Source organism: Pelophylax lessonae, assembly GCF_965119305.1.
Source record: "Pelophylax lessonae genome assembly, chromosome: 11".
NCBI lineage: Eukaryota > Metazoa > Chordata > Amphibia > Anura > Ranidae > Pelophylax > Pelophylax lessonae.
This window is the reverse complement of record NC_138778.1, coordinates 202,943,554-203,087,732: the sequence shown is the minus strand read 5'-3', so window position 1 is coordinate 203,087,732 and position 144,179 is coordinate 202,943,554. Positions and strand designations below refer to the sequence as shown.

Below are 144,179 nucleotides of genomic sequence, written 5' to 3'. Positions count from 1 at the left end.
TGACACCCGCTGCCATCCGCATCCGATCCTGTGCTGAAATCTGGACGGATGGAAACCCTATTTTTCCATCCGTTCAGTAATCGGAGCGGAGCGGATCTGATGAGAGCGGACAAGCGGTCCGCTCTCCTCCGATCCCCCATAGAGGGCAGCGGGTGCTGAGACACCTCCCTCTCCTCTCTGCAAGCGGAGACGGAGCTGTCATCCGCCCGGCTCAGCGGGGATTGCGGATCGATCCCCGCTGAGCAACACGGATCCGCCTGCGGAGGCGGACCGTGTGAAAGAAGCCGTAACGTTCCCGCTGCGCTGAACACCGCTCCAGTAAAGATATATATTCCCGAAGAGTTCTTCAGGAGTGCCAGATTCCTGTGACCCCCCCCCCCCCTCCGTAGCTCTTCCCACTGACCCCTACGTCATTACGGGACGCAGTAGTGAAGGGAAGGTTGGCAGAACAGACTATCGTGTGCAGCAGGGGGCATTTTCAGAAGCACTGAGGAAGATTAACTAAAACTAGCGCACTCAGAATCTGGTGCAGCTGTGCATGGTAGCCAATCAGCTTCTACAGTAACTTCAGCTTGTTCAATTAAAGTAGAACTAAAAGCAAAACTTTTTTTTTTTTTTTAGTTTTGGATAGAGTGGAGAGGGATTAGAACACCTGTCAGTTTTTATTGCTGTCTGTGCATCCCCCCCATTAGGGAGATTCACTCTCTCCGTTTGTCCTGTTTACCATTGTTATTCAGGCACGGAGGAAAAAAAGGGTTCTGCACCATTTTGGTGCAAATGGGACGCGATTTCAGCCATACATACTGTATAATGGGCCATACATACATTATAAGATTTTCTGAAGACTTTTTCCTTTAGACTTACCAAAACCATATAATATGAGGTCAAACCTAAACACTTCCAATTTGTATGCAATCCGGCAGGCCCTTGCACTACATAGAAAATCTGAAGGAAATCTAACCACAAAAGTTGGATAGTGTGTATCCAGCTTTATGGCTGAAATCGCTCTGCACAGACATTGCATGTGATGTGCACAAAAACGCAGTGCAAATCGCATGCGATGTCTGAAATTGCACCAGTGTGAATCTAGCCTGAAAGCTCCTCTCAAAAATGTGGGTTTGGTGTTTTTTTTTCTTCTTGTAAACTCCTGAAAAAAAGCCATAGTGTGCATGGATACATTGACTAACATGTGGGGGTAATTTCAAGGCAGAAAAAATAAGAGCTGCTTCTTTGAGATGCAGTGTACACGAGCCCTAAGGCCCCTTCCACATGTGTGCGATTTGGGACTGCAAAGTCAGATGACAAGTCGTACCCCATGATTTCCAATGAGTACCATTCATATTTGAGCCACTTCAAGTCGCAGGAACTTTAACGTAGTCTGACTTTGATGCAACTTGGAGTCCATAGACCCCAAGATTACACGGGTATTGCTTCACGTTACGTCGAAGTTGCATCAAAGTCATGTGACTTTCAGGTTGTGCAAGTGTGAAAGGGGCCTTAGTGAGTGAAATCCCCTCCCAGGAGGTAGTCATCATTAGGCCCCTCACACGACCCGAAAATCATGCGACTTTGATGCAACTTCGACATGACTTGATGCACTGCCTGTGTAATCTTGAGGTCTATGGACCTCAAGTTGCATCACAGTTGGATCAAAGCAGTGCAGGGGCTATACTTTGAAGATATGAACAGTACTGAATGGAAATCATCATGAGGTATGCCTTGTCACGCGACTTTTGCAGTCCCAAGTCACAAGACAAGTCGCACAAGTGTGAAAGGGGCCTGAGAAGATTTCCCCTCTCCTTCAGTTACCAGTGAAAAATAAATTTTAGGATTTTGTATCATCTTCCCAGAACAAATAAAGGGTGAATCTCCTCAGACAGCATAAAAACCTGACAGGGGTTCTATCCCTTCTTTTCTCCATCCGAAACAAAGCATTTAGATGCACTTCAAAGCCAACTGTAAACCAGCAATACGGATTTTTATATTGGATGTCTCACTGGTCTACTTGAGTTGCCTGCCCACTAACATGCAGGACAAACACAAAGGAGAGGGGGGCTGGATAGAGATACAGAAAAAAAACTTGAAAGAGTCGCTAAGAACATGGCCGCTTCTTTCTGCATCAGTGATAAACAACAAATGATCCAGCAATCAGGGTAAATATTAACTGACCCCCCCCCCCCCCCCCCCCATGGCTTCTGTGGCCTGACACTTACTCCCGTATAATAGAGCCTTGTGTCTCAGCGCGTCCTTTATCAAACTGCGGGAAACAAACTCCTGACTCCACAATGTCTCCCGTGTTGGAGTCCTGTACAATGGGACAATAAGCTTTCCCAGGTGTGCCAACTCTGTCACATCTGATGAAATACCCCACCCGTGCCAAGCTGAACTGCCAGAGAACACGGTCGCCTTTTCCTAGGCCAATGATTTGGAAGTAAGGATCCCGCTGGGGGTAAGGCAAATATTTTTTCTACACATTTCTTTCCATATTTTTTTATTGTTTGGGTTTATGCTTTTAAAATGGGGTCGGGCAGCTGCTAGGTAAGTGGACATTTTAAGGCGAGATCCCCTTTTTACCTACAGGGCTTTGTTATTCAGTACTGATCCACAAACATGCACTCAGGAGATACTACTGGGACTTATATTTAAAGTCGTTCTAAAGATACAATGGTGAGCAAACATCGGCCTTCCAGCTATTGTGGAACTACAAGTCCCATGAGACATTGCAAGAATGACTTCCAGGGGCATGATGGGACTTATAGTTCCACAACAGCTGGAGGGCACCCCTGGCTTAAAGTAGAACTATATAGGCAAACTTTTTTTTCCCATTTTGGATACAGTATGGGAGAAATATAACCCCTGTCAGATTTATATATTTTTTTGTCATCTGTGTCCCAGTGGGGAGATTACTGGCGCTTTTCCACTGCATGGTACGGATCAGTTTGGCGCTTTTCCATTGCATGGTACGGGTTAGAACGGTTTGGTACGGTTTGGTACAGCGGCGCTTTTCCACTGCATGAAACAGATTGGTTTGGCTCTTTTCCATTGCATGGGACCGCATGGTACATGTTAGAACGGTTCGATACGGTTTGGTACAGCGGCGCTTTTCATGGTACGGCGTCGGTACGGCTCGCTTAAACAGTGCCACCTCGGTTGGGGTTCCAAGCGGGCCGTACCGATACCATATCCCACAATCCTTTGCATGCAGCCTTGATTGTTTGTCACTAATAGCTACTGATTGGTCAGAGAATCGTTATAATCCCACCCACTTACTACTTTAGTGGAAAAGCAAACCGAGCCAAGTAGAGCCTATACAGTGCTGAAAGGTGCCGACTCGTACAACGCAGTGGAAAAGCAAACTGAGCCGAGCTGGGCCAAGCAGTGCCGAGTGGAGCTGAGCCGGTACTTGCAGTGGAAAAGTGCCATTACCTTCACTTCCTGTCCCATAGCCAAAACAGGAAGTAAGAGGAAATCCCTGCAAATTAAGGGAATCCCCTGGCCCCAAGTCACCAGAACTAGTGTCCCCATTGCAAGATTCCCCCTCTCTTACTTTTCTGAGGACAACCCAAAATGTGTGATTTTTCTTTACACAATATGGGTTCCCCTGGGGGTGAGACTTTTTAGGCACAATATAATATTGGTATCAAAAGTAATTAGTATTAAAAATATTTTTAATACTAATTACTTTTGTTACCAATATTATATTGTGCCTAAAAAGTCCAACCCCCAGGGGAACCCATATTGTTTAATTACAATCCAGGGATGTGGCACATTTTTTGAGGACTACAGCGGGAACACACATAGACTGATTTTTCTTTACATTCACTTTTAAAGTAGAACTATAGGCAAAACTTTTTTTTTTTTATCATTCTGGGTACAGAAAGAGAGCGTTATAGATTTTTTCTTCACAATCTGTGTCCCATTGGGGAGATTTTCCTTCACTTCCTGTCCCATAGCCAAACAGGAAGTGAGAGGAAATCCCTGCAAATTAAGGGAATCCCCTGGGGCCCCTCCAGGTCACCAGAACTAGTGTCTCCATCAGAAGATTTCCCCTCCGTTACTTTTCTGGGGACAAGCCAAAATTTGGGATTTTTTTTGTAAGATTCACTTTCAATGATAATGGTAAACAGGACTAATAGAGAGGGCGAATCTCCCTAACGGGGAAACAGACAGCAATAAAAACTGACAGGAGTTCTTATCCTTCTCCACACCATCCAAAACAAAAAGAAAAGTTTTGCCTTTAGCCCCCGTTCACACCGGTGCGACTTGACATGCGATTTGACAGTTTTTGAGGAAGCACAAAGTTCAACCTGCAATACTTTACGGTGTCCTGGTGTCAGTTTTTTGCACATTATAGAATAAAAACCTTTTTGTGGACTGGTATTGGAGTGCAGCCATTTTCTATTTTGTATCCATGCAATTTGACAGGTCCAAATCACGTGACAAGTTGCACCCTATTGTTGGCAATGGAACTGTTCAAATCGGTGCAATACTGACTTTGCTGTGCAAAAAAAAAGTTCCTGCACTATTTTTGGCAATTTCAGGTGTGACTTGCATAGACATCATTGCATGAAGTCGCACAGATATCAGTCAAGTTGCACCTGACATGCAGCTTTGAAATCATGCAATTTCAAGTGAAGTTGCAGAATTTCAAAGCCGCATTCAGTGTGAACGGGGGCTTAGTTATACTTTATTATAAAAACACAAGTTAAGTCTTTGTTACTTAAAGCAATGCTGAGTGACTCATATATAACATATAGTTCATATTCCTATCGCACACCTTCCTGGTTTGTAGGCTCGTGTATATTGGGTGCTGAAGCGATCACCAGTTGGCAACTGGATTAGTTACAAGTAAATACATATTCGCCAGCACACCAAGGCTCTTGCAAAAGCAGTCCAAAACTTTATTGAAGTTACGATCACATCAAAAAATAGTGCAACGTTTCGGAGCCGCACATGCCTGATGAAGGGGTCCTGTGCGGCTCCGAAACGTTGCACTATTTTTTGATGTGATCGTAACGTCAATAAAGTTTTGGACTGCTTTTGCAAGAGCCTTGGTGTGCTGGCGAATATGTATTGACTATATAATTCCACTAGCAGTCATGAACATATCAATATAATATTGTTACAATGTAACGGATGATATCAGCATGCTTTCCACACAATCAAAATATGGAGGTCTCCCACCCCAGCCCCCCTAAACACTTATCTGAGCCTGGTATCGATCCAGTGATGTGCATGAGAGCAGCAGCTCTCTCCTCACTGAGAGGCAGCAGCAGGTGCTGGTTTGGGGCGAGCTGCACTGTGTGGGTCAATGGACACATAGAGCTGGCTCGAGAGTGAGCATGCAGCTTCCCATGGGGGCACTCAGCGGTGGGGAGGAGCCAGGAGCTCCAGCAGGGGACGTGAGAAATCTGGGCTGCTCTGTGCAAAACCATTACACAGAGCAGGTAAGTATAACATGTTTGTTATTTAAGAAAAAAAAATTGCCTTTAGAATCTAGGTAGAGAAGAAAGGCTTAGAACCCTCATTAGGTTCCTACTGCTGTCTTCATATAGAAGAATCCCCTGACTTCCTGCTGTGGTGACACCGTGTGCCAAAATGCAACACTGAATCCTCTAATCCAAAGCTTCCTAAACAAGAATTTTTTGTTTTTTGACTATTAATGAAATAACCTTCTAATCCAAAGTATCTGAAGACAGAACTGCTCTTGGCATTACGTTCTTCTGTTCCTTCTCCCATACTGCACTAGAAATAGATCTGATTGGTTGTTACGAGAGTAACTAGGGTGGTAACCATCTGACCGTTCTGTGATCTCTTAGAGGGGGGTTGTGTCACTTGCTGTGCCCATTATGAGGGGCTCCCACCATCCCTGCTGGGTTTTCTATGTATTTTATACTAACAGGAAGAGCCAGGACACCCAAAGGTGGACGGACCCCAAAGCTCCCAAGTCTGCAGGAGCAGAGTCAGGAATTCTGGGAAGGGAGATCTCACCCGAAGGCAGGAGCGGATTCCGCCCACCATACTCCACCTAGAACTAACAAAAAAAAACACTTTTGGGTGGAATATAGTCAATAAAACCGGTACAGAGGAAGTTCAATAATAGGGTCTATTATAATTATGACTCTTAATAACAAAGATGGGGGACAGCTTGCCAACAGAACTCACACTCTATATATACAGTACATCTTTCCGTGGTAAAAAAAAAAAAAGGGATAAATAAATATATATTTCGTAGCTCATCACACTATCTATGTTGTGGGCTTCCTCTGTAGTGAGGACAAGTTCCCGTTACACAGCCCTGTGGCATAGACGGCATATCCTTGGGTCTTCTCTCGGTGGTGGGACCTGACATGACCCCTAGCATTAGCATTTTCTGCAGATAAAACACCAAGAAAACCCTTTTTTTGTCTAAATCTTCGTTGGACCCTTATTCCTATAAACAGGAAGTGATGTCAGAGACCAAAACAGGAAGTGTCCAAGTTGGCATACTGATAGAAAACGTTGCAGTCACAGACTGATGATGCAGGAGGTTTGCAAGGGATGCGGGTCCTCTATCGGTTACTTGGAGTCCTCCACCGTTCCTTTGCTGAGGTCGGCCATCTTGGGGTATTTGACTTTCTTTTGATCTAGCTCGTTCTGCGCCCAAAGGAGGAGCTTAAGCAGTTTGGCCAACTTGGGGGTGGACTCGCGGTTCTCGTAGTCTAACACGGCCTGGTTGACTTCGCTCCAGACCTGTAAAGATACAATCGGTAAGGTATGACAGATGTATGCGGAATATGTCACCAGATGTGCTTACAGGAGATATGTTTTCAGAGAGTTTAGTCTGTCTGACCTTCCTATAGGGCAGGGGTCTCCAAACTTTCTAAACGAAGGGCAAGTTTACTTCAGACTTTAGGGGGGCTGGACTGTGGCCGGTGGGAGAAGAAAAGGTCTCAACGTCAGTGGGAAAAAATAATGCCCCATTGTTTGTTTCAGTGAGAGTCATTACACCCCATTAATTGTGTAAGTTGGAGGAATTGTGTCCCATCATTGATGTCATTGTGCCCCATCATTGGTGTATTTGAGAAGAATTGTGCCTCTTCATTGCGGTCATTGGGCGGAATTGTGCCCCATTGTTGGTGTCATTGGGAGGAATTGTGCCCCATCATTGGTGTCATTGGGAGGAATTGTGCCCCATTGTTGGTGTCATTGGGCCCCATCATTAGTGTCATTGGGATGAATTGTGCCCCATCGTTGATGTCATTAGGCCCCATCGTTCGTGTCATTGGGAGAAATTGAGCCCACTCATTGATGTCATTGGGCCCCACTGTTAGTGTCATTGGGAGGAATTGTGCCCCATCATTCATGTCATTGGACCCCCTCGTTCATGTCATTTGGGAGGAATTGTGCCCCATCGTTGATGTCATTGGGCCCCATCGTTCATGTCATTCGGAGGAATTGTGACCCATCATTGATGTAATTGGGCCCCATCGTTCATGTCAGTGGGAGGAATTGTGCCCCATCATTCATGTCATTGGGAGGAATTGTGCCCCATCATTAGTGTCATTAGGAGGAATTGTGCCCCATCATTAGTGTCATTAGGAGGAATTGTGCCCCATCATTAGTGTCATTAGGAGGAATTGTGCCCCATCGTTGATGTCATTGGGCCCCATCGTTGATGTCATTGGGAGGAATTGTGCCCTATCATTGATGTCATTGGGCCCCATCGTTCATGTCATTGGGAGGAATTGTGCCCCATCGTTGAGGTCATTGGGCCCCATCGTTCATGTCATTGGGAGGAATTGTGACCCATCATTGATGTCATTGGGCCCCATCGTTCGTGTCATTGGGAGGAATTGTGCCCCATCATTGAGGTCATTGGGCCCCATCATTAGTGTCATTAGGAGGAATTGTGCCCCATCGTTGATGTCATTGGGCCCCCCATCATTAGTGACATTGGGGGGGAATTTTGCTCCACTGCTTGTTTCAGTGAGAGTAATTACGCCCCATTATTGGTATAAGTGGGAGGAGTTGTGCCCCATCGTTAAGAGTCTTTGTGAGGAATTTTGTCCCATCATTGATGTCTTTGGGAGGAATTGTGCCCCATTATTGGTGTCAGTGGGTGTGCCCCGTCATTGGGAGGAATAGTGCCCCGTCATCGGGAGGAATAGTGCCCCGTCATCGGGAGGAATTGTGCCCCGTCATTAGTGTCATTGGGAAGAATTGTGCCCCATCATTGATGTCATTGGGAGGAATTGTGTCCCATCATTGGTGTCATTGGGAGGAATTGTGCCCCCTTCATTGGTGTCAGTGAGGGGAATTATGCCCCACTGTTGGTTTCAGTGAATGAAACAGTGCCCCAAGGGCCGAAAAAAGCAAGCAAATAGCTGCATATGGCCCGGGGGCTGCAGTTTGGAGACCACTGCTATAGAGGAAGATCTATCTACAGTCCCTTTTAAACATAAGTTAACCATTGTTGGCACACAGCAACTAACAAAATTTTGCTGGTTAAAGCTAAAATGTTTCCATATAAGACCTTCCCAATGCCACCCCCTTCTATCAACGTGACAAATAACATTTTTCAATACAAAAGTTCTCTTTTGCAAAAAACGTGTCTTTGTAGACCCAGGGACACTGGATCTCTTTGCTGGTATTTGCTTTTAATAACATGGTGTCTGGTGGGAGATGCCAAAAGATTGCAGGTTTGCACCGAAACACACCCCTGGCATCCCTTTAGACATGCATGCTCCTGTCACTAGGGGGTGCGGACTTTAGCTGTACAGTCTACTGATCAGCTTGATTACATTCTTACAATCGGAAGTGTAATCATGCAACTGAACAGAGGGCAGAGTGGCCATCACTCTTATAAAATGCAAACAGAGGTGAGTGATGCCTTAACTGAGAGTGCTGAAAGGTTGCTGGCAAATGTGTTATTGTTTCTCTTCAGGACTCAAAAATAAGTTCCACTCATCTGAATAGGCCATAACATAGATAAATCATAGCATCACCCTTCATTGGTTGGTAGACCAAACCAACCTCTGGGAAATCCCACTACAAGGGATTTCTGACCTATGCCATGACTTTTGCGGGTGGAGGAAGAAAAACATTTGGTTACAGAGAAATCCAGGCTTTAGCATGCCCTAGTATTCTGTATTAGTCAATACCCTCTGAGACCAAACACCACTAACAGGACACCTCGGTAAGGTGTGGTCCTACTCCATTATTAAAGGGGAAGACAATACTTAGACGTGCATAAAAAAGGTAAAAGGATACTAATGGTGATATTTATTTACAGCCGTGGCCAAAGTTTTGAGAATTACACAAATATAAATATTCACAAAGTCTGCTGCCTCGGATTTTATGATGGCAATTTGCATATACTCCAGAATGTTATGAAGAGTGATCAGATGAATTGCAATTAATTGCAAAGTCCCTCTTTGCCATGAAAATAAATGTAATCCCCAAAAAATATTTCCACTGCATTTCAGCCCTGCCACAAAAGGACCAGCTGACGTCATGTAAGCGATTCTCTCATTAACTCAGGTGTCAGTGTTGACGAGGACAAGGCTGGAAATTACTCTGTAATGCTTATTGAGTTAGAATAACAGACTGGAGGATTTAAAAGGAGGGTGATGCTTTAATCATTGTTCTTTCTCTGTTAAATCGGAGAAAAAATTCGATTTTGGGCTATCCACTTGCTAAAGGGCAACCTGAAAGAGAAATGGAAATGGGATGATACAGTGTAATCCGTTAGGATCACCGCTTTGTATCATCTCATTTGGTGTATTTACATTTTCTAAATTGCCGCCGGTTCCACCCCCCTGCGTCGCAACGCTCGCAGGGAAGGGAACCGGAAGACAGGTGCCGGCATCGGCCGAGCACACAGCGGGAGGATGGCGGGGGATCGCAGGGGAAGGTGAGTTTTAAAATGTAAAACAACAGATTTCCATGCAAAAGAATGTACCGATTTTAGCACAGAAATCCGTACATAATCAGACCGCCAGGGAGGTTAATGGCTGTGTGTTGAGTTATTTTGAGGGGACAGCAAATTTACACTGTTATACAAGCTGTACACTCACTACTTCACATTGTAGCAAAGTGTAATTTCTTCAGTGTTGTCACATAAAAAGATATAATAAAATATTTACAAAAATGTGAGGGGTGTACTAACTTTTGTGAGATACTGTATTTCTGAAGGTAGAGATCTATTACTTAGCCTGCACTGCCCTCTGCTGGCTAAAGAGTGGTATATATGTATATGGCATATAATCACAATAAAATGTAACCTGCCATTGCTGACGTCTTCCATTTGATTTGTTGCCATGCTGTGCCACATTCTTAAAGGCTAAGGCTGGCCATAGGCAGAGCGATTTTCTTTTGCTGCAACCACGTGTTGCAAATCACTCAATTCCCCCATCAATACAGTCCGTGTTGATGGTGGAATCCCTCCTATTTTGTTCCCCCCAAAGAAGAAGGGGGGACATTGGGAGCCGTCCCTACCAGGAGAACACAGTGATTATTGTTAGCAGCTATACCAGCCACTAGGAATAATTGCATGTAAAATCTGAAAGCTGGTTGTACCCAAGTTAAATCGATCAACTTGGGTATAACCAGCCTGCCCCATACATGCTTGGAATTTTCAAGCCAAGATTTAAACTGTCTATGGCTGGCTTAAAATTTTCACTCCTTTTCTTATCTTACATCGGCCATACATGGATTAAAATTCAGCTGGTTCAGCAGTGATCCATGTTTGGGCAACTTGGTTGTCCACAAGTCGACCTATTGATTGACCTGTGTACAAGCAGCCCATCAGGTTTCTCCCAAACGATAAGTGCCACCAGCTGTAGCCTGCAACACTAATCATTGTGTTCTGCCAGCAGGAAACGCTCCCAGCCGGCAGAACGAAACAGCACTGCGAGGGGGAATCCCTCATCCACACTGACTGTGTTGAAGGAGAAATCAAGCAATTTTCTTTCTTTCCACCCACGGTCTATGCTGGCCATACACCATAGGAAAAATAGTTTTCCGAAAATGATTTTGAACGAACACTCGGCCGTGAGAGCAGACAATCGTGCCATTATGCAATGACTGATAAATCGTTCAATGGCCATAAATGAATCAGTTTTCTTTTTTGCTCCTTTTTTCACATATACCTAGTGCAAACAGTTTGGATGAGAACCTTTCAATTTATCGTTCATTCAGCAGAAAATTTCCAAACTTGTCCTTCGTATTTTTGGCTCCATAACATTACAACCGATTGCCGATTTGTGCCCATTAACTGGATGAAAAACAAGCGAACTGTCAAAATGACCGAGTTTCAGCCGATTTTTCGTACAGTGTATGGCCAACCAATAGGCTCAATTCACATGCCATGTCAATGCAGCACACAGGTGTCGGTGTGAATGAGCTCACATAGAGGTTGATTTACTAAAACTGGAAATTAAAAATTGGGGTGTGTCATTGAAAGAATGGGATAAATGATAATCTAAGATATAGGCTGGTACCCACGTCCCTAATGTGTTATTTGAACATCAGAAACAACTGATGTAAGTAGCCACTAAAGTGGCATGAGGAGGGCTATGGAAAGGGGGGACTTTAATGGTAACCAATAAAGGTTTTTGACTTAAAACTGGAAATTGCTAACTCTAATGCAGCTCTGCATAGTAGGCAACCAGCCAATGCACGGGGCAGGCGGCTCCAATTTCCACCTGACACCCGCGATCGCTCCCCGCTGAGAGAGAAGAGCGGTCAGCTGTTGTAAACACAGCCGACCGTTCTTCTCCCTGAAATGATCACAGAGCGCCTGTAATCCTTCTATATAGGATCACAGGTCTCTATGATCATTTCAGAAGCCACGCCCCCCACAGTTAGAATCACTCCCCTAGGCTCACATTTAACCCCTTGATCACCCACGTTAACCCCTTCCCTGCCAGTGTCATTATTACGGTAACAGTGCATATTTTTAGCACTGATTACTGTAGTAATGTCACTGGTCCCCCCAAAAGTGTCAAAAATGTCAGTCAGGGGTCCGATCTGTCCGCCGCAATGTTGCAGTCCTGCTAAAAATTGCAGATCGCCACCATTATTGGTAAAAAAAAAAAAAAAAAACAATAAAAATGACATAAATCTTTCCCGTAGTTAGTAGACGCGATAACTTTTGCGCAAACCAATCAAAATACGCTTATTGCGATTTTTTTTACCAAAAATATGTAGTAGAAAACAAATTGGCCTAAAATGTTAAAAAATTTTGATTTTTACGTTTTTTTTTTTTAGGAAGGTTATACAGCAGAAAGTAAAAAATATTGTTTTTTTTTTTCCAGAATTGTCGCTTTTTTTCTTTATAGCACAAAAAATAAAAATCGCACAGGTGATCAATTAACACCAAAAGAAAGCTCTATTTGTGGGAAAAAAAGGACATCAATTTTATTTGGGTACAGCGTCGCACGACCGTGCAATTGTCCGTTAAAGTAGCGCAGTGCCGAATCGCAAAATATGGCCTGGTCAATTAGGGGGAAAATCTTCCGGTCCAGAAGTGGTTAAGCTTTGACAAAAAAAAAAAAACCTGGAAGCTGATTGGTTTATATGCAGAGTTGCACCAGATTTTAGTAAATCATCCCCAGAACACCTAGCCTGTGTACTCACACTGTTCCACAACCATCAAATCGCTCTATGCCAAGTATACCTATGATAGCGGCCATTTTCTAGTCTGAACCAACCAAAGAGAGCCAATTCGATCCCAAAAGACCTCTTGTATTCAGTGTGTGCTAAACATGCACAGCGGCTGGCGGTGGGACATACCTTCTGTCTCTGCATCATGTTAAGTAGGTCACCGAACGGAGAGTCCTCTGGGTTATCGAACGCCAGCAGTGCCAGTGTCCTCTCCATCTCCGTCAGACATTCCCGACTCTCCTCCCCTTGCTCGGCCAGCTGGGTCTGGGCAAACTCCAAGGCCGCTTCCGTCTCCCGCTGCCTGATCAGTTCTATTAGATGTTGTTGCTGAACAAACAAGAAGAAAGACAAACTGACCTCTGCACAGAATTCTTTCCCTTTTCCCAGAATGCTCTGCACCCAGGGCAAGCCTTCCAAACCATATGGCTAAATACACTCAGTTTCATGTAGTTTATGGGGCTGCTTCTGACAACTGTGTTTCAGAGTAAGCGATCGTACGAAGACCAAGCCAAAGCAGGGGCAACAGGGGAACCCACCTCAAGTGCTGTGCTGGGGGAAGGGGGGGTGCAGCAGGGGATCTCTTCCCCTGCACTGCCCAACCATCAAAATGACTGTTCAGTCCTGCAGATTACACTAGGACGGGTGTCACTGAATAGTAGACCGCGGTCCAGGAGCAGACCAAGCGATAGCTCTGTCCAGACTGCTGCGGCCTTGCCATTCAGCTACCTGTGTCTCCTCTCTTTCCCACACCCACCCTTGCTGCTCTCCCAATGAAGTGTGCCATTAACCCCCTATAATTCTTATAAACAAGCCCTCATTGACCCTTGTAGCTGAAGACATAGTGCAGCAATTTATTCTCGAAATTCACAGCACACGCACTGAACTTATCCAGGTCACTCCCCAGCTGCTCAGTTTATTGTGCTCCTCCTCCCAACAGTGACTATTTCCTTCCCCCTCTCACAGCATCTGCTCTGTGCGTACATTAGGGATTAGAAGGCTAGAAGCCTTCTGAGTTACTGCTAGGAAGGGGAAGCACTTCTGGGAGGAGGAGCTGGGTTGATGTATTACTGCTGGGAGGAGGAGCTGGGTTGCTGTATTACTGCTGGGAGGAGGAGCTGGGTTGCTGTATTACTGCTGGGAGGAGGAGCTGGGTTGCTGTATTACTGCTGGGAGGAGGAGCTGGGTTGCTGTTTTACTGCTGGGAGGAGGAGCTGGGTTGCTGTATTACTGCTGGGAGGGGGAGCTGAGTTGCTGTGTCACTGCTAGGATGGAGAGCAGGGGGAAGATGAGCTGCTGTGTAACTGCTAGAAGTGGGGAGCTGAGCTTCTGAGAGCACTTGAATTACTTTAGAGGGGTTGTAAAACCTCAAGATTTTTTACCTTAATGCATTCTATGCAATAAAGTGGTTGTAAACCCGAGTCATGAAATTTGACCTGGGAACATATACACTATATTACCAAAAGTATTGGGACGCCTGCCTTTACACACACATGAACTTCATTGGCTTCCCAGTCTTAGTCCGTAGGGTTCAATATTGAGTTGGCCCACCCTTTGTAGCTATAACAGCTTCAACTCTTCTGGGAAGGCTGTCCACAAGGTTTAGGAGTGTCTATGGGAATGTTTGACCATTCTTCCAGAAGAGCATTTGTGAGGTTGGACAAGAAGGCCTGGCTCGCAGTCTCCGCTCTAATTCATCCCAAAGGTGTTCTATGGGGTTAAGGTCAGGCCAGTCAAGTTCCTCCACCCCAAACTCGGTCGTCCATGTCTTTATGGACCTTGCTTTGTGCACTGGTGTGCAGTGATGTTGGAACAGGAAGGGGCCATCCCCAAACTGTTCCCACAAAGTTGGGAGCATGAAATTGTCCAAACTGTCTTGGTATGCTGACACCTTAGGAGTTTAACCCCACACCATAATTCCCCTCCACCAAATGATTTGGACCAATGTGCTTCTGGAAGAATGGTGAAACATTCCCATAGACACACTCCTAAACCTTGTGGACAGCCTTCCCAGAAGAGTTGAAGCTGTTATAGCTGCAAAGGGTGGACCAACTCAATATTGAACCCTACGGACTAAGACTGGGATGCCATTAAAGTTCATGTGTGTGTAAAGGCAGGCGTCCCAATACTTTTGGTAATATAGTGAATGTGTAGTGTATACTTATATCTCTCCAAAGCTCTGAGTGCTGTGTCTTTCTGCTGCTCTGTTGCTCTGTTATCAGCATGATAACTTCTGACAAGCTCTCCTACACACCAGATACAAATTTGTGTCGGGGAGGGAACCTAAAGACAGATAAGCAGAGAGCTTGTCTATTCAAAGTACAGCTCTGCAAGTTTCTTCCTTCCTCTGCCTATGTGGAAGGGGGGGGGGGGGTGTGCCTTTCCTCCAATCAGCTCACACACAGTTTATGCCCAGACTCCACACTCAGTGCTGGAAAAGGAAGATTTCTAACAAGATGTGCACTTTCTAAAGAATGTAGAAAAGGGAAAGACTGCAGATATACATGTAAAACTTATGTAGGACATTTTGTTTCATCTCTTTCTATCATCTGAGGCTATTTACTTCACTGGGTATATGTAAGGGGTTTACAACCACTTTAAGGTAAAGAAAGCTTCTGTGTCACAGACTCGCCCCCCCCCCTTATACTTACCTGAACCCCATTGTGATCCAGCGCTGTGCATGAGAGCTGCAGCTTTCCTGGCTTTGTCTCACCTGCCTGGGCAGACTGATAGCGGTTGGAGCCATTGGCTCTAGCTCCTGTCAATCAACTCCAGTGCTGAGGGGGGGGCAAGGCTGAATTCCCGTCTGTGTCAATGGACGCAGCAGAGGGGCTCGGGATTGAGCCCACACAAGTGCCCCCAAGGGAATCGGTTTCCTACTGGGGGCGCCAGCAAGAGAAGAGGAGCCAGGAGCACTGGTGAGGAACCCAAAAAGAGGAGCATTCGGACCGATCCCTGCAATTCTACTGCACAGAGCAGGTAAGTATAGAGATGTTTGCTATTAAAAAAATTCCTTTACAACCACTTTAATGTTTGAACTTTGAGGGTGAATTGTCCCAAAGTGCCTGTAGCTACAGGGATCAGTGAGGAATTGTTTTAAAGCCCATTTAATACTTTTTAGCAGTATGGAAATACTTGATTTCTCATAGCCTGGCTAACGATTCACTTTAAACTCTCAAGCTAAGCATGTAGTCCTGGGTCTTACTTGTAGGTGGAAGTAAAGGTAGCGATGAGTGTCCAGCAACTCCGGGTGTAGAGAGTTGATCAGAGCGATGGCTTCCTGGATCTGTCCTTTAAGGATCATCTCCCGAATCTTTATCCTTTCATCCAGGCTCTCTAAATCCACACTTGGCTCGATTCCTGATTCCAACCGAAACTTCTCTGCCGCTTCCTTGAATCCTTCTAGGGGGGAGAAGGAATAAACCACATTACATATGACTATTATATACATAGATAAACAGTCCAGTGAAGGAGAAACTTGCAGATCTTGAGAAAGACAAGCAGTGCTTTGCTGAAACACTGACCAGTAAATAAAACCCAAAAAGTTTTATAATGATGGCTAACTACAAGCAGTGTAAGTACCTAAATCTAACCTGGTATCAGCCTCTTACAGTTCCTGTACAACAGAGCTCAGACTGGGAGATGACGTAGCAGCACAAAGCCAATGAGTTCCTGTGCTGACAAGAAGCATGCCGATAGTGGGAGAGTGCAGAGTGACATTGAGATGAGCTCATCCCTGTTCTGCATCTCCTTTACTGTCCTGTAACAGGCTGGGGGCGGGTCTATGACAGCCTGGCTATAGAGGAAGTGGGTTAAATATTGCAACCAGGAAGACTGGAGACCTCTAGTGGCAGAAAAGTAGTGGAGGAAATAGACACATCCCCCCTTTACACTTTGTCAATCACTTCCTGTGTGCTGAGGTTTTGGGATGTCACCAAGGATTGCCTGGTGTCAGAGAAAACTGCCAATAGTGACACATGCAGATTGCAGAGCAAGGAGAGATTTTCCAGCATCCACACTTGGCGCTATGGATTGAGGAAAGTACACTTTGAGGCAATGCTTAGTTCATTTACATCCACCTTAATTTTACCTTTAACCCTTTCACCGTCACCGATGTATGGCATATATTGACAGCAGCATGGGGTTTCACACACACTCCTGGCTGTACAGTAGCCCAATCGCTTTAATGCACCCCCAGGACATTCACTCCCTTCCCTGCATGCGCCACCTGCCATGTTTCCCAGGCTCCGCGTTTCCACCTGGGGGTCCAGGAACCCCATGGCAAAGTACCAAAGAGGGGAGGGAGACCAGTGAATGTCCGTTTGTCAAGCTCCCCTACCTAGTAAGAAGTGATGTGCGGTACATCACTCCTGGGTTCACCTATAACTTTACCTGGCAGCTATCTCTATCCACAATGACAGAGCAAGGCAAATCACGCTCCATTAGCTTTAATAGAGGGCAGGTGAGGGTCTAAAAGAACCCGTCATAACCAAATAGAAAACAAAAAGTCCCCTATGTTATAAAAAAAGTAATAATATATAAAAGTTTAGTGAAAAAATGTATACCCAAGAACTTAGAACGCAACCCCCCCCCCCCCTCCAAAAAACAACATGTTGACACACCCCCATACAAATGCATATAAGCAAACACACGCCTTGGGGGCACCTATGTGGCCCCTCCCATACTGGAATGAGAACAATAATTCTAGGCCCATTAATCGTGGTTAACCTTAGACTGATAACCTGTAGGGGTTTTTAAAGCGGAGCTCCAGCACCCCACCACCAAAAATGTTAACATGTCCTAATATTAAAAGTCAGCAGCTACAGTATTTGTACCTGCTGACTTTTAATATTAGGACAGTTACCTGTCCAGGGATCCCGCGATGTTGGCACCGCAGCCAATTTTTTAATCGGCTCCCAGGAGCTGCGGCTGACATTTCTTCATAGCCAGTCCCCTACTCTGTATGCCCAAAGTGCTTTGTGAATGGGCCGGTGGTGGGGGAAGGAGGAGGGGGGCCAAATTTCCAGGTGAATTCACTGCGAGAAGTCACCAGGAAGTGGGAGCGAAATACCTGTCAAAAACAGGAACCCGCCCCTCCTCCCCCCGAAAGGTGCCAAATGTGGCAGCAGAGGGGGGGGGGGGGGAGCAAACAAGCAGAGCTTCCCTTTTTGGGTGGAGCTTCGCTTTAAAGCATCGCCCATTGGATATTTAGAGTAACAAAGTTTGTTGTCTTTTCACGGGTGTACTATTTTAAAGTGATTGTAAAGTCTCTCTTTTTTTTAAAAAATACCAAACAGGTTATACTTACGTTAGACCTACGTCGCCAGACACTCCCCCTTCTCGGCGGCGCATGCGCGCCGCCGGAGGCTCGCTATCGCTGTATTCAGTATTCAGTCACAGCGGGAGTCGGGCCAGGGGAGGAGCGGCGGCGATCACCGCTGCTCTTCCCCGGTCGCCGGGGAATCGAGTCTGGAGATCCACCCGCTTGTGTAAACAAAGCGGGCGGATCTCCTAAGTGACAGGCAGGGTCAGATTGCAGGGTTCAGCATAGCTGAACATGCGATCTGTCCCTGTGTCACATAGTCCCCTCCCCCCACACATGTTAGTAAGCACCAGGCATACATTAACCCCTCCCTCTCCAATAAAATTAACCCCTTCCCTGCCAGTGTCATTTTTACAGTAACAGTGCATATATATAGCACTGATTACTGCAGTAATGTCACTGGTACCCCCAAAAGTGTCAAAAATGTCAGTCAAGGGTCCGATCTGTCCGCCGCAATGTCGCAGTCCCGCAAAAAAAAAAAAAAAAAAATGCCGCCATTACTCGTTAAAAAAAAAAACCACCAAAAACGACAGAAATTTTTCCCTTAGTTAGTAAACGCAATAACTTTTGCGCAAACCAATCAAAATACGCTTATTGTGATTTTTTTTACCAAAAATATGTAGCAGAAAACAAATTGGCCTAAAATGATAAAAAAAATTGTGATTTTTACATTTTTTGGGGGGGAATTTCATATAAAAAAAAATGTGAAAATATTGTTATTTTTTTTCAAAATTGTCGCTCTTTTTTTGTTTATAGCGCAAAAAGTAAAAATTGCACAGGTGATCAAATACCACCAAAAGAAAGCTCTGTTTGTGGGGAAAAAAAGGATGTAAGTTTGGGTACGGCGTCGCACGACTGCGCAATTGTCAGTTAAAGTCGCACAGTGCCGAATCGCAAAAAGTGGCCTGGACGTAAGACAGCAAAATCCTCCGGTGGTAAAGTGGTTAACTTGTAAACAACAAGTGTCAGAAATAAGCCTGGTCCTTCAGCCCCCATTCACACTGGGGCGACGCTACTTCGCACCGCGACCTCCGAGGTCGCGGTGCGAGCAGCGCGCCGCTACCTCGGAGCGGCCGCCACGGACTTCGTAACATTGAAGTCTATGGCGGTCGCCTCCTGGTCGCCCCAAAGAAGCTCCGGACCCTTTTTCTGAGTCGGAGCGACTTGTGTCGCTCCTATCAGAACGGGTCCGCAGCTTCCCTATGGGAGGCGACCTGCGGCGACCTGTGAGGCGACCAGGTCGCCTCACAGGTCGCCCCAGTGTGAACGGGGGCTCAGTGGTTAAGCAATATTCTAGCCTAAAAAAAAAATAAACACTGGGCAACAAAAGGGTTAAATGGGCTATGATTCTAATTTTCTTTGTGACCGGAGTTCTGCCTTCTATGTTTTAATGAGTAGCTCTAGTTCCACTCATACAATGAGATGTAGGCCACGTTCCTTTCTAACTGGTAATGGAAGGGGCAGTAATAATGGACAGGTATGTATATGGCAACATCAATGGATCAACACATCTGCACCAGGGTGCTAATCAGTCCTCACTGCTGACCTGTTACCAGGTAGTTCATGATGAGCCGATTCATATCCGCCCTCTGGATGTGCAAGTTGTTTAGTTTTTCCATCCACTCGTCTTTTGTGATCTCCTCGGGTTTCTCTGAATAACTCATTCTTGCTGTATACAGGAGAGAATGAAAAAGTCAGCAGCAGCCGTCAGTGATATTAGCAGCAATGTGATGATAATGTTCCATGCCATATTTACAAGAATTGTCAATATGAATCCAGTCCTGATAATAGGGGAGTATCTGAACCCCTAAATGTGCTGACTCTATCCATCATTTCATTAAAAATGAATCCGAACTCTGATCGCTGGTGTGGCACCTTACTACTTGTCTGGGGACCCCTTTCCTATTGTCGGAGGGGGGGGGGGGGGGCTCAGGTACGTGTGAGCATCCTGAGCAAAGCGATTCAGTTTAATGAATGAAATGATCATTGACAACACTGCACACTGATTGATCTGTTCCCACTAACGTGACACCTCAGTGTGCACTCCCCAATATGGGAGGTCAGGGAAGTCCTGCAGGATTAGAAATGGCTGCACAGATTTTGAGTGAGTGAATGGAAGTCTTTGGGGAAAAATACTAAAAATAGGCCCCTCCACAAATTCCTAGCACAGGCCTGCATCATCCCTCAGCAGTACGGGCTAGTGCTGTGCTGATTCATGAATGGGGATAAGAAGAGGCAGTGCCTAGTGCTGTACTGATTCATGAATGGGGATAAGAAGAGGCAGTGCCTAGTGCTGTACTGATTAATGAATGGGGAGAAGAGGGGGCGGTGCCTAGTGCTTTGCTGAATCATAATTGGGAAGAAGGAGGAGGGGGCGGTTCCTAGCGCTGTGCTGAAAAAGGAATAGGGAGAAGGAAGAGGGGGCGGTGCCTTGTGCTGTCCTGAATCATGAATGGGGAGAAGGAAGAGGGAGTGGTGCCTAGTGCTGTACCATAAATGTGGAGAATGAAGAGGGGGAGTGCCTAGTGCTGTATCATGAATGGGGAGAAGGAAGAGGGGGCGGTGCCTAGTGCTGTACCATAAATGTGGAGAATGAAGAGGGGGAGTGCCTAGTGCTGTATCATGAATGGGGAGAAGGAAGAAGGGGGCGGTACCTAGTGCTGTATCATGAATGGGGAGAAGGAAGAGGGGGCGGTGCCTAGTGCTGTACCATGAATGGGGAGAAGGAAGAAGGGGGCGGTACCTAGTGCTGTATCATGAATGGGGAGAAGGAAGAGGGGGCGGTGCCTAGGGCTTTTCAGTAGCTCCTCTGAAGGAATGCCAATCAATTGGGCTGCAGTCTGTGCTGGAGGTGACAGACAGCAGAAACAATGCATTTCTATCCTGATGACAGCCGGGTTCTGCAGAGTGTGAGATGGACTCTGCCCTCTGGGGGATGGGAGGAACAAATAATGTGTCTGGTGAGACGTATATTCCAGCTGTAATCAGACCTCAGTGTGTCTCTGAATGGAGAGAAGAGGGCTGAAGGCTGTGATGTTTTTATTGAAGAAACTTCTCCAATGGGGACACAGAGAGAATCACATTTTTAGTGTGGGGGGGGGGGGGGAGGGAGGAAGATCTGACAATGCTTGTACTGGTGTCTGCATTTCTGCATAGTCAGTACAGAGGGAGCTCTGGGGCCCCTATAGTCAGTACAGAGGGAGCTCTGGGGCCCCTATAGTCAGTACAGAGGGAGCTCTGGGGCCCCTATAGTCAGTACAGAGGGAGCTCTGGGGCCCCTATCGTCAGTACAGAGGGAGCTCTGGGGCCCCTATAGACAGTACAGAGGGAGCTCTGGGGCCCCTATAGGCAGTACAGAGGGAGCTCTGGGGCCCCTATAGGCAGTACAGAGGAAATTATGGGGCACCTATAGACACTACACAGTGGGGCTCTGGGGGCCCCTATAGGCAGTACACTGGGGGGGGAAGGAATTCTGTGGCCCCTATAGGCAGTACAGAGAGAGCTCTGGGGCCCCTATAGGCAGTGCAAATGGATCTCCAGGGCCTCTATAGACAGTACACTGAGGGGGCTCTGGGGCCCCTATACACAGTACACTGAGAGGGGGGTTCTGGGGCCCCTAAAAACAGTACACATTGATCTACTGTGGGCCCCTATAGGCAGTACACATGGAGGTCAGGGGCACCTATAGATAGCACGCAGGGGGCTCTGGGGAGCCTATAGACAGTACACAGTGATCTCTGGGGACCCTATGGAAAGTACACAAGGGGCCCCTATGGACAGTACACGGGGCAGGTTGGGGCCCCCTACGAACAGTTTACAGTGATCTCCGGGGCCCCTAAGGACAGTACACAGCGGGCTCAGTGGACCCAATGGACAGTATGCAATGATCTGCAGGGCCCCTATAGACAATACGCAGGAATCTGCGGGCCCCTATAGACAATACGCAGGGATCTGTGGGGCCCCTATAGACAATACGCAGGGATCTGTGGGGCCCCTATAGACAATACGCAGGGATCTGCGGGGGCCCCTATAGACAATACGCAGGGATCTGCGGGGGCCCCTATAGACAGTACACAGGGAGGAGTCGGGCCCCTATAGACAGTACACAGGGGGCACCGGGGCCCCTATAGACAGTACACAGGGAGCTCCGGGGCCCCTATAGACAGTACACAGGGGGCTCCGGGGCCCCTATAGACAGTACACAGGGGGCTCCGGGGCCCCTATAGACAGTACACAGGGGGCTCCGGGGCCCCTATAGACAGTACACAGGGGGCTCTGGGGCCCCTATAGACAGTACACAGGGGACACCGGGGCCCCTATAGACAGTACACAGGGGACACCGGGGCCCCTGTAGACAGTACACAGGGAGCTCCGGGGGGCCCTATAGACAGTACACAGGGGGCACCGGGGCCCCTATAGACAGTACACAGGGGGCTCCGGGGCCCCTATAGACAGTACACAGGGGGCTCCGGGGCCCCTATAGACAGTACACAGGGGGCACCGGGGCCCCTATAGACAGTACACAGGGGCTCCGGGGCCCCTATAGACAGTACACAGGGGCTCCGGGGCCCCTATATACAGTACACAGGGGGCACCGGGGCCCCTATAGACAGTACACAGGGAGCTCCGGGGCCCCTATAGACAGTACACAGGGGGCTCCGGGGCCCCTATAGACAGTACACAGGGGGCTCCGGGGCCCCTATAGACAGTACACAGGGGACACCGGGGCCCCTATAGACAGTACACAGGGAGCTCCGGGGCCACTATAGACAGTACACAGGGGGCTCCGGGGCCCCTATAGACAGTACACAGGGGGCTCCGGGGCCCCTATACACAGTACACAGGGGGCTCTGGGGCCCCTACAGACAGTACACAGGGGACACCGGGGCCCCTATAGACAGTACACAGGGGACACCGGGGCCCCTATAGACAGTACACAGGGAGCTCCGGGGCCCCTATACACAGGGGGCTCTGGGGCCCCTATAGACAGTACACAGGGGACACCGGGGCCCTTATAGACAGTACACAGGGGACACCGAGGCCCCTATAGACAGTACACAGGGGACACCGGGGCCCCTATAGACAGTACACAGGGGACACCGGGGCCCCTATAGACAGTACACAGGGGGCTCCGGGGGCCCCTATAGACAGTACACAGGGGGCTCCGGGGCCCCTATACACAGGGGGCTCTGGGGCCCCTATAGACAATACACAGGTAGGCTCTGGGGCCCCTATACACAGTACACAGGGGGGGGGGGGTTGTGTAATAATCCCAGGCCCAGGGCCCCACATAGCTGGCACACAGGAGGGGGAGGGGAGGTAGTTAGGTGGGGGGAGGGGAGGTCAGGCCGGATGTAAACAAGGGGGGAGTCTCAGTGATTTTTTTCCAGCTGCACCCCCGGGAGGGCCCCTCTCCCCCCTCCACACACGGTTATCCGGAGGCGGCGGTGCCGGGACAAATAAACGGACCGGGGGGTACCGGGTCCCGGCTCTCAGCCACTTACCGAACTTCCGGCGCTGATGTCACTGTCGCACCGAGAGCCCAGCGCACGTCACGTGACGGAGTCTGCGAGCTGCGAGCACGTGACCCGCGCAGGAGGAGGGGAGGACAGCGTGGCTCGGACGCGCATGCGCAGCTGTGAGTTGTGGCTGTGCGGCTGATACAGTCAGGGATGGCCGAATTGGGGGATGTCATTCTATCATTAGAGCTGATAATGTTATCATGTCATTTACTGCGATTGTATAATGCAGACACATAAACCATACAGCAAAGTATGTGACCCCAATCATCTTTAAAATGTTAATATGTTTTTTATTTTTATATCCAAACAAGAACTTTATTGAATAAACATCAACAACAATAACAGTCCAATGCCGGTGTTACAAATCGTCACATACACATATACATGTAATCAGAATCTTAACATCCCGTCATATAACAATGTATACACGTCTCACCCCTCCGTATCCCCACCCGCCACCTCAACATGTATCCTCCAAAGGCATAGAGCAGGGATCATCAAACTATGGCCCTCCAGCTGTTGCAGAACTACACATCCCATGAGGCATTGTAATACTCTGACATTCACAGACATGACTAGGCATGATGGGAATTGTAGTTCCTGAACAACTGGAGGGCCATAGTTTTAAGTCCCCTGGTGTAGAGAGTATCAGGGATGAAAATCAACATATGAAGCCACCCTACAGGGCCCAATATCCTTCCCATCATCCGATCAACAGGAACAAGCCCCGGGGTACCCAGCCATGGCGCCCACAGCTTTTCCGGGCATTCAGGGAGAGCAGAGTGCACTAACATGGCTAGGAAGCAAGCCCACAGCTTTTCAAACTTGGCCCCGATTCCCCTATGGTGATAAATAACTTTCTCCATTCTCAACACATTACCCAGTGTACTAATCCATTCTGTCAAAGTCAGGGGGGTCCTCCGATTTCCAATGCACCATAATCAACTTTCTAGCCTGGAACAGGGCTCTATGAATAGCTTCTTTCCCATATTTATCCCAGTCGTAATCACCCAGCACTCCCAACAGACATTCTAGTGGAGCAACCGCCAAAGATACTTGGAACACGTTATTAACCACTTGCCGACCGCCGCAAGTACATATACTGCGGCGGTCAGCCCCGGCCAGGCAAAGTGACGTATCGGTACGTCACTAGCCTGTCACCGGCTTGTGAGCCAATAGCGGACGAGCGCGTGCCCGCCCCGGCTCGTTCCCTAACAAGTCAGTGCGTGTGACCGGCGGACCCGATGTCCGCCGGTCACTCGCCATCGTTCGTCGGGAAGGGAGAAAGGCAGGCGGCTAATGTAAACAAAGCCGCCTGTCATTATCCCCTGTGTAAAAATGGAGATCAGACGGTTCTACTATGTAGGACCGTTGATCTCTGTTTTTACACTAGTAGCCATGTCCAATCACAGTTAGAAACACGCCCCTAGGACACACTTAACCCCTCCCTCTCCAATACAGTTAACCCCTTCCCTGCCAGTGTCATTTTTACAGTAACAGTGCATATGTATAGCACTGATTACTGTAGAAATGTCACTGGTACCCCCAAAAGTGTCAAAAATGTCAGTCAAGGGTCCGATCTGTCCGCCGCAATGTCGCAGTCCCGCAAAAAAAATCGAAGATCGCCGCCATTACTCGTTAAAAAAAACCACCAAAAATGACAAAAGTCTTTCCCTTTGTTAGTAGACGTTAAAACTTTTGCACAAACCAATCAAAATACGCTTTTTGCAACTTTTTTTTTACCAAACATATATAGCAGAAAACAAATTGGCCGAAAATGTTAAAAAATTTAGATTTTTACTTTTTTTTTTTTGGGGAATTTCATATAAAAAATGTGAAAAATATTGTTATTTTTGCAAAATTGACGCTCTTTTTTTGTTTATAGCGCATGATTCAAAAATCGCACAGGTGATCAAATACCACCAAAAGAAAGCTCTGTTTGTGGGGAAAAAAAGGACGTCAAATTCGTTTAGGTACAGTGTCGCACAACCGCGCAATTGTCCGTTAAAATCACGCAGTAAAAAAATCACAAAAAAAACCCTGGTCGGGAAGGGGGTAAAATCTTCCCGGGCTTAAGTGGTTAAGAGTCTGCACCACGCCCGTCCAGTAGGGATGCAGCATAGGGCATCGCCAAAGTAAGTGAATGAGGTCTCCATGGTCACAGGCGGGGTCAACCGGAAGTCCCATCATGTGTCGTTCCCTGAGACAAATGTCACTGTTCAATCATTTCACTTTGATTTGGAATATCTGACCTTCTACATTATGGCATATTCTCTGACTTTGTGTAATTCACATCACCAGATACTCTGTTATTTGTTTCTACACCCATATATATATATCTCTTAAAACCTCCTGCTCTCTAGCTCCCTCATCACCTCCTCCCATGCTCGCCTCCAGGACTTTTCCAGAGCCTCTCCAATCCTATGGAACTCCTTACCCTTATCTGTCCGATTATCTCCTACTCTTCTAGCTTTTAGGCGATCTCTAAAAAACCCTCCTTTTCAGAGAAGCCTATCCTACCCACACCTAATAAATATACCTCCATTTTCTCCATCAACCCATCCCCCACGGTTATTGCCTTTTGTTTCACTTGAACCTCCCTTCTAGATTGTAAGCTCTGACGAGCAGGGCCCTCTAATTCCTCCTGTTTTGAATTGTATTGTAACTGTATTGTCTTCCCTCACATTGTAAAGCGCTGCGCAAACTGGTGCTATATAAATCCTGTATAATAATAATATATTCATTTATTTATCACATTTTCTAGATTATCTGATCATCACATATGTTTACACTTTTGGAATTATTCGACGGTGTCCCTAGTCCCCTCCTTAGTGCTGGTTTTCCATCTTACTGCTCCCCTCGTTGCAGACTGGATGGTTTATACCCGCCTCAGCCCCATGTTAGACATTTGCCTCAGGGGTGATCTTCATTCAAAAAAGTTCTGTTATAGATTACTTTAACCATTGGTATGTAAGCAATAGTACCGCATTTATATCTACACTTGTGGAGCAATCCGCTTCTATTCTTGTTTGTAAAGATTAGATTCTTGTATTCTAATGTTAGTTTATAATTACAGATATAATCATTTATAATTATGCTCCTGATGAGGGGACCGAGAGCCACGAAACACATAGAGCTTACAGTTTTGGAGTAGAGATCGACCGATTATCGGCAACACCCATATATCGGGGGCCCATATGCACTTTTCCCGATATATCGGAATCGGCCTTTTGATTTGCCGATATTTTCGTGACATCATTCCGTATGTTACGCGCACACGGTATGCCTTCTAACACCGCCTCCCATGCCTGCGTGGCCCGTACGTGACGCCATTTCACCGCGTGTGCTGCAATTAAGACCGCCTCACACAGCCTTGTGTTACAGCCAGCTGCAGTCCGGTCACGAAGCCAGCCATCCATCCACACACAGGCCCTGGCCTCAGCCACCCACAACAACAGGGTGCCAGCCCAGCGAGTAAGCAACCAGCCACCCAGATGACACCAAGCCAGCCACTCGCCACCGTGACCAGTGTTCCAGCAAGCCAGCCACCCGCCACCATGACCAGTGTTCCAGCAAGCCAGCCACCCGCCACCATGACCAGTGTTCCAGCAAGCCAGCTACCCGCCACAACAGGCCAGGGTAAGTGAGTGACACCAAGCCAGCTACCCGCCACAACAGGATGACCCCAAGCCAGCCCCCCACCACAGTGTTCCAGTCCAATCCACTGTGACATGTGTAGCTGTTGCCTTGCTCTGTTTCTAGCAGTTTTGCACAGACTGCACTGCATTAGTTGCAGTCAGTGCCTAACAGCACAGGTAGTCCTCTACTGACTCCAGTCCATCCAATCCACTGTGTATGTATATTTTGTGTAGCTGTTGTTGTTGCCTAGCTTTTTTTCTAGCTGTTTTGTACTGACTGCACTACAGTAACATATTGCAGTGTGTGGGTCCACTACTGCAGCACTTTATAATGCATTAATGCACAATCAGATGATGTGACATGCAAAGCAAATGTCCCTGCAATTGAAGTTTTCATATCAGTTTTTATGCAGTTAAGGTATGAAGAACGAGCACTTAATGTTAAAAATGTTAATAAATAAAGATTAACATTTTTATTAAGAGATTTGTGTCAAATTTTGTGTTTTTTTGGGTAATTTTTACATGTGTGAAAATATCGGCCAATACCGATATGCGATCGGCAAAATATCGGTATCGGCAACGAAAAACGATATCGGTCGATCACTATTATGAAGACATACCTCTATTAGTTTGACACAATGTTGTTCCTGATGTATAATTCTTGATATTTGTTTATACAATATGGAATATACTTTTATATATGGATTTTATTTACATTATGTCAAGTCTTCTAAGCGCCGGTTCACACTGGCGCGACGCTACTTTCAGGGGCGACCTCCGAGATCGCGGTGCGAGCAGCGCGCCGCGACCTCGGAGCGGCCGCCACAGACTTCATAACATTGAAGTCTATGGCGGTCGCCTCTTGGTCGCCCCAAAGAAGCTCCGGACCCTTTTTCTAGGTCGGAGCGACTTGTGTCGCTCCTATTAGAACGGGTCCGTAGCTTCTCTATGGGAGGCGACCTGCGGCGACCTGTGAGGCGGCCAGGTCGCCTCACAGGTCGCCCTAGTGTGAACCGGGGCTAATTATGAATGTCTTAATATATATAATCTAATATATTTATTTGTGTTTCTTATAAAACTGGGATTTATATAATATCCAATAAACTATTCATTATTAGTCTGTCATTTTATATATCTTTTATATTAGTATACTGGCCGACCTCATATAAAGTCCCATGACCCACGCTTCCCTCTTTGTATGCCCTAGGGATGGAGGTTTGCCATTCGTTTTACCTCAGATCATATTTATTTTCCTTGGGCACCGTAGTATCCCTAACTATGTCGAAGATTGGAGTCTGGGACAGCACCCATTCAGAGGATGTGCTTTGGGCCTTAAACGCATGCCTAAGCTGTAGATATAAAAAATTTACGGAAAAAGGAAGATTGAACTTTGCCTGTAACTCAAGAAACGTCAATAATATCCCATGATGAAAAATATGTTTAAGGTGAGTCACCCCATACTCCTTCCATCTGGCCCCTTATTGTAATTTAGCGAACTCCAGGTAAATATCATTAACCACTTAAGCCCCAGAAGATTTTACCCCCTTCCTGACTAGGGATGATCGAACGGTTCGGGTCGACCATCGGTTCGGCCCGAACATTGGGTGTTCAAGGTTCGGCCGAATTTAGAACTTTTTGCCCAAAAAGTTCGGAATTCGGCAACCAGAACCGACCAAAATGCAATGGTTCAGGAAATGGACCAGAACCATTAGCAAAAGCCAATTGAGGGGGCAGGAGAATGCTAGGAATGTGATTGGAGTGACTAGGGGGTCCCTAGGCCAATCATTAGTGAATACGCCCCCCAGTATATAAGATAGCCCCCACCAAATTCCTAGCATTGTTATACAGGACATGGAAGAGAGTGGAAGCAGTTCTGTTAATTTTACTTTAAAAGTGTCATTGTGTGAGAAAGTGTGAGAAAAGGGATATCTAGTGTAGTTAGGGTGCTCCTTTACACTTTAGTTAGCTTCAAAAATTTAGTTTCTGTAGGGAAAGTGTGAAGTGTCAGGGTGACCGTAATGTAGTGTAGTGTAGGGTGAACTGACAGTGACTGCTATGGCAGGGTGACCAAACCCTTCCATAGCAGGGTGACCGCTATAGAGAAAAGCTAGTTTCTCTCAAGTCACTTTCGCTGCAGTAATATGGCTTCGCCGCCGCCAGCATTCTTTTTGGCTGCAGGCGTCTATAGGGATTTTTTGAGCACATGTTTGGAGTCAGGCATGACATCTGAACATGTGTATTAGGGGGTATATATACACACCCGTGTCTGTATATATACACCCAGACATATATATGTGTGAAAGTAACAGAAAAAACTACTTGCGCTAATGAAATAATTAACACCAATATAGTTACGCTCCTATCACACCTATATATGTCTAGGTGTATATATACATATAAGTATGTGTGTATACACACCTATATATGTCTAGGTGTATATATACATATAAGTATGTGTGTATATACACCACTATACACAAGTTCAGATGTTTTGCCTGCCTCTAAAGAACCCAAAAAAATGCCCAAAAAAACGCTAGCGTACAAAAAAAAAAAAACGCCCAGGTGTGTTGTTGCAGGCATTTTTTTGGGGTTTTTGGAGGCAGGCTAAACATCTGAACTTGTGTATACGGGTATATATACACACATACTTATATGTATATACACACCTAGACATATATAGGTGTGATAGTAGCAGAAATATATGCTTGCGCTAATGAAATAATTTACACTAATATAGTTACGCTCCTATAACACCTATATATGTCTAAGTGTAAAATACATATAAATATGTGTGTGTACACAAGTTCAGATGTTTTGCCTGCCTCCAAAAACCCCCAAAAAATGCCTGCAACAACACACCTTTTTTTTTTGACGCTAGCGTTTTTTTTGGGCATTTTTTTGGGTTCTTTGGAGGCAGGCAAAACATCTGAACATGTGTATAGTGGTATATATACCCGTATACACAAGTTCAGATGTTTTTCCTGCCTCAAAAGAACCCAAAAAATGCCCAAAAAAACGCCTGCTATTAAACCGGCAAGGTGTGAAAAGCGAGAAGCCACTATCCTGTGCTGTAAGTGTTCTAATACAAACGATCTTTTTTTTTTTTATGGTTCAGGACATGCTACAGAGCTGAAACTTCAAAATCAAAAAATCTCTTTTTTTTTTTTTTTTTAATTTTTTCAATAATTGGCTCTCTATCAAAAATGACAATTTTTAAGAACTTTTTTTTGTGTGATTAATAGTCCCTGGGGCATGACCCAGAACCCTAGGCACTTTTTAGGGGCATTTATTGGGTTTTGGGGCTTCAAAATGTTTTTTTTTGATTACCGAAGTTCGGGTCCTATTGATTTCAATGGGGTTCTGAAATCCAGGCCGAACTTTCGGGAAGTTCGGATGTTCTGGCCAAACCGAACTTTTGAAAAGTTCGATCATCCCTATTCCTGACCAGGGCCTATTTTGCGATTCGGCACTGCGTGATTTTAACGGACAATTGCGCGGTCGTGCGACGCTGTACCTAAACGAATTTGACGTCCTTTTTTTCCCACAAACAGAGCTTTCTTTTAGTGGTATTTGATCATATGTGCGATTTTTTGATCACATTTTTTTATATGAAATTCCTAAAAAAAAAAATTTAAAAATCAAAATTTTTTAACATTTTAGGCCATTTGTTTTATGCTACATACGTTTGGTAAAAAAAATCGCAAAAAGCGTATTTTGATTGGGTTGCGCAAAAGTTATTGCGTTTACTAACTAAGGGAAAGATTTTTGTCATTTTTGTTGTTTTTTTTTAACGAGTAATGGCGGCAATCTGCGATTTTTTTGCGGGACTGAGACATTGTGGCGGACAGATCGGACCCTTGTCTGACATTTTTTACACTTTTGGGGTTACCAGTGACATTACTACAGTAATCAGTGCTATACATATGCACTGTTACTGTAAAATTGACACTGGCAGTGAAGGGGTTAACTTTTTTTGAGAGAGGGGTTAAGTGTGTCCCTAGGGGCGGGATTCTAACTGTGATTGGATGTGGCTTGATGTGTAAGAACAGAGATCAACGGTCCTACATAGCAGAACCGTTTGATCTCCATTCTTACACAGGGGAGAATGACAGGCGGCTTTGTTTACATTAGCCGCCTGCCTTTCTCCCGGTGTAACAGAGGATCGCGAGTGACCGGCGGACATCGGGTCTGCCAGGCACACGCGCGGGGGGTCCGTGACCGCGCGGGAGCGGGAGCGTGCCTCCGGGGGCACGCGCTCGCTCCCTAGACCCTCACAGGCTAGCGACGTAGTCCTACGTCGCTTTGCCTGTGAGGGGCTGACCGCCGCAGTAAATAGTCGTGCGGCGGTCGGCAAGCGGTTAAGCCATATAGGGTTATACTCAGTATATCCCTCCACCCCCTGTATGTATTTAGTTTTGTTCCACACCTTCTGAATAAGATTGTAGGTAGAGTAAGGTTTATGTGGTTTCCCAAATGCCTGAAAACAGAGGTCCCCCAGGGGTTGTGCGTCTCATTATCCCCGGGGACAGGTTAGTGTTCATGTTGTCTATAGTGTCTTCCTCCCCCATAGCCCCTAATAGGTGTTGCAATTGAGCAGCTAAATAATATGACCATGGGTTAGGTAGAGCCAGCCCTCCCTCGCCCTTTGGGCCTCTGCAGATGTTCAAGTTTGATGCTAGGAGTCCCGTTTTTCCAAATCACTTTTCGGAAGATAGAGATAATTATTCTAAAAGTTTTTAAAGAAATCACCATAGGAGAGTTTTGTAACAAGTATAATAATTGCAGCATGAGTACCATTTTTATCAAATTCACCCTACCTGCCACTGACAAAGTACAAAGAATTCCACCGAGGGAGATATAGTTACATAGTTACATAGTTAGTCAGGTTGAAAAAAGACACAAGTCCATCTGGTTCAACCAAAAAAAAAAAATAGTATTGAAAACCCAACCATACAATCCCACATACACAATCCTATGCCTGCTGTTGATCCAAAGGAAGGCGAAAATAACCCCAGCAAAGCATGATCCAATTTGCTACAGCAGGGGAAAAAAATTCCTTCCTGATCCCCCGAGAGGCAATTGGATATTCCCTGGATCAACTTTACCTAGAAAAAAAATGTTAGTACTCATTTATATTATGTAAACCTAGGAAAGAATCCAGGCCTTTTTTAAAGCAATCTAGTGAGCTAGCCAGAACCACCTCTGGAGGGAGTCTATTCCACATTTTCACAGCTCTTACGGTGAAGAAACCTTTCCGTATTTGGAGACAAAATCTGTTTTCCTCTAGATGTAAAGAGTGCCCCCTTGTCCTCTGTGTTGACCTTAAAGTGAACAACTCAACACCAAGTTCACTATATGGACCCCTTATGTATTTATACATGTTGATCATATCCCCCCTTAATCTCCTCTTCTCAAGAGAGAATAAATTCAGTTCCTCTAATCTTTTCTCATAGCTGAGGTCCTCCATGCCTCTTATCAGTTTGGTTGCCCTTCTCTGCACTTTCTCCAGTTCCCCGATATCCTTTTTAAGAACTGGTGCCCAAAACTGAACTGCATATTCCAGAGGAGGTCTTACTAATGATTTGTGCAGGAGCAAATTGATATATCTCCCTCTCTGGAGTCCATGCCTCTTTGGAAACAGCAAAATATCATCAAACGAGGTACTTAAATTGAGCTGTGAGGGGCACGGGGCATGAGGGTGCCACCTGCTGAGACCCATCCCCATCCAAGAGCATCAGTGCGGATTTGGACCAATTTATCAATAGACCAGAGTATTTCCCAAATTTCTCTATCGTAGTCATGGCTGTCCTAAGGGAGGCATCTGTGTCACCTAGCAAAAGCAAAGAGTCGTCAGCATACAGCATCACCTTTTCATGAATATTCCCATATGAAAACCCTGTATATCCAGATGAGACCTTACCCGAATCGCCAGGGGCTCAATTGCCAGGGCAAAGAGGAGGGGGGACAGATGGCACCCCTGTCTGGTTCTCCTTCCTAGGTCAAAATAGTGTGAGACATTGCCAAAGGTCCTAATTGCAGCCTGCGGTTTAGCATAAAGAAGTTTTGCCCAGGAGATATATACCAGGCCAAACCCAAGTTTCACCATAACTTACCACAGGTACGTCGATTCCACGCTTTCAAGCACCTTAGCGGCATTAAGTGACAGCAGCGCTCTGGAACCCAGATTATCCGTCCGGGACGACATGTTCAGGAATAATCTCAGAAGATTGATTGCAGTGGACTTTTGGGGCAAAAAACCTGCCTGGTCAGAATGTATTAAGGACGTAATCACACCATTCAGTCTAATTGCCGACACCTTTGCTAAAATTTTTACATTGCACTGTAGTAAGGAGATCGGCCTGTGCGACCCAGGATCAACCGGATCCTTACTCGGTTTTAAAAGTAAAACTACATTCGCCCTGTACATAGAAGGAGGTAAAGCACATTTCTCTAAGGATTCATTGGAAACCTTATACACTACTATAGGGATAATACCATCTTCCCCTGGTGCCTTACAATTTGGGAATGAACAAACCGCCTCCTGTAAATTAATATCATGTTTAATAATATTTTTCAATCTACAGCTTTGATAAAAATAATCTTTGGTGAACCTGACATGAAAGCTGATGTTCAGGCACTTCCTGTTATAGGGTGACAATACTCTCTCCCTGTCTTCCCAATGTGGTCCAGCGTTGTCACCCAGGCTTCCGATGAAGATTATGGTCCATGATGTCACCATTAGAAAACCAGCCCCAAGAGAAACACCATGGGGCCTCGCTGAGACAGGAAGTGGCTGCAGGAGATCTGCAGTGTGTAATGTTCCGGTACCTTTGGTACCCTAAATTACTCTTTTCACAAGTGTATGCGCCCCACCATTCTCTTTTGGAAAGGTGCGCATACACCTTTAAGACTGAAGCTGTCATCACTCAGCGCCGGACTAGATGGCTATTTAAAGCGCCGGTTCTCACTCACATGTGTTCGTTCAAACACCCTTACCTGGATGCTAACTTGGCTTGAAGCTTTCGTGCTTGCAAGCAAACCTCGCTGACGGAACCTCGCTGCGCTGATCCCTGCATCCCGCTTCCGGATCATCCGCTCCTCCTGAACCAACCTTCGGCTGTATTGCTATTAGTGCTAAGTACCCCGCAGGGGAACCCTCTATAACCTTATACTAAGCTTACACTATCTAGCTCTGCATAGTAAAGACTATTATCACATCTGCATATCTAGATTGCTAGCTCTTAAGACTACTGCTACTTATTCCTGCACTGGGTTGATCACTCTTGTATGTCCACCTGCTACTCTGTCATCTGCTACCATACATGATTGCTAAACCTACCTGCATCCATCTGCTACTGTCTTACCTTCAAGTGTCTGTCACCTACCACCTCCACTCAACCTGTCTCTTAAATCTTCATCACTGTGTTACTACATACATAAAGTCACTCTAGGAACCAGCTTGTTGAGTGTGTGTATTTACTAGCTGAATTAAGACCTTCCACACATGATGAGTCATTGAGGTTGGGAATGGTATCTCAGCATCTCTCTTACATGACTACTGAAGTGGAATATTTCTGCAGCTGAAAATCCACACCATACATGAAACGCAGGAGCGTTACAGATTGAACGAACCCACAAATGGATTCAGCAGAAATAACCACTCAGGTGACACAATTAAAACAGCAAGTAACTGCGTTAATACACGCACTTGCTGAATTAAAAGAAGACAATCAGGCTCTGTCGCAACAGGTAATTAGACTGACACAACTTACCTCTGCTCAGTCCCCTGAACCCAAGATAAATTCCCCTTTGGTATTTACAGGCGATCGCAAAAAATTTCGCGAATTTAAAAACGCATGTGAGTTACTTTTTTTGCTAAAACCTTGTACCTACCTTACTGATCACATTAAGGTTTGTACTATTATTTCTTACCTAACAGGCGATCCTCGGGCCTGGGCAGACTCTCTTTTTGAGAAAAACGACCAGCTTCTCAACTCCTATGCCTTGTTCCTAGCAGAACTCACTAGCCTATATGATGACCCCAATAGGCAGAGTACTGCCGATCTTCAATTAAGATCCTTGAAACAAGGAAGGAGGCCTGTAGAAGACTTTGTCGCGGAATTCAAGAGATGGACCCTTGATTCAGAATGGAATGATGCATCTCTGAAAACCCAATTTAGGCTTGGCCTATCAGAAGCCGTTAAGGACAAGCTCGCCCGAGCGGATCTACCAAAAACCCTCTATGCATTAATACAACTCAGTATTACCATAGATAGAAGACTACGAGAAAGAAAGGCTGAGAAAATGGGAATGCCATTATCCGTTTCCTCTTGGATTCCTGCCATTAACCCCGTTCCTATGGAGGTAGGAACCATACGCCCACCGCTATCAACTATGGAAAAAGCCAAAAGACGATATGAAAATCTCTGCTTGTACTGTGCATCCCCGGATCACAAGATAAATGTCTGTCCCCTAGTCAACAAAAAGAAGGGTGAGTGTTCACATGTCCTCCTAGGGGAATTGACAACTTCATTCACTAACCCTTACATTTTTGTTTGTTTGACATTACAGTGGGACCAGAACAGGATTACTACTAAGGCCATGATTGACACAGGATCTTGTGGAAATTATATTGATATATGTTTTGCTGCTTCAAATAAAATTCCTATTATTTCTAGACTTAAACCTGTCTCAGTAAGTCTTATTACCGGTGTTCCATTATCCTCTGGTCCAATCACCGATCAGACACAAGCACTTCTAGTCACTATTAACGAGTCTCATAGGGAGACTACTACCTTCGATTTAATATCTTCACCCCACTTTCCCATTGTGTTGGGACTTCCCTGGTTACACACACACCAACCAACCATAGATTGGAAGGAACGGTCCTTGACCTTCCTCTCTTGCTATTGCGAGGATACGTGTAACCTCCCGTCTTCCGGGAAGATTCTGTCTATGGTGACAGATGAGATTGCACCACTATGTTATCAGGATCTTTCTGAGGTTTTTCTTGAGAAAAATGCTCAAGCATTACCTCCTCATCGAGACTATGATTGTAGCATTGATCTACTCCCAAATAGCAAATTGCCGTTCGGTCATGTTTATCCTCTTTCACAGGATGAACTTTCCCATCTCAAAACCTATTTGGATGAGAATTTGGAAAAAGGTTTTATTAGACCTTCCACTTCTTCCACAGCAGCAGGACTCTTTTTTGTTCGCAATAAGGACTCAAGTCTCAGACCTATCATCGACTACAGGAAATTGAATGCTATCACAATAAAAGATCGCTATCCTCTACCGCTTATCCCTGAGCTCATTGAGCAGGTGCATGGAGCTACCTATTTTTCAAAATTGGACCTGAAAGGAGCATACAATCTCATTCGAATCTGTGATGGAGACGAGTGGAAGACTGCATTCAGAACCAGATACGGATTGTTCGAATATCTTGTGATGCCATTCGGGCTATGCAACGCCCCTGCAGTTTTCCAACGATTTATAAACGATATTTTTAAAGACTTACTAGATGTCTGTGTTGTGGTATATCTGGACGATATACTTATATATTCACGATCCCTGTCTGAACACATAAGACATGTAAGACTTGTACTATCGAGATTGCTTGCACATAACCTTTATGTGAAACTGAAGAAATGCTTGTTTCATAAAGACGAGGTACTCTTTCTAGGCTACATCATATCCAAAACAGGAATCGAGATGGACATGAGTAAAATATCCTGCATTCAGGATTGGCCTACACCAACCACACGCAAGGCGCTACAGCGATTCCTGGGATTTTCAAATTTCTACAGGAAGTTCATTAAAAACTTTTCTGCTATTGTGAGACCCCTCACACAGCTCACTAGCATAAAAAAACCATTCAAATGGTCAGAAGAAGCCAATAAAGCTTTTCACTTGTTAAAGACAAGGTTTACTTCCGCTCCCATATTACGCCATCCAGACCCATCCCTCCAATACATTCTGGAGGTAGATGCGTCAAACATGGCAGTAGGAGCAATACTCTCCCAACGACCAACCCACACTTCACCACTTCATCCAGTCGCCTTTTTTTCAAAATCCCTAAGCAGTCCCGAGATAAATTACCCCGTGGGTGAAAAGGAACTGCTTGCTATAAAATTGGCTCTGGAGAATTGGCGACATTTACTCGAAGGCACCCAATTACCAATAATTATATACACGGACCATAAAAACCTCCAATATCTTCAGACTAGCAAAACTCTCTCGCACCGACAGGTACGATGGTCACTATTCTTTCTAAGGTTTAACTTCCTAGTGACTTACACACCTGCAGATAAAAACAAAAAGGCGGATGCACTATCACGACTAACTGAAGAAAACTACTTTGAAATCCCTTCCGTTCCTATAATACCTCACAAACGCATTATTGGAGTTGTCCGTTCCTTGAAGGAAGAGGTTTTGCATGGCATAAGTTTGGATTCACCCCCACCACAATTAAATACTGATGCAGAAGGCTTCCTCTACTACAACGACAAACTTTACATACCACCTACCCTACGCACCAAGATCTTGGAATTATCTCATGATGTGCCTATGGCAGGACATATGGGTATGACAAAGACTCTTAATTTGATTTCCCGGCAATTCTGGTGGCCTGACATGAAAACATCTATACAAAAATTCGTCTCTTCATGCAATGTCTGTGCCAGGTCCAAAATTGACACTACGAGACCATCCGGTCTACTATGCAGTCTACCAATACCCCAAACTCCATGGGAAGTTTTGTCCTTGGACTTCATCGTAGAATTGCCTCTTTCCAAAGGATTTAATACCATCTTGGTGTCAGTGGACCATCTGACAAAGATGGCACATTTCATTGCTATTCGCAGACTACCTTCGTCCAAACAAACGGCAGAACTCCTGATGAAACATGTCTTTAGATTACATGGTATCCCAAAAACTCTTCTGTCTGACCGTGGATCCCAATTTATTTCTAAGTTCTGGCAAGAACTATGTCACATACTACGGATCGAGCGGAAGCTCACTTCTCCTTACCATCCGCAGACCAACGGACAGACTGAAAGAGTCAACCAATGCATCGAGCAGTATTTACGTTGTTACACTTCTTACCAACAGGATGATTGGGTGGATCTTCTCCCTCTGGCAGAATTTGCCTACAACAACGCAACCCACAGTACAACCAAGCAGAGTCCGTTCTACTTGAACTATGGGTTTCATCCCTCTATTCTTCCACCACGCATCCTTCCTTCAAACAACCCAGTAGCCTCAGACTATCTTACCCAAATAAAGGATTCTCTGGGTTTATTAAATACTACCATTGCACACGCTCACAGTCAACAAAAGAAGTACTATGATCTTCGCAGAAGACCTTCTCCACAGTACACTATCGGGGACCTCGTTTGGCTCTCAACAAAAAATTTAAGACTGAAGATCCCTAGCAAAAAGCTTGGACCTCTGTTCTTGGGACCTTTCCCAATCAAAAAACTTATTGGAAAAGCTGCAGTACAGCTTACATTGCCAATAGACCCAAAAATCCATCCCATTTTCCATGTGTCGCTACTGAAGCCCCATGTTCCGGACCATGGAATAAGGCCTAATATTCCACCTCCGCCTCCTGTACAAGTTGAAGGTGGAGAAGAATACGAGATAAAAGAGATTCTGGATTCTCGTATCTACAGAAGAAGACTTCAGTACTTGGTTAGATGGAAGAACTATGGGCCCCAAGACGACACCTGGCTAAACACCTCTGAAATACATGCCCCTAGATTAATCCGCAATTTTCATGCGAGATACCCAGACAAACCAGCTCCAGAGGCCTTCAGGAGCCGGCCTTAAGGGGGGGGTATTGTAATGTTCCGGTACCTTTGGTACCCTAAATTACTCTTTTCACAAGTGTATGCGCCCCACCATTCTCTTTTGGAAAGGTGCGCATACACCTTTAAGACTGAAGCTGTCATCACTCAGCGCCGGACTAGATGGCTATTTAAAGCGCCGGTTCTCACTCACATGTGTTCGTTCAAACACCCTTACCTGGATGCTAACTTGGCTTGAAGCTTTCGTGCTTGCAAGCATACCTCGCTGACGGAACCTCGCTGCGCTGATCCCTGCATCCCGCTTCCGGATCATCCGCTCCTCCTGAACCAACCTTCGGCTGTATTGCTATTAGTGCTAAGTACCCCGCAGGGGAACCCTCTATAACCTTATACTAAGCTTACACTATCTAGCTCTGCATAGTAAAGACTATTATCACATCTGCATATCTAGATTGCTAGCTCTTAAGACTACTGCTACTTATTCCTGCACTGGGTTGATCACTCTTGTATGTCCACCTGCTACTCTGTCATCTGCTACCATACATGATTGCTAAACCTACCTGCATCCATCTGCTACTGTCTTACCTTCAAGTGTCTGTCACCTACCACCTCCACTCAACCTGTCTCTTAAATCTTCATCACTGTGTTACTACATACATAAAGTCACTCTAGGAACCAGCTTGTTGAGTGTGTGTATTTACTAGCTGAATTAAGACCTTCCACACATGATGAGTCATTGAGGTTGGGAATGGTATCTCAGCATCTCTCTTACATGACTACTGAAGTGGAATATTTCTGCAGCTGAAAATCCACACCATACATGAAACACAGGAGCGTTACACAGTGCTGAGCTGGAAACGGATGAAAAAAGATGAAAAGAAGGATTTTATAAAGCAGGAGTCTCCAAACTTTCAAAACAAAGGGCCAGTTTACTGTTCTTCAAACTTTATTGGCCTGGACTGTGGTCAGTGGGAGTAAAAAATGCCCTGGCAAAATTTTTTTTACATCATTAGTGTAAGTGGGAGGAATAGTACCCCATTGTTGGTGTCAGTGGGAGGGATGGTGCCCCATCATTGGTATCAGCAGGAAGAATAGTGCCCCATTGTTTGTGTCAGTGGGAGAATCAGTTCCTCATGTTTGGTATCAGTGGGAGGAATAGTGCCCCATCATTGGTGTCAGTGGGAAGAATAGTGCCCCATCATTGGTGTCAGTGGGAGGAATAGTGCCCCATCATTGGTGTCAGTGGGAGGAATAGTGTCCCATCATTGGTGTCAGTGGGAGGAATAGTGTCCCATCATTGGTGTCAGTGGGAGGAATAGTGCCCCATCATTGGTATCAGTGGGAGGAATAATGCCCCATCATTGGTATCAGTGGGAGGAACAGCGTCCCATCATTGGTATCAGCGGGAGGAAGAGTGTCCCATCATTGGTGTCAGTGGGGGGAATAGTGCCCCATCATTGGTATCAATGGAAGGAATAGTGCCCCATCATTGGTATCAGCGGGAGGAATAGTGTCCCATCATTGGTGTCATTGGGAGGAATAGTGCCCCATCATTGGTATCAGTGGAAGGAATAATGCCCCATCATTGGTGTCAGTGGGAGGAATAGTGCCCCATCATTGGTATCAGTGGGAGGAACAATGCCCCATCATTGGTATCAGTGGGAGGAATAGTGCCCCATCATTGGTGTCAGTGGAAGGAATAGTGCCCCATCATTGGTGTCAGTGGGAGGAATAGTGTCTCATCATTGGTGTCAGTGGGAGGAATAGTGCCCCATCATTGGTATCAGTGGGAGGAATAGTGCCCCATCATTGGTGTCAGTGGGAGGAACAGCGTCCCATCATTGGTATCAGCGGGAGGAAGAGTGTCCCATCATTGGTGTCAGTGGGAGGAATAGTGCCCCGTCATTGGTAACAGTGGAAGGAATAGTGCCCCATCATTGATGTCAGTGGGAGGAATAGTGCCCCATCATTGGTATCAGCAGGAGGAAGAGCGTCCCATCATTGGTGTCAGTGGGAGGAATAGTGCTCCATCATTGGTATCAGCGGGAGGAATAGTGCCCCATCATTGGTGTCAGAGGGAGGAATAGTGCCCCATCATTGGTATCAGCGGGAGGAATAGTGCCCCATCATTGGTATCAGTGGAAGGAATAGTGTCCCATCATTGGTATCAGTGGGAGGAACAATGCCCCATCATTGGTATTAGCAGGAGGAATAGCGCCCCATCATTGGTATTAGCAGGAGGAATAGTGCCCCATCATTGGTATTAGCAGGAGGAATAGTGCCCCATCATTGGTATTAGCAGGAGGAATAGTGCTCCATCATTGGTATCAGTGGGAGGAACAATGCCCCATCATTGGTATCAGTGGGAGAAATAGTGTCCTATCATTGGTATCAGTGGGAGGAATAGTGCTCCATCATTGGTGTCAATGGGAGGAATAGTACCCCATTGTTGGTATCAGTGGGAGGACTAGCTCCCCATCTTTGGTGTCAGTGGAAGAAATAGTGCCGCAAGGGCCAGATAAAGGCAAGCAAAGAGCTGCAGTTTGGAGACCCCTGTTATAAAGGAAGACAATTGTGTATGATACACTGGGTTTAGCAAACTCCATGCCTCGTTCTCACATGCAGCAGCCCTTGCCACTCCTCTTTAAAGCGATCTGCTGTGGATTTCTTAGAGGGTGGCTGTGGCGCGGCCCCACTCAATTGAATGGGTCAGGTTCAGTGGCTTTGACACCCTCCAAATTACATATCTTTTCATTTTTGCCACAGTGAGGAGGCGAAATATTTTCCTCCCTTGTTCCATACTGAGTAGTACTGCCGCATTATGTGACCCATTCAAACAAATAGGGCCGCGCCGCAACCACCCTGCAATGCGATTGTAACATGGTGAGTCAGCATTTTCAGGGTTAAAACAGGCAGTGAGAGGGTGACATATTACCTCCCTACCATCCATCAAACGCCATAGAAAATAAATAAAAGTTCAATAAAATGCTTTCCTCTGCCCCTCAGGTGTTGTGTCCAGCATATTGTCCTTCTATAGGGATGAATGGGAAGACAAGGACAATGCAGCGATGTGTACAGAGCCCTGCTGCTGAGTGTATCTCCAGTTCAGAGATTCACTCCACTTCCTTTCCCAGTGACACACAGGGAAAGGACACGCTGTGCTTGGCAGCCAATCAGATTCTAACTTCCGCTTGTTCAATTACCACTTTTGCCGCCCGCCCGCTGCAGTTTTACTGCGGCAGGCTGGCTCAGCTGCGCGAAACGACATAGCTCTACGTCGGTCGTGCACGTGGTGCTGTGGAGAGGGGCGTGCTCCCGTCCCCACTAGGCAGCGGGGAAGCCGATGCACGGGGCCGGCAGCCGCGATTGCCGCCGGGCACCCGCGATCGCTCCCTGCTGAGAGAGAAGGACAGTCAGCTAATGTAAACACAGCCGACCGTTGTTCTCTCTGAAATGATCACAGAGCGCCTCTGATCCTTCTATATAGGAACACAGGTCTCTATGGTCATTTCACAAGCCCCTCCCCCATAGTTAGTAAACACCCCCTAGGCTCACACTTAATCCTTTGATCAGGTTTGGTTAACCCCTTCCCTGCCAGTGTTATTACAGTAACAGTGCATATTTTTAGCACTGATTACTGTAGTAATGTCACTGGTCCCCCCAGAAGTGTCAAAAATGTCAGTTAGGGGTCCGATCTGTCCACCGCAATGTTGCAGTCCCGCTAAAAATCGCACATCGCCGCCATTACTAGTAAAAAAAATAGATAAATGAAAATGACATAAATCTTTCCCCTAGTTTGTAGACGCGATATATTTTGTGCAATCCAATCAAAATACGCTTATTGCGATTTTTAACCAAAAATATGTAGCAGAATACAAATTGGCCTAAAAGAATAAAAAATTTTGATTTTTCAATTTTTTTTTTTGTGAAAGTTATATAGCAGGATGTGAAAATTATTGTTTGTCTTTTTTTTTTTCCAGAATTGTCGCTTATTTTTTTGTTTTTAGTGCAAAAAATAAAAATTTCAGAGGTGATCAAATACCACCAAAGGAAAGCTCTATTTGTGAGAAAAAAAGGACATCATTTTTATTTGGGTACAGTGTCGCCCGACCACGCATTTTACCGTTAAAATAACGCAGTGCCGAATCGCAAAAAATGGCCTGGACATTAAAGAGGTTGTTTCACTCATTCAAAAAAAAATTTTTTTTTTCCAACCTGAAAGAGAAACACATAATGAGCTAGTATGCATCGCATACTAGCTCATTATGAAATACTTACCTTAGAATGAGCCCCTGCCTTGCCGCCCGCTTACCTGTATGACGGGCGACATGTTCAGTCGCCCGTCTACCGGGATCGTGGCATCCGGCCATTTGATTGGCTGAACCCGTGATTACGTCACTCCTGTGCATGCGCGCTGGAGCCGACGGTCACGGCACGGGGCTCTGAAGGAACGGCACCAGCGGCCGTTCCTTCAGAGCGCATGTGCCAGTGAGGTCACTGGCTGCATTTAATAAATATCTCCTAAACGGTACAAGTTTAGGAGATATTTACAGTACCTATAGGTAAGCCTTATCATAGGCTTACCTATAGGTACAAGAGGAGGGTTTACTTCCTCTTTAAAGTGGAGTTCCACCCTAAAATTATACTTACCTCCATCTTCTCACTCCGGGTCACCTGAAAAACAAATGGATAATCGCATTTTTTTTTTTACTTACCTGGTTTAGAAGAAAATATACTTACCTTACTCCCTCTTCCTCCCCTCGGTGGCCACGGCGAGTCGTCACTTCCTGGCATGCAATGATTCCTGGGAGCTGAACGTTATCGCTCCCAGGAATCAATGCGCCTGCACTGGCCCCGACGTCAGTTCCGGTGCGGGCGCCGTCATCCCTTGCTAAACAGCTTCTGGGCATGTCCAGAAGCTGTACAGGGATGACGCTGCGGCACCGGAAGTGACGGCGGGGCCGGTGCAGTGCATCGTGGGACCGAAGAAGACGGAAGATTACACAGAAGAGGATCGCGCTGGCTTCAAGCTGTCCACACCTGAGATGGCAGCGCTGGACAATACATTTTCAAGGTAAGTATTTCTTCTAAAAGGTAAGTGCAACCCGGGACAGATCAGAGGCTATCCATTGTGGAATGTACTAGCCCTGACTGTCCCGGGGGTATTTTTATTAAAATAAAATTTCCCAGGGTGGAACTCCTCTTTAAGGGGGCAGATCTTTCTGTTCCACAACGGGTTAAGTGGGGTACACACTAGTAGAAAATCGGCCGAAAATTCCCGTCCGAGGTAAAATCGTCCGATTTTCGCCTAGTGTGTACACAACTTTCAACAGCGTCCCCAGACGACCGATTTTCGTTTAATGTGTATGCAGTACGTCCGTGAAAAATCGGATACGAAAGACCGCGCATGATCTGAAGTTGCTGACAACCCGGAAGTCTAGGAACAAATGTGCCAAAAAAAAGAAAAATCGGACAAGAAATTTTGTGAACATTTATGCACTGTCAACTAAAAACGGTAATGAACGCTGAGAAGACAGAGAAAAATCGGAGGATATTTCGTCCGATTTTCGTCAAGTGTGTACGGCCCTTTAGTTAAGCTTTGCCGAAAATACTTGGAAGCTGATTGGTTTCTATGCAGAGCTGCACCAGATTTTGCACTCTCCAGTTTTAGTAAATTAACCCCAATGGAACATAAGGACAAATCTCTGCTACTGAACACAGCAAAACAAACCTGACAGAGCTTGTAACTCTTTGGGGTTGATTTACTAAGGTCGGGTTCATATATGTGCGGCCGCGGGTTTCGTGCCTGGGGTCCGGCGCAATGTCTGTTCACCGGTTCAGGTGCGATTCATGCCTGAATTTTTGCCTGAATTCACACCTGAACCGGACCCAAACACGCACAGGACCCTTTTGCAATCCACTCCGTGGGCTCCCCGAGCCTGTGTAAACTGGCACCATTGAGAGCCGGTCACACCCGCCTGTCATGCGAATTGAAAACCGTATCAAATTCGCATATGGGTGAACCCACCCTAAAGGGATATCGACTGTGCACTCTGCAAGTGCAGTTGCTCCAGAGTTTAGTAAATGGGGTAAAACATATCTTTGCAAAGAATACCCAATCACATGCAAGATAAAAAAAAAAGAAAATAGCATTTTTGCTAGACATGTGCATGGCGAAAAAATTTGTTTTGTTTCGTTTAGGTTCGTTAATCTAGTTATTTTGTTTAAATGATTTGGACCAGTGCACAAAGCGAGGTCCATTTAGTGGAGGGGGATTACAGTGTGGGGTTGTTTTTCAGGGGTTGGGCTTGGCCCCTTATGGGCCATACACACTATAAGATTTTCTGAAGACTTTTTCCTTTAGACTTACCAAAACCATAATATGAGGTCAAACCTAAACACTTTCAATTTGTATGCAATCTGGCAGGCCCTTGCACTCAGGGCTGCCATTAGGGGGGGACAGCCAGGGCAGCCATCAGAAATGTTGGGGCCCCTTACACAGCTTTAGGACTGGGCCCCCCGATGCTTGACCACCAATCTTCCCCATGGCCCGCCCACTGGCCGTCCCACCAAATCTGCCCACTGGCCATCTTACCAAGTCCTTCAGTGCACCCACTTTTATTTTAGCACTCTTACAACTTAACATGTGAATATGAAAAGTATTAAAAGTCATCAGTGCTTTCAATATTTAACAGTAAGACTCCATTCACACTAGTCCGACACTAGTGTACAGGCCCCCTTAGAATGCAATGACCAGCGTACAGGCCCCCTTAGAATGCAGTGACCAGCGTACAGGCCCCCTTAGAATGCAGTGACCAGCGTACAGGCCCCCTTAGAATGCAGTGACCAGCGTACATGTCCCCTTAGAATGCAGTGACCAGCATACAGGCCCCCTTAGAATGCAGTGACCAGCATACAGGCCCCCTTAGAATGCAGTGACCAGCGTACAGGCCCCCTTAGAATGCAGTGACCAGCATACAGGCCCCCTTAGAATGCAGTGACCAGCATGCATGTCCCCTTAGAATGCAGTGACCAGCGTACATGTCCCCTTAGAATGCAGTGACCAGCGTACATGTCCCCTTAGAATGCAGTGACCAGCATGCATGTCCCCTTAGAATGCAGTGACCAGCATACATGTCCCCTTAGAATGCAGTGACCAGCGTACATGTCCCCTTAGAATGCAGTGACCAGCATACAGGCCCCCTTAGAATGCAGTGACCAGCGTACAGGCCCCCTTATAATGCAGTGACCAGCGTACAGGCCCCCTTACAATGCAGTGACCAGCGTACATGTCCCCTTAGAATGCAGTGACCAGCGTACATGTCCCCTTAGAATGCAGTGACCAGCGTACAGGCCCCCTTAGAATGCAGTGACCAGCGTACATGTCCCCTTAGAATGCAGTGACCAGCGTACAGGCCACCTTAGAATGCAGTGACCAGCGTACATGTCCCCTTAGAATGCAGTGACCAGCGTACAGGCCCCCTTAGAATGCAGTGACCAGCGTACATGTCCCCTTAGAATGCAGTGACCAGCGTACATGTCCCCTTAGAATGCAGTGACCAGCGTACATGTCCCCTTTCAATGCAGAGACCAGCTTGCATGCGTGCCCCCTTCAATGCAGTGTGCCCCTCTGGGTGGGGATGGGGATGATGGAGTTGCATTGTGAAAATAGATGAGGATGATTCTGGGTGGAAGTGAGAGTTACTAAGTGAAGAGGCTTTCCACAACGTAAATCCTTTCCCCACTCAGAATCATCCCCAGCCATTTTCACAATGCAACTCCATCATGTCTGGAGTCTGTCTGTGTCCCATCTGGTCCAAACAAAAGTACAAGCAGCAGGCAGCACATTCAAAGTTTTGTCACTTACTCTCCACGATGATCTTTATTCTGCTGCATGTACTGCGAGGGCTGGGGACACTTCCTCCTGCATAATGATAGCCCCACCCCCATGCTGAGTGCTGGCCAATCAGAGTCTTGCCAGGATCTACCCGCGGCCACTCGGAGGAGAGGAAAGCCTGTATGCAGGGATTTCTTCTCTCCTTCTCTCCTCAGTCAGACGGCGGCGGCGGTGGGGGCGGGGGGGGGGGGGGTGTGGCGACGATCTTGCTGATGATTAGAACGCCCCCACCCCCACTAAACACACAGGCACAAACAGTATTATCTCATATCCCCTCCGTGGCAGGGGGAGGGGGGGTCGGGTGGCGGTCCCGTGAAGTTCTGAAATTTTTTTTTTAAAAGTGTAAGGGAAGCAGTTCCGGCCGGGCCCCTCTAGAGGCTCGGGACCCTTACATCAGTACTGCCTGTACCCCCCTGATGGCGGCCCTGGGGACAGCCCATACATATGTAGGGGGCCCAGGCGTCCAAGGGGCCCGGCCGCCCAGGCCCAACCAATGAGATCAAGTTGTTGCTGCTGTAGTAACTAGCAATTGCTAAAGCACGGTGGCCAGAGAGTAAGCCGATGCAGCCAGAGAGATGTCTCTTTGCTGGATTGGGATGTCTCTTTGCTGAATATAGGGCAATGTCTCTTTTCTGGATTGGATGTCTCTTTGCTGGATTGGATGTCTCTTTGCTGAATATATGTGGATGTCTTTTTGCTGGGTTGGATTAATTTTCATATATTAAGTTGTAAGAGTGTTAAAATAAAAGTGGGTGCACTGAAGGATTCAGTGGGGCGGCCAGAGGGTTGTCAGGCCTGGAGGGGCCCAGTCCTAAAGCTGTGTAAGGGGCCCCAGAATTTCTGATGGCTGCCCTGCTTGCACTACATAGAAAAGGTAAATCTGAAGGAAATCTAACCACAAAGGTTGGATAGTGTGTATCCAGCTTAAGTTCCATTGAAGGGAACTCCTAAAGTTTCAACATACCAAGACATTTTGGACAATTTCATGCTCCCAGCTTTGTGGGAAAAGTTTGGGGATGGCCCCTTCCTTTCCAACATGACTGCGCACCAGTGCAGTGAAAATCCACATAGCCTCTTTACGGGGGGGGTGATTTCGATAACAAAGTCCTCCGTAAAGAGGCTATGTGGATTTTCAATCTACAGGCCACCCATTGGCCAGGACTCAATACTGCTGTCTCGTATAAGTCCTTCCTTTAGACTTTCGAATTTTTTCATACTTCTTTCCCCCTAGGTTGTCCCAACAGCGGCCCCCATCATGAAATAAATCTTTAACATAAATCTACGTAGATACTTATTTTATGATTCAATACACAATAATTTGTAACTTGCTACTAGTCAAATCCATCTCACTGCTTTACCTTCTGGAAGCCTCACTTTTGGAGGGCCATTTGTTCATTCAGTGATCATTGCTCACTTGTTTCTTTTTGTTTTATGCTTTCTATCACCTTATCTGATATACAGGTTATACCGAACCTCCAAATGGGGACTACTGTTCCCTACCAAACTTTCTCATATGCTGGAGGAAGACAGGTATGGGGATATTATGCCTATTATTATATTTATTTTTTTATTATTCTTTATTATTTTTCATATGGGTCCGTTCTTGAGAACCAGGGGGTCCACTTTTTCACAAGATGGGATGCTCCTACTGTCATGATTGTTTGTTAGTTCTGATTATATCCTATGACAGGTGAATTACTCATCATTTCATTTTAATTTTATTTTTTTTTCTCCTCTTCCCCCACCTTTCCCTGCCCCTCCCTCGATTTCTATTTTTCTCTGCTTCTCATCTTTCATCCCCCTTTTCATGTTATACTTTAAGATGCCTTTCCGATGTCTATATAGGAACTACCAGCAGGACATGCCTGTCCCTGTTAGGTTCCTAGTGCTGCATATTTACTATAAGCCCCCGTTCACACTGGGGAGACGCTACTTCGGACCGCGACCTCCGAGGTCGCGGTGCGAGCAGCGCGCCGCGACCTCGGAGCGGCCGCCACGGACTTCATAACATTGAAGTCTATGGCGGTCGCCTCCTGGTCGCCCCAAAGAAGCTCCGGACCCTTTTTCTGAGTCGGAGCGACTTGTGTCGCTCCTATTAGAACGGGTCCGCAGCTTCCCTATGGGAGGCGACCTGCGGCGACCTGTGAGGCGACCAGGTCGCCTCACAGGTCGCCCCAGTGTGAACGGGGGCTAATCCATTAAGGGTTGTTTTTGTTTTATTTTTCTTCTGTTTGTTTAATTCACTCAATTAAATGTTGCAGTTTAAACTTTGTATCTATTTATGTAATGGATCCGGATTCGCTCTCTGCTTGTCCATTGGCTCGCCTCTAGGTATGAATTCGGGCGCAAAGCAGGGGACAGCTCTTGTGTTTGTCCTCTCCGGCTAATATAGCCGGCGCGGGTGCTCTGCCACAGAGATCAATTGACCTCTAGTGGCGGACATCCGATAGTATGGCGCCCGCGCCGGAAGTGACGATTGCGGACATACGTCACTTCCGGCGGGACCAGTCTTAAGCCGCGGGCACGGGAGGATGAGTCATGGCAGCTCTCCCGACCCGCGGCTTCACCGGTTGTAAGGTAAGACACCTAAGCCCACACCCCCTAGGCTTCTCTTTGATTTATTTTGTCTGATTACCCTCCATACTTCAGCCCTGTTTTTTTTGGGGACAGTTAATGTCTGGGTTCCGTTTGTCGACCAGACTATATTCTATTCCTGCATATATACTCCTATTGGGCAACTCGTTAGAGTTAATGCGTGTAGCTGCTGCCCTTATTGATTCATTAGTTTGAATATGGATTGGACATTTGGTGTAGCATTTCTACTTTTCATGCCCAGTCCCAGAGCTGACTCTAGCCTTGGCAGTTCTGTAGTATATATATTTTTTGTCATTATTCCTATTTTTAACCCCTCCGGAGCTTCAACCATCTACCACACTACATTTTGATGCCTACCTATTTTTAACAACTTCGTATGACATCAGACATGTTATACAATACATATTATTTTTGTCCACAGAATTGCGGGCTCCACCTATTGTCCGTTGTGGTGGCACCCATTCAAGACTGGCCCAATTCATACCTCTAAACCACCTCCATGGAGGACCCCCAATGGGCCCTACCTGGGATTGTTTGGTTTGGAGCCATAAGACAAGCCATTGGGAGACGCAATCTTTGGTCCAACCTTTCCATGTACTAGGCACACAACATTTTTAAGTGTGGTAAGCTATATGTTTTTCCCTTTATGACTCTGTATTTTTTATACTAGGGTTAAAATTAATATTGTAGACTCTTTCCACTATTAAGATATGAATCTGTATTGATATATGTTTTTTCTTCTTCTTTTTACGTATACACTTTGAAGGTCTTAATGTAGTCCTAATTCAACAAAAGGGTGAATATATCACACCAGAGTTCCTGACGAAGCTAAAGACGAAATGCATTGAACAAAGGCATTCACCTGTTTGATCGACTACTACCATGACATATGTGAAAACATGTTGTATTGTATTATTTTTCCCATTTTTTCTATGTCGACTTTTATTATTCCTCCAATAAATATTGTTAAATTTTAATATTTCTTCTTTGTTTTTCCCTTGGCTTACCTATAAACTTTTGAAAATTAGTCCGTTATAGTCCCAGCCCCCTTTCCTACCATCGGTGTATTCTGGGATCACTGATGTGGAATACTTATATTTTGTTATCTTTTCAAAATTGACGCTCTTTTTTTGTTTATAGCGCAAAAAGTAAAAATCCCACAGGTTATCAAATACCACCAAAAGAAAGCTCTGTGTGTGGGAAAAAAGGACGTCAAATTTCGTTTGGGTACGGCGTTGCATGACCGCGCAATTGTCAGTTAAAGTAACGCAGTGCCGAATCGCAAAATATGGCCTGGTCAGGAATGGGGTAAAATCTTCCGGTCTTAAAGCGGTTAAAGATACGCTCATTGAGAATTCAAAGACATGTAGATAAATACATTTTAGCCTAATTATATGACAAAAATTGAATATATTGGATATTTTTTAACTGTCAAAGTAGAAAAATATTGTTATTTTTTCAAAATTGTCGCTTTTTTTTATTACTATCGCAAAAAATGAAAATCCCAGAGGTGATCAAATACCACCAAAAGAAAGCTCTGCTTGTGGGAAAAAAAAGACGTAAATTTAGTTTGGGTACGGCGTCGCGCGACCGCGCAATTGTCAGTTATAGTTGCACAGTGCCGAATCGCAAAAAGTGGCCTGGACGTAAGACAGCAAAATCCTCCGGAGGTAAAGTGGCTAAAAAAAACCCCCAGAGCCGGTGTGTTCAGGAGCAGCGACGTTTTGGCAGAAAAAAAGGCTTGGCGGTTGTAAACGCTTGCTAATGCTAGGTGCATTACAGTGGCCATAATAATAATTATTCAGATTAAATTATTATTCTGGCCAACAAAATGAATTAACGCCCAACGCTTTCCAAGCAAGCAGCCTTTTTCTGCCAAAACGCCGCTGCCAGGAGGAAAGGCGTCTAGTAGCGATAGCAAAAACATCCCGGTGCATGAGGCCTAAGGCAGACTTTACAATGCGTTTCGACATGCGATGGATACAAGCAACATGCATTAGCGGGCTGTGTTTCAGAATTATACCGCAAAAAAATGTCATAATTAAACTTTTTGTTTTCAGGGCTCAAACTGTGTAATTATATCCCTGTGTCAGTCTTATGTATTTATTATCACTTTATTCAACTTTGGTCAGGGTAATGTTTTTACACAGGTAGCTGCATCGCCCGCCATTTTGTTCGCCTCACGTAGACTAGGTGCGCGCCACCACAGAGTAAGTCCTCCTACTACGCATGCGCGAGTGGCATCACCGGGAACGAGCCGAGCGTGGGCGCGCATTAGCCCGTGCTGTGCAGCCGCAGAGACCCCGCTGATGGAAGAGCAGTAAATGGCGGCGGCGGTGGTCGTGTGAGAGGTTCGGCTGGTGAGGTGAGCGGGCCTGGGCGGCGGGCGGTACCGGAATATTAATGGTCGGTCTGGGGACATAATATAGTAATAAAGTGAGGGGAATCCTGCCTTTAGTGCGGAGGAATGGCGGCCTGAGGCCTTCATAGAGGACACGGGGCGCCATGATGGAGGGCAGGGATGAGGGGGGATCGGTGTAGGAGGACACAGGGAGGGTCAGTTATAATATTTTATCAGTTTTTTCGTGGATGGGGGAGGTAATGGCGGCCTCCTATACTGTAGTGTTGTGTTGGAGGAGATGAAGGGCAGAGGGTCACACTAGGCCTTGATATTCGGATGGATGATTGCAATCCACCCATAGACGTGTGACAATACAGTCGCAGTGCGATCATTGCCCATGTGTGATCGCAGCAGCCGAGCGTTCCAATCTGTGGTCTGCGTGCTCGCTGTTGTCTTGTCTGGTGGGAGGCGAGCCAAGAATCCGTTCAGGGGTGTGAGGAGATCTGATTTCTCATCAGGGGTCCTCTATAGGGTACTAGAGGCTCCAGGAGCAATGCAGGATCCACCGATAGGTGTGAGGAGACCTAATATCTAATCCCGGGGTCCCCCATAATGTACTAGAGGCTCCAGGTGCAATGGAGGATCCACTAAGGTGTGTGAGAAGACCTAATGTCTAATCCCGGGGTCCTCCATAATGTATAGAGGCTCTAGGTGCAATGCAGGATCCACTAATGGGTCTGAGAAGACCTGATGTCTCATCCCAGGGTCCTCCATAGGGTACGGGGGGCTCGGGAGCAATGGAGGATTCATCGATAGGTGTGAGGAGGCCTGATGTCTAATCCCGGGGTCCTCCATAATGTACTAGAGGCTCCAGGAGCAATGGAGGATCCACTAATGGGTGTAAGAAGACCTAATGTCTAATTCCGGGGTCCTCTATAGGGTATGGGGGCCCAGGAGCAACGGAGGATCCACTGATAGATGTGAGACCTGATGTCTCATCCCAGGGTCCTCCATAGGGTACTGGGGGCTCCCAGAGCAATGGAGGATCCACTGATAGGTGTTAGAAGACCTAATGTCTAAGCCCGGGGTCCTCCATAGGGTATGGGGGGCTTAGGAGCAACGGAGGATCCACTAATGGGTGTGAGAAGACCTAATGTCTAATCCCGGGGTCCTCCATAATGTACTAGAGCAGTGATGGCGAATCTTGGCACCCCAGATGTTTTGGAACTAAATTTCCCATGATGCTCAACTACACTGCAAAGTGCATGAGCAAAGCTCCAGGAGTAATGGAGGATCCACTAATGGGTGTAAGAAGACCTAATGTCTCATCCTTGGGTCCTCCATAGGGTATGGGGGGCTCAGGAGCAACGGAGGATCCACCGATAGATGTGAGGAGACTTGATGTCTCATCCTGGGGTCCTCCGTAGGGTAGTAGAGGCTCCAGGAGCAACGGAGGATCCACTAATGGATGTGAGAAGACCTGATGTCTTATCCCGGGGTCCTCCATAGGGTACTAGTGGCTCCAGGAGCAATGAAGGATCCACTAATGGGTGTAAAGACATGATGTCTCATCCCCCGGTCCTCCATAATGTACTAGATGCTCCAGGAGCAATGGAGGATCCACTAGGGTGTGAGAAGACCTGATGTCTGACATCCAAAAAGAGAAAGACCGCACTCAGAGAAGTTGAATAAAACTCAATAGAACTCCTTTATTCTCCATGAAAACAGCAGACAGACAGTGCAATACACGGACAGACGTGTCGGGTTGACGCGTTTCACGATATAAATCGCTTAATCATAACCACACACGTGTGTGGTTATGATTAAGCGATTTATATCGTGAAACGCGTCAACCCAACATGTCTGTCCGTGTATTGCACTGTCTGTCTGCTGTTTTCATGGAGAATAAAGGAGTTCTATTGAGTTTTATTCAACTTCTCTGAGTGCGGTCTTTCTCTTTTTGGATGTCTACATGCTTGGATGGCGGATCTGACCTGCACCGAGTGCTGAACTTGCACCTGAGCGGCTTTCCTTCTTGTTTTGCCAAGACCTGATGTCTGAACCTGACCTGGTGCTCCATAGGGTACTGGGGACTCGGGAGCAATGGGGGATCCACCGATAGATGTGAGGAGACCTGGGGTCCTCCATAGGGTACCGGGGGCATCATGAGCAATTTAAGATCCACCAAAGGGTGTGAGGAGGCAAGACATCCCATCCTGGGGTCCTTCATAGGGTTCTAGGGGTTCCTGTACCAATGGAGGCTCTACTAATGGGTGTAAGGAGACCAGATTTCTCATCCCGGGGTCCCCCATAGGGTAATGGGGGGGCTTCAGGTGCAATGGAGGATGCACCGATAGATGTGAGGAGACCAGATATCTCATCCCGGGGTCCTTCACAGGATACTAGGAACTCTTGGAGCAATTGAGGATCCACTAATGGGTGTGAGGAGACCTGATGTCTCCTACAGTGGTCCTCTGCATGGTACTGGGGGCTGAGGCACAACAGAGGATCCACCAATGGATGTGAGGAGACCAGACGTCTCATCCCGGGGCCTTTCATAGGGTACCAGGGGCTCAGGAGCAGAGGGGGGTCCACCAATGGATGTGAGGAGACCTGATGTATCAGCCTGGAATCCTCCATAGGGTACCTGGGGCTCAGGAGTGATGGAGGATCCACTAATAAATGGGAGAAGACCGGACACTTCACCTGGGTCCTCCACAGGGTACCAGGGATCCTGGAACGATGGAGGATCCACTAATGGATAGGAGAAGTCTGGGGTCCTTCACAGGGTACTGAGGGCTTAAGGAGCAATGGAGGATCCACTGATAGATGTGAAGAGACCAGACGTCTCATCCCGGGGTCCTCCACAGGGTACCAGGGGCTTCAGGAGCAATGGAGGATCCACTAATAGATGGGAGGGGGTTCCTGAATAAAGATTAATATTTTTTAGGAGCAACTACTGGTGTGCGGATCATCTTTCTACAATAGATGGCAGGGCCAGGATTCCTGGAGCGATGGAGAATCCACCGATCAATGTGAGGAGATGTCTCATCCTGGGATCCTCCACAGGGTAACCAGGGCTCCTGGACCAATGGAGGATCTGCTAATTGGAGGAGACCAGAAGTCTTTTTCTGGGGTCCTCCACATGGTACTCTGGGGCCTCCTGGAGAGGATAATTCATTAATGGATGTGGCAATACCTGACACCTCATCCCTGGGTCCTCCATCGGTTACCACGGGCTCCTGGCGTGGAGGATCCACTGATAGTCATAAGGAGACCAGACACCTCACCTGGGGTCCTCCACAGGGTACTGGGGCATCCTAGAGCATTGGAGGGGACTAGACGTCTCATCGCTGGGTCCTTCAGAGGGTACCGAGCCTCTTGGAGATTAGGATCCACCGATGGATGCGAGTTACCAGACACCTCATCCGGGGGTCCTCCACAGGGTACTGGGGCCTCCAGGAGTAATAATGCCCCCCCCCCGATGATGAAGTTATAATGGCCCCACGTCATCCCTATGGGTGGCCGGGTGTGCGTCTGCCCATACCTTCCCACTGGTCTTCCAGACTAGTTCCTGACGCAGGCTTATCACATCCAGACATACATCGGTCACATCTGGCCGCCCATAGTGATTCTTTTTGCTCCTTTCTTAATCTGTGTTATCTCAGGTTGGAGATGCACCTGAGCACCCCTTATGAAAGGGGCCCTGGGGTCATCACACTTTGCAATCTCCTTTTGGATTCACTAACTTAGCAGTGTGTAGTGCAAGGACCTGCCAGATTTTATAAATTGAGTAGGTCGGTCAAATTGTAATGTGTATGGAGTATTATGGTCACCATACATGTTACAATCTCATCATACAATCCACTTAGTATTTTCCAAAACTATCTAGTATATGGGTCGTCCTAATCTATCAGCTTGTATCTAATCAGGCAGGTTCATATACTACGTAGATCTAAAACCCATTCTAAGCAGAACTTTACCCATACAAACTTGATAAATAAGTATTCTTTGCAAGGGGCGTACACTATTGTCTAAAGTATTCACACACACATGAACTTTAATGGCATCCCAGTCTTAGTCCGTAGGGTTCAATATTGAGTTGGCCCACCCTTTGCAGCTATAACAGCTTCAACTCTTCTAGGAAGGCTGTCCACAAGGTGTAGGATTGTGTCTATGGGAATGTTTGACCATTCTTCCAGAAGCGCATTTGTGAGGTCAGGTACTGATGTTGGAGAGAAGGCCTGGCTCGCATTGGTGAGGCAAAAATGATCCTCTTTGTTGCATTTGGAGGTCAGCAGCGCCACCATTTACAACCCAATGAAGTGAATATGGTTAAAGCCCGGTGGTGTGGGATTTCTGGGGTTAGAACAGATGTTGAGGAGGCGGCATCCACCGCCAGACTGAATGTGGATGGCTTTTCAGACGCAGGGCAATCTTGCAACATATTTAAATTTAGCCCCATATTCTTCATATAATGAAGGTGGCTTTTAATCTAGTATCAAACCTTCCGTGTTTGTTTTTGAATACAATAAACATTCCCCAGTAAAGTATGTTATAATTCTAACTCCAAAAACTTTCAGTGCTGCTTTCTTCATAGGAAAGTGGACAGTGCAGTCTGGAGTCAGTCTGTTAGCTTGGAGGAGGGGCATGGGAGTGATTTGCCACCCTAGGCTATGGGGCTGTGTTTCTATTGATGCACACAGTGTTTGAAGACCCAACTCTAGTTCCTGCATGTAAGGGTGGCTCCATAGGATGCTGCAAAGGAAAGGAGCCAGCCTGAAACTGGAAACCTGGGGCAGCGGTTATGGTACCAGCTCAAAGCAGATCTTCACTACATCTGAGCACCAAAAACACTATTTAATTCATTTTTAATATTTAAATCTAACCCCCCCCCCCAAATCCATCCATGTCTCTGCGCTTTTATTTTGTTGAGAAATCACTTTGAAAAACACTCCCTAGCATTTCTTTGTGGCCATCTTGGGTAAGGGCAAATGATTTATGTAGAATTTACTTCCTGGAGAGTGTGCTTAACTAAGAAAACCCCTCCTCCTCTCCCCCCCCCCCCCCTTAAAAGACTCCTGGGATGTATGACATAATTTGCCTATTCAAGAAAGCAGGCAGTACCTGAATAAATGTAATTAATATACCTTCCTATCTATTTACTCATGTTAGCAGCATGAGGGTTACAGTTAATCAATGTTGAATGAGTGAATGCATGAGGGTTAAAATTAATCAATGTTGAATGAATGAATGAAGTTCCACTTTAATTTTGAACATAGGCAAGGATTAGAGATGAGCTCAGGCTGGGTTGGGTGCGAGTCTGAGCCTGCCTGTGCGATTTCCCAGGAAGCCTTCACTACGGGCAGCCAATCATAAACTGCAGGCATTCCCCTCCCTGCAGCCGTACATATACAAGGGACATGGCTGGTGGGGGGGATGCCTTCACGGCTTATGATTGGCTGTCTGCAGTGACAGTTTCCTGATATCCAAACCCACCTGAGCTTATCCCTGGCAAGGATTAAAAGATAAAGGAGCTACATACTCAGGTGATTAAATCAGATGCTGAAAGTGCTTAGAGCTGAAGTCCAGCTTTTCTCTTTAGTTTGTTTGCGCCAAGCTGACCCAAACCAGCCATTCCCATTACTGGGTTATACTGCAAAGTGTGCTGTGACAGTGTAGTGATACGAGTTACATTATGGTGACGTTGTATTCTGCAGCAATATGAGGTGACTTTCCATCTGTTGCCAAAACATTTCTTCTCAGCCATCACTGGGTCTCTGTGCTTCTTTATGCAATGCAGGCAGATCATGTCTGGGGGGGGGGGGGGGGGTTCTGCAGGGTGCTGTACATAGCTTCCTAAAAACCTCACCCTACCTCAGTTTGCCTCTCAAGAGCCCTTAGCCCTGATGTAAGCAGTGGGCTGGCACTTGGGAGAAAATATGCAAATATTGAAATGTCTTGAAGGGTGAATGTCAGGTTTAGAGCAGTGGGCTTCCTAGATAGACTGAATTTGTATGCAGCCTGGCCTAGGTAACACCCATGTGTGATGCTGAGCCTGAAATACAGTGAAGGATGGGAGCGGGTCAGGGACAGTAAGGATGGGGAGGAAAGATCTAGATCAGGGATATGCAAACTGTGGCCCTCCAGATGTAGCAGAACTACAAGTCCCATGAGGCATATCAAGCTGACACCCAGAGGCATGATGGGACGTGTAATTTTGCAACAGCTGGAGGACTACAGTTTGCATATCTCTGGTCTACATGATGCTGGATGTCCTCCGGCCAGAAAGTCTACTGGCTTGCTGGATCTTCTAATATACGTTGTGCGTATACAATCGGTGTGAGCCATTTCTGTACAGGAGAGGAGTCTGTACACTGTAAGGCTAAAGGGAAGGGCTGGAGGTCAGATTTAACATGGCATACGGCCTGTTTTGCTGTGGCAAACGGAGCTGTGTGATGTGATTGGTTGAGTCCACAGGAATGATGGGGCTGTGGGAAAAAGAACGTGTCTGAACATCAGGAAATCTACAGGTGGTGACTACAGTACACGTCATCCTCCATGGAGCAAATACTACCACCAACACAAAGGTCAAAGATCCCGAGATTGATGTCCACAGGAATCAGAATTCAGTCACGTGGATCTAAACAAGAACAAAGCTTTCCAGTCCTGAGATGTGATGGCTGCCATAGTTTATATTTATTTTTTATCTAGTCTCCTTGTCATTTCCTGTGAGTTGAAGAAAAAAGCACATAGAACTTTTCTTTTGTAGACTACTAAGCACATCATACCCTATGTATGGAGATAAAAAGGCAGACTTCTTTTAAATCAAGTCTGTGTCAACACAAAGGAACAGGAAGGGTTACTGGCAGAATCACTAGGGGAACGTCTGAAAAAAGTCAAACTAATGCAGCCACCACATCTAGAGACTGCAGTCTTAATTTTTTTGAAGATATTGTCTGCATGGGGTTTGCATGTTCTGGTTTTCATTGCATGGGTTTCCCCGTGTCCTGTTCCAGGCCAGAAACCTGGCGGTGGGTTTGGGTTCCAACATACATTGACCTGTGTATGTGTGTGACCACAGCATGGACTCGTCTAATTCAGCCTGCTCTGTAAAATGCTGTGCAATAGGTTGTTGTTGCCTGGTATAAAAAGATATGTAGCTGTTACATTGTTAGGTCTTGTATGATACGTGACGACTTGGAGTTTTGTATGGTCCTTTTTTAAATTAGTGTGTTTTTTAATTCTTTTTAAAAATCGTACTTCACTAGGCGCATGCTGCATTAATCCCAAACCCCCCAGTGGCACTTAGGCTGAAAACTGAGCGATCAATGACAGCTGATCACTTGGGTTCTCAGTGCTCCGTGAGCAAAGACATGTGATTGTCAGTCGCCAGCTCTCGGCTCTGCCCTCGACCCCCCCCCCCCCACTGGGGAGGGACTGGCTCAGACTCTTGGTGGCCCACTGAGAGGCTGAGCCAGGTGGCGGTCCAGGCATGTGGGGGGATACTGACCATAAGGTTGCAATCATTCCCCAGCCTGGACTGGCTATGTGGCATCTGTAGACCGCATGCTTCGGCCCACTGTCTGCTGAAAATGGGTCACTGGAGTGCAGAGCGGACTGCACTCCTGGGATCTACAGGAGAAGTGCAGTCAAACAAGCTTTGGCTGTACTTCTCCCTTTTAAAGCCCATAGCAACATTTTTTAGCCATGCCATGTTTTTACTTCCAACTCTTGAGTAAAGCTATTTCCTTCTGCTTCTTGGTGACAACGGTTTTATCAGACAGCAAATGAGGGAAAATCCGCAATAGGGAGACACAGGCAGCAGTATAACACTGTTGCTCTCCCTTTATATTTAAAGTGTTTATTTTAGGCATTCCAAACCTTCCTCACTCCTATCCAAAGCTATAAAACATTTTGGCTTTTTTTTTTTTTTTTTTTTTTAATGATTCCCCCAGAAAGGGTGTGACGTTGTTTAGGACTTTTATCCGTTTTTTGTTTCCCAGAAGTAAGAAGACTTAATGCTGCTCTGCAATTTGTTTGGTGTATTTTATCCTCTGGAAACTCCTTTTGGGTCCCAATGCAGAGAATCCCATCTTTTGGGCTCATTGCATGTGGGGCCATCTAAGGGCAGTGTGTGTTTCACCCCCCCCCCCCCCCTCAGGATTTTAGTGCGCCTGGGAAGGGACAGGTGCAGCATCTATCCAGCCCTGCTGCAAGTAGTATGTTGCTGCATGGGGCTCAATGTTCTGAGTGGCAAGTGTTTAGGGCCCTGTGCATTCAGGGATGAAGATCCAGAATGCAGATCTGCCTTCCGGGCCTTTGTTCCTGAACATTTAAATCTATTCTGACAGTCAGAGGCCGAGGCATTCCACACCCTGCAGCTGCACGTATACGCTCTCCTTGCATCTTGGTGGGATAGTTTGGATAGGTGCTGACTAGGATCCGAACACACCGGAGCTCATCCCACTTGCTTGGTTGGACAGATGTGTGGGTTTCTTGTTTAGGATTGATGTTTAGGATATTCAGCTTGTTATGAAGCAGGAGATAGATTGGGGGAATATCATGAGTGTGATGGAGGCAAGGGGGAGAATTGGCTGTAGGAGAGTTGGAAAATAGGATCCAAAAAATCTAGAATAAAGGACCCCAAGCAATAAGGCATTTAAAGTAGAATTCCATGTTTAAAGGACAAGTTCACCTTAATAAAAAAAGGAAAAAAATGCACATTTTTTAAAGGTGAATTGAGCCTCTTTTGTTCCATAGACTTCAATGAAAACTCATCAAAAATGCTGTTCTTGTGGTTTTAATGCGTTTCCACTAAATTTTTTTTTTTTTTTTCCGCATGACAACAGACCCATCCCAAAAACACACAATGCATCAAATATGTGTAAAAATAAAACCGCACCAACTGCAACCTGCATAGGCTGTAATACAGTTGAAACATGTTCCAAAAGGTGAATTTGGGCCAAGTTGGCCCAAACAAACCACTCTAAAGGGCCATACACACTATAAGATTTTCTGAAGACTTTTTCCTTCAGATTTAACTTTTCTATGTAGTGCAAGGGCCTTTCCAGATTGCATACAAATTGAAAGTGTTTAAGTTTGACCTCCATATTATCTGGTTTTGGTAAATCTAAAGGAAAACATCTTCAGAAAATCTTAGTGTGGATGGCCCATAAGGCTAGCTTGCCGCGAATAGCTGCAACCTATCATTCTAGTTAACAGAGACGGCAGCCGCATCTAGCCGCTCACAGCTATGGCAGGAATCAGAAGATTGCTGCTGCTGCTGCAGTTTGCATTGGCTTAAATCATCAGTGTGAATGTAGTCTGGTTATGCTGTAATGCACTGTAGTAGTGTTAGCTATGTACTGTATGCAGCCCTGATTTCCTGGTTCAGTATAGCACAACTGGAAACACCGGACTTCCTAAAAATGTCTGTGAAAGACCTTGATGCAATAAGACCGCCATATCTTGTTGCTGTGCTCAGTCCTACCGTTGTTAGATTTTCTATACTGAACTGTGTTTAGTGACTTGTTGGAGGAGGACCTTTCCCCACCCAGTTTCATTCCTCCTACACAGTGGATTCTGTTTTACCTAATTGTCTTGTTAATCATTGGCACCTGTTTAGTATAGTGATTGCCTTAGAGCTTGTTCACACCAGGTCCACTGAGCTGTGTCGTGGTATGCAGAAAAACACATGTATGTAGTGAACAGGACACACAGAAAACTTTGTAGGTTCATACGTCATTTTCATTTTTTTTTTTTAAGCCTTATCACAATTTTTCTTAACACTTTTGCACAGTACATATTTATTTTTTTTCCCCTTGTATCTCCTAAGCTTGTTGGGTATTTATAGAGAATTATCTTCCACTTATTTTTTTTTTTTATAACACATTTGAAATACCTGCTTTGTGTTTACATTGGGCAGGCTGGCAAGGGTCTTCCCTCCATAGAAAATAAAGGGGAACGGTACTGTAATGTTTCATTTTTTTTGTGTGAATTTTAAGACTGGGTTTGTACTTAAAGCAGAGTTAAGTACACATACTGTAGCTGCTGACTTTTAATATTAGGACACTTACCTGTCCTGGAGTCCAGCGATGTCTGCACTGCAGCTGATGTCTCCATCGGCTGTCAGGTGCTGCCATTGCCGGTAAGGCCCCTTTCACACACTCCATCCGTCGGACAGACTTAGTTTTTCTCAGCGGGGGAAATAGGGTTTCCATCCGTCCCAGATTTGACGGATCGGATGTCAGCGGACATGTCTCCGCTGACATCTGATGCCCCATAGGGAAGCATGGGGGGACCGTTCAGATCTGCCAAAAAACGGACAGGCGGATCTGAACGATTCGCCTGTGTGAAAGAGCCCTTAGGGAACCCGGCATTAAAACCTTGCGGCTTCACGGCCAGGTCACTACTGCGCATGCGCGCTGTGCATTTCTATTGGCTCAGCGGCGGGGGTAGAAGGAGGGGGCTAAACTTTTGGGACGGCGCCCTGTCCCGGAAGTGGGGAAGGGTACCTGTTGAAAACGGGTCCCTCCCCCCCCCCCCCCATATGTGGCACTGGAGGGGGGGAGGAAGCAAAAGAGCGGAAGTTCCACTTTTGGGTGGAACTCTGCTTTAAATCGGATGCAGCTCACAGCAGGAGTCTGGTGCGTCCCTGTTCCTTTCAGGGACTGAAACTGAGCCAGAGGCGCGGGGCCCTGTGCAATCCGCTCCGCAGATGTGTGAGCCGGGCAGAGACTCCTGACATGTGAATTGGATTACGGGGAAAACTGCATCCAATTCACACAAGTGTGAACTCAGCCTGAGGATTTCCACAATGCCTTCAGCTACAGAGGTGAACAATATCTAGATTCTTATTCTGGACACATGTTCAATTTATTGTGCTGGGCTATTTTCATAGCTGTTCTCATTTATTTCACATACATAACAGCTATGAAAATCCTTTGGCATCCTTCAAGCTGTACAGTTTGTACAGATTTCATATCTTTATGAAAACCATTTTTGGACGACAGAATCCAACATGCTTTTCAGCATTCATGTCAGAAGTTTGGAGATGTGTTGATGCCACCTATTGGCTAATTAATTGTAGTGCAAGCTGGCCTTTTGTTCAGGCAATAGCAACTGACCATAAGAAACTTGTATTTTACACATGAAACAACTAAAGCTGGACATACAAGGAGCAAATCTTGCTCGATTCCCCCATCAACACAGACCGTACCAGCCGCTAGAGATAATTGCATGTAAAATATGGCAGGCTGGTTGTACCAAAGTTGATTGATCAACTTGCTACATTCAGCCTGCCCATACATGATTCAAACTGTCTATGACCGGCCTAAGGCCGGCCATACATTATACAATTTTCTTTCAATTTACCTTCAACTATGTAGTACACAGGCCTGCCTTATTGGATACAATTGAAAGTGGTGTGTAGTTTTGACCTCATATTATATGTTTTTTTAGTAAATCTAACAGAAAATTGTACCAGAAAATTGAACATGTATGGCCAGCCTTAGATGTAAATGTTTTTGAATTGTGGGATTGGGTGATGAGATTTAGCATAGGTAGATAGGTGTCATTGTCTGTGTGAGACAAAGCAGCCATCCTTTCACACCTAAGGGGGAAGTGGGGGATGGGGAGTCTGTGTCTGGGATGATGGTTTGCAGAAAATCATGACACAAAATATGTCTGTTTAGGCCATGTTCAAGAGTCCTGAATTTTCTCATGAATTTGCATTCAAACTGCAATCTCAGAGGTCATTCAAGTTGTCCTCTCTTACAGAAGTGTGCCAGCACAGGAACATCCTTTTTGTTTTTAACTTCTTGAAGACCAGACTAGTCTGACACTTTTCTCCTACGTGTAAAAATCCATATTTTTTTTTTTTTTTGCTAGGAAATTACTTGAAATCCCCAAACGTTTTTTAATTTTTTTTTTTTTTTAGCAGAGACCCTAGAGAATAAAATGGTTGTTGCAATTTTTTGTTACATGGTATTTGCCCTGCAGTTAAAAAAAAAAAAAATTTTAATGGGGGGAAAAAACACTAATCTATATTAACCATTTTTTTGGTAAAATATGTAAGATGTTACGACGAGTAAATAGGATACCGAAGGTCACGCCTTAAAATTGTGCAAACTGGTGGAATGGCGACAAACTACAAAATCTCCATAGATGAGATGCTTTTACAGGTTGCAAGTTGATGAGGTCGAGAGCTAGATTTAATTCCCATGTGTGGTGCAAACCCAGTTTACAGGTTGCACACGCATAGATGTATGTTTGCCTCTGTGCACGGTAGGACGGGGGCACTTTTTTTAAAAAATATTTTTACTTTTTTTTTTTTTAAACATTCCTATTTTGTTTGTAAACATTCCTATTTTTACTTTTTACAAAAAAAAAAAAAGCTAAAATAGGAATGTTTACAAGAAAAACAAAAACATTCCTTGTGATGGCAATAAAGCATGACAAGTAGGGCTGCGACTAACTATTAATTTGTCGACTAATCTATCGATTATTTTTACGATTAGTCGACTAATCTAACGATTATTTAAATGTTTTCTTTTTTTGCTTAATTGTTTTTTTGATTAGCTAATTAATCCTGTAATTAATACAGACCCCCTCAGTAAGCCCCCCTCCCAGTACAGACCCCCTCAGTAAGCCCCCCTCCCAGTACAGACCCCACAGTAAGCCCTCCCACCTAGTACAGACCACTTAGTAAGCCCCCCCTCCCAGTGCAGACCCCCTCAGTAAGCCCTCCCACCTAGTGCAGACCCCCTCAGTAAGCCCTCCCACCTAGTACAGACCACTTAGTAAGCCCCCCTCCCATTGCAGACCCCTCAGTAAGCCCTCCCACCTAGTACAGACCACTTAGTAAGCCCCCCTCCCATTGCAGACCCCTCAGTAAGCCCTCCCACCTAGTACAGCTGGCAGACCCCATGAACCCCAATAACAGATCCTATACACCCCCAGCTGGCAGACCCCATGTACCCCAATGACAGATCCCATGTACCACCAGCTAGCGGACCCCATGAACCCCAATCAATGACAGACCCCATGTACCCCAATGACAGACCCCATGTACCCCAATGACAGACCCCATGTACCACCAGCTAGCAGACCCCATGAACCCCAATCAATGACAGACCCCATGTACCCCAATGACAGATCCCATGTACCACCAGCTAGCAGACCCCATGAACCCCAATGACAGACCCCATGTACCCCAATGACAGATCCTATACACCCCCAGCAGGCAGACTCCATGAATCCCCAACAACAGATCCCACACACCCCCCAGCTGGCAGACCCCCATGTGCCCCCCTCTGACAGGTCCAATAGACTAATGACAGGTCCCATGTCCCCCCAGTATTAGATCCCATGTCTCCCATGCACCCCAATTCCAATCCCAGCATATGACTCCGGACACTCACTTAGTAAATTCCTCTCCCAGGTCTATGACCACCGCGGTCTTCTCTCCCTGCGGTCTTCTCTCCCCCCTGTCCCCAGCCCCTCGTACGGCAGCATCTCCTCCCCGGGCCCGGTGTTCTGCTGCGGCGCACTGATTTCTCCCGGCCGGAAGCGGCGCTGCGGCCGGCCAAGGGGCGTAGTCGTCGACGCGTCGTGGCAGCCCTAATGACAAGTCCTCTTTATTGATACACGTGGGGTCTCTAAGACCCCAGGTCTCTCCTTTTATTCTTGAAAGCATGAGATAGGAAAAATGTAAACAGATTTTTTTTTTTTTTTTCTAACTGACAAAATGCTTGTCCCTTCCTCTCTCTCCTTACAGCGGTCTCCAAACTGCGCCCTGGGGGTCATATATGGCTCTTTGGTTGCCTTTATCTGGCCCTTGGGCCGCTATTCCACCGACTGATACCAATGATGGGGCACCATTCCCCCCTATTGACACATCAATGGGATACTGCTCTCCTCCTTGATATCAACAGTGGGGCACTATTCATCCCAATGAAGCCCATGATGAGGCACTAATGCTGGAGCATTATTTTTTTTTTTTTTCAAAACAAGTTTATTAACGTAATAAAAAGATACAAGGTTTACAAACATTGCATGTACAACAGGAAAGTACATCACATGAATAATAAAACAAATTGAGGCCTTTTGTCACGTGCATTCTAGAAAGATAATTGACTGCGGGTGTAATTATTGTATTAGGAAAGTCCATTAGTAGGCGCATATGGATCCTGCTAAAACATAACAAATGATTTTTCTGGTAGGTCGCAGTACAGGTAAGGCTGGAGCATTATTTACTTCCACTGGCGACAGTCTAGCCCCCCCCTAAAGCCTGAAGGACAGTAAACTGGCCCTTTGCTTGGAAAGTTCAGAGATCCCTATCTTAAACCATAGAGATGATTTGGTAAATTCCAGTCCTCTATGGCTAGCTGCATCAACCGCAGGATCTTTTCCCATGCTTTTCAGTGGAGCAGAAGAGTCGAAAAAAGCAACGGGGTGGGGGGGGGCGCTCTGACCCCTTCCGCTGCTTGTAAATGTGATCCAGGCGCTAATTAGCCATTTGGATCACGTTTTTGGTGTAGGGCATCAACGCTGGAAAAAATGATACCGGGTTATGGCTGACCATTGCAGCCATGGACCTAGTCTAACCGCTTGAATTCAGTGACGTACATGTGTGGTGACTGTGTGTGTCAAGTGGTATTGTCTGTATAATATTTTAAACCTAGAGACCAGTAGGGCATTTTGCACATTGCCTACATGGGGGTGTGCTGCTTTGTTCTCATGTCCTGAGAGCTTCTCGCAATGTATTGTAGGATTTGCCGCTGTCAGTATGCTTGGAGAGTGGATTCAGTCCATGTTTTCTGTAAATGAGGGGCTGCTGTTTTTGGCAATCTGTGTAGAACTTCCAGATGTGGATTATGGATGACCACAAGTGGGACACGTTTTTCCTTTTGGGTTGGTTTTTGGAATTCAATTTTGGCTCTGGGAATACTGATTTCTCTCTTTGACTGAATGTGGGTGTTTGCAGGCATCTGTCCTTGTTTTAGGAGTACTCTGAGTTGGTTGTCTTGGGTCACGGTGTGTGAAGGGATCCGGTTGTATCTTGTAACCAGACTGTAGAGTGCAGATTTGTTTTGTCTGGGGTGAAAGCTGTCAGTCCTTGGGTATGGAGATCAATTTGGAGATTTGTAGACTCTTCCCTTTTGATATTGTCGTGTCCAAAAAACTTATTTTTGTTTGTGAATTACTTGAGAGATGGCCATGTAGTAATTATTCTGGACTTGCAGAAGGTCGTCCGCTCCGTGAAAAAAAAAAAAAAAGGACCGGAGCGGAGCCGAAAAACTCAATGGCTGTGTGAAAGAGGCCTAAGAGTGAAGTTCCACTTTAAATGTAGGTCCAGTCCTTGCAGCAACCTTAGAGCTCCCTTCCTTCCCTAATCCACCATTTCCCCGTATTTCTCTGGTGTCCATGAAGATGAGATGGTTTGAACTTCTTTTAAAGCTTTTGGTTCTCTGTATAGCTGTACTTGTGCAACCCATGACAGGTGTTTGAAGTAAACCTTCACCTGTGGTAATTAGAGAGCGCTGTCAGAAAAGGTCTGTCCGATCAGTGAAAACCTCAATTTGTAAATGACGGGCAGATCGCAAGAAGACCTGTTACAGGTTTGTAGTAATGTGCTCCCTGCAAAGACTACAATGAATACTCCCCTCCTGCTCCCAGAGCTGCACATCTTTGTACTAGTGAATAGAAAGTATTGGCTGAAGATCCATCACTTCTACCATTGTGACTCCCCCAGCCCCTATGGCTGACTCTGAAGTGATGTAAGGTCTGCAGGAGAAACCTCACCACACAGCAGGGAATCAGAAATATTACACCCTTAGAAGTGTTCAATTCTGCAACACCTTAAGCCAGTAGTTTCTTCTTACTACTGAAGAGATGGGTGGTCTGGTGACGGGAGCAGTGTTAATGCATGGTCTTTGCAGTTTGCCCTTTGTTTTATTTCAGCAACAGCTTTAAACAGTTAACATGGCAGTTATATGAGAAACCCTGCAGGCATTAATGAAAATGTTTACTGTTTATGTTCCAATACCTCTGGCAGGTGTGCAGCGTTGCTATCAATCACATTATGTGGAGACCGAAATAAAGATCTGCTTCAATTTCACAATGAGCTTCACCCACCAGTAGAGCAGTTTGATGTGTATAGTGTTTTCGGTTTCATGTATAGTCCTGACCAGACTTATGGGCAGAGCACTTCACTCTCACACACCAAGACCTCATTAGCATTGTCCACCTGTGAGTAGTTCCAGGAGGTGTCCCTTCATTGCAGTTTTAGACGTGGAATCTGCAGCCTGCAAACTTCTCCCATGACAGGAGTGAGCATTGCCCTATGGTTTTGAGAAGTGGAATTATCTTTTCTATGAATAGTGTAGGACCCACTGAAAATGGGGTACTTTGACGTAGTAGTAGGCTTAAGCACAGTATGGCCATATGGTGTGACCAAATCCCCATATTTACTTTAATAAGAGCAGGTGTTTTTTAAATAGCCTTGCAAGATTTGAAAACAACTTTTTCCTGTGTATGTGTGCGCTATTATATTCAACTTGTATATTGGTCTTTTAGCAGCACCAACCTGAGAATTGTGCATTTAGGGTGTGCCCCCCAATATCTCTTGTTTTATAGTGTGTGACATTCTTTTATAGCTTTGTACGGTACAAATGGTGTAGATAATGTGTTGTAAAAGATGGGGTTCATGTTTGCTGTAGCACTGACCAACAAATTCCCCTGGCTGTATAAGCTGCGATTTTCATACAATAGGGCTGTCATTTTGCGAGGTTTGCACACCAGAACAAGGGACTGGAAACCCACGTTCTGCGCACCTTTCCCACACTGGGTTCAAAACACACTGCCCTTGTGAGCTGTAACGGGTGTCGATGCAGTGTGTTTGCCTGCACCAGTTTGCATGGTAAAGAAGTGCCATGTGATCTGGTTACTCTGCGTTTTTTAAAGTTTTGCATTCACTACTTTTGCTGTGGTCTGGTGCGATTTCAGCCCAATCAATTGAATAAGCTGAAATCGCATGGCACCCAAATCTCACAGGAAAGCACAGTGCATACCTGTGTAATTCATGGTGTGAATCTGCCCTAAAACTACTCAAGTGCATTCAATTTGTAAACAAATTTAAAAAACAACCTATGTTTAAAATTTGAAAATTCTTTTAGACCCCCGTTCAGACAGGGGCGACCTGTGAAGTTGCTGTGCACCTTGACCTTGGCGCGACTTGCACGGACTTCATATCATTGAAGTCAATGCAGGTCGCCTCCAGGTCGCCCCAAAGTAGTACAGGACCCTTTTTCTAAGTCGGAGCGACTTGTGTCGCTCCTATTAGAATGGGTCCTGTGCTAATCAATGGCGAGCGACCCACCGCGACTTGTCAGGCGACTAAGTGTGAATGGGGACTTAAAGCTTTGTTTTTTAATCGCGTTACTGCATTTGCACTATTGCGTTGTGGAATGCACCTGTGCTGCAGCACCCCACAATGCCCAGTAATGCACTAATATACCGGCTACATGCAATTTACAATTCTAATGCTGGCCATAAATTGTTCAAACTTTTTTTTTTTTTTTTTTGAAATACGAACGATCGGCCGTCAGCACAAACAATGGTGCTATCATATAATGGCCAAATTTTGTTCAATGGACATAAATGAATCTGTTTTTCATCCTTTTTGTCACGTATGTGCAATGCAAACAGTTAAATTTTTTAACAGGCGAGAAATGCATTCACTTTTCTATTCGTTAGGCAGAATTGTCCAACCTATTCTATTTTTTTTGGGGGGGGGGGGGGGCGATTTTCTATTCGTGCCCTTTAAATGAGCAAGAAATTAAATGAATGAACTGTTCAAATTACACCTTTTCTAAAGATTTTTTTGGCTAGTGCATGTCCAGTGCTAGGCTTCATTGCAAAACTGTTTAGGGCCGTGGCGCTGCAAGTATCAGAGTGGCCAGGAATTTTATACTGATTGATAAATGGCTCTGCGGCTGTTTGCATGCAACCACTGTGTGCCGTTTGTGTGATTAGGTGACCCTGGATGCAGATAGTTTGGGGGATTTACTAGAATTCAAAATTGCAGAATCTGGTGCAGCTCTGCATAGAAATCAATCAGCTTCCAGGTTTTATTGTCAAGTTGAAGTTAGAAGCTTGTTGGCTATCATACACAGCTGAACCAGATTCTGAGTGACAGTTTTAGTAAAGCAAACCCTTTGCATGTCTAGGGTGTCACACATCTGTCCTAAAAACATAAAACCACTCCATGCTCAAACGATCAATGCTATGGAGGCTGTCGTTGATTTAAATAGGCTTCTTGGTTGCATCTGATTGCACACACCGGCGGTCCTTGCTACAGATTTACCCCTATACTTTCTGCCTCATAGTCCTTATCTGCTGTGTGAATGAAGCCTAACGTAAGTTATTGCAGCCATGTTTTCCCTCTACATTGTGCTGGTTGTGCCTCCTGCTTGAACTGTCTCTAGACTTTAGGGTTGGTGGGTCTGTTTATAAATGCACAAACTGTGCATGTGGTGTACGGTCTATTGGCAAGTAGTAACCATAGAAGATTCATATACAAAATGGCACTTCTTTACCTCACTAATGAAATGGTTAACAAGACCATTTCTTGATCCTGCCCATAATGACATGCATTATTTATTCAATACTGAACGTTCCTTTTAAGCGCTTTTCTTTGTTCCTTGTAGGACCACTCCCAGAAGGGGTGTTGCCAGTTCCCGAATTGTTTGAAAAAGCATGAATTTTCCAAGATACTCCATTCACGTTTGAGCTTTGGATTGAGTGATATCTGCAATTCTTCAGGACTCCCTTGTATTTCTACTCAAAGGATGGATCAAGGCTAGCAATACAGGTAAACTTTTCTATGCATTTATGTTTAGTATGTGCTTTTTGCTAGCTTTTTTAATTTGTGCAGAGGCAAAAATGTATACAGGAGAAGTGCATTTGTGTTTGACTGTATCTTTTTATCTTAATTTTTGAAATTTTTGGTCATGAATAAAGCATCATCCCCCACCAAAACATTTGCTTACCAGTTACACTGAAGCCAAAAAAATCAAACAAGCATACCAGAAATTGATATTATTTAAAAACCAGTCACATAGGTTTGGCTGGTTTGTTTTTTTTTTTTTTTTTTTTTGTATTGCTGCCATCACATACTCAGTAAATAGTTTTTTGTTTTTTTTTTCTTTCATGTTAAAGGGTAACTAATAATTTTTGACCTAACTTTCTCCCAGCCGCCATGCCACCCTCACAAAGTTTAAGTACAATATAACTAGAGACCTAATTTTTAGGCCAACTGGTCTCTTCACGGTCATAGCTTCCTAGTGTTCTACTGTCAGTGTTTCCAGCAGCTTTATAAGTCATGCATCCTAAGGATCAGCAGGCCATGGCAGCAGGGAAGGTCACGTTCCAAAGGGACAGCGACACATGGTGGCCTCCACACTGCAATAAAATGTAGCCTGTCCTATTTCTGCATGCGTTTCTGTGCATTTCAGCCCATTCATTTTGACTTGGCTTTTGAACATAAAGCAAGACAGCACATGCATTGCAGCACACATTGTGTGGTCTCTAAAGCAGACCTAATGTTTCAAACAGCCCTGCTTTTGTATGGCCTTTAGGGCTTGTTTACACTTGTGGTTGGGGTGCACTAAAACCATTGTTGCATTTTTAATGCTTCCTCCTTTAGCTACAAAGGCAGTGGCCAGGGTTGTACACATGTGAATCATCATGGCTGTAGCAGGAATTAATCCCCATGCCCATCAAATGGGACATATTTAAGTGTATGGGCCTGCGCTGCAACTGCATGCAATATAATCGTTTGTAATGCAGTAGTGTGGTATTTGGGGGGTTAAAACGGGCAGTGAGGAGGTGACATATCACCACCTCACTAACTGTCAAACACCCCTGAAAAGTGATCCAAACACAGATCACGTTGGAGAGGGGCAGTCCTTGCCACAAATGTAAACGAGCCTTTAAAGCAGTTTATAATTGGCCATTCAAGTGTTGGCAAATTTGAAAGTTTTGGGTGCAGTTGTGCCACAATTTCCCTCTGAGTGGGAATGCTCATGCTGGCAGATCTTGGGAGATCAGGGTCTCCAAAAAATGAAAGGATAAGTTCACCTTTGGAGACATGTAACATGTTCCTAGTGCTGCAGCTGCTGCCGCCTTCCCTGTGGCAGCAGTGCGAGGGGAAGTTCCCCTTATTAGCTGGCAGTTTTTGAAAGCAGCGTGGCTGACACATCATTCATACACAGATCTTTGAAGGCCCTATGAGTTCTGACAGCCTTAGTGGCTGTCTGCTTGTAGTTCTCGATGAACTACCATGGGGCTGTGGAGTGCCCTGGTAGTTCATTGAGTGTATAAATGCACATTATTTTTTTACCTGCAAAAAAATGTGCAGTTTTTATTTATTTATTTATTTGTGAAAGTGAACTTATCCTTTAAATTTGGAATATTTAACTACAGCTGCAAGGTTTTGCATAGGTAGTTTTAGGTAGAAGCCTAATCTGCACTGATTGACGGATATGCTTGGTGGATAAAGCAAGGATTGCCTGGGGTCTTTTTTTTTCCAGGATGGGTCTTTCCTTGCTATATCTTATCCTAGAGGTGGGTTGAAAAAGAATTCATTCAATATTAAGTTCAGGCCCTCTTCATCCCTCTATGTACAGTCAGACACACTCTGCACACACTCCTGCAGCTGTTGGCTTGACGCTTGCTCTGTAAGGTTTGGCTACTGCTGCTCTTACAAACCTGCATATTTATTTTCAGAATTGCAGTGTGGGAGCAAAAGCATCACCTGCAATGGAGGAAGTGCCAAGTGCTCTGTCTTCTTCCGTGGCATTTGAAACTGAATTCAACCTTGAAATCTTGGAGAGCAGTTCTCCTGGTATGATAGTTTATGTATTTTTATAGGATAATTAAGAATGTTAAGTGTCAATTTTAGGTTTGACAGGGCTGGACAAATAACTGATACAAGGTGGCCAGCGTACCTTTTTGAAATAATATAGAATGAATAAAAAAAAATTCCCAACTTTGATTTGCAAACTGCTCATAGTGTCAATTAAACCGCAGCTGCTGCAATGCTCACTTTTAGTTCGGAAGTGAAAATCCATATAATTTGTGACACATGTAAGATGTTTGTGTCTCCACTGGACACCTTTTTGTGTGATCCAAAGCAGAGGCCAACTCTTTATTCCTGGAAAAGTCCCTAACATGAGACTTGCAGCTACCAGACTGGTCAGACTGGCTCCTGCAATGTAAATTAATTTGTCCACCCATGTCTGTTTTGTAGTGTTTGTAAGGAATGTCACTCTACTGTTATGTAGGACTGCATCCTGGCAACAAAGCAATGAAAGGGATGGAAATTGTCCTTGTTTACACCCAGTTTTGTATTACAATAGTGCTTGGGTGTAACTAGTGACAACACTGGGCCACATGGTATAATCATTTCCATAATTTACATAAACCTCAGACCACCGAGCATTAGTTTTTCTTTTGTCAAGTATCCTCCTTCTAGTCTTCCATAAACCACATACATAAAAAAAAAAAAATATATATATATAATTTCAGGTTAAAAAAAAAAAAAAGAGCGCTAACCTAACCGGAAACTGTTGTAAATGGAACACGGTTATGCTTGTATTTTTCAGATATTTAAAAAATCAAATGCAGCAGCAATCCCCCTTGGGACGGCCTGATTGCCTTGCACTGTGATCCATTACTGATGTGCACTTCGCATATGCGTTGTGTTTTTTAAAGCCCTTTTTTCTTTTTTTTTTTTTTCTTCCCAGGAATGTGTAAAATTGCATCCTGCAGTACTTTTTTCAGTAGACTGCAATGCAGTGATATGAACTAGTATAATTGGAAAACATTACTTTTTATTGTTTGTGTGTGCGAGCATTGGGAATGTGTTGAAAAAATGGATTCAAATGCATCCGATGTAAACCGGTGACCATAAAATTGCATTAGGGAGTATAGAGCATACCTGAGACCACCTCTGCTTGGAGGCTCCTATATAACAGTCTTTTTAACCTCTGCCCTGTGGAAAAACTGGGTGCTTGACATCCTGTGATAATCCGAAGGAGGTGGCAAGGCATGGTAAACGCTCAAGGAAGTTGCCTCTTATTTTTATTTTTTGCCATTTTTAAATGTTTATCTTTGTGCCCTGCTAGGGTCTGTTGTTGTTAAAATCTGAAATCTAGGAAACCTAAAATTTCCCCCTTGCTGTGGAGCTGTGCCTGCACTGTGAGGTAAAACGTAACTAAAGGCTCGTATACGTACCTTGGTTCCAGATCCTGGCTAGCTGTGTTAGAGCTGGGGCTGGTCCTTTCATTACATGTTAAACCCTGACTATGGGTGTAACATGTTATAAAAGGTGAACTGCCTAGCATTTTCTTGCAAGGTCGGCTCTAATGTCTTTTGCTCTTTTCTTTGAGGATAGATTATTTGAAGAACATATTTATTGTTGGTTTATTACTTTGAAATTTAGCTTTTACAGGCGACTTGCATTTTTGAACGGGAGAAATGCAGGGTAGTTTGGCGTTTGTCATGATTTGTTTTTAATGCTCTTTTTCGTCTGAGTTTTTCGAAATATATATATATTTTTTTTTTTTTTTTTTTTTTGTGTGGTAAAAATTCTTTACTTGTGTTGTTATGAGAATTAAAGCAGCTGATTTTTTTGTCATTTCTGTTTTTTACTTCTATAGCCAGGCAAACCAGCAGGTGATCTAAACTAGAGCAGCATGACAGATTTGTTATATTGCATTGCTTCGTTCATCTTGTTTTCTAATTTGGCCCCTCTGGAGCAGAACTAACAAACCAAAACTTGCCTTTGGGTCCTTTCACACGGCCGCTCCGTGTGAAAGGTCCGCTGCGGGACTTTTTTTTCCCACGGAGTGGATATTTCTGTCATCCGCTCCGTGTGCCCGCATATCATCCCATCCGTTTGCGGATGATATGCGGACATAATGTAAGTATATGGCACTGCGGATGACACCGCTGACATCCGATTTTCCTTCCTTTCCGTTTTTTACACGGAAGAAAAAATAGGGTTCTGTTCCATTCGAAAAAACGGAACAGAACTGAAAGGAGGAAAATCGGATGTCAGCGGATGGTATTCTGCTGACATCCGCAGTGCCATTCACTTACATTATGTCCGCAAATCATCCGCAAACGGATGGGATGATTTGCGGACACACGGAGCGGCCGTGTGAAAGGACCCTTTGACTACTTAATTTTCAGTCTGCATGATGAAAATCTGCTTTCACTCATGGGATCTGTTTGCTGCCCAGAATAACAGACCTTTAAGCTAGCTTGCCATACACTGTATAATTTATTTAATGTATATGTAGTATGGGGACAAGTTGGTGGGAGTTGATGGTAAATCTAAAATATTGTAGAATTAGATTGTGTGTAGTCATCATAAGAGCTGTTCTAGCAGGATCCTTTTGGTGGGGACCAACCAGCGTAAGGCCCCTTTCACACATGGACCATTTATTTCATCACCTCAGTCACGTCACGTCAAAATGGACGAAGTATTCGTCCGTGTTTTTGTGTCCTTGGTTTTAGTCCACTCTGACGGAAGTGGATGAAAACTGATGTAAATGAACATCTATTGTCGTCCGTTTTTCCATAGATATGCATTGATGTCTGTTTTTCATCTGTCAACAGATGGATGAAAAAAAACGGACGAACGGTCCTTATGCGTGAAAGGGGCCTACAGGTCTTAAAATGATAGGCAAGAATATGAGCAATTCCTTGGACCTCCAGTAGTGAGTTGGTTGGAGAACTTGTAGCCTTATTCTGAAGTATTGTTGCTTTGGAAACATTGCGGTTAGGCCCATAAAGGTGTAATCCTTTTATGAAGTACAAACAGCAAATCCTATTTTGAGGTTCTATGGAATGGAAATCAAATGGTGGTGTTTAAAGCCCCATACACACACGCAGATCGTCGTCATACAAACGTCGGCGGACGAAAGATCTGCCGATTGTACGCGTGTTAGTATGGTGCCTCCGACAGCTGTCTGCGCACAATCCGCGGACAAGAGTCTTTCTTGCAAACATGAAAATTTTTGTATGCAGACACCAGAACGGACGATTGTTCGCCTGTCAGTACAGAAATCAGCCAACAGACCGCAGATTTGCAAGACTGGGCATGCTCAGAAAATAAAAAACACAGGGAAAGTTAACCATTACATGACATCACTTCTGCAGTCAGCTGAAGTCTGCGGACAAAATTCTTGTGCTGTCCTTGTGCTGTCTTTGCACTTTTCAACAGACACCGACATCCCGGGGAGAAAAGACGAACATTTGTATGACGACGATCTGCGTGTGTGTATGGGGCTTTATTCAGCACATGTCCTCAAAAAACATATCTATATCTAATAGATATCTGTCCATTTCGGTTTTCGGCCTTGTGCATCTTGACGTTTTGGGCCAGAATTTTCATTTCGGTGCACCACTAATATATACCACCTGCTCTTGACGCTGCTGTTCCTTCTGATTGTTCCTAAATGACTGAAAAGGGGAATAAAGGTGTGGAGAGAAAACAGGACCTGTTGGCCTGGAGTACATTTGAGTTGAGAATTGGATGCATGATTACGCTACATGTGTCCTCCATGATTTGGGCTGATTTACAGATCATATGGTTAGTCTTGAACTGTAAGATGTGGAAGGAGGTGCAACTCTTTATCAATGGCAACCTGGAGGCCATGGGTCCCCAAACTTTGTAAGCAAAGGGGACAGGTTACTGTCATTAGGGGGAAAAACTTTGGCCAATGGGAGTAGAAAAATCTGTGGTCCTATGATTGGATTTAATGGGGGGAATCATGCCCCATTATGGGTGAGAAACATGGTGCTCCATTGATGGTGCCAGTAAGGGTAATGGTGCTTCATCATGGTGTCAGTAGAAGGAATTGTGTCCCAATGGCCAGATAAAGGCAAGCAAAGGGCCATATTCTGCCTCTGAGCCACAGTTCGGTGATCACTGCTGTAGACTTTGCTAACTGGCAGCCTAATTTGCTTATTGATTTGTTGCGACTTTTCTTGACATGTATGTCCAGGATCTTGCATATATAGAATGAGAAAAGAAGAAGAAAATAATCAAACCCAGTTGTCCACATAGTGAATACAGAAGGGGTTGTGCAGTCATGTTGCTCATTTTCTCCCTGCTGCAGTTTGTGTATACTATTGGACCTTTAGGAATGAATTTTCATTTTGCTTATCAACATGAGGAATGGGCCCCCGTTCACGTCGGTGCGGCTTTAAAATTGTACAAGAAAATTGTAAAATGTACAGCCAGCCTTAACACTTGTGGAAAGGATTGTCCCTCTTAAAAGCGATCTGTGCTCTGATCACCTATCAAAGCTGTTTGACAGTCAGTGAGGAGGTGACCTCTTGCCTCCTCACTCCATTAACCACCTTGGGATTGCAGCTTAGTCCATCCAGTTGAATATGGCCCTTTCTTTATGGGCACTACCACCGTATATATGGGATATAATTCCTGGCACAGCTGTGATGATTTCTATGTGTACAACCCTAGACAGTGCCTATGCACCTAAAGGGTGAGCAGTAAAAATGCAGCTAAATAGCATGGTTTTAGTTCACCCCAACCACAAGTGTAAACAAACCCTAAGCCATACAAAAGCAAGATTGTTTGGAAACTTTAAGTCTGCTTTAGCCCCCGTTCACACTGGTGCGGCTTTGCAATCACACTATTTCAGTGCGATTTCAAAGTCACAAATCAGTGTGATTTTGCACTGATAAGTTTAATTGCAGCTTGCGACTTCATTTAATAGAAGTTTTAGTGCAGAAACCTTTCATAATGGCTGACATAAACCGTGGGGTGCTATTTGTCATGTGATTGGAACGGTCAGGTCACATGACAAGTTACACCGATGTGAACGGGGGCTTAATGTGTGTTAGCTCATTCAGGGTAAGGCTGAGTTTCTAAATGTTAAAGGTACCAGTGATGTATTGTGTAAAGTTTTGCCTTATTACAACAGTGGGAATCTCTAGCATAATGACAGTAGGTGGATTTATATTATAATGTAGGTGCCCCAGTATGTCCTATTACTGTTGCTTTATTTTGGGGAAAAAGATTGTACCATTGGTATAAATCCAACCCCGATTTTCTGCTTAGAACATGTATCCTGATGCATCTGATGAAATAATTTCTCTACCCTAAAATTTCTGAATTATCTGATACTGACCTTTCAAGGAAATAAACATCCAGGGCCTAGTCACCTGCAAAGGTGATGCCGAGATCATGCCTACTTGGCCATGTGCATTTTCTTGTTTTTCCAGAAATGTATTCAGTAGTCTTGTTGCTGTTCTTGTCACTTCTGATCCCATTGCTGTTCTTGTCACGTCTGATCCCATAGGATGTTGTCCTGTTGGTATACTGGCATGCCGTCAAAAATGTTTATAGTTTGCTGGTTATGCTCCCTACTAAAGTGACTGGAAGGTTTTAATTTAAGCTTTTTAATCTGTAGAACTGCTGTTACACCAGCACCTAGTTTATTCTAGTTGGGTTTTGCACGGACATTTATTCAAATTCAAAACATTTAATTCAATTTGACATTGATATATCAGGTTAATATGGAATTTGATTGTATAATGGGGAAAATACTGTAACTTTCCTGTATGCACGGAGTCCTATTCCCTTTTGTAACAGTATATTTGACATGATTACTGTGTTAAGAATAAATGTTTGTTGCTGCAGGGTCATTTTTAGGTATTGGTGCACAATTTAGTAGCTATACAAATCACTTTCTCCGTTTGAAAGTTGTCAGCTGTTTAGTTATTGTAAACCTTAAAAAAAAAAAAAAAAAAAAAAAAAAAAACTTGCATGCGTTGTACAGTGGTTTTTCAAAGTAGCCCCAATCCTTCTCTTCTGGAATCCACTGCCACTACTTCTCTCCCGCTAGGGGGGGCACTCATACGGGCTCTATTCCTATCCACACAGTGCAGCTCGGTCCCGCCCCTTCCTTTCAGATTGTGATTGATAGCAGTAGGATCCAATGTCTCCAGTCCAGTGAGGAGAGAGTGTAGAGAGCTGCTGCTCTCGGGCACACCGCTGAATGGAGATCTTGCTCAGGTAAATATGTAGGGAAAGATTGGAGGATCCTGATTAGGGTAGTTTTTACCTTATCACAGAAAATGCATTAAGGTTAAAAAAAAAAAAAAAACCCCAACCTTTGGTAACCACTTTGAAGCATGCCTTCACTGTAAATGCACACTTGCTTTCCCTTGCCTTTGCCCACCTTCCCTCACTAAAACTCTGAATTTTTTTTTTCAACTTCATAGTATTTTTGTGCCGATTCTGCTGGGACCCTAATTCATGCGGCACAACTCAACGTGTGGGTTTCCCGTACATGTGTGATAATGTAGCACTATGCAAGTCCCAAGTCGCACAGTAATCCACCTTTGCATGGTCACAATGTATCACGGGGCTCTACTGGGAGTTGCAGGCCAGGCAAAGTCCTTTGGCACATTCCAGAGTAACAAAGATGGTGGTGCTGCTGAGGGAGTGGAGCCAATGCTAAAGAGAATTTCCTCCTTTTTAGGAAGTTTGTGGACCAGAAGTACTTTTGTGGCCTACAAAAAAATGGTCCCCGGTTCCAAAATGTTTTTTATTTTTGGTTTAGAGATCATGGCAGTTTGTCCTGTCTTAAGATCGATACACACTATCCAACTTTTTTTTTTTTTTCCTTTTTTAGATTTACCAAAACCATGTAATATAAGGTCAAACCTAAACACTTTCAATTTGTATGCAATCACGCAGGCCCTTCCACTACATAGTTGAAGGTAAATCTGAAGGAAATCTAATAAAAAAAGTTGAATAGTGTCTCCAGCTTCAGAAAGAAGTTCTCCAGTATGGGGAAATCTTTCCATTGAGATAGCATGAAATATATTGTCAGAGACTTTACTGAAATTAGTTTAGGTTTTAATTACAACTTATTGCAAATTTTCCTTTAAATTTTTTTTTTCACCCCCCCCCCCCCCCCCCCCAATGGTTCTTCACATTTTGTTTAGTTTACCGCTGCTAAGTTGCTTCTGTTTTTAAGGATTAATACAATAAAGGTTTAGATATTAGATTGTCGTCTCCCAGTTTAGCATGCGGAACCCACGGCTTCTTGCATTATCCCTAATCAGGCGCACTCAGGTGACTATAGCATGCCAGTTTAGGGGGAAACTGGCCAAATATTGGGGTGATCAGATTGCACAGATTCATTTAAATCCCTAATGTTTAGTCAGTACACTGGATTTACTTTAACAGGGAAATGTACCTACAGGGGAACTGATTGTGATCAGGGCTTTGAACGTCAGTACTGATAAAATGATTGCTGCTGTATCCTTAATGTCTTGTATATCTAACCATTGTCTGCTGTGGAAAGCATTGTCTTTATGAACCTCCTTTTTTCTTTTCTTTTTTTCCTCCCCTCTTATAACCGTTGCTTATTTCACTAAGCATTTCCTCCATGTATTTTGCTTTTTCTCCATATTAGGGTCTGTTGACCAAGATCAAATTAACGATGAAATACTGAGAACTATTAAGCCAACAAGCAAAGAGTTCAAGAAAACTTGGGGTTTTCGCAAGACAACAATTGCCAAGCGTGAGCAGATTAGTGACTTTGATATGGATGCTTCAGAATCCACGCAGTCCACTCCTTCGCTCCGACGCAGCGGGAGGCAGCCAAAGCGCACAGAGAGAGTAGAGGAGTTCCTGACAGCAGTCAGAAGGAACAGGGGCAGGAAAACTAATGCTCAGGAAGAGTCTAGTGATAGGTCTTGTCCAGTGACGGATATTGAAACTGCGTCGGAAGGTAGCGTGGAAAGCACAACTGATGTTAAGATCGACGTAAAGATCAAAAGTGAAAGTGAGGTTAAGAAGGAAGAGGATGATAGCTCAGATAGTGATGGCATGACTCTGAAAGAGATCCAGACCAGACTCAGAAGTAGACGTCCTGATACTCCTCCTGTGACTGAGCCCATTCCAGTACAGACTGTTCCCACACCACAAGCAGAGGGTTCTATCCGTACTAGAAGTGCTAATCGAGCAGCTTTGCTTCAGCAGCTAGCTGCTGTTATAAAGCAGGAACACCTGAGCCATGATAATACAGAAGAGGAGAAACCAGTAAGAAAGGTATCCACTAGAAGGCGACCAGAGGCTGAGATCTATGACCCTAACACCTTGTATTGCATCTGCCGACAGCCTCATAACAACAGGTAAGATATAAATATTATTGAATAAGAAGTCAAGGCACCTATTAAAATGGTTCAGTAGAGAAATCCCAGGCAAGGGTGTACTGCCTTGTGTACACATTCTTGGGACTCCAATACAGCCTATTTTATGTATGATGCCCATACCAGGACCGAAATTCGGGAGGTTCAGCAGGGACCTGGCTAATTTCAGTCCACTTATGGGCAGGTTGGTTGAACAGTATCTATCAGCTACAAACAAAATGGCCTCTGCCCTCATCTATAATTGGCTTTCACCACAAGGAGCACATGGAAGGGATGTGCATGCAAAACAAAACCAGAAAAATTTGCAGCTCAACTCACCAACCAGTCTGTTTAACAACCGAATGAACCTGTCTAACAATATGCGTTAAAACAGGGTTTTAGTTGGCATACATTTGCAAACGCATGCGTAAGCTGCAAGGCCACTTCACAAGACCCTGTATTACCTGCAGTTCTAACTCCAGTAAATGTGTGAGAGTCTCCACAATGGAAGCACATGCATTCTGATGGATACATATGTGCTATGTGCTGGGCACTTAGGGTGCCCCTTTGCCTTTTTAAGGAGAACTGGGCTACCTCCAGACCCACCTGCCCTCTGTCTATTCGAATGTATGTGCTTCAATTGTGGAGACTCCTACATTTACAGGAGTTAGGACTGCAAGTAATACAGGGTGCCATGAAATGGCCCTGCAGCTTATGTATGCGTTTGCAAATGTGTGCTAACTAAACCCCTGTTTTTAACGCATACTGTTAGACAGGTTCATTCGGTTGTTATGCAGACTGATTGGTGAGTTGAGCTGGGAATTTTCTGGTTTTGTTTAGTATCCATCAACCGGCCTGTTGGAAAATTTCTACTTGATCAGCACCGCAGGGAAGAGTCTGCAATGCTAATGTTTTTCTTTTGTTCATTGACGGACACAGCTTTTGGTATTCAAACCATTGGATTATACTGCCCCCTACAGGAGTAGGACACTAGGCAGAAAAGAATTCTGGCTACACCCATGGGCAATCCCAGGGGGTATGCTTTCTCCCTCTGCTATAGCCACTTCGTTTTTTTTTTTTCTGCTTAGTCAGGAGTAAGGACCTAGTTCCTTGCTGGGATCTTTGGTTTTGGCAAATTTGTTTTCCTTTTAGCTAGAAATCTTTTCTCCTGGATTTTTCCTGTGAGATCTACAATCAACTGGGTGACAGGCTGGATATTCTAGATCCAGTGGTCACCCCAGTCTGGCCATCGAACGTGCGCAGACCTCAGCTCCACACTAGGTTGGCCCAACATAGCCCCACTGGACGGGGGCTGGCCTGCAAGTTAAACGTCTCGCGACGTCGCATACGACTGGTCTCGGCCTGAGTCGCAGCGTTCCTCCTGGCCGATGGAGAGGGGTTCTGTCTGGAGCGGTGCTCGCCTGGTATAGTGAGTAGTTGCCCCTCTGGAGGGTTTTGGGGTGAACGTGGGCCCCTCCTGGGGTCGGTCTGCCTCCGGTTCCCCTCCTTCGCGCAGGCACTCTCCCTTGCCAAGTCGCTCAACTGGCCCCTCCACTACACATATGTTGGGACTGTTTGGGTGGTCTGGCCACTTTCCTGGGGTGGGGGCAGGGCGCTAACTAGCGATAGGGGCTGGGGAGGGGTGGGCAGTGTGTGGGAGAAGGGGGGACTTGTACCTGGTTGGGGGGCTCCTGCCAAGACCCCTCTATCTTGCCTGGATCTGTCCCTGAGGCCTGGGTCACCTTATGCCGCACGGGGCCGCCATTTTGTTTTAGCCTGTTTCTATACACGGTGGCCATGTTTGTGTAGTCTGGTGGCCATTTTGCTGCGGTTTGTAATTGAAAATGGCGGCGGCCATGACAGTGGAGCCTCGTGGGCAGCGATTTTGGCAGTGGGTGCCCCTCCTCATCCCCTGGTGCTGACTCTGGATGATTTTAATTCCTGATTGCCGCATGTGTAGTGCCTTATCCTGAGGGCTGCAGGCGCATGTTTCTGCGAGTGGTGAGTCTGGTGGGGTCCTCTCCCTCTCTGCTGAGGATTGCTTGGTGCCTGGCGACTGGGTGGTGCTGCCAGTGCGGTGGTTGTCCCTTAGCAGTGTTAGACCTTTTGTGGGGTCCCCCTGGTTTATTAATGGAGTCTTTGGAGCACATTTCCCCACCTGATCCCCTCTCTGAGGCTGCTGGTCCCCCTGGGTCTCAACCGATCCATCCATGCACTGACGGCGATCCTGGAGTCCCATGTGTTCTTGGTGAAGGTGACTTTCGGGCGACGGGCTAGCAAAAAGTGCCCCCCGCCTCCATCTATTTCATCAGATCCTGAATCTGATTCGGCCATTGCGGACGTGGGTCAACCTGCTGATCTGCAACCACGCACCTGGAATCCTCTGATAGTGAGGATGATTCCTCCCATGTTTGCGACCACGGAAGAGTGGATGCGCTGATTGTATTTGTGCTTGAGACCCTAAAGATGAAAGACGTAGTTGAAGGCAATCACCGAGGGGGCACAAGAAGTGTCCTGGCAGCTCCGGAGGTGGCTGGCATTCTAAGGTGGGCAGAAGAATTAGTTCCAGCCCTCTCGGTTGTACACATTCCTGGGGTGGAAAATTGGCAGGCGGATTACCTCAATCGGCAGGCGTTGGACCAAGGGGAGTGGTCCCTTCATCCGGAGGAGTTTCATCAGTTGTTTCTTGTGGGGTACCTCAGTGGTGGCTCTGTTGACTTGTCTGCTCAACCGAAAGGTGCAGAGGTTTGTGGCTTGGTCAAGGGGTCCTCTGGCGGACACCACAGATGCACTGGTGGCTCCATGGGGTCAGTATCGGCTGATGTACACCTCCCCCCTCAAGCTTCTGCCCAGACTTCTACGCAGGATCGAGGCAGAAGGTATTCCTGTCATCTTAGTACGCTTGGTACGCTGATCTGGTGCGGCTGGTCGCCGATGTGCCTTGGAAGCTTCGTTTCAGGGAGGATCTGCTGTCCCAAGGACCGAGCTTATATCCTGCTTTACAGTTGCTGGCTTTGACGGCTTGGCTGTTGAATGCAAGGTGCTGAAGGGTAGAGGTTTTATCTGAATTGGTGATTCCTACACTGTTGAAAGCTAGTAAATCTACTTCTGGGAAGATCTACCATCGTACGTGGAAGACATACATTGCGTGGTGAGTGTGTCTTGGAGTTTATTCTTTTTTTGTTCCTTCTCGGTGGCTCTGGTCTTTACCTCTCTTCAAACGGGGGGGGGTTGAACAGAAGTTGGCCATTAGTACCATCAAGGGACAGGTGTTGGCTTTGGTGGTCTTCTTCCAACGACCTTTGGCCACACGCTCCCTAGTGCATACCTTTCTTCAGGGTGTTTAACATTTGGTCCCTCCAGTGCGGACTCCGTTGCCGCCCTGGGATCTCAATTTGGTGCTTATAGCTCTACAGAAGTCTCCCTTTGAAGTTATTAGAGAGATTCCCCTTATTACGCTGTCCCAGAAGGTGGCCATCACCTCTGCACGCAGGGAGTCGGAACAAATGACGACGTCGTTGACCTTACTGGTGATTTGCAAGGATAAGGTGGTGCTTCGCCCCTGTCCGTCTTTCCTTCTAAAGGTTGTCTCTGATTTTCATTTGAATGGCTATGTCCCAGGCCTAAACATCCAAAGGAAATAATTGCCTTGCATGCCTTGGATGTGGGTCCGGGCAATTGGGGTGTACCCGGCCGCTACGGAGTCTTTCAGGAAGTCAGGCTCTCTTTGTGCTCATGGACGGACCTTGAAAAGGGTTGTCTGCTTCCTCTGAGACCATTTCCATATGGATTAGGCAGATGGTGATTCAGGTCTATTCCATCAGGTTCCTTCTTTCCCTGTCAAGGCGCACTCTACTCGGGCACTTAGTGCCTCCTGGGCCTTCCGTCATCAGGCATCAGTGAAGCAGGTTTGCAAGGCGGCCACCTCTTCGTCGGTGCAAAGTTTTATAAAGTAGGTACATTGGCATCTACGGATGCTTCCTTTTGAGGGGGAATTGTTTTTTTCAGGTGGGCTCCAATTGTTTGGTTGAGCTCCATTTGGCTTATGTTTAACCTTGGGAATTTTTTTTTTTTTTGTCCCACCCCTCATGTTTAACACTGCTTTGGGACATCCCAATGGTTATGAACACCAGGAACTGTGTCCGTCAATGAACGAAAGAGAAAATGGGATTTTTGACTTACCATAAAATCCATTTCTCTGATGTTCATTGACGGACACAGCACCCACCCCTCTGGAGTTATTAGTCTCCTGACACTGCTTATAACAAAACTGAGAGGCTATAGCAGATATGGGAGTATACCCCCTGGGACTGCCCATGGGTGTAGCCAGAATTCTTTTCTTTCTAGTGTCCTACTCCTGTAGGGGGCAGTATAACCCAACGGCTATGAATACCAGGAGCTGTGTCCGTCAATGAACATTAGGGAAATGGATTTTAAGTCAACAATCCAATTTTTCTGATGTTGAGGAAGTCTCCCCACTGCCTGAATACAAGGACATGAATGAGGATTCTCCCATTCACCTCAAATGTGTGGATGAGGGAATTGGGTCAGGGTTTTTTTTGTTTTTTTTTTCTCCCCCCCCCCCCCCCCCCCAACTGACTCGCTAGTCTCACTCGGGCTAGGCTTCAACTTTAATAAAGCGGTTTTATATAAGACCTAGTCAAGTCAGAAATGTTAATTGCTGTGTGGAGACTTGAGTAGCTCCTACCTGGAAACCAGGCCATGCTAATATGAAAATGTTCACTAGCTGCTTTTTTCTAAAGTGTTTTTTTATTCAAGAATACATTGAAATTCTATCGCCTGCAATGAGGTGTTTGATTATCTCAGAGTTGGGCAGAATAAAGTCTTTGGAAGGAATATGTAATGTTTGGAAGTACTGCAACTTGCAATTGATTTTTAATGATGTAGTGTGACATAAGTGTTTTGTCTTTTAGGTTTATGATCTGCTGTGACAGATGTGAAGAATGGTTTCATGGTGATTGTGTCGGTATTACTGAAAGGCGCGGACAGCTACTAGAAAAAGATGGGGAGGATTATATTTGCCCCAACTGTACAGTCCCACAAGGGTATGAAGAAGGTATTACAGACATTAACCAGAGAGAGCAGGCCATGACCACCGTCCCTCTTCATTCTGGAGCCAACACCATGTATTCTACAGAGCAGAGCACACCTGATCAGGGGATTAAGGGTAGAATTGAGAAGGCTACACATCCTACTGGCAAGAAGAAACTGAAAATCTTTCATCCTGTTGTAAGTATTATATATGGGATTGCACATAAAGAATCGTGTTTCGTAGCTGAAATGTAATGCTTGCCTATTGGAGAATCAAATTCTGCCAGTTTTTCATATTGCAGTTTTGAATAAACTAGTCTTGACTCTCCCACAAACAAGATTGCATTGAATTTTGTAGATTTCCTCAAAGTACCCTCTGTTTTGGTAACGTTTAAAAAATGTTGGAGTTAGAGGGGACCTTTTTTTGAAAGGGAAGTATGGGATTCGAAAAAGATATAAACCATGTTACCTAGATGGCTGCACCACTGAGCTATCAAACACTGCTGATTGCTCAGTTCTCAGTCTTTAGCCTGCAGAGAGCTGGTGGCTGTCAGCCACTGCCTCTCTGCGAAACAAAAACAATGAATTCCCAGTGCAATTCAACCAAATTAACCTGTCCAACAGTATCTGCCCCTCCAGCGGTTAGGCTGTGGAGGGGGTGGGATAGGCTGGTTCAGGCTCCCAGCATCTCGTTGCGAATGCTGAGCCAGGTGCCTCTCAAGACTTTTGGGCAGATCCAGACCACATGGTCAAGAGCTTTGGCAATACTTCTCATTTTTTCAAGTGTGTTTTTTTTTTTTTTTTTTAAGTAACATATCTACTGCTCTGTGCGCTGCTTTTGCGCAAAGCAGCCCCAATCCTTTTCTTCATGGGAACCCCCTTCTGGGAGGGGAGAGCTTCAGCATATAAGGCTTTTCACCTCAATGCAAAGAATGCATTAAGGTGAAAAAACCTTATAGCGGTTCTAAAGGCAAAAGTTTTTTTTTTTTTTTTTTTTTTTTTTAAATAATAATGCATTCTATGCATTAAGATTAAAAAAAAAAAAAAAAAATTTGTGTGCAGAAGCCCCCCCCTCCCCAAACACCTGAGCCCACAACGATCCAGCAATGTTGCATGAGACTCTGCTGTCCAGGACTCTCCCTCCTGATTGGTGCACCCGCTGCTGTCAATCAGTCAGTGAGCCAATGAGGAGAGAGGGGCAGGGCTGAACCATGACTCCGTGTCTAAATGGACACACAGAGCTGTGGCTTGGCTGCCCCATAAGCTGGTTGCTGTGGGGGCACTCAGGAGAGCCGAAGAGGAGGATCAAGGCTGCTCTGTGCAAAACCACTGCAACAGAACAGGCAAGTATAACAAATTTGTTATTTTCAAACCAAAAAAAAGTGTTTTTTTTTTTTTTTTTTATTTATTTTTTTTTTTTTGAAGGCTTAAGGGTCCATTCACATTAGCGCGACTTGTCAGGCGACTTGGTCGCCTGACAAGTCGCGGTCGGTTGCTCGCCATTGAATTGAATAGTACAGGACCCGTTCTAATAGGAGCGACACAAGTCGCTCCGACTTAGAAAAAGGGTCCTGTACTACTTTGGGGTGACTTGCATTGACTTCAATTATATGAAGTTGCGCTGTGCACCGCGACTTCACAGGTCGCCCCAGCAAGTCGTGTCACGCCAGTCTGAATGGGCGCTAAGAACTACTTTAACCGTGCCCTACTTTGTTTTTTTAAGTATATTGCTAGTGAGTGTAGTGTCGCTGTTGGTAAAGTGAACACCCTATAACAGAAAAGGCATGACCAGCGGTTCTTTTTTCTGAGGTCCTTTTCCTGTGTTGTAGGTGGAGATTCCTGACTTAGCTGACCCATCCACTGAGGACTGTGAAACTTCCCAGGTCTCTCAAGAGTCTTCCACTGCTTCTGAGCCGTCGGTGTCTCAAGATGTGGCCAAGTGCATCGGACCAGGCTGTTCAAACCTTGCCCTTCGTGACTCTGTGTATTGCAGCCATGACTGTATACTTAAACATGCTGCAGAAACAATGAAATCACTTAGCGCTAGCAAAGACGCCAAGCCCAAGGAAAAAGTCAAGGTAAAACCTGAGAAGAAGTCCCCACCACCCAAACCCCAGGTAAGTAGTTTTACGACGTCTTGCTTTCTCAACATTTGTGTTAGAGCTTGCTGATTAATGTAGCACAGAATAGTTTCTAGTGCCAGGGTTCCTTTGAAGGGGACTGTATTGAATGGGATTCCAATGCTCTGTGGTAAAATACGAGGTGGCATCAAAGTTTTTGAGACTAGCCCGGTTTACAAGAAAGTACATTCTCTAAATTTAAATACGATCGCCTTCAAAATAGTCCCCTTGCACAGCAATTCAGCGCTCCTAGCATTCCTGCCACTTCGGGAATGTCCTGGAAGTTTAGAAGTGTGTCAAGCACCTTCTGCGATTTGCGCTGGATCTCCACAATGGTGTGTGAAGTGAGATCATGTTTCCGGCAAGAAGCTCGGTGTCTGGGTGCAATTTTGACGTTTGCTCTTTGTTCTAACCTGCTGTCCATGATGAAATGGCAGATGTGGTAATGCACCTGGTCAGAATAGCACCAATTAGTTGCACAGCTCCTGATGTACACAGGAAGATGTCTTTTGGCACACGGACTTATGAAGGTCAGTGCTCCCTTTGTGGGTGAAGCCATGTGCGCCGTGTGTTACAAAACTAGTCTTAAAGCTTTGGTAGCACCTCCTATACAAATGTTAATTTGAAAATGAAACTTATTCTTTATTCAGTATGGGCATGCGTTTAAAGTCCTTCCAGTTAGCACCCCCATTCTATGTACTGTAATACCCAAATCCCTAATGTCACAATGCAAAACGGGAGTTGGGTCAAATTTATAGCTAAACAGATTTGAGGTTATTAATGTAAATACTTGCTTGTATTTTAAGAGTTGCATATCACTTCTTAAAATAACCGTTCCAGAAATAAATTTCATATTTAGGAATGAAACCTTCTAAGCCAGATTTCTAGTGACTGAAATGCACCACGCGCTGACTGCATGCCCTTCAGGTTGTATCCTGTTTGTGCCCCTGAACTACTCAAAATTGTAGTTAAATTTTAATTGAAATATGCTTGGGTGCAGGCAGTTGGTGGCACTGCCAAAATGCTTTTATTATTCCTAGTGAACTTTGAGCAGATCTGTTAGTAAAGTTTAGTGTTCATGATGTCTTTACATGCCTCAGTGGTTGCACAATCCTTGCCTGATTTATAATCAAAAAAATTTGCTTATCTGGCAAGCCTTCCCCAAGTACAGTTCTCAGTGCACAGTTTCTGATGTAACGACAGAATTCATTTTTAAACAGTGGTGCAAATTCCGTAGAGGGGACCTGCAGGATAAGCAGATATTTAGTGAATAGAGGGGAGACGTGCATTCTTACCTGAATCTTGGTGTGCTTGGTAGATTTTTTTTTTCCCCCCAGATCTGTGTAGTAATCCAATGTGAAACCTTGCCTTTGTGTAGGCCACTCACTGCTGCTATCTCAACGTGTGTATGATGAATGGTTTAGTCTCCGCCCCTTTTTTAGTTTTCTGCAAGCAGCTTCTAGTGGGTGGAGCCTGCTGGGTACTGCCCACAACTCCAAGTGCACACGCTATGTACAGCACAGTGATGTCACTACTAATTTACAAGTTTATATTTGAGTTGTAAAGGTATTTGGTGCATATGAAGTGGATTTATACCTTCTTCATCTACTGAGATCTATTTTAGGAGTCTTTGTTACTGGAGCTCAGCTTGAGGCATAAATGGCTTTTTTGTGTTTGCACACATTTTGCAAAATCATTTAAACAATGCATGCATTGTTTACTGTGTGCGATTTTAATTTTTAATGATGAAACTCGGATTTTCAGTCTGCTAAATGTTTTATCACATATCCATGGAATGGATGTTCTGTTTGGCTCTTGTGACATTCTGAATGCAGTCAGTTTATCAGTGGATTTTAGTACTGGGTAGCTCTTACTTAAAACACCTAAAGTGGTAGTAAAGGTTTGTTATATATAGATATCTCTATCAAACATGGAGAGTTGTGGACAAAGATTTTTACGGTACCATACTCAGACATTACAGTTTGTATAAAATCAAAAAAATGTTGACATATACAGGAACAAAATTTAAATTTATAATCACACATACAAAGTACATAAGGGTCTCTCTCTAGATAGTCCCTTACACCTGTCCAGGAGGGTGCTAAACGAGCACTACCTCCGGAAGAGATTGTAGGCATAGACATGCAAGCTCTCGGCACGTTTCGTGGTTGCCCACTATTTCAGGAGAGGAAGGCAGCTAAAGGGGACCACATACTCAGACTGAATCAACCCAGTCCTCAGACCAGAAGGAAAACCAATGTCGCTGCCCCCTGGTGAGCATGGGAGCAGATCCAGGGAACCCTTACGAATGCATGGTGGCATACAAAAAAAGGGGGGTTGCAAGCTAGGTAGGCAGTGGGATGGATGAGACTAAGATGGCTCTTGGAGTTATAAACAAAGATTTATATCAAAATGACGGTATCTCGCTTCTCTTTCCACCAATTTTAGTGGTGTGTAGATTCCAATAGGGTGTTCCTAAATAAGTAGTCTGCTCATTTGTATGATTTGAAGATTGGACAGAGACAAGCAGAGCCTTAGATGGAATCCTGAAACAAGGGACCATCCACTTACATCCACCATCGTAGGTTATACTTGCCTGCTCTGTGTAGTGATTTTGCACAGGGCAGCCCAAATCCTCCTCCTCTTGGATCCCCCCCAGGGCCGCACTCCTGGCCCCTCCCAGAGCAAGCAGCTTGCTGAGGGAGCACCCAAGTAGGCGCACTCTTGAGCTACTGCTGTGTCCATTTACAACACACAGCTTCGGCTTTGCTCCTCTCTTCTAATCTAATGATCCAATCCAGTTCACTGGCTATGATTAACAGCTGTTGGGGCCAAGGGCTCTCACTGCTGCCTCAGCCAATGAGGAGTGAGTTTCTGCCGAGCCGAAGCTGTCTTGCACATTGCTGGATCGTGATGGGGCTCATGTGAGGGCCACACCCAAGGTTTTTACCTTTTTGGATAGAATGCATGAAAGGTAAACCTTCAGCCTTTACAACCACTTTAAGTTTGAGAACAAAGAGCCTGCTTAGCTATTAATCATATAGATTAAGAAATAGCCAATCAGCGCTTTAAGTGTGTTACTCTAAATATTTGTGTGTTCACGTTCACATATGTGTATTTTATAAATCCTATAATCGGTCTCTATTAGTTTTGTTACTCCATTCCTTCAAAAGTAACTGGTTGATACTGCCAGTCACCTTTCTTCCTTGTTCTAAACCGCTTAAAGTACAAGCTGATCTTTGCTTGCATGGTCAGTTTGAATCCTTTGGCTGGCCATTCAGAGGTACAGGACACTGTGCAGACACATAGCATACCTGGATTGGGTAGTTTGGTCAGCCGCCACACCTCCTGTCTAATCAGCCTGCCGCTGGCAGACTCCCTTTCCCAATAACATCCTGCTTCTTGAACATGCCCTCTGCTCAAGCACAGCCTGCATATTGCTTCTGGCTGAACAGACTATGGACTATAGACTATGGAATAAAGGCACATGATGTGTCTGCACAGTGTCCTGTAACCCTGCCCCCCACTATCTGGAAGAAGAGATGAATAGTCACAATGGACCTTTTTACCCATGTAAAAAAGGTAAGAAAGCATTTCCTATCTAAAACAGTTATAGTCCCTGCTTAGTTGTATTAAGAGTCTAAAACTGTATTTTTCAAACTACATGAAGTATTTAGTGGGAAAAATGGTTGCACACCTAAGGCTAGCCATACATTATACAATTTTCTTTAGATTTACCTTCAACTATGTAGTGCAAAGGCCTGCCTTATAGGATATAATTGAAGTTTTGTTTAGTTTTGACCTCCTATTTATATGGTTTATGGTAAATCTAACAGAAAATTGTATGGCCAGCCTTAGTGATTTACATATGCACATTGCGTAGTTAAATAACCAATGCAGTTTAGCAATTTGGTCTTCATATCTCCATATATACAGTTGACAGAACCGCTTAAGTTTTTTTTAACCACTTGCCTACTGCTGCACGACTATTTACGTCGGCAGTCAGCCCCTCACAGGCAGAGCGACGTAGGGCTACGTCGCTAGCCTGTAAGGGTGTGGGGAGCGAGTGCGCGCCGCCGGAGGCACGCTCCCGCTCGGTCACGGACACACACCCCCGATCCCCCCGCCCCTCCCCCCCCCGCGTGTCCGCGACAGCGGGAGAAAGGCAGGCAGCTAGTGTAAACAAAGCCGTCTGTCAGTTCTCCCTGTGTAAGAATGATGATCAAACGGTTCTACTATGTAGGACCATTAATCACTGTTCTTACACACACAGCCAATCGGAAGCACGCTCCTCGGACACACTTAACCCCTCCCTCTCCAATACAGTTAACTCCTTCACTGCTAGTGTAATTTTTACAGTAACAGTGCATATGTATAGCACTGATTACTGTAGTAATGTCACTGGTAACCCCAAAAGTATCAGTCAAGGGTCCGATCTGTCCGCCCCAATGTCGCAGTCCCGCAAAAACGCAGATCGCCGCCATTACGTGTTAAAAAAAACAACTGGTTGAGCATGCCTGCACTAGATATTACAATTTTTTATTACTAAAATGTTATAGCCACATATACTTGAATTCACTTTAGTGCTGCAAGATGTTTTTTTTTTTTTTTTTTTTTTTTTAGAAGCTTTCATCTTTAACTTTGTGTGCATTTGTTACAGGCTCCTTCCAAACCAACAGTGTTGCAGAAAGCTTCCGTTGAGAAGACAGACATCATCAAGCATAGTGTTGTTCTAATCCCAAAGCTGGAGATGGAAGTGTCCAGCGATGAGCCATCGGAGGAGTACGGCAGCAGCACACCTTCTTGGGAGAGCGACCATAATTACATTGCTGTAAAGCCAGAAAAAACTGCTGCCATTTCATCCACAATGTTTTACAAATGTATGTATCACTTAGGAATATTACCCCCTAGTGCACATATATTTGATTACACACCACTGTTACATTACACTGGTAGATTACATAATCCTGGTTAGTATGAGGTTCGGAAGCATTGTGGAGGCCCAGGTAAGAAAGCATTCCCATGTAGATCCTGGATGTCTGCTCTAGGGGATAAAAAAAAAACACAAAGGTAAGTATGTAGCTTGGGCACTTGCTTGGGGGTACGGTCAGGACTATAGAAAGCATGTAGTTGTCTGCATTTAATCATGAAAACTGCACAGCCTGCTTGAATAGTACTGCCATGTGCTGACTAATTGGATCAAGATTTTGCTATTCTACCAGCGGGGTCTATATGTAATATCTGTGGGCGACCCAAACTAGCAGCCAATGTAACATATTCAAGTTATGTTGGCAGTCTGATAATGTACTCTGCCTTAATCCTTCATTTATTAATACCTTCTCCCTTTGTCGTAAAGTATATCTAAAGCCAAAACCTTTGTGGTTTTGGTTAGGGTTGCTAGCCTTGTCAGTTTTTGTTCCCTTTGATTCCCCAGTGAGGTGGTTTCCCTTAAAGCAGACCTAAACCCTCCTATCCTCTCCAGCTAAGGAATCTTCTTTTTTAGCTTCTGTTTGATCTGCATTTTCCATGGTGCTGTACAGGATATCAGCTATGACACCAACGATTTGATGGCTTGACAGCTGAGAGCTACCATAAGCACACTAGTGTGTAACAATTTCATTCAAGGCATACCTTGAATAACTATTTTTGGAAATCTGTGGGCTTAGTTCTGATATAACTTCACATCATGTAGACACAGCAGGAGACGAGGCAATATCTTCACTGTTGGGCAAATCCTCTCCCAGACAGTTGTCACCACCAGAAATCCCTTCCCGTAGAAGCATTCCCTTCTATTTCTGTTCCAGAGACTATTCTAAAGCTGGATATACACTATACAACTTTTGTTGGTAGGTTGCCTTTAGATTTACCTTCAACTATGTAGTGCAAGTGCCTGCTTGATTGCATACAAATTGAAAGTGTTTAGGTGTGACCTAATATTATATGGTTTTGTTAAGTCTAAAGGAAAAAAATCGAAAGAAAATTGTATAGTGTGTATCCAGCTTAAGTTTTGGATTTTAATCCTAAAAAGTGGTCACAATAGACAGCAGTAAAAACCCTCCTCTACCAACATACTTTGATACTTAAAACTAGTATATAAGTAATTTCAACCTAGTTATACAAGACCATGAGGACTGTGGCAGGTCCTTGACATTGAAAACCACTAGATGGCAGTCGATTACAGGCTGTGTAGTTTTTCTGGTCTTTGTTTTGAAATGTATGTTCCATGCTACCTAATGTGATCTGAAAGAAGATCTTTTCCTTCTAATCAACGCAGATGGCTTATCAGGTAAGTGATGATGGACCTAAAATCTTTTCTTTTTGACAGAAGATTAATTAAAGAAAACCGTAACACACCTTTTAAGTGACATTTTGTTTTTATGCACACTGCCTTACATTAGTACTTTTTTTTTCTTTTTTTTTTTTATTATTCAGTCCCAAACAAAAATCTCAGCTTATGTTTGCTGTGGACTCTGCCTTGCGTAGTGGGCTGTGTTTTTACATATAGAGTTACCAAGTTTCATCCAGTTCCACTCAATATTCAATGTTCTGTAATTGGTTTCATGGTCAAATTGCTACATCCTTCATAATACTTTTTGGTAAGCCAATTTATAAAAAAAAAAGGCATCAAAATCCACAGACCACTTTTTGTTTGGGGGTTGGTTCAGCAACTTTGGTTATTTTGTGCCTCGAAGGTAATGGTCCTTAAGCTGCAGATCTTCATCTCTGAACACTAGCTTTTCAGCACGGGTCAAGTAATACGATATTGGACGATTACTGGGCAATTTTCAACCACTTATCGAAATCACGTTTTGAGCCTAATACATAGCTACAGGGTTTAGAAAGGGGTTGGGTACATGACTAATTGCATATGCTGTGTTGCCTATTTTTCAATATCGTTCAACATCCCATCAATTGCCCATCTATTAGTATTATCACTTTAATGGACAGTAACTAGGCATTGCCACTCTTACCCATCACTGGAATATCTCTACACGTTGATTTGTTTTGGGTCAGTGTTTGCAAATAAGCAAAGTCGGCGGCACTGTTTTAAAACTGCAAGTTTAACATCCCTTTCAAATGGGAAATGTAACAGTCTGATGTGTGGACACATCGGCCTCCTGAGGTCCTACCTACAGTCCTGGTACCTGGAGTTATGTGTTCATACAGCTCTTGCCGTGGTGTTTACATGTTCGGCCCAACCAGAAGACCTTAAAGAACTGAAGGTGGTACTTCTCATCTTTCGTCTTGCGTGATCATTTGCAGGGCAGTGCCAAACTCGAGCGTGCAGGAAGACACAGAAAGGTAAAGGTTTGTTACACTGTTTTATTGGTTAAGCAATCGGAAGATGAAGCAAAAGAGATCCAAACCATTCTACTGAGAGCAATTCTGGAGGAGCCTTTCATGTATAAATACCTATTCTTAGGAGTCTATGTAATAGAAACATAGAATTGGGATGACAGACCCAAGTCAAAACGCAAGCCACAGAGTTTGTCGGCTCACATTTTTGTTTTTGGCATTAAACATTAGCTGTCAGTATAGTATACCTAATGGGCCTTAAAAAAAGTCTGTGGTAACTCATAGAAACAAGTCAGACCTTTTATTATTTTCTCCACCCTAAATGGGTACCTGGTACATAAGTGACATATTGCCTCTCATAAAAAATGACATTGCTATAGCAATGAGTTTCTAACCCTTGAACATACCTGTGTGTATTGACTGGGATTGGTCATATTGTTTGCTCCAGTTGATGGATGATAACCAGCCATAGAAGTAACGTCTACCAGCATCTTCCAGAAATGGTTTTACTATAGTAGCACCTTTTATTCTAAATAGGAATATACTGTATATTCTGCCTTTCCTTAAGTAGGTCAGTGTTCTCTCATAAATAACTGAATTTCTTCTAAACCCGTTCTGAAAAATCCTGGAAGTAAACTGTGTTGCCTCTTATTGACTTGCTCCATATGTTCATAGTAATACTTTTCACCACTTAGGCTGGTCATAGATGGATCAAAATGTGGCCGGTTCAGCATGAACTGGATGAATTTCACTCCCATATATTGCGGTTCCCATTCCAGAGTAGTCGATCGAATGATCGACCTCTTGAAGTGGCTTGTTGGAAAATTTTTAATTCCATTCCTCATATTGGTTGGAGTACTCATCAGTGTATTCTGACAGTAAAGGAGTCTTCTCTATCAGAATATAATAACACAACGGGAAGGATTCCTCCATGCTCCTCGTTTGTGTGTATGGGGGAATCTGTCCAGTTTTTCTCATCGGCCCACTGGCTGATTATAAAAAAAATGGCACATATATGACTAGCCTTGGTGGAAAATTAGGGTTTGTTCTGCCCATTTTATCACTACAGATGGTGCAAACATTTTCAAATCCAAGCTTTAGTAAGCTAATATGAGGTGAAGGTGAATTAGGCAAACCAGGATCATCTTTTTAAAGTGGTTGTAAACCCTGACATATACCTAGTGCAGCAACAATCCTCAGGTAATACATGGAGTAAAAAATTCCTCTACTTGTGTATCTGCTGTCTTCTCTCCTCTACATCTGTTCAAAGTCCAGTATTTGAAAGAACTCAATTTTTTCCTCCCCAAAACAAATGCTTTGTGCATGTACATGAATCACAACCCCTGCTGTCAGTTTGTGTGTAACTTACCTCCTTTAGCTGTACACAGCAGGTTTGTGTCTCATGTCATTCCTCCTCCTGGCTGAATTTCAAAGTTCTTTCAGTTTCCTTCCCCCCCCCCCCCCCAGTCCTGATACTACATGTCCCATGATCTTTGGGGCCTATGTAGCTTCAGGGTGGGCTATGGGAGCCACTTGTGGCAGTTATGGGAGTTGATGTGGGTGTGTCCTATGGTTACAGTGGGTGTTTCTGGGCCTTCATCTGGGTAGTGAAAGGTGTAAACCTGTCATTCCAGTTTTGCAGCATGGCAAAGAATAATGGCTTACTGTAATACTACAGAAGAAGGGCTATGGGAGGGTATAATGAAGGTGTTTTCCTCATATGTAAATCACTACAGAGAGCAGGACTCTTGGGGGGGGGGGGGGGCGCAGGATGTGAGGGGTGGGACTCTCCATGATCACGCTGGTTGGCATATTTACCATGGCAGGATTGTGTCCTAATTATAATCCATTCAATCGTGCCCAGCAGCAGCACAGCTAGCTATCAGAACAGGTTGTGTATGAAGGGGTTTCCTTGAACAATGCTGTGATCTGTGAGGCAGGACTTGGGAGGTTTGGACTCTTCCTGTAGGTGTGACTGGGCGGGATTGAATTCTAATTAGAATGTATTTAATCCCGCCCACCATCAGAGCCGTGAAGAAAGCTTCATCATTTGCAGTGTATGAGAGATTACAAAGGGGACTGTTACAGACTCGAGCTGCTGCAGAAAGTGGCTGTGGAAGGAACAGTATCTATCAGCAGGATATACAGTGTCACGTGATACAAAGCCACAGCTAAACCCAGAATATCTGCAGACAACCGAGCAACCTGGTACAGAGAGATGATCGGTGCTGGGATTGATCGTTCTATTCAGTTCTAGTGCAAAGGTTAAAATTCAGCTTTAAAGCTCATCTAAGAATTTAGAAAAGAGGAGAGCTTCAGTCGCACTCCGGAGAACTCTAAGCGCTGTTTGGAGGGGAGGGACACCCCCCCCCCCCCCTTCTACAAAGGAATAGAGCTTAAACTGACACTTTTTTTAGGGGCTCCCTCCCCTGTCATTTCTATTGTTAGGAAAACTTGTCAGAAGTGACTCATGCTGATATCGGAGGAATGAAGCAGCAGTCAGAAAGGACACTTGGTGTTCTTAACTGAGACAAGTACACATTATAGAGGGAATATGCTGTGTGCTCAAGTCTGAGGTTTACAACCACTTTATAGATTTCACTCCGGTTGTGAAAATCTTAATGGATTGTTTAAACCCAAATAGTGTTAAATTAAGGCACCTATCTGGGGTCTTCTTGAACCCCTTCCCTCTGTCACCTCCCAACCCTTTAAGAGCTTCTAGATAACGGGGGGTGGGCATTCGGGTGTGACACTGTCGCATGATTAGAAAGCTCCTGATTGCAAGTATGCATCAGAAGCTTTCCAGTCCTCACCAGTGACTGTGCAGGGAATGTGCACGATTGTACTTCTCAGCACAGGTTTGTGTTTACATAGCGCTTCTCTGCGTTAAAGCCCACCCGCCAAGAGGTCTCATATATGCATACGACCTGCGGGGAAAGGTTAAATAAATTATAAACAAAATACCATAATTGTACTGTCACCTAATGTAGATAGGTACTAAAGGAGTAAGCCACTTTAGCCTTATTAAGAAGTGACTAGTTTAAATGTTAAATGAAAACGCCTCTTTTATTAAATCACCCTGAAAATGTGAAAGGTGCAACTATTGAAATTCCATGTAGCTCTGTAGTAATCTTGTGCAACTGGTTAATAGTCTAGTATGGGGGAAAGCCAGAGCTGCTTTAACCCCTTGGCGCCGACCGTATGCAAATATGTGGCCGCTCGGAGCTTAGTCCTTAGTGCTGAGGGGATGCATATTTGTATGAATTGCTGTGTATTCACCTGTGCTGAGGGCACGTGCCCTGCATGCTCCTTGCACAGTTACTGCTCCCGATCACTCCTTGCGATCAGTTTTCAGGCCCCTTGACAGCCAATCATGGCAGTCACGTGATCTTAAGCTATGCCCCACCTCCCAGTGTCATAATCCTCTTAGCGCCAGCAGCTCCACGTGTTTTAAGGGGTTAAAAGCTATTTAAATCTGTAAACTCCTTTTCAGCTTTAAACATTGTGAGCATGACATATTTGAATGGTCAGACTGCTTTAAGGAATCGATCAGGATTATCAAAATATAGCTTCATGGGTACCAGTAGTGCACATTGAATCCTGTGCTGGGATGCACTGCCCTGAATGATTAAGACCTGAATGATTAAGAAGTGTTCTAGATATGGACATTTTGATCCAGATTGGACCAATGTAACTGCATATACAATATCTCACAAAAGTGAGTACACCCCTCACATTTTTGTAAATATTTTATTATATCTTTTCATGTGACAACACTGAAGAAATGACACTTTGCTACAATGTAAAGTAGTGAGTGTACAGCTTGTATAACAGTGTAAATTTATTTCTAAACCACTGGCAAGAAAAGTGAGTACACCCCTAAGTGAAAATGTCTAGATTGGGCCCAATTAGCCATTTTCCCTCCCCGGTGTCATGTGACTCGTTAGTGTTACAAGGTCTCGGGTGTGTTTAAATTTGGTGTTCTTGCTCTCTCTCATACTGGTCACTGGAAGTTCAACATGGCACCTCATGGCAAAGAACTGAGGATCTGAAAAAAAGAATTGTTGCTCTACATAAAGATGGCCTAGACTATAAGAAGATTGCAGCACAGTGACCAAGACCACACAACGGTTTAACAGGACAGTTTTCACTCTGAACAGGCCTTGCCATGGTCCACCAAAGAAGTTGAGTGCAAGTGCTCAGCATCATATCCAGAGGTTGTCTTTGGAAAATAGACATATGAATGCTGCTAGCATTGCTGCAGAGGTTGAAGGGGTGGGGTCAGCCTGTCAGTGCTCAGACCGTATGCCGTACACTGAATCCAATTGGTCTGCATGGCTGTTGTCCCAGAAGGAAGCCTCTTGTAAAGCTGATGTACAAGAGAGCCTGCAGTTTGCTGAAGACAAGCAGACTAAGGACATGGATTACTGGAAACATGTCCTGTGGTCTGATGAGACCAAGATAAATTTGGTTCAGATGGTGTCAAGTGTGTGTGGCAGCAACCAGGTGAGCAATACAATGACAAGAATGCCATGAATACCAACATATACTGTGACATTCTGAAGTAGAGCATGATCCCCCTCCCTTCGGAGACTGGATCGCAGGGCAGTATTCCAACATAACAATCCCAAACACACCTCCTAGAGGACCACTGCCTTGTTAAAGAAGCTGAGTGTAAAGGTGGTGGCCTGGCCAAGCATGTCTCCGGACCTAAACCCTATTGAGCATCTGTGGGACATCTGCAAATGGAAGGTGGGAGGAGCACAAGTTCTCCCACATCCACCAGCTCCATGATGTCATCATGGAGTGGAAAAGGACTCCAGTGGCAACCTGTGAAGCTCTGGTGAACTCCATGCCCAAGAGGGGTTAAGGCAGGGCTGGACAATAATGGTGGCCACACAAAATATTGACCCTTTGGGCCCAATTTGTACATTTTCACTTAGGGGTGTACTCACTTTTGTTGCCAGTGGTTTAGACAGTAATGGCTGTGTTATTTTGAGGGGACCGCAAATTTACACTGTTATACAAGCTGTACACTCACTACTTTACATTGTAGCAAAGTGTCATTTCTTCAGTGTTGTCACGTGAAAATATATAAAATATTTACAAAAATGTGAGGGGTGTACTCACTTTGTGAGATACTGTATCATACCTGGCTGATGCCCTTGGAAGCTGGAGTAGACAGTTACTCCAGTGATCCCCACTTGCTTCCGAGTTCTTTTCTGAGAATGCAAAAGTTCTCTTGATGAGGTGGGGCGGTGACATCATTCTCCACCTCGTCCACTCAGTAAATGCTTTGCATTCATTCGTAAAATTCACAGCATTCTCAGAATGGCGCTCATGCTGGGTGGCTGACTTCCTATGTTCACAATGTAGCAGGCAGTAGCTCAGTACGGGACCTGGAAGCTAGTGGAGATGACTGGAGTAGTGTTATCAGTGATTTACAGTTGCCAGGGGCATTGGCCAGGTGTATATACATAGTTACAATTTAACTATGTATATCTGGAATTCCTCTTTAAACTGTGAGCCTGTGGTCAGCCATAACCTTGATGAAGATTCGTTTTCAAAATGTGGAATGCTACCACAGTCAACAGATTGTCCCAACCCACATAATCTTGGTCTTCCTTGGTCCTGTATAACATAGACATATTACTAGACTAACACTTGGTGCATTCTGCATCATAGAAATGTGATAACTGCGGAAATGGAAATCGCACTTGATTTTCTGCTTTAAAGAATGTCTCCAATATTGAAGTTATGTAGGCATTGGTGATGAAATGGATAAATTTTGCTATGACCAATAGTGGTCTGACAACTGTGGCGACCGCTTCGGGACTTCATTTCCTATGGTAAAGAAGCTAGTTTTCAGTGTCCTGATGGTCAAACGCTGAAGAAGGTGCACAGATCTGCAGTCCACAGATGTCCAACACCACTGAAGATCCATCTTTGCCATATATTGTAGTTTCCACAGACAAACTGAAGACCAGTGGGAGAGTTTGAAATTGACATCTACAAGTTGTTCAAGTGCCTGGACTTCTGTTTTTTTAAATGTTGGCGGGTATGAGAAAAACCCGTAATACATCCTATTTCTTGGCCAGTATAGGTTAGACTTTGCCTTCTACAGGTATGTATTGTTTCCATCCATACTTGCAGGAAAATGTAAGTGTTTTGGTTGCGTTTATTTTTATTATTTTCTGTAATGTAGGAATATACCCGAACATATAAGCAAGTTTAAGCATTGAAAAGACCATTCCAGAATTAAAAATAAAATTTTAACAAGCCATCATCCGATGCATGCATTGAAATGTTTTTCTTTCATAGCTGATGGAGCCGTTCACTTGCCAACATCTGTGTAACTATTGTAAAAGGGAGGAGAATCTGCGTTTTGGATCAAACAATAATATGCATGAGTGATGTGAGCCTCGTTCTATTCTACAGGCACAAAATTGGAGAATTGACATTTCTACCAAACGTTTTATCCAAGTATGCAGAGAAATATGAATACTATATAACTGTACAGTTCTGCTCATAAGTTTAGATACCCTGGCAGAATTTGATTTCTTGGCCATTTTTCAGAGACTATGAATGAGAACACAAACTTTTCTTTCAGTCATGGTTAGCATTTGGCTGAAGCCATTTATTTTCAATCGACTGTGTTTACTATTTTTTTTAATCATAATGACAACAGAAACTAACCAAATGACCCTAATCAAAAGTTTACATACCCTGGTGATTTTGGCCTGATAACATGCACACAAGTTGACACAAAGGGGTTTGAATGGCTATTAAAGGTAACCATCCTCACCTGTGATCTGTTTGCTTGTAATTCGTGTATGTGTGTATATATAAAAGGGTCAATGAGTTTCGGGACTCCTGACAGACCCTTGCATCTTTCATCCAGTGCTGCACTGACGTTTCTAGATTGAGTCATGAGGAAAGAAAAAGAATAGTCAAAGGATCTGCGGGAAAAGGTAGTTGATCTGTATAAAACAGGAAAGGGATATAAAAAGATATCCAAGGAATTGAGAATGAGAGGTTAAGTTGAAAGCAAACCACGGTTAGGTAGACTAACTAAAATTTCAGCCACTACTGCCAGGAAAATTGTTCGGGATGCAAAGAAAAACCCACAAATAACTTCAGGCGAAATAAAGGACTCTGTGAAAACATGTGGTGGGGCTGTTTCAAGATGCACAATAAGGAGGCACTTGAAGAAAGGCTGCGTGGTCGAGTCACCAGAAGAAAGCCATTACTATGCAAATGCCACAAAGTATCCCGCTTACAATACGCCCAAACAGCATAGAAATAATCCTCATACCTGGCACAACGTCATTTGAAATGAGACCAAAATTGAGCTTTTTGGCCACAACTATAAACACTACATTTGGAGAGGAGTCAATAAGGTCTATGCTAAAAGGTACACCATTCCTACTGTGAAACACGGAGGTGGATTTCTGATGTTTTGGGGATATGTGAGCTACAAAGCTACATGAAATTTGGTCAGAATTGATGGCAAGATGAATGCAGTATGTGAGGAAAATTTGCATTCATCAGCCCGGAAGCTGCGCATGGGACGTGCTTGGACATTCCAACATGACGATCCTAAACACAAGGCCAAGTTGACCTGTGATTGGCTACAGCAGAATAAAGTGAAGGTTCTGGAGTGGCCACCTCAGTCTCCTGACCTCAATATCATTGAGCCACTCTGGGGAGATCTCAAACGCGCCGTTCATGCAAGACAGCCCAAGAATTTACAGAAACTGGAGGCTTTTTGCCAGGAAGAATGGGAAGCTTTACCATCTGAGAAGATAAAGGGCCTCATCCACAAATACCGCAGACTTCAACCTGTCATTGATGGTAAAGGGGGCAATACACGGAATTAAGAACTGGGGTATGTAAACTCTTGATCAGGGTCATTTGGGTAGTTTAAGAGTAAACGCAGTTGATAATGGCTTTAGCCAAACACTAACCATAAGTGAAGTTTAACAGCCTTTCCACATCTCTCTCTCAAACCCCTCCTCAGCTCTGACCTCTGCACCACTCTTCCCCATTTCCTGCCTCTGCTCACGCTTCCCTCCACAGCCCTCTTCTCTACGACAAAGCCCCCCCCCCCCCCCCCCAAGCTTCTTCACATCTTTGCTTCTCACTTGTATTGAGATCATTTTTCAGCACTTGTACACCCAGGCTAAGATGGGGGTAATCGCAGTGCAGCTTACCACAGGATGTCCCATCCCACCTATGGCCACACTGCATCTCCTTTGACCCCATTGTGAGTGCAGGGCAGGTGGGGATCTATGATAGCTACCAAGAGGAAAGCTGTCCTTGTTAACACAGAAGGCTTCTGTGTTTAGAAGGGACGGTGGTGAGCAGAGGGTGAGAGCCACGTTCCACCTGAAGTTTCCAGCACCATGCACGTGTTACCATAGTGTATTGGGGGTAATGTTAAAAATGAATGGCGCAATAGCTTGTGCTTCCTTGTGTTGTGTTCAGGTAACATGCAGATTACTCCAACACAATGCTTGAATACACATCTGTATATGCTTATCTAAAGTATTTGTTCATTTGCACCAATTTCTAAAAATAGACTTATAAGTGGTGGCTGCCCATGGCTAGTGAATGTCCATAACACTAACCACATCAAGACTTGTTACCACTACACTGCAAACCTTTTAGGAAACTATGCACCTTTGCCATTACTGCGTTTTTTCCCCTATATCATTCATTAAGGGAAACTGTTAAATAAGCAACCTCCTACTTCCAGTAGGAAATATGGACACTAGGCACCTAGAAATCTGAAGGCCAGACTGCTTGATTGTGTTACCCCTTCAAACCACCAAGGAGAATGCATGATATTTCCCATCTACTATAATTAGACAACTGGAAGAAATTTCTACCATCAACAGTTTTTTGGGATGGACTCAGGCTGGATATTGGAAACCTTGGAAGTCTCTCCAGTTTGTTTTTTTTCATATGCAGCTGGCTGCGCATACTCTGAAAAGGACATGCAATCACTTCTAGGCTTGTTGCTCTTAAAGTGATATTATACCCCCAGTATGTTTAAGCACTTTCAGCAGATAATGGGAGTATGCAACTTTTGATCCCTGCCTGTGTTCCTGTTTAAGCTGGTGCCATGATTGCTGCCCAGGTGTCTTGTTCTCTTTTAGTGTCTTCTGGAACCACCCTTGCATGCTGGGAGTTCTCTCTACACTGAGCCTCAATAGAAACACATAGCTCTGTAGCCTAGGGTGGCAAGGAATTTCCCCTTCTCCAAGCTAACGTACCGACTGAGTGAAGTATTTTAGCAAATTGGGAATAATTGTGTTCAATCTGTGAAGCAAAAAATGCTGAGGGTTTAAAACTACTTTCGTTAAGCAAGCTGAGCGTTGTTTTGTTATGTGAGGATTCTGTTCTTTCGTGTTTGATTCTGGGGCAGTGGGATGTCTGGTAGCTGGGCACCATTTATGCCTGGACTGCCATTTGAATTTCTTGACGCCATCTCCTCAGGCCAGAGCTTTTCCCCACAGCAGTTTTTTTTTTTTTTTTTTTGTCACGCTTGGCCCATCCATCCTTGTGCCTTTCTACCCTTCAGTGATCTGCCACACATGCCTCTCCTGAGAATGTCGAGACTGACCCACCATCCACACAAAATGGAAAACTGGACATGGCCCAGTTTTGCTTCCAGACTGCCAGCAGAAAGCCAGAGCATGCTTCTCCCAGCCATTGTGTGACCTGCCTGTGCTGAGTCAAGATTTATCCTAGATTTTAACTGCTGCGGGATATCCAGTATTTTTAGGTAATGTGTAGACCCGATCAGTGTAGGATGTGTCTCGGGCTCTTTTTAAATGCCCCACTACTGCCACCATATAGCTGATTGTTCTATTGCAGCCTGCTTCAAGGGGCACAATGGAAAAGCAGCAGTCTTGGGGGTTTCTGTGCGCTGTGCAATTCAGAGGGTCACAGCCAACATCTGTATTATACCTTTTTTTGGTACCTTTTTGTGCTCAACTTGTCATGTTTTCCTGGCTTAATACCTTTTCCTTAAGGAGGTAATACCGTAGTCTAATTTTTAAATAGTATATGTGGCACTAAGTGGAAGGGTGTTTTGCCCTACAGCTGCAAGTGACCCACCTACCCAGGACCCAATTTGCACTATGCAATACCAAACTTAGAGCAGGGAAAGATTTTTTTTTTTCTGCAGCCCTAAGGCCCCATTCACACGCTTGAAGCGTGTAGCACTAAAACGCTCAAGCCAAATCCAATTAATTTGAATGGCCCCCTGTTCACATCTAAGCGTTCTGTCGCTCGCAAGTACACAAGCTTCTTTTGACAGATTACAAACCTAGATTTCAATAAAAACACTTGAAAATATGTGACGAGCATTTTGTTGCTCTTTTTCTGCTCCAACAGCTCTCCATCCCTAATCTCCTCTCCTTCCCCCGGTGCTTTCTATTGGCTAAACAAACGCTTTAAGCTCTAAAACGCTTGTGATACACTTCTAAGAACTCTCAAATAACGCCAGTAAAGCGCAATGCTCAGGTGTGAATGCAGCCTTACAGATACCGTCAATACCACTAGATGTTATTGCACCGCCAACCTTTTCATTCCTGGATACTTCTTCCTCTTCATGCCCAAAGTGAAGGGTTTTTTCTTCTACTTTGAAAGTACGTTTGACTCCGTGCCTCTTTCTTCTCCGTCTGATTGGGGAAGAGGTAAAAGCCAACAGCCACCTTTCCTGCCAATTTGGACACAGACATGCTTATTACAGATTCTGTAATTTGATGTTGATTAAATTTTTTCCTTAGTGGTTGAGATCCCACCAGATGAGTATATCAGCTGTGTTTTACATAATCAGAAGGAAAATGTATCCTTTTGTAATCTGGGCAGTTCTTTATATTTTAAAATTAGAATCCCACTGTTCATTCCCCTTCCATGATATCTGGGCTAGGTTCTTCAAGAGCTGGAGGTTCTACCAAAGTGTTTTATTGTCTGGAATACAAAGGCCTCCATTTAAGCCTGACATCTTCATGTTCATATCCTGCAAGGTAGCTTTTTTTTTTTTTTTTTTTTTTTTTTCTTTTACTGAAAAGTCAGGAGCCCCATTTGATCTTGCACAGTCAAGGTTGTTTTGGGACCGTGAGCTTTGTCTTTCACCAAAGTGAGAATATTTTGATACCTTTTCCTTGTTCAGCATTGGTTTTCTTTTCTTTCTCTGGATGCGTTGAGGGCTGTTTAACAGGGAATCATTCTGCGAAAAGGAAGCCGTAGCAGAAAGCTAAATTTTGTCATTCACATCCTAAATGGGGTCCTCTGGCTTCCACATCCCCTATTCCGAACTGGATTTGACAAGCTATTTGTCTCATTTGTTTCTGTTGCTACCCACTCCACTAGGGCAGTGAGTGTTTTTCTTGGACTTTCATCACCAGGCCCCAATGTCGGATTTCTAAAGCTGTGTGATCTGAAGAGGGGGCAATGACCTCAAGGGGGCTGGCCTTCAGTTTTCTATGTGCATATTTCCCCTGTAAGTGGCAGCGTATCTCTTGGTGGTTTATCCTTTAACCTGTGTTCCTAAATGTTTTCACAAATATTTCAAGAACTGTTTTGGGGAATGTATTTGGATTCAACTGATAGTATGCGTTTTGATACTTGAAATGTGATAGTAAAGTAATACTCAACAGTCATTCTGTGTTCCAAATCCATTGCTTTTAAGTATTGGTTTAGCTTTTTTTTATATTGATGGGCATTAGCTCATAGCTGCTGTGATTTGATGAATCACCTGTCCATATTTATCCTTCCAAGTACTTCTTTTACAGTAATGTCCACCTGAAACATATTGGGGAGATCAGATAGACTTGCCAATATTATAGATAGGGATTTTATCCATTAGGTGTAACTCTGATCCCGTTTAAACTGACATTACTTGTTTTAGAGCCCATGAGGGAAAGTATGGTGCTACATATAATATTTTAACATTTGTGCAATGATTTTCTTTTTACTGAAAAGTCATTGCTTCCTACGTTTTAAATTTAACCGAGTCCTTCTTGTCAATTTATCCTATTTTAAATGCATTCGACAACTCTGCAAATTCGGTAACAGGTTTCTGATCTCTAAAACCCAAATGCTATATTTTCATTGTCAGTTGCAATGTGGCTGTTTGAGAAATTAATAGAGCTTTAAGTCAGTATTAGATATGCTGTATGAAGATACCTGATAAAATCAAAAGCCAAGATAAAACTTGCTTGGAATAACATTCGGCCAAGACCTACCAAAGCAAAATGGATCAACAACAACTTTAAAGGAGCAATTCCTATTGAAAATAATGTTGGACGACTTGGATTACTCAGCTCAAGATTGCTCAACTGTCAAAACAACTCAGCGATATTGTGTAAGAAAAAAGAAAAGTTCTACTAATTATTGCCTAGATACAACTAGACTGTGATATAACACAGGCTCTGCAGTTACCTTCTTGTTAACTTTGAAGTGAGCAATTCAATCATGTTGGCAATTAGAGCCCATGAATGTTACGTCACTTAACATATGGCATAGCAAGACAATAAATCCACCAACATGCTTCAATCCCCCTGGTAATGGAGCTTTTGATTTCCAGTGATACACAGTGACCGTACTGGGTGATATGGTAGCATGGCACCACTGGGAGTCGTTAATCGGTGGATGAAGGTTCAGTGAGATATCCATATGGTACTGTTGACTTCCTATCCTCTTGGACTGTAGTACCATTCTCTGCAATATTTTTCTGACCGTATCGCCTAAGCCCTTACTATGCCAGCTTTCTTATTTTAAAACTAAAAGCTGCACATCTTTACCTTCCTCCAGCCTTTCACTGGACAGTGAAAAGAGGAGCAGGAAGGCGAATCGGTTCTCCTGTCACTCCTCCTATAAGCATGTTTGTTCGCACAACTGACTGGCTTCTTGTGCAGACTTTATGCTGTAAAAGGTGTGCCACAGATACGCATCACACAAAATAAATGGTGTGCTGTCCATTTTAAGAAAACGTGCAAATAGACAATTTTGAGTGAACACAAACTCACCTAAAATGTGGTATGCTCATGCAGAAATTAATAAAATAGAACCATCCAATATCCCGAAAATCGTGACATACACATCAATAACTAAATAAATGTCCTTCAGTATAAAGTCCTTACCTATCACATTCAATGTCCTATAGATATTGTGCCCTTCTGTGTTCTGACAAAGATGTGTTTATTCCATGCCAAGGAATCTTCCAAACAACCACTCTTAAGCTGGACACTATACAACTTTTGTTGTTCAATTTCTTTAGATTTAAGCTGCATACACACTATCCAACTTTTGTGGTTAGCTTTTCTTCAGATTTACCTTTTCTATGTAGTGCAAGGGCCTGCCAGATTGCATACAAATTGAAAGTGTTTAGGTTTGACCGTTATATTATATGGTTTTGGTAAGTCTGAAGGAAAAAGTCTTCAGAAAATCTTAGTGTGTATGGCCCATTACCTTCAACTATGTAGTGCAAGGGCCTACCTGATTGCATACAAATTGAAACTTTTTTAGATTTGACCTCATTGTATAGTTTTGGTAAATCTAAAAGGAAAAAATCTAAAAGAATGTATAGTGTTTATCCAGCTTTAGTAATAGGAGTATTTTGTATAGACGATTCCTTGATGTGAAATTTACACATCTTTGTCACACTATAGAAGCAGGAAAAGGGTACCATTTTGTGGATATTTCATGGTTATATTTTATTTCTGCACGCGCCAATCAAATTTTAGGTGCACTTGTTTACTCAAAATTGTCTGCACATGTTGATTGTGCGCTATCCATGAAGAAAACAATTTTTGCGTGACACTGAGGAGTGTGTGGGTACTCTCGAACAGTGGTAGCAGCAGTCCTATATAATACAATTTAGAAATGCACTTTATTATAAAAAAATGTTTGGGACGCCTGCCTTAACATGCACATGAACTTTAATGGCATCCCAGTCTTAGTCCATAGGGTTCAATATTTAGTTGGTCCACCTTTTGCAGCTATATACATTGCACCAATGTTGGACAAGAAGACCTGGCTCGCAGTCTCTGCTCTAATTCATCCCAAAAGTGTTCTATCAAGTTGAGTTTAGGACTCTGTGCAGGCCCCCCAGACTCGCTCATCCATGTCTTTATGGACCTTGCACTGTGCACTGGTCCAAATCATTTGGTGGAGGGGGGATTATGGTGCGTTATGGTTGTTTTTCAGGGGTTGGGCTTGGCCCCTTAGTTCCAATGAAGGGAACTCTTAAGGCATCGGCATACCAAGACATTTTGTACAATTTCATGCTCCCAACTTTATGGAAACAGTTTGGTGATGGCCCCTTCCTGTTCCAACATGGCTGCGCACCAGTGCACAAAGCAAGGTCCTTAAAGACATGGATGAGCGAGTTTGGGGTGGAGGAACTTCACTGGGCCTGCACAGAGTCTTGACCTCAACCCGATAGAACACCTTTGGGATGAATTGGAGTGGAGACTGCAAGCCAGGCCTTCTTTTCCAATATCAGTGCCTGACTTCACAAATGCGCTTCTGGAAGAATGGTCAAACATTCCCATAGACACACTCTTAAACCTCGGGGAAGGCCTTGCCAGAAGAGTTGAAGCTGTTATAGCTGCAAAAGGTTGAACAACTCAATGTTGAACCTTACAGACAAGACTGAAATGCTTTTAAAGTTCCGTGCGTATAAAGGCAGGCGTCCCAATACTTTTGGTAATATAGTGTGTATTACAATACACATTAAGGCCCCATTCACACTAGTGCGACGCAATTTTAGCGCGATTTTGAAAGCAATGGCAAGGCTATATGCCTCCAAAACGCATTAAAATCGTGGCAAAGTAGTGCAGGAACTACTTTTGAAGTCGGTGCGACTTCAAAACGCAGTGATATGAATGGGGCTCATTGAAAATAATGGAAAACGACTTGTCATGCGATTTTGCGGTCCAAAATCGCGGGACAAGTCGCACTAATGTGAATGGGGCCTTAATCACTTTTTGGAATATTTTATTTTTTCACATACTTTTGGATTTAGCAGTGCACAAGTTTATATACCATTTCTTAATGCCACAGATATGACAGCGCTTTTTTAGCAACTAACAGTTGGGCCATTTGCACTGCATTGTGGGTTGGATATTGGGCATACTTATTTTACCCAAACTCTTGAAGTTCGGGTATTTGAGGTCCTAAGATAGTACTTTACATGTTGCTCTTCAGACTAGTATGTATATTACAAGACTGAAAACTAGGGCTTATTGCCAGTTGCTTTTGTGTGGGGAAAATTGGAATGAATTTTTTTTTTTATTCAGACCTGTTAAAGATTAACTTGTCAACAAAAAAAAAAAAGTAGTTTGTGTATACATACATGGAGGCGGCCAGATTTGACTTCATTCTTTGTGCCTGGAGGTAATTGATTTATTGAAACCCAGAATAAATTTAGTAGCATCGGTGTGTTGACAGTAACTCTAATTTGCATATTCAAATAGATTTTCTTCAGGTCAGTAAGGCCTTTTTTTTTAATAAACCATCTGATATATCATATTTATATAAAGTTATTTATTATCTTGTAACATTTGTTATAGATAGACAAATGTGATAGATAGACAAATGTGAAAAAATATGTATTTTTTTTTTTTTCTATACTGCAATTGAATCCAGCAATTGCAGCATTAAACAGATGCACACTGCCACCTTTTAGGTTTCAGTTCCATCTGTAGGCCAATGATTTGTTTTGTGACAAATCTGATTGATATGCCACCAAATGTTCAGATGGGACATTTATTAACATATTCCCAGCAAAGACCATTGTGACTGATAACCATATAGAGATTGCTTTCATGCCTTATTTTCTCTCCCTGCTGTTCATACACTGAACAAAAACGCAACAATTTGTTTTTGCCCCCATTTTTCATGAGCTGAACTCAGAGATCTAATACTTTTTTCTATATACACAAAAGGCCTATTTCTCTCAAATATTGTTCACAAATCTGGCTAAATCTGTGTTAGTGACCACTTCTCCTTTGCCGAGATAATCCATCCATCTCAGGTGTGGCATATCAAGATGCTGATTAGACAGCATGATTATTGCACAGGTGTGCCTTAGGCTGGCCACAATAAAAGGCCACTCTAAAATGTGCAGTTTTATCACACAGCACAATGCCACAGATGTCGCAAGTTTTGAGGGAGCGTGCAATTGGCATGCTGACTGCAGGAATGTCCACCAGAGCTGTTGCCCGTGAATTGAATGTTCATTACCATAAGCTGTCTCCAAAGGCGTTTCAGAGAATTTGGCAGTACATCCAACCGGTCTCAGAACCGCAGACACATGTAATCACACCAGCCCAGGACCTCGACATCCAGCATCTCCAAGATCATCTGAGATTAGCCACCCAGACAGCTGCTGCAACAATCGGTTTGCATAACCAAAGAGTTTCTGCATAAACTGTCAGAAACCGTCTCAGGGAAGCTCATCTGCATGCCCGTTGTCCTCATCAGGGTCTCGACCTGACTGCAGTTCATCGTAACCAACTTGAGTGGGCAAATGCTCACATTCGATGGCGTCTGGCACTTAGGAGAGGTGTTCTCTTCACGGACGAATCCTGATTTCCACTGTACAGGGTAGATGGCAGACAGCGTGTATGGCGTCGCGTGGGTGAGCGGTTTGCTAAAGTGATTTTTGTGGATTGAGTGGCCCGTGGTGGTGGGGTTATGGTATGAGCAAGCGTATGTTGTGGACACGGGTGCATTTTATTGATGGCATTTTGAATGCACCGAGCTACCGTGACAAGATCCCGAGGCCCATTGTTGTGCCATTCACCCACAACCATCAACTCATGTCGCAACATAATGCACGGCCCCATATTGCAAGGATCTGTACACCATTCCTGAAAGCTGAAAACATCCCAGTTCTTGCATGGCCAGCATACTCACCCGACATGTCACCCATTGAGCATGTTTGGGATGCTCTGGATCGGCGTATACGACAGTGTTTCAGGTCCTGCCAATATCCAGCAACTTCGCACAGCCATTGAAGAGGAGTGGACCAAATTCCACAGGCCACAATCAACAACCTGAGGAACTCTATGCCAAGGAGATGTGTTGCATTGCGTGAGGCAAATGGTGGTCACACCAGATACTGACTGGTTTTCGGACCCCCCCCCCCCCCCAATACAGTAAAACTACATTTTAGAGTGGCCTTTATTGTGGCCAGCCTAAGGTACACGTGCAATAATCATGATTTGTCACACCTGTGAGGTGGATGTGTTTTCAGCAAAGGATGTGCTCACTAACCCAGACTTGTGAACAATATTTGAGAGAGGCCTTTTGTGTACATAGAAAAAGTCTTATATCTTTGAGTTCAGCTCATGAAAAATAAGGGCCAAAAACAAGTGTTGCGTTTTTTTATTATTTTGTTCAGTGTAGGTAGTTTTTTATTTCTAATAAGACAACAACTCTGCTAAATAGCTGTTGGCCACAAAGAGCATCTAGTTTTTCAGCCAGTGTTCGCAAATATGCATTGTAAAACAATCTTTTGCGAGAGAGTAAACCATTTTTAAATGTAAAGAGCCGATATTGCTGCCATAATGTGAAATTTACATACTGGAGGAATATTTGTCATGTGACGAAAAACAACTTCCCTATTTTGTTTATATAGCTGGTAAAGTTGAATGAAGATACCAGTACATCCAGTTCAATCTGGTGTGGTTTTTTTTTTTTTTTTTTTTCTTCCCTTTTTTGAGATCACGGTTTGTTTGTTTTTAGGTCCAGCGGCGCGTACCCTACCAGTTTAATTTCGTAGCATACAAATTAAAAACGCTACTTTTCACATTAGTGCATCTCATTTATTCAAGAATGCTCTGTGATGTCAGCCGACAGCAGGCTTCAGCCTTTACTGAAAACCAGTTACAGGAATGCAAAATGACCTGTGATCCACAGGAGAAGTAAAGCCAAATGAGCTTTGGTTGTATTTCTCCTTTAACTTAGAATTTGATGGACAGAAAAATATAAAATTCATTTAGAAAGTAAAACATCCCCCATATGTGTATTTTCCCTGTGTATTTAGTGATTTGGCTGCAGTTCAGCTTTAAAGAAACGTCACAGGTTGGCGCTCCTTGACAAAATACTACTTGGAGCAAAACTATACTCTCCTTGAATCCAGCAATGTGATGTTCAGGAGCTTCCTGCCTGGCCACGGACATCTTCAGGCGGCTGGCTTCCGGGATGTTGATTGCTGTCCGGACGGGGATGACGTCGCTCACGCATTTCCGAATTTATACAGTGAGCTGTGTGTGCCTACATGTGTAGCCTATATTTCCATTTAAAATACTGAGGCTGGATTCACACTAATGCATTTTTTTTTTTTCATGCTTTTTGCAGAAATGCATTTACATTTTTTAATGTTCCTATGGAACATGTTCACATCAATTCCTTTTTGTGCCTCTACATTTTTAGAAATGGTCGGGATCTTATTTTCCTGCAAAATGCTGCGTTTTGAATGCAATAGACTTCAATGGACCTGCATCCAAAATGCAAGTATTGTGTATTTGCAGTGATTTGCATTTTTAAATCTGCCCAACAAATTCCCCCCCCCCCCCAAAAAAAAACAAACGCAAATTGCTGTTAAAAAAAAAAAACGTGGAAAGCATTACAGAAATGCTCAAGAGCAACATGCATAGGTGTGAATCGAGCCTTAGAAGTGAGCTTTAGAATTGGCAGTGAAGAGAGAAGCATTTTTAAGATCAGTAAACTTTGCATTTAAAGATATGTATAGCCCTTTTAGTAAAAAAAAAAAAAACTATTAGTCAAAAGGTTTTTTTTTTTTTTTTTTTTCTTTCTCTTCTCTCTCCATTTCGAATAAGGCAACCCCTGTCAGTTTTGTTTTTTCCATTTTGTGTTCAATTGCAGAGATTTCACCCTCACTTCCTGCCCCATAGACCAACAGGAAGTGAGGAAATCCCTGCAAATCAAGCGGCATCCTTGGGGACCCCCCAGCCATCTTAACTAGTGTCCCTATTGGAGGATTTCCCCTCTGACTTTGGGGACAACTCAAAATGAAGGATTTTCTTTTACTTTCAATGATGATGGTAAACAGTGAAAATAGAGAGAGTGAATCTCCCTACCTTGTGCGCAGATGGCAATAAAAACTGACGGGTCTAATCCCTTTGATCTCAGTCAAAAAACTTTTCTTCTAGTTTTGGACATTTCGTTTTACTTTAGGAAAGCTCTGAATATGAAAGCAACTTCTATTCTTTGCATGATTCCAGCGTTTCCAGTGCATTGTGCTCTGCTGCTTTTATCCATTTGTTGCTTAGATCCATAATGTTCTTTCAAAGACGACAAAATCTAAAGTTTGAATGACCTTTTTATGTGCATGCTGTAGCATCTTCCAAATAAAACATTTTCAATGTAGGTTCTTGTTCACAATTTATTAAAAGTGCATAATGTGTAAGAATATATTTGTAGCTCTGCTATACATACCGGTGGGTCTATTTAATGTGCAGTCTTGCAAAACCAGTAAATAGTTTTTTCATAATTGCAGTGGGGGACAGCCTACGCACGTCAGCCCCTGGTCTCAGTGCTACAGTTTAAAAAATTGCTTTATACCTCAGGCAACGAGATGTAAATAGACCTGGCACCCTGACATTAGACTGATGGAAGAACTTCACGCTTGTGGACCTTTAGTGCAAGGTTCCGTGGATTTAGTGCAAGGTTCCGTGGATGTATAATACAGGATATGTGTGCCCTCTCTGTAACTATCTGGAAGTACAGTTTCCTGTTGAGATAGAATACATGATTTGCACCAAAGACCTCTGCAAGGATTTCCGTGTTTCAATGCAAGATATAACTGTCATAGTTCATGGGTTAATCCGACTGGTGACTATCAATTTGCAGGCAGGTGACCAAAGAGCAGAGCACTAGGTGCTCAGGCAAGATAATGCAAGCTGAGATTAGGCCTTGTGAAGGCCTAGACGCTGCAAACAATCAGGAAAATGATCCGGGTTGTACCTAGAATGGCAGAAGTAATTGCATACCAAATGCAAAAGTGCCTAGGGGTGTACTCACACTAGGCACAGGTACCTTTTCGTGCCAGAGTGCATTTGTTCTCACAGGTGGGTTATGCTCACATTGTTTCAGACCTTAGCATGCTTATGTCTGCCTCTTCTGTAGACCAAAGTGATCCCATTCCCAAGTGCTCAAGCCTACCTGTTTATACCAAGGTGCAGTACGCTATACCATGCACTAGTCAAACTTAGGGCATTGGGGGTCGAACAGGCATGGGTACGGATCTCCTAAAGGACCTGTCTAATACATTAAGCAGAATGTGTGCGTGCCGCCCTGTCGCAAGCTTCTTGAGCTTACTCAATTTTAGCAGCATAGGAGCACGACTACTACCAGCATGCCCGGCCCAAGGACACATGCTTACATACCGTACCAGCGTGCCTGTCTCAAGGACACGTGCTTATATACCTGGCTGTGTGATGAATCAACCAGTACCTACAGCCTAAATACCCGTTTTCTTCTATTTACAGCATAATGAATAATTCTAGTTCTCATTTTTCTAATCTGGATTCGCAGTTGTTTGTGGTGGTCCAGTGTGTGCTCTTGGTCACAAACATTGTTGCATGGCACTATTCTGTGGCTATATAACCCCCACCAAGTACATGGGGGAACAAGTTAAATATGAAAATGACCAGCTCGTGCATCTTCTGAACGGTTATGCAGCAAACTGCGATGGATTTGCACAGATCTGTGACAGTTACTCCACTGGACAGGAGGCAGATTCTTATCAAGATGTGGAAGATTGTCACTGAAATCAAACACTCGAGTATGTAGCGGTCAATGCCACATTTTTATGCAGGGCTGCTTTAGAGCAGCTGAGGAGGAATTTTATAATGAAGCTAGCCCAAATCTGCCCTACTGCTCCTTTTTTTTTTTTTTTTTTTTGTTTTTTTTTTTTTTTTTGTTTTTTTTTTTTTTTTTTTTTTTTTGTTTTAATGTCCCTCATAGTTGGTAAGAAGACACCTGCCCTATGAAAATACAACAAAGTTCTAAATCTGCAGTTGATCCAGGGGACGATGACAAAAACATATATAAAATGTGGCCAATTTAAAAATCATCCAGCCCTTTTTATTTTTAAGGTAGTATATCGGGCCTTTCCCCTCCCGCCTCCTAACAACTATTCTGATTATCCGAAGTAAGAAGGATCTGTATAATTACCTGTTTTCAGGCTGCTCTGGACCAGTCACATTTTCTGCCTCCCCTGTGTTGGCCAGCAGCGGCTGCAGGGAAAAGGAAGGAGTGGCAACAATGGATGAACCATAGTCTATGGGTGATGTCAGTACTTCCAGGCATTACCAGCTGTTGTTAAGCCCTCTCTGTTCCCCTGCAGCCACCACTTGCTGACACAGGGAAGATCAAGAGACCAGACTGAAAATAGAGTATAACGATCTTACCTACACAGGGTCAGTTAGAATAGGCTTTAAGAGGGATCATTTTTAAGATTAGTTGGGTTTATCTTAGAATACTATGAAGTGCGTTTAACCTGGTCCTGTGCAAGACTACTATCTCCTTAGCCCTGTTAGAAAAATTATTTTCCATATGCAGAGGTGAACCTAAATTGATGACAATTGATTGAGGCACAGTGCTTTAGCAAATGGTCTTTTTTTTTTTTTTTCTTAAAATACATATTTTTCCAGTACTCTTGTCCAACCTTTTAAGCCACTTCCTGTCTACATGCACTTGCTCCAGTGTGTTTGATTCACATCATTGCTGTGGGCTTCCTAAGGGCGACACCATTGGACCTGATCTGCACAATATGTGCTGCCATTTGGTCTCCACTTGGGGCACCAGTGACCATGCCGGAACACAGTTGGACGGTTTTCACCCCATAAAAAGGGTGCCTGAAAAAAACCTTTATAGAAGGATCATTGGGTGGTTTCTAAATGAGAGCCCCAGATTAAAAAAATAAAGGGAGGTTTTGATAATTCTTATGAGCACTACTTTAACATACCGTTCCATTTAGTTTATTATAGATTAACATTTATATGTTTATCATATTCCTTTCTTAATTCAGCTCAGTTAATCTTTCCCATAACTGGATGGAGGCCTTGCTCTATGTAAGCCCTGCCTCACAGTGCTGTGACTTCTCATGCAATTTGCTGCAGCGTGACACAGTTTTTGACAAGTCAAAATGCATTAATTTCAATGGGTGCTGTCTTAATTGCTGCGACTCAAAAAGTTCCTGCACTACTTTTCTGCTTCTTTTTGTGGCATGAGTGCTTTAGACTGCAATGTTAAAATCACAAATGTTGCAAGGAAGTTTGTCTTAACTTTGCAACTTTGGCTGTGACTTCAGAGGGTTCAGTAATGTGTGTCACACAGCTGTTCATAGTATCAGTCAGCTGCTAGATTTTATTGTCCGTGGTTATTGTAAGAAGCTGGTTACTATGCACGGGTGCAGTCGTTTTATTAAATCTCTCTCACTTTGTTATGATTGGCGCAAATCATCAAAGGTGCACTGGAAGCCTCACGACTTTGGGGTCGCAGCAGTGTGATCTGAGCCTAGGTGATTGCACACTTCACTTTTGTTTAGATCAAGTTGTGCAAGAATGTTTGCACAAGGGGGCTTTCATATTACATGCCACCATGAATGGTTTTATTGATATCCGATTAGAAAATATGAAACCAATATGAATAACTGGTGTGGTGTGATTGTGCAAATCTAGCTGTTCATACTCCTATGTAGGATCCGAATGATTGAGAGATCATCTTTATCCTTGCATGTAAGACTTTTAATATCTTATTTAGACATGTTGGGACAATGTAGGAAATGTTATCAAACCAGAAAAATGTGATTTATATTTAGCACGCAGCTTTTTATCCCTTGCGTTATGGGCCTCCCCCCCCCCCCCCCCCCCAACCTCTTTCCTTTTTTGTACCAGTAAGTCTTCAGTCGGACTTTGAATATTAAAAATACTTTTAAGGAGTAGATTGTTGTAGGAACTGCAACAATGATCAAATTTTCCCTTGGCAACTTATCTTGCAACACATTCCCACTCTAAAAAGTTTTGGTGTTTTTATATAAGTTTTAGGCTCCCACGTCCGCGACTTGAGACTCCAAGTCGAGTGACATGTGGAACCCTTTGTTAGTCAATGAGAGCTGTCTTAGGCTCTGTTCACACTGCCGTGACCTAAACCACTAAACTCACGGTGCGACTTTGCCATGCAATTTGCTAGCGACTTGCAGTGATTTTTTTTTTATAGGGAATGCCTAGATAATCTTCCTGTAACGTCAGATCCAAATTACATCCATATAGATGGAGGCGATTTTCCATTAAAGTCTTTGGGTGCAGGTCAGATAGAAGTTGCCTTGAAGTAGTAAAGGAATCTTTTCTAAAGTCAGCGACTTCAGTAATGCTTATTAAGACAGCTCTCGTTGACATAGAATTTCACATGTCATGTAACCTGGGCTCTCAGAAGTCCAATCCCATGTCGAGGCTGTGTGAACCGAACCTTAATTGGCACAAGGCAACTTCCATCCTGACTTGTATCCATACACTTTTTAAAGTGGAAGTTCAGGAAAAACCTAAAAACGAATGCCAAACCCGCTCTCTGCCACATTGTAACCTAATCTATTTAACCCTGTAAAGCAAAAATAACTATACTTCCCTATTCTACAACTGATCCAGTCCCAGCATCAGCTGTCAGTGGCGGCTTCAGTGTAGAGGCAGGTGCAGGAGAGGCAGCAAACAACGGAAGTTCCCTAGTAAGTCTATGGGTGATGTCACTTCCTAGCCATTTCACAGCTGTTATCGGTCCTCTCTTGCACCCAGCTTCCACCACAGGTCGCGACAGTGTGAACCAAGCCTTAAGATGGACTGTAGCTCCTGTGACTCTTTAAAAGTGTGGCTGTAAACCTCAGACATGAAATATGAACAAAGCATATCCCTCTATATTGTTTACTTTTACTTGTCTCTATCCAGAACACTAAGTGTCATTTCTGTGTGCTGCCTCCTTCCTCAATCAGGATGAATCACTTCTGACACATTTTCCCTGACACCAATAGCTAAAAGATGACAGGGGAGGGAGCTCCAGCTGATTGACAGTATCAGCTCTATTCCTGTGTGAAGGGGGAGGGGTGTGTTCCTTCCCTCCAATCGGGGCTCTCCTCACTGAGCTTGCAGTGAGTAACTTCCGCTATCTGCCCCCTTTTTTTCTGAACTCTCAGACAATCTTTATAAATTCAGCACTTTAAACTGATGTGGAGAAGACTGCAGATAGGTACAACTTTATGTAGGGGGATTTGTTTCATCTCTGTATCACCTGAGACCAGTCACTTCATTAGGTATATGGAAGGGGTTACAACCACTTTAAAGTCTAATTGTAATCCCAAGTTTTGATCCGATAGGCACAGTCGCTCTTATCCCACTTCCCTGGACTGTCATAACCAATCAAAGTGCTGGGAGGCTTTTTTTTTAAAGCAGAAGAAATATACAGTATACATTTTGGCATTGCTCTGTGCAGGGGCAAACCCTGAGGCACATGTGTATGAATTGTGCCTTCCTGAGCCAGCCAATTGAAATCACCCAAGATGCTGAGCACGGAAGCAGGCCAGGCAAAAATGCCAGCACCGGTGAGGCTAATTTGCGAACGTCTTTGCTGGAGGAGAGTATAAATGGACTTTGGTTATGCTTTATGCCTAAGAATTTAATCCAAAAAACGCGGAATAAGGGTCCAGTCACCTGAGAATGTTGTTTGGGTCTTCCGATACTAAAAATAAATTTTCTACTTTGATTTAAGATTTAAGGCAGTAAGATTAATGCAAGTCTCCCAGTGTGTGTCACCTAATGCTTGCATAAACCGAAATCCAGAAACTCGGGTACACTCGCTATGTAACGTTAATTTTCCAAGTCAGCCCTTGTGCACCCTCCCCCAGCATCCCGCAATGAAATTCAGGTGCCAGAGTGCCCAGAAGATGTGCCTGTGGTATATTGTGGGAATCCAGGTAGAGGCCTGATACAGATGCTCCTATTATAAACAGGAGAATCTTTGCCTACAACAGAGGCTGCACTTTTTTGTGTGCCACACGTAAAGAAGCCCACATAAATTAATGATCTGCCTTATGTATGTTGGACAAAGTAGCTTGTGCACCTTTTTGAGCTTCGTGCATTTGTTAACCTCTGCCGAAAACTCAAACTCGCCAAAATCTCCAACCACGTCATTTCCAGTGACTCTACAGCAGCAGTAATTGGAGATTTTGATAAAAATGTGTTTTCACAGAACCCTGGCAGCATATGCACTACGGTACACTTCGAGTTCACTGTTTTGATAGAACACAGGTAAGGAGGAAAAAAGTTGTCGCTGTCTTGGAGGCAGCCACGTTGGTTACTAGCGGGCCGACTAACTATATCTATTCATTATATTGTGTATTGTAGTGCATACGCTGCCGGTGTTCTGCGAAAGCACCAACTCTTCGATCTTCAATTTATTGCTGTTGTAGAGTCACTGGAAGTGACGTGGTTGTAGATTTTGGCGAGTTGGAGTTTTTGACATAACACTGGTAAATGACGTATTCATTAGCCCCTTCCCCAACTCTCAATCCTGAAACATCCCCCACAGCAGGAGGAGAGGAGGGAAGCTAGTAGCACTCCGGTGGTGGTGGGGGGGGGGCACTAGGGGGAATCGGCACCGGACAGAGTGATTAGGATGTACGCATGCGCACCCTATGATCATAAGCATAACACCTTTTACTGCTTCCTATACCTATGCAAAGATTGTGTTGCATGATATTGGGTACCTAAAAGCTTTAAAGAAATAATGGCCTCCTCATGCATATCTAGTTTAATGTTTTATTATAGGTATTCCATGAGGGTGAACAGCAATCAATGAACAATGGTAGTCCAATGAGAAAAATACAAATTAGTAAAGCTTCTGTTTCTTGAAAAAAAAAAAATATATATTCACAGTGCCTTTTTGAAAGTATTGGCCCCCCTTGAACTTTTCGACCTTTTGCCACATTTCAGGCTTCAAACATAAAGATATACAACTGTAATTTTTTTTTTGAAAAATCAACAAGTGGGACACATGAAGTGGAACGAAATTTTTTTGGATATTTCAAACTTTAACAAATAAACTGAAAAATTGGGCGTGCAAAATTATTCAGCCCCTTTTACTTTCAGTGCAGCAAACTCTCTCCAGAAGTTCAGTGAGGATCTCTGAATGATCTAATGTTGACCTAAATGACTAATGATGATAAATAGAATCCACCTGTAATCAAGTCTCTGTATAAATGCACCTGCACCATGATAGTCTCAGAGGTCCGTTTTAAAGCGCAGAGCGCATTATGAAGAACAAGGAATACACCAGGCAGGTCCGAGATACTGTTGTGGAGAAGTTTAAAGCCGGATTTGGATACAAAGATTTCCCAAGCTTTAAACATCCCAAGGAGCACTGTGCAAGCGATAATATTGAAATGGAAGGAGTATCGGACCACTGCAAATCTACGAAGACCTGGCCGTCCCTCTAAACTTTCAGCTCATACAAGAAGACTGATCAGAGATGCAGCCAAGAGGGCCCATGATCACTCTGGATGAACTGCAGAGATCTACAGCTGAGGTGGGAGACTCTGTCCATAGGACAACAATCAGTCGTATACTGCACAAATCTGGCCTTTATGGAAGAGTGGCAAGAAGAAAGCCATTTCTTAAAGATATCCATAAAAAGTGCCTTTTTAAAGTTTTCCACAAGCCACCTGGGAGACACACCAAACATGTGGAAGAAGGTGCTCTGGTCAGATGAAACCAACAAAATCAAACTTTTTGGCAACAATTCAAAATGTTATGTTTGGCGTAAAAGCAACACAGCTCATCACCCTGAACACACCATCCCCACTGTCAAACATGGTGGTGGCAGCATCATGGTTTGGGCCTGCTTTTCTTCAGCAGTGACGGGGAAGATGGATGATGGAAGATGGATGGAGTCAAATACAGGACCATTCTGGAAGAAAACCTGATGGGAGTCTGCAAAAGACCTGAGACTGGGACTGAGATTTTGTCTTCCAACAAGACAATGATCCAAAACATAAAGCAAAATCTACAATGGAATGGTTCACAAATGAACATATCCAGGTGTTAGAATGGCCAAGTCAAAGTCCAGACCTGAATCCAATCGAGAATCTGTGGAAAGAACTGAAAACTGCTGTTCACAAACGCTCTCCATCCAACCTCACTGAGCTCGAGCTGTTTTGCAAGGAGGAATGGGCAAAAATTTCAGTCTCTCGATGTGCAAAACTGATAGAGACATACCCCAAGCGACTTACAGCTGTAATCGCAGCAAAAGGTGGCGCTACAAAGTATTAACTTAAGGGGGCTGAATAATTTTGCACACCCAATTTTTCCGTTTTTTTATTTGTTAAAGTTTGAAATATCCAATAAATTTCGTTCCACTTCATGATTGTCCCACTTGTTGATTCTTCTCAAAAAGTTACAGTTTTATATCTTTGAAGCCTGAAATGTGGCAAAAGGTCGAAGTTCAAGGGGGGGGCAATACTTGCGCAAGGCACTGTATGTATGTATGTATGTGTATATATGTGTGTGTGTGTGTATATATATGTGTGTATATATATATATATATATATATATATATATATGTGTGTGTGTGTGTGTGTGTGTGTGTGTGTGTGTGTGTGTGTGTGTGTGTAAAATATTTTTTTTTTTTTTTTTTTGTGGGGGCTGGGTGTATATAACAGGCATTGCTTACAGCAAACACTAACCTGAATCCATTAATACAAAAACCTTGCTATACGGAAACTTTATTTACCCACTTTTTTTTTTTTTTCTTGTAGCTGAGAAAACAGAAGAACCTGAAAAGAAACCAGAAACCCCTGTTCCTGCCCCTGCCCCTGTCCCTCGTGTTCCTGCTCCTCCTCCTGTTCCTGCTCCTGCCCCTGTCCCTCGTGTTCCTGCTCCTCCTCCTGTTCCTGCTCCTGCCCCTGTCCCTCGTGTTCCTGCTCTTCCTGTTCCTGCTCCTGCCCCTGTCCCTCGTGTTCCTGTGCCTCCTCCTGTTCCTGCTCTTGCTCCTGAGCCTCCCCCTGTTCCTGCTCCTCCCCCTGTTCCTGCTCCTCCTCCTGTTCCTTCTCCTCCTCCTGTTAAAAAACCACCACTCTCTCCAACATCTATGATGATGATGAAACCGATTTCTGCTCTGCCCCGGATCCCCATGCTGAAGAAGATTCCCCTTGCCCCAGTTGCAAGCAAGCCCCCAGCAAAGCAGTCTACCAGTACTACCAGCAGCAGCAGTAAACATCTGCCTCTCAAACCGCAACCCCGTCCCCCACCCCCTCCAACTTCATCTGCTATTAGTAAACTTCCAAAGATACCCAAGAAGATACCTCCTTCATCCTCTGCACCGGAGCCGAAGAAGGCGTTTTCAAACAGTGTTAGCAAGAAACCAGCGTCCGGGGTCTCTCCATCCCACTCGTCTTCCACGTCTGCACCCAGCTCATCATCCTCATCGGTGCCTAGTGCTCCACCTAAGCCAGTGTCCAGCTCTTCTCATCCCATGCCCAATAATCAGATCAGGCAGAACATCCGCAGGTCATTGAAGGAGATCCTTGTCAAAAGGTGTGGGGAAAACTTTGTTTAGATGCTTTAAACTGCAGCTAAATGTCATGTGTGAGCTGCACAACACGTTCTGTTGGCAGTGTATTATTATAGACCATGGTGTAATTATGGCATAACTAAATATTTGGGGTTATTTTTTAAATGTTCTGTAGGTAGAGGGGTGTTGTTTGATTCATTCCTCTCAACTCCTTGACGTCTGCATGAATGTTTGGAACGGCTGCATGAGGTCTGAGCTGTCATCGAAAATCATCTGTTATGAAATGACCTGGATGTTACTAGAGAAGCCACTGTACCTACCTACTTTGAAAGTACCTGTAGAAGGGGCCTCCTGCTGATTTAGGCCCATTCAGAACAGCTGATATTAGATGGGGGCTTAGACTTCGCTCTGTAGCTAAAGCAACCCTAATTAGTCAGAAGCTTAGAATAAGCTCACTAGCACCAATGTATGGTCATATTTTGGTGCCTGCTGCCACTAGCTAGAAGCTCCTCTGCGTTTTGAGATTTTTCACTTCCTTTAAAATCTTTACAAGCTCCTTTTACAACTTCAGTTGTCATTCAGTTTTTTCTAGAGTGTTACTTTCGTTCTGAAATACCTCCTATGCCCCTGAAGAAGCTGAGCTCTTATAATGCTAGATCATACAAAGACTAGGCATGTTTGCTTAAATGTCAGCAAAATTGGCTAGATGATGGAATGTTAAATCAAGATATCAAAATGCACCGGTTTCTGAGTGCATCTAAGTTTATATATATATATATATTATATCCTGTGATATAGGTTTGCATGCATGGTATTTCTCTAATGGTTGCTATTGATGTATGCCAGGAGAGTACCTCAAGTAGGGACCTATAGTAATAAGGTTCATGTTATATGAACTTAGGAGTACTGCAGAGAGTTTTTCGTGACTTAGGCAAGCCATAGATCATGTGATTTTTCCTTCCTGCAACCACTGATTGCAGAAAATCACTCCCAACACTGTCAACGCTGATGGGAGAATGCCTCCGGTGAAGCTATTGTGTTCTTCCGCCAGAGGGGTGCAGGGAGCTGTCCTTGCTGGGCGAGTACAATGATTATTGCTAGTGGCTATGGCCTCTGGTAATAATCGCATGCTAAAGATCTAACATGCTGGTTGTACCCAAGTTGATACAATTAATTGAATTGGGTACAATCGGCTTGCCTATAGATGGACCGAATCTCTGCTAGTCCCTGTTGAATCGGCGGAGATTCGATTAATTTATGGCCAGCATAAAGCTTTGCTTAAATGTAAATATGGCAATGGAAATAAGCATGTGGGTTAGGACTTTGGAGCAAACCACCTATGTTATGGCTTTTGTTGTGTTTGCATTTTGTATAAGAATTGTCTTTCACCTAAATGTAACATGGTGTGGCTTCTTTTTGTGATTTAGGGTGAATGGCAGCGATGATCTGTCGATGTCGGAGAATGAGGTGGGGCATGTTGCTATAATGATTGAAAAAGAGATGTTCAACCTTTATAAAGACACGGGCAGTGGATACAAGAGCAAGTATAGGACCATTATGTTTAACATGAAGGACCCAAAGAATCAGGTAAGATCTTGAGGATACAGTAGAACAGCACTCACAACTTCTGGCTTAAATTGAAGGGGGATCAGAGGACATGTAGAATTAATTGGGTCTTCCAGAGTCTTACCAAAAAGATTTCCCCTTTATGCTGGTAGTGCTGCTTGTTGGGGGACCTAAACAGGGAAGGGAGGTGATTATTAGGTGAAATTTCATAGCTGGCTTACATACACAATTACACTTTTTATTTTTAATTATTATTTTTTATTCCCACATGCTGAGCCTCATTTACCATAGTGTCTAGGGGGAAAAATAAAAAATTTTTTTGATCCTTTTTAAAATCCAATTGATTCCAAATGTCAGTTTCTTGGAAAGGGTTTGAATTTGATTTTTATATATAAATCAAATTAGTGCAGCGTAAAAGATAAATAAAAAGAGCATAAAGTCCATATACAGGTGATCATCCATCCACATAGATAAGCCACTGTGTTATAAAGTGCTCAGGAGACCGGCAAGTGTCGCAGTGCATCCAGCCCCTTCACCTTCACCACCACTAACTTTGATTTTGATTGCTCTTTTTTTTTGTTAGACACTTTGATAAATGATACTGACGTACATTTTAGCTTGTATTTAAACCTTTAAAAAGGTTTAAACTTGTTAGTCCCCATGTTATTAAAAAAAATCAATAGATGCTGGATTGTATAGTAAACTTTGTCTCGCTGTGTTTGGTGTCCAGGGTCTGTTTCAACGTGTTCTTCGTGGAGAAATCTCACCAGCAAAATTAGTGCGTTTGAAACCCGAAGCCCTCGCATCAAAGAGGCTTTCTTCCTGGAAAGAGACGGAGTCAAAAACGGTATGTTAGAGTCATCTTATGCATTGTTTTTTTAATAGGCTTGTGCCATTCGTGGGAATTTTAATATGGATGAAAGTAGCAAGTTTTTGCAAACACAAATGACAATCTACTAATTTTCCGAGCTTAACATTTATCACAATGTCACGCCCTTAAAGCACAGTTTTAAAAATGCATAGCTGCAGGTTGGTATTGACAATAGTTTTGTTGTGCAAGAGCCTATAGAAGGCGTTTCACCTTTTTTTTGTAGTTAGATCACACATTCCAATTAGATGTAAAGCACTACTGGATAAACCTTTTTGTAGTTATAAAAATCTGAAATAGATATTTATCTGCCTAAACCTTCATAGTGCGGATGGGCTATTGCATTAGACAGCCAGCCCTGCCAGCTGTCAAAATACAGAAACAGCAGTTGCATCCAGTTGGGTGCAGGAGCTCTATAGTTGAAAATTTTCCACCCAGCATCTTAGATATTTCAATTGGTAAATGGCACCTGGGAGGCAGCCAACAGGGTTGCCTACTGAGTGAATTTCGGGCCGGCTTACTCGGAATCAGGTAATATTTAGACAGTGTTAGGGAGGTGGCCTCAGAAATTGGTGCAAATAAACAGAATATAAACACGCAGGCCTCTTTTAAAAGAAAAAAAATATAGCAGGCACTTAAAGATGTTTCTGCCTTTGCTGTTTACCTGATAACACTTTTTTTTTTCTTTTTTTTTAAAAAAACAATTACCCTTCTATAGTTTGGTAACTATGATGCTCTGATTTCTCAATGTTCTGGAAAACAGCAGTGAGCAATAATGAGCATGTCTGCTGCCCATGCTTGCTTCTTTCGAAGGGCATCACTTGATAAAAATCATTGTTTGGCCACTCTTAAGGCCATGTCACACTATTGATCCTGTTGCTGGTGGAAAATTGCCAGCAACTGGATTGATAAGAGAACACTTTCCAAATCATCCAGTGCCCCTATATTGCTGTTCCTTGTCAATGAGCAAGGTCTTGTCATGTTTCAGATCAGCTACCAGGCTTTATTACCAAAGCTTAATTAAAAAAGCTGAAGTTAGAAGCCGATTGGCACAGCTGCACCAGATTCTGAGTGCTTCAGTTTTAGTAACCCCCCCCCCCCCCCCCCGCCTTTATCCTGTATGAGTATTTATGTACATGTGCCGTAAAGTTAATGAGTACACTGTTTTTGATAGAGTACTGGTTAGGCAAGCACAGTTAATCCATGTTTTGCTAAATGAGCTGTGTATTTTTTCCTTCACTCTAATAGACTGCGGTTCTGAAAACCAAGTCTCGTATGGAACATAAAGCCTCCTCAAGACATTTCTTTATAGATATGGAGGAATCCCCTCCCATGTCCGATACTGACACGGTGGGTTTAAGGTCTTTTGTAGCATAGCTTGTATAATTGTGTGGGATCACATTTGCACTGGCCAACTGTCCCAGACTGTTATATTGTAGGCCAACCTGAAATAGACAGCTGGTGTTTTCATTCTGGTTTTGAAATTATACCCTCTCTAGGCCAACGAGGGATGGGGGACTGTTTCCTTCAATGATTTAATCTGGGAACATTTTGCTATTATGTTAATGTGACCCCACATTCATTGTGCTTATGCTACCTGGCTGCCGAGTCCATGAATTACTTTTCCAGCACTCACCCACTGCTTTGCACGCTTAAACTACCGTGGAAACACTTTTCCTCCTTCCATGCTGAGTATGTCACTTGGGTTTTAGCACTGTATAAAAACAAAACTTATTTCCTACTGAAAAAGCATTGATTGAAGCTTATCGTCCCCTGTTTTTCTTCTTTTCCTTATTTTAAATTTTGGTTTAGGAGCAGCAAGAAACCGCTCGTGTTCCTCCTCCGGAGAAAAGCACCTCTTCCCTCCCAGACATTTTCAGCAGTATGTTGGAAGACACAACAAGCCAGCATCGTGCCCATCTGTTTGATCTCAAGTGCAAAATCTGTACAGGTATATTATAGTGGAACTCCAGGTTAAATACACAGTTGAAATGCCAAAATGTCCATTTACACATCCATTTATTTTCAATAGGCTGCCTTAATGCAGTGCCTGGTAACCCACCTCAAGTAAATGGGCCATTGTTTTACCTACCAAAGGATTATTTGTTTGGTCTGCACAAGACAGGAAGTCATGTGCAGGGTGGAAGAGCTAAGTTAGTCACAAGAGGAAGTGATATGAAATCTCACCAGTTTGGATAGACTGCTGAAAAATACATAGGAGTTGATTTACTAAAACTGCAGAGTGCAAAATCTGGTGCAGCTGTGCATGGTAGCCAATCCGCTTCTACCTTCAGCTTGTTCAATTAAGCTTTGCAAAGAAAACTTGGAAGCTAATTGGTTTCTATGCAGAGCTACACCATATGTTGCACTCTCCAGTTTTAGTAAATCAGCCCCAAAGCATAAGGGCTTGAAAGGTTGTTACTGCTTTTGTGGCTTCATATTAGTGTCTCTCATTAACTAAGTTAGATTCCTCATGGACAGCAATAAAAACTTAGTGGTTCTAAAGCCATAAGGTTTTTCATCTAAATGCTGGCTCTCTCCGCTAAACAGATTGCAGCAAGAGCCATTGGCTCTCACTGCTGTCAATCAAATCCTGTAACAGAGGGAGGTGGGGGTGCAAGTCCCACTGTATGAATGGATGCAGCAGTAAGACTTGGGTGCCCCTGGGGAAAACTGCTTTCCGTGGGGGTACCTTATTAAGAGGAGTGACCTAAAGCGTCAGTGGGGGGGGACCCTAGAAGAGGAGGATTGGGGCATGTACGTTAAAATAAAAAGGTTTACAATCACTTAACTGACAAAGTAGAAAAAAAAAACTTTTGGAGTTGGGATTTAAGCATGGTGCTGCTGCTGAATGTGACTTTTTGGTTTCTTTAGGTTACCACACAAAACTGATCCTAGTGTAATGCCTCGTACACACGCAACGATTATCGGCCGACCGATCGTCCGACTTTTGTCCAGAGTGGTGTTTTGTTGGTTGGAATGTGCCTAGACTGCACACGAATTTTCTTGGCCAACAAAATTCTACTTCAGAAGTGATGTCATGTGATGGTTTACTTTCCATGTGTTTTTTCTTCTCTGAGCATGCCCAGTCTTGCTCATCAGATTTTTGTCTGCCGAAATCTGTACTGACTGACGGAAAATCGGCTGTTGTGTTGACGGCCAACAAAAATTTTATAGCCTGCACACCAGATGGAGTCGGTTGTCGGAAGCATTATACTAACAAGCCGAAAATCGGCCGATCGGACATTGGCCGAAAATTCACGGCCAATAATCGATGCGTGTGTACGAGGCATTAGTCTCAATATGCATCTTTATTAACTGAAAGGGGAGCACTACCTAAAAAAATCCATTAATTTTGTACCCAAGGAGGGAGGTTCTTGTACTATGTAGTTTGTAGACATAGGGGGATTACATAGGGGGATTGTACGGTCAGATTGTGGAGTAGCTTAAGCCACATCTCTATCCAAAAAAAAATATTAAGGGCAAAGAAAAAAAAAAAGCATCAGTAAACCGAAAGTGTATTTCTTTGCTAGATGCTCTTGTAATAGATGGCAGCCCAGCTTCTTCTGTTTGTTTAACATTGTGCTGTAAATTTCTCACTAGTTTACTGCAGTCTTGCAGCTACATCGCAGCTGGTTATAGGAGTGGTATGGGATTGTATCTACAGCTTCATAGCTATGTATCTGCAGTGTAATGCTTAGGACACTACTACCTCCAACTGCTAGTCCTCTGAATTTTGATGTTACTGCTGTGGTGCTCAGTGTTCTTTGCTGGAGGCTTTGAGAGAGAGGCAGCAAAGTCCTACCTCTACCATGTTGGCAATCTCCATACACCCTTGAGCAAGGCAGGCAAAGTCAGCACTAGGGAAATGCTAGCAGAAGGTAGACCACAGGCAGTACTGCTGCCTCTTCCTTACATTTTTGGGCAAGGCATCTTGTTTTTAGTTACTCTTTCAGTGGACCTGCTTACCCTACCAAGCCAGAACACTGGTTTGTTTTAAGCTGAATCTTTGTGTTTCTCAACAGGTCAGATATCTGCTGATGAGGAACCCCCAACAAAACGTCAGAAGACCACCACAATGACCATTCCCCCCGTGAAGAAGCCAGAGCCTAAAATAAAACCAGAAGATGATGAACCGCCTCCACCTCCAGAAGAGGAGTCTGATACACCAATGGAGACCAATGAGATCAAAGACAGCGTCCCCAATGTGGTCCCTGAGCCAGTTCCCTTGCCCAATGCTTCTCCTCCACCCCCTGAGTCCCCTGTAGCTAGTCAGGCTCCCATACTTCCTGTCCCCAACCCTGTTACCACAGTCACAGGTTCTGGCAGGGACCCCAGAAGAGCGATTAATCGGCCACCTGCACCAGCAGCTGTTGCCATCCCTCCAAACAGCAGCCCCAGAATCACCCGGGATTATGAAGAAGCTTCAGCACCATTGCAGCCGCCGCCTCCTCCTGTTGTCTCTGCTCCAAAATCAATTCTGATGAAGCCAACCACCTCTGATATCCGATATCTAACATCATCTTCACCAAACGTCAAGTGCGTAGTCTCAGCATTGATGTGGAACAAGTACAAAGCTGTTTATTGAAAAATATTGCAGATTCCCTTAGCCTTTTCAGACACAACTGAACATAATATAAATACACTGTAGTGAAGTGTTTAGCTACACACGGTAGTAGGCTTATTCAAATGAGGCAATGCAAAGAGATGTCAGAGTGGAGTAGCTCATAACAGCCAATTAGGTTTATGGTTAGGTGCCCTGACCTATTTCATAATTCTGTGGGTTACTGCACTTTGTTCTCCTTTGCCTATGTTGAATATACTCCAGTATATACTTACAGCAAACCTCCAGCATGCTAAGAAAACTGCTGGGTACAAGACACTGAGGTACTAGCCTCTGGCATTCACAATACAGTTGTCCTTTTTAACAGCACTGCTTGAAGTGTACAGAGTAGAGTGCACATGGCCATGTGCGTGAGCACCTATGATTACCAGAAAGCCTGTGTTTGCATATCAAAGGTTAAGACCCGTGACCTTATGGTGCCTTCTCTCTGGCAGTTGACTTTGCATTCAGTTTTTACCCTACTGTAGGTACATTTAGGGAGAACGCTGCATTTAAGCTGACCACATAACTAATTTCTGTAAAAAGAGAAATAGTCTGGTGTCTTTCTACCCGTAGCAGTCATTAACACAAGCAGAAGATTGGCAGACACACCATCCCTCTTGCTGAATGAGTAATTATTGTAACATGAATATAGATACCTATAATTCCGAAAATGGCAAATATTGGAGACTGTGAGTGAAGACCCTTGTTGGAGCCATATGAGGACAGGTCGATTGGAGATCTTTGGATCGTCCTACTTTAATCACATATACACACACGTACACAGAAGAAAAGGATATTTTCATTTTAATGCATTACTTTTTGCTGTGGTTCACATTATGGCTTGCTGTTATATTTTTATAACTGCATTTCATATACGGCTAATAGGTTCTTGTTACAATTTCTCTTTATGTATAAAGCACACAGCAAATTTTTTGGCCACATAGAGAGCGAGAGCATTGCTTTCCATTAATCTGAACAGTAATACACCGTTCTAGCACAAAGCAGAGCCTCCGTATGTAATCAAATACAGCTGCTCACATGAGCATGTAAGTTACAAACTATATTTAGAAATATTAAGACATGCTCACAATATTATGTACAATAAGCCAATTAGATTCACATATGTCTTTTGAAAAATGACATTCATGCCAATGGCATTTGTGATTGGTAAATGACGCTAATGCCTTTTTAAAATGTCCATCTAACACTTAAAGATCACACATTTACTGCCATATACCAGCAAGTAGAAACATCAAATATAGTCAAGTCATCCTACAGGAAGGACGCTACAACTCTATAAATACTCTCTACATCTAAAGAGGAAGAAGGATGGATTATTATTGCCCTCCTTGTTGCTTCACATTTGAGTCTAACAAACTTTCATTGGTTGTTATACATCCACAGGGTGCTGATTGACACCTGTGGACACTAAGAATTGTGCACAAGTATGACGGAAAGCCCCTTCTGGATACACACAGGCGAATCTGGCTACTGACATCTGCTCCAGTCGTAATGAGCAATATTCCAGTATACAGAAGCAGCACTCCTCCATGTGTCGGAACTGTATACAAACCAGTAGAGTTAGGCTTGTCCCTTGAGGCATTATAAAACTGACATTCACAGACCTGACTAGGCATGATGGGAATTGTAGTTCCAGAACAACTGGAGGGCCATAGTTTGGAGACCCCAAACACTGCTGAGTCAGTTTACAGTTTTTCACCACTAAAGGAGTAATTATCACATTTATGGGGTCACATTGGTTTCTCTGGATCAGTTGTCTCACTGACAAAGCCTGCCAGTAGCTGGAGACATTTGTTACAAAAAACAAAGGCAGCCAATCCAAATTCACTAAGGGCTCCTTCACACAGGTTTTAATGCAAGCAAACACATCTAGCATGGTCCACCTTTCTGATGGCATTTGGCCATCCTTACCCTCCTAGTTATGTATGGGGGAACCAGCAGAAGCTGTATAGTGATGGAGTGTGCCGTAACTATTCTGAGGAACAATAAGGCAAAACTATGTTTTGCTGTTTGTATTTTAGTGCAGTCAGCTGTCTGGTGTTGGGGGGTGTTCTATGGGTGGAAGGCACACTCTGAATACTCCCTTTAACCACTTTACCACTAGAGCATTTTGCTGTCTTACGTCCAGGCCATTTTTTGCGATTCGGCGCTGTGCGACTTTAACTGACAATTGCGCGGTCGTGCGACGCCATACCCAAACGAAATTTACGTCCTTTTTTTTCCCACAAACAGAGCTTTCTTTTGGTGGTATTTGATCACCTGTGCGATTTTTACTTTTTGCGCTATAAACAAAAAAAGAGCGTAAATTTTGAAAAAACAACAATATTTTTCACATTTTTTTTATATGAAATTCCCCCCAAAAAATGTAAAAATCAAAAATTTTTAAAATTTTTGGCCAATTTGTTTTCTGCTACCTATGTTTGGTAAAAAAAATTCACAATAAGCGTATTTTGATTGGTTTGCGCAAAAGTTATTGCGTTTACTAACAAAGGGAAAGATTTCTGTCATTTTTGGTGTTTTTTTTTTTTTTTAACGCGTAATGGCGGCGATCTGCAATTTTTTTTGCGGGACTGCGACATTGCGGCGGACAGATCGGACCCTTGACTGACATTTTTGACACTTTTGGGGGTACCAGTGACATTACTGTAGTAATCAGTGCTATATATATGCACTGTTACTGTAAAAATGACACTGGCAGGGAAGGGGTTAATTTTATTGGGGAGGGAGGGGTTAATGTATGCCTGGTGCTTACTGACGTGTGGGGGGGAGGTGACTGTGTGAGCCAGGGACAGATCGGATGTCCAGCTATGCTGAACACTCCGATCTGTCATTCCCTGTCACTTGGGAGATCCGCCCGCTTGTGTTTACACAGGCGGGCGGATCTCCATACTAGATCGCCGACGATCGGGGCAGAGCAGCGGCGATCGCCGCTGCTCCTCCCCTGGCCCGACTCCCGCTGTGACTGAATACAGCGGGAGCGAGCCTCCGGCGGTGCGCGAGCGCCGCCCACAAGGGGGAGTGTCTGACGACGTAGGTCTACGTCGTCAGATGATAACGAGCCACTTTGCCGCAGTAGTACTACGGTACTCAGTGGCAAAGTGATTAAAACCTCCGCAATCAAGGCCTTGTACTTGACACGCATCTACACTTCCATGGCAGGATATTGCGCAACTGCCCTTATTGTAGGGAACTCGTGCATTGTTGCTACATGAAGTATAAGGGTTTAAAGATTCAGTAGGAAAAAAAGTTTAAAAATATACAAAATTGTGCTCTAGTCTGAAAACCCAGCCTGCAGCTTGATTTTGGAACTTATATTTATATTGAAAACACAATGCAACACACACCTTTTCTCATGTTTTATACCTTTTAAAAATCCTGCAAGTACAGAAAAATACCAGAAAACCAGTGAGCTCCTGACTTTTTTGTTGCTGATAACACCTTGGAATTGATTTAGTATAACTGGAGAGTGCAAAGCTGTGGTGCAGCTGTGGATGGCAGCCAATCCGCTTCCAAGGCCTGTTTGACATGGGCTTAAGAGCTGTGTGAACAGCAAGTTATGAAAGCATTTGCAGAACTTTCAGCAAACTTTTTCTGAAGCTTTGAAGTACCATTCAGCTCCAGTTTGTAAATGTTGAACATAGATTCTAATGGGAGTGCAAATTGCCACTGTAAACCAGCTGCTAGCAGGTTTCAGCACTTCTTGAAGTTTAATTGAAGCCTGCTAGCAGTTTGCTTAAAGTGGCAATCAGTGCTCCTAATTAGGATCTATGTTCAAGATTTACAAACTGAAGTTAATTGCTACTTTAAAAGCTTCAGCAAGGCTTGCTGTTCGCACTGCTCGTGTGCAAGCTGAAGCCCGTGTGAAACCCTCCCTACTTCAGCTTCTTCATTTAAGCTTTGACAAAACAAAAAAGCTGATTGGTTTCTATGCAGAGCTGCACCAGATTTTTTTGCACTCCAGTTTTAGTAATTAACCCCCTTGCTTCTGCTTCTGTGAGGTCCCAAGCAGTGTTGTCAGCCCTGCTCCGTTTTCTTCCGATGGACCAGAAATCATTTTACTCTAGGAGTGGGAGAAGTTCTGTAGTCTGGCTGCATACAGAACTGACAATACTGCTTGGGATTTCCCTGCAGCAGAGGCAGTGTTGTCAGCTCACTACAATTAGATAGGAGCTCACTGGATTTCTTGCAGATCCATAGGTACATGGAGAAACGTATATATATGGACGATACATACTAAATGTTGTGTTTACTATATTTTACCCAGACATACTTTGGTATGAAGCTAATTGGTTCCTTCGCATACAGTGGTCATTTCATTGTATAACTGTACATAAAATCTTCAGTTATCGTCCAAAGGTTTTTATTGCAGAAAGATCACAAAGACAAGTGCAACGTTTCCGAGCCACGCAGGACCCATTCGTCAGGCATGCGATCGAGTAACTCTCCAAGGCACTGATGCCATCCAATGAAGTAGTGTCCTCATAGCTCAATATTACATGCCTGACAAAGGGGTCCTGCGTGGCTTGGAAACGTTGCACTTGTCTTTGATGTGATCTTTCTGCAATAAAAACCTTAAGTTTTATATACCTGTATCCTCTGAATCACGAATAGATTGATTGCAACTGCTCAGTCCTTTTAAACTTTAATATTCTACTTTTTACAGCATGCCTGATATGAGGTCACCTCAAGATGGAAACACCTCGCTCTTCCTTTCTCGTCTCAGCCCAATATGGAAGGGATTTATAAACATGCAATCCGTGGCCAAGTTTGTCACTAAAGCCTTCCCAGTGTCTGGTTCTATTGAGTACTTGAATGAGGTTTGTTCTGGTGCTTTTTGTTGTTTATTTTTTTATCGTCGATACAACCTACCTTTTTTTTTTTTTTTTAAATTTGAATGTAATGTTGAATGGTTGCAAAAGCGAAGACCAGTTACGAGTGCAAAGCAGGTTCATTTGTACCTATTGCAGCAAAGAACTTGCTCTTTTTGGTGACTTTTATGGTACATGTTTCTGAATTCATTGTTATTTTACAGTTAATTATTGAGCATTGAATAATTGCTTAACCTGAAAATGTGGTTTGAGATGGCATGAAGCCTGCTAGAATGTGACTGGTTACTGTTTACAACACCTGAGCCGCCTTCCTTTCCCCAGTTCTTGGATATGGAAGCGGTGCCCGAACAGTCACATGACCACAGAATACATTTTTTTTTTTTTTTTTTTAAATTACACTTTTAGCCAAGTTTACACCATTTGGTATCCTACTTGATTTCAACAGGCAGGATTTACATAGACATTAAGAGAATATTTGTTTCTATGTGGAAGGCCTAGTGGGTTATCTCATTGGGATAGTCCATTTAGCTGTTTGCAGTGCTTGTTTTCTGCTACAATACGATAGTTTATAATACTGAAATGTCATCTTATTCAGGACTTGCCAGACACTATCCACATTGGAGGAAGAATCTCTCCAAAGACTGTTTGGGATTATGTGGGCAAACTCAAATCATCTTTGTCAAAGGTAGGTGGAGCCTGGAACCCAGTAACCCCATTCAAGGCAATTTAATATTTTTTATGTTCTTATGTACTTAAGTCCTGCTAGATCACTTCAGACTGGCCCCTTTTTACATGTATAGCTATGTATAACATTAAAAATAAGTGCCTATACTGCCTAAAATCCAGTAACACACGGTCTTGCTGTGCACATGCTCAGTTGCTTTCCATTTTTTGCATTGTGCCTAAAATCAGATTCACTAGAGGTCGATCTGTTGGCACCCTAAAGATTTACTGCTGCACAGGGGCTCTGGGCTTTAGAAAAATGGCAGCCTCCAGCGAGAAAAAACTGGAGCAATGCTGGATGCCATTTACAGCACACACTCATTTTGGTTGCATAATTATTAATGTGGAATGTATGTTCATTGCTAAAGAACACTATTTTTCATCAAGTTGCTATATGTTTTAGATGTGACTGTTGTAAATGTTTCCATCTACAGGAGCTGTCATTAATTCGCTTCCACCCAGCTACAGAGGAGGAGGAAGTGGCCTACATCTCCCTCTACTCATATTTCAGTAGTCGTGGACGTTTCGGGGTAGTAGCCAATAACAACAGGCACATAAAGGATCTCTATCTCATCCCTCTGAGTGCCAAGGACCCAATTCCATCTAAATTGTTGCCCTTTGAGGGACCAGGTAAGAAGCTTGTTCTTTAGAATGAAAATAAAATTAGCTTTGCCCAAACTGTAAATAGTTGACAGCAAAGGGTAAGTATTTCCTGTATCTTGGCAGAATTGAATCCTGCATGCATAATTTAACATTTGTTGAGTTTTTTTTTTTTTCTTTTTAATTTTCTGTGATTTAAAACAATAAACAATTTCTAAAAAAAAAAGTTGTCTGTTTGAGTATCGGTATTTCGCTGACATACTTTCACGTTGCTTGCCTGTGGTACGTGGAAGGTCCAGTGGGTGCCCTTGTAATGAACACATCTGATGCCTGAAGACTTCGAGGATCGGCCCTCCAAAAGATTAATTCTCGGAACGTCATTTGCTTCTTCTGCTAAGCAATCTTCATCTGGAAATTGACTTTCATTTCTGCATTCACATACAGCCTTTCTAGACTTGAAGGAACCCAAGCCTCTGAAATGAAAGCTGTCATGTAGCCATCAAAAGTACCACATAAAGATAGACGTTATTGGTTGCACAAGATGGTAGTGGAGCTTATTTGGTCTCAAGCGTCTGAAAAGCTCATGTTATCTCAACACACATTGCAGTACACTCGCACTTCTTTTACCTAAATTCTGAATGAGAGACAGCCCAACCCCTGGAAGTAAGAATCAGGCTCACACACCAGCATAACATGGGAAGGATGTGAACAGCATCACACAAACTAAAATCAACATGTAGAATTTATATAATGGCAGTACGGAACCAATACCCTAACTTTTTATATTCCAAGTAAAACAACTCTAATATAAACTCTTAAGTATAGTTACATAATAAACTCTGCTAGCCTACCTGAAACCTATCCAGCTGAAATGTTCTCGCCTATCCAGCTGAGTGGGAGATCATTCACAAAGGGTAAACCAGGCTCTTCTACAATGTATGGTGCTGCCCATCTAGTATGGCCCCAGGAGCAGCAGGTGGAGGAGTGTAGGTAAATTGCAGGGATCCAGCACACCTCAACAATGCAATGCATTCGGCATTCAACCTGCCAAAGGGCGTGATAAAATCAACATGCTGGCTTTCTGAAAATGTCTGTCTGCTTTTGATCATCTGGCTTCAACACTGAACAGACCCAAAGGAAACTGAAGTTACAACTTCCTGTTGTGGTCATTTAAAGTTCTGAGGCTGGAAATTTAGCCCAACAGCTAGGAAACTAGTATTTTCAGAAGAAGGTCAGCAATGGCAGCCAATTTCTCTGGCTTCTTTTTGAAGACTTGCAGAAATCCACATAACCTGGTTATCACTCTGTTGCATAAAAGGAATAAGTACACAATACTCAACAGGTGAACAATCAACCCATAACCTTTCTATAGGTATATTGCCCTCACTAAATGTTCAGTTCGTTCCTATCTCCCCTCTTTGTAGTAGCTCATTGTCCAGTTTAGTCAACCACATTGCCTCAAATTTTTATGATGGCTGTCTTCTCTATAGGATAGGATGCCCAACTATTGATACAAGATATTTTGTACTACTGTTCTCTTTACAATAGTATGAGGAACGCCAAACACAAAATACCCACATTAGATATTTGCCTCCCTGAACATACCTTTCACATGACCTCAGTAACGCCAGCATATGATGTAGAATTTCTAGATTACACATAAATTCTACTTTAGTACACATTTCTGCACAGTGGAAAATAATGGGAAACAAAAAGTTTGCCTGAGTCTCGTTTCCACAAGCAAAAACACATCAGAATTGTAGTTGGGTTTTAACCTGCAGCATTTTTTTTTTTGTCCGCCTTGGGTTCCAATGTTCCATAAACCTTACTTTCATTATGTTCATTGTTTAAGTCCTAACATACCCTGTCAAATTGACATTTGCTTTTGAAAATATATGTCTGCAAGTACTGATACATCTATGTTGGCAGTGTTATGCTTGTCCTTGTCAACATTTACACAGGAGCTGACTAACTGTCTTTAGTATTTTAGATTTAGCTTCACGTCACTGTTTGTACATCAACCCTCGAGTGGGTTTACATCTTCTAACCCACAGAAAACATAAAAGGCAACTGGCATCTGGTTGTTCGTTCCAACTCTGTTTCCTTTGCAGTTTTAAAGGAGACATATTTTGATGGAAAAATGGGGGGTGCGGTGTCAAACCTTTCCTTTGAAAACGGTAGTTACTTGGCTGTATCTAGCTTCATTATGTAGGCATCCCTAACCCCGAACAAGCATGCAGCTAACAAAATCAGGGTACTGTCAAAAAGAGATAAAGACATTTTGGTTGATTTTACCAAAGAGAAATGGGCTGTTTGTTTTGTAATGGAATTTTCCACAGAGCTTCGTGAATGTGCTGAAATACCCAATCACATGCAAGGAACATACAAAAGCACAGCATTTTGCTTGCGCGTGATTGAATGATGGAATCCAACAGAGCTTCACCTCATTCACTAAGTTCTAGGGAAATTTCCATTGAAAGAACAGATGGTTTGCCTTTTAATAATCATTGCTCTTGCATCACCATGGCAGTCAGGTAGCTAGCATTTACAAGGTAGGTAATATCAGCTGCTGTCATTCTCAGGACATTTGCTTTAGAAAGCAGTCCTGCTTTTGTTTAGGGTAATACACACCTAATTACAAGTGTGTTAATGTAGCTGACTTGGTCTGTAGCATGGGGCGATATATCAATTTTCTAGCATTGGGTAATATACAAGCTGATTTAACTACAGAATTTTTCACCAACAATGCATCACTCACAAATTTCTGTAACTTTGTTTTGCTGTTTTAGGACTTGAATCCACACGTCCAAACTTGATTCTGGGACTAGTAATCTGTCAGAGAAATAAACGCCCTGCTCCTATTGAGCAAGAGAAGATTGAAGAGAAACGTCCAAAGGCTCAAAGCCAGGAGGAGATGGACATTCTGACATTTACCAAACCAACCACTACCATTTTTCAGCCAGAAAAGAAAAAATATCAACCACTATCTACTGACCTAATGAGAAGTACCACACCCCCTGGATCACCACCACCAATCTCCGAACCAGCTCCAAAGGTAGTTCCTCCCATTAATACGGTGCCACCTATCAGAATAGAGAGTGTTGTGCCCACAAACATACCCAAGGGTTCTTCTCCACATGCTGAACATCTTATGTCATCCGGAAAAACAGCCACTCCATTGGAGCACATTTTGAAGACCCTGTTTGGAAAAACGACTGAAACTAAAAATGAAACTGTGAATACTCCTGCCCCTGTTACTGCTATTACTTCCACTATTACTACTTCGGTAGAGACTATAACTGAGACTGTAACTGAGAGAGGCTTTGTAGATCCCATTGTGCAGCAGTTTGGACAGATGTCTAAGGATAAAGCTTTTGAGGAGGAAGATGATAGACCCTACGACCCAGAAGAAGAGTATACTCCAGAAAAAGCTTTTGTCCCTACAGTGGTTTTTGACAATAATGATACACCCTATGAACCCGAACAGCCTTGTGAAAACTTATATGATGAAGAGGCCTATGATCCAGAGGATGAAACCATACTGGAAGAAGCCAAAGTCCCATTTGAAGATTTGCCCACCAGGAGGGCTGCCCAAAATAAAATCAAAACTTTGGAGGATTCTGCAGAATATCTAGCAGAGACTTCTGATTCGCCATCACTTCTAGAACAGCAAAAAATGCTGGAGGAATTAAACAAACAAATAGAAGAGCAAAAGCGACAACTTGAAGAACAAGAGGAAGCTCTTAGGCAACAAAGGGCAGCAGTAGGCGTCTCCATGGCTCATTTCTCTGTATCCGATGCTTTGATGTCGCCTCCACCAAAATCTTCCATTTCAAGCACCGATCTGTTTTCAAACGAACCAAGTATAGTAATAGCTGGAACTGATGCTGATGTTCATGTAATCCCAAGACGCGATCCTAGGCAAGCAAGGGACCCTAGACAAGTAGTAGCAAAAATAATACTGCCGGACACAGAAAATGTTCCTATTACACAGTCACAAACTGACGCACCACTTGTTCCTGTTGAAGCTCAAAGAGCCACTCCTATTACAACATCATCTATTAGTATCCAGAATGAGACCATACCTCTTGTTAGTAACCTGACAACAAAGGAAAGTATCTTTGAAGTGGCTGAACCTGTAGGCACCACTAAGCCCTTACGTAAAGTCCTGCTGCCAACACCTGTGACAATTCCACCACTGCTTAGGCCATTGCAACATGCTGGTAGTGACCATTTTTTAACTCCACAAGAGCCAGCTTGGGAACCTGAAGCGAATGCTCAAGCTCACTTTCCTAATCAGGCAATGTCTTCCTTAGAAAATCGGAGGGATGATTTTGAACCTAAAAATGAAGGAATGTTTCCGCATAATAAAGAGCAGATTCACAGTCAAACAGGTCCCTTTGTAGACCGTATCAATCCAGTTAATCCACAGGACAATAATAGACCTGAGCCACAATTTCCAATGAACCCCAAAGTAGGCCCACCTCAATCACAGCGTGAAATTCTACCTGTTTATAGTGAACAAAGACCACCACTTATACCTAATAATCCAGGTTTACGGGCTTCCCCTATCTATCCTGAAGAAAACATTGCGTCAAATGTAGATAGTTATAGGAGTATGCCACCTGAACAAAACATTGACCACACAGAATCTGGAAAATTTGGGCCTCCGATTCATCATCCATTTGGAGATAGAGGCCCTCTCCCTCCTCATTTTGCTAAAACAGGACAGTCTCCCACTAGATTTGATAGACAAAATAGTCCACAAATGGAATTCCAAGAACCTAATTTTGGTAGATCAAATGATGGTCCTCCTAGATTTCACGATCCGCCTAGGTTTGATGGTCCATCACAGTTTGATAGTCCTCCTCGTTTTGATGGTCCCCCACAGCATGACAATCTGCCAAGATTTGAAGGACCAAGAGGACCCATGCCAGCTACATTTCTGGGTAGTCGAGGACATTTTGAAGTTCAGAACAGACCACAACCCTTGCTATTTAAACCTTCCAAAGATGCTCCAATTCATCCTTCCTTTGGTGGACCTAGAGGACCAACATCTAGTCTCTTTGGTGGTCCTAGAGGCCCATATCCAGATGAATTTGAAGATACACGAGGCCAAGCCTCCATTCCTTTTACTGGGTCAAGGGTTCCAGCCCCTCTTCAGTTTGATGACTCAAAAAGAAACTTATCACCCAGTCAAAATCAAAGAGGCACTAATGCTCTCTCATTTAGTGGACAACAGGGAAGTGCACCTTCCAGGTTTTCTGAACAACCTCCGCCTATGAAACCTCAGCCACGACCTTTGCTTGAACTCCCAACTGTTCCTCCTCCACATAGAAGTGAAGCTTGGGACAAATCTAGACCTCCAGAGTTAATTCAGAATTATGCAGACCGTAGGCAAGAGCCAGAACCACTCTGGGACTCTAACAGTTTCAGGCAAAATAAGGACCACAGAGGCTTTGAAGGTAGAACTCGGAACTTAGAAGGACGTAATGATTCAGAATCATCTGACCTTGTTCCAAATCAAGGATTTGAGGATAGACGAAGAGAAAGAGAACATGATGTACAGTGGGACAGAGATAGGGGAAGAAATTGGAACAGAGACAGAAATAGAGACCTTGATAGACAAAGAGGAAATGGACGAGATGGAGACAAAGAAACTGAAAAGAGGGAATGGGACAGAAACCGAGATAGAGACAGAGACCGACTCAGGGACCGAGATAATTATAGAGGCCGGGACCGAGATAGAGACCGGGAAAGAGAGAGAGACCGTGATAGGGAGCGGGATCGAGATAAAGAAGGGGACAGAGATAACAAAGACAGAGAGAGAGACCGAGAAAGGGAGAGAGAACGAGATCGTGACCGGGAAAGAGATAGGGACAGAGACCGGGTTAGAGACCGCGATCGAGATTTCTATAGACGTAGAGACCGATCCAGAAGCAGGGAGAGGGATAGAGATAGGGGCAGAGAGAAATCTCGAAGCAGGGATCGTGATAGAGACCGGGACAGAGATCGTGAAAGAGGTAGAGACAGGGACAGAGATAGGGATCGAGGAAAAGAGCGTTCTGCACGAAGCAGAAGCAGAGATAACAAAGACTCTAAATCTGACCGATCAAGAGATGTTCTGAAGAGCACGTCACAAGAGCCCGCACCTTCCAGTCATGTGTGATGAACTTGGCAAAAAGAAAATTGAGTACATGGACTTGTAATAATATAAAATAGTGTACATATCTGTAAATATTAAATTTTTATTTTATATGTTGAATCCTTTAAAGGACAAGTTGTTTCCTCTGTGTTTAGAACTCGCTGGTTAAAGTCTGTTGTGTAACACAAACCGTAGTACATTTTTACGTACTCCATCATTAAAGAGGACAGAAGTTCATTTTTTTTTTTTTTTTTTTTTTAAACAGCACTATGTTGTCATTTTTATAAGTAGGCAGTAGCTTGAGTAAGTTCTGCCGTGCACTGAAAATCTCACTGTACATGTATGTTATTAGCTGATGAAGAAGTATTTTGTTTATAGCATCTTCCAAGAAAGCATCAGTGCATTTTTCTCTTTTCTTATACAATGGAGTGCTCTGTATATTGTGATTTGGTGGGGGACAAAAAGATGTGCTTGTTTAAACATTGACATAAAATATAAGCAGTCTACCCTGTCGGAGTCAACACCACTTGTAACTTGTTGGATTACCAATACCATGGGCATCATGAACTCCAAATTGATCCATTTGGGAATCTAAGCTTGCAACCCATGGAAAGCTTTATGATGGTAGTCAAGGGGGGTGTGACTTGTTTATCTGGAGTTAGGGAAAAGGGGTCCTTCACTACTGCAAAGAGGTCTTCAGAGATGAGGAACCCGTTACATCACAGAACTC

At 44.0% G+C, this 144,179-nt stretch overlaps 2 protein-coding genes across 2 annotated transcripts; one reads left to right on the top strand and one right to left on the bottom strand.

Annotated features, from left to right (window-relative positions):
- Positions 1–6,089: 6,089 nt before the first annotated feature.
- On the bottom strand, positions 6,090–23,595 carry GID8 (GID complex subunit 8 homolog). The gene is made up of 5 exons (XM_082272938.1): positions 23,473–23,595; positions 19,515–19,637; positions 15,851–16,047; positions 12,778–12,975; positions 6,090–6,732 (listed from the first exon to the last, which is right to left on the bottom strand). The coding sequence occupies exons 2-5, from the start codon at positions 19,630–19,632 to the stop codon at positions 6,559–6,561; spliced, it is 687 nt and encodes a 228-aa protein (XP_082129064.1). The 5' UTR covers positions 19,633–19,637; positions 23,473–23,595; the 3' UTR covers positions 6,090–6,558.
- Positions 23,596–80,300: 56,705 nt separating this feature from the next.
- Positions 80,301–143,592, top strand: DIDO1 (death inducer-obliterator 1). Its single transcript, XM_082271635.1, has 14 exons — positions 80,301–81,021; positions 85,953–86,265; positions 87,900–88,187; positions 92,851–93,070; positions 123,337–124,114; positions 125,519–125,678; positions 126,388–126,504; positions 127,774–127,875; positions 128,338–128,476; positions 130,551–131,064; positions 135,816–135,969; positions 136,577–136,666; positions 137,139–137,334; positions 140,094–143,592. The coding sequence occupies exons 1-14, from the start codon at positions 80,432–80,434 to the stop codon at positions 143,471–143,473; spliced, it is 7,041 nt and encodes a 2,346-aa protein (XP_082127761.1). The 5' UTR covers positions 80,301–80,431; the 3' UTR covers positions 143,474–143,592.
- The last annotated feature ends 587 nt before the right edge of the window (positions 143,593–144,179 follow it).

Bases quoted from the DNA above. Each gene is read 5' to 3' on its own strand.
- DIDO1 (XM_082271635.1), top strand. From the start codon at position 80,432: ATGGATGCTTCAGAATCCACGCAGTCCACTCCTTCGCTCCGACGCAGC. The intron at 127,876-128,337 runs GTGGGTTTAAGG...ATTTTGGTTTAG, and splicing joins CCATGTCCGATACTGACACG to GAGCAGCAAGAAACCGCTCG. The intron at 128,477-130,550 runs GTATATTATAGT...GTTTCTCAACAG, and splicing joins CAAGTGCAAAATCTGTACAG to GTCAGATATCTGCTGATGAG.
- GID8 (XM_082272938.1), bottom strand. From the start codon at position 19,632: ATGAGTTATTCAGAGAAACCCGAGGAGATCACAAAAGACGAGTGGATG. The intron at 16,048-19,514 runs GTCAGCAGTGAG...TCTCCCCCCTAG, and splicing joins CATGAACTACCTGGTAACAG to AAGGATTCAAGGAAGCGGCA. The intron at 6,733-12,777 runs GTATGTCCCACC...GTATCTTTACAG, and splicing joins ACATGATGCAGAGACAGAAG to GTCTGGAGCGAAGTCAACCA.